Source organism: Taudactylus pleione, unplaced genomic scaffold, assembly GCF_031769625.1.
Source record: "Taudactylus pleione unplaced genomic scaffold, aTauple2 ptg000205l, whole genome shotgun sequence".
In the NCBI taxonomy this organism is placed as follows: domain Eukaryota; kingdom Metazoa; phylum Chordata; class Amphibia; order Anura; family Myobatrachidae; genus Taudactylus; species Taudactylus pleione.
In genome coordinates, this window is record NW_028284607.1 from 7,039,204 (window position 1) to 7,183,382 (window position 144,179).

Genomic DNA, 144,179 nt, shown 5'->3' on the forward strand with positions numbered 1-144,179 from the left:
CACACTCATAGGAGCAACAATGAACGTGTAATGGCAACATGTGTACGCATTAGGCAGCCAGCGCTTTGTTAATATTCCCCTCATACGTGTGGTATTACATGCAATAATAAATAGAATCACAGCAGAAGCCTGTATGCACTACACAGTCTGATGTGTGTTCTAGTTTCCATACATGACGGTGCCCATATACCCACACGTGTTATGAACCTTCCCCCATCCCTAATGCAATAATCCCTGCAGTGCAGAGACGTTTCCGGCTGTCAGGCTCCCTGTGTGATGTCAGCAGCAGGAGGAGGAGCAGCAGCTAAAGTGAAAAACAACCCTGTGTATAGCAGCAGCACTGATATTATAGACACACACAGCAAGCACGATGGTTCTGCAGCTCCTAATCCTGCTCCTGGGGTACCAGCTGGTCTGCGGGACACCAGGTACCTACACATTGGGGGTGTTTGTCTGCATCTTATAGCCATTAGAGATCATGAACTCTGGAATGTAATTTCTTTATGATGTGCATGTTAAATATATATATATATATATATTTATTTCCTCAGTCATATAACCACTATATTGATTGCGGCAGGCTGCAAAACAGTTGTTGGGTGACTGTGTACATGTGATTTGGGTGCATACTCCTGTAGACCAGGCCATAGTGATCCTGTTTTGTTGCATTTTCTTGCACATACAGTAAGACGCAGTTATTTGTGCATAGCAGTTACCTGTGGCAGCCATTCGTTCTCTTCAGCATGGCCATGGTACCTTAGTCACATGACCTTGTTTTTCTCTTAGAGGCAGAGGGTGGAGTGGGTATTTGGCCTCCACCCATATGTAGGCTTCAGTGGTGATTGGAAGCTCCTGTCGCTGAGCTCCCTTTTCACTTTTTATTGGACAGTAAGTTGAACATTCGTCTCTACATCTTTAAACAAAGGGGGCTTAAATGACATATGACACCGCTGACCACATATTTCCTGTACCCATGTAAGCACTTACAAATTCATGTATGTAAAAGCTTTCTTACTGTAAAATTAAGTGTGCACAAAACAGGTTTCTGGTGTAATTAATAAATGGACATATGCATGTTAATAAACTTGTTTCCTATAGTAAAATGTAGAAATTAATATTTTTATTTATATAGCACTTTCCTCCAAATAGGACTCAAAGTGCTTTTCATTTGTTTTTAAAATAATGCATGATAAAAATAGACTCCATTATTAAAAGACTACAGAAAATAAAGTAAGCATTTTGGTTAAATTTAGATTAGGGGCCTGTGGTTCAAGTTGTTTTTTTTTTTTTTTTTTTTTTTTACATAAAATTATGCAGAAACTGCAGTTTCTGCATAATTTTATGTATCATAGTTCTGTACTAAAAGCACAATACAGGAGATTTCACAGAAATCTGTCAGAGTGGTAGCTCTTCAGATCGCAGTGCCCATTATTATCAATGGGGACTACAATCTGACCACTATGTACTAAATTCCAAAAAGCAAAACTTTTCGGAGTTTAGCCTTGGTAGTTTACACCATCATTAGATAGTATAAACTGCTTTTAGCCTATGAAGGCTTAGGTGCAGGAGAGAGATCTTTCGATCTCTCTCCCATAGCCTTCGGAAGCTGAGTGTGCGCATGGGCAGTGACAGCTTCTCCCGGAGAAGTCTTTCACTTCTGCAATTTGTCGGGGATATAACTCATTACTGCAACCGCTGTCCCTGCGAGTTCCCTCTTGTACATAGTGGGGATATTTTCATTAAAAATTAAAATATCCCCAGCTTTATGGATACTTATAATCATGGCAGTTCCGCAATTATTAGTACATAGACTCCTCAGTGTTTTGGTAAAACTCCATACATTAATGGGTTAAAGAAAGTCGACACCCTGGAAATGGCAGCGTAGTTAACAAAACCATAGCAGGAAAACATAACTCCCTATCATGATAAGACCATTTAATGGCAGGAGACTATGAGGGGTATTCAATATGAAAGGTTAACTTCCCTGGCGAAGTTAACGTTTCATATCGGAGTTTTTTAACGTTTCATATCGGAGTTTTTTTCTGCGTAAAGGTATGGTGCGCGCTACCGCTTATCCCCGTATTCAAAATAAAATTAACGAAAACGGGAAACTCCAAAGTTGGATTTGCGTAAAGTTACGAATTTTTCCTTAAAATAATTGTAAGACCCCCCTAAAGTTGTAAAAACATGGGGGAACACTATGGATACCCCCGTTTTAGCCTTTAATTGAAAGTCGGGGATTTAAATAGCCGCAGCAGGTGCTTTTCCCCCGACATTGAAGAAGTGATGCATTAGAGCACTTAGGTTATTTTTTTCATTTTTTTAAGTGGTCCCATCAAATTTGGGGTACATGAAAATGGGTACTAGCATATTTTTAAGTCCCTAAAGTCAGTTTTTAAAAATTCTGCATTTGTGCACCTGCTGCTATAAATCTATTCTAGAAAACACCTGCCGCATACATGCAGAATAGCCCTGAACCTATTTCCCTATTGTTTAACAATTTTTTCCCATTTTTTAAATTAATTTTTTGGGGTGTCCCTATTTTTTTTAAAACTTTTTTTGACACAGTTCTTTTTTAAATGTCAATCTCAGGGGTGCAGGCTATTTTTTTTAAGCCTGCACCCCTAAACCCCAATTCTGCACTTTTTTTCGACACCTATTCAATGGTGAAAAGTTATCACCGTTTTTTATCAAAGACTTTTCAAAACTGCGATAAGTCTTTGAAATTGAATATGGTGTAAAACTAAAACAAGTGATATTAACGCAAAACCGTTAAAAAGTGCGATATTAACGAAAAAAACGATGTTATCGCACCCATATTGAATACCCCTATATGTGGGCAAAAAAAATCTTCACAGGAAAAAAAAAAAGCAGTAATCTCAGTAACAAGACTCAATCATTTTCTGTTATGTACAGATAGACAGCAGCAGCTCTGTACTTGTTCACAGCAGTGGGCTTTCCGGTTTTCTCTCCAATACTGCTTTTATAACCAAATTCCCAGTCTGACCTGGAGGTTGGAACAGGGTTCCAAACCAGATCAGACCCGGAATTTAGCCAGCGCCGTTCACACCGGAGGTGGGTCTGCCGTGACCCTGCTCTTGGAAATCCAAAGGGGTACTAGATAACCCCTCCCTATCTACTACCTGATGTGAACTTATAAATTGATTGGACAATTTACATTTGTGGGTGTGGTTTTTTTTGGGTGCTGCAAGTGGGTCTATGAGTGTGTTTTGTCTTCTTTGCTGATTTCCCTGCAATGATATTGAAGTAAGATTATTCCAGGTTTACTGTTCTAGCTAATATGTACTTGTCACAACACAACAAAGAATATTAGTGCATTAGAAAAGCAGTGACCTTTCAGTGAGCGTTCATCAGTGTCCATCCATGGTATGGTGTAGCAGGCTGCTTTAAAGTTTTGTAATGTCTGATAAAAATGTAGAATAGTCAGCTTCACTCTTATCAGATGGACTGTGAACATCATTCTCCAGGTACCTTTTGAAAGGTCATACAGCATTTAGATAGGTCTTAACATTATCTGTTCTGCTTACAGTTCCTACAAATGGTCATTCTACACCAGAACAAATTACAACTACACAGATTTCTCAGATCCCAGAGGAATCAACAACTCTGAGCAAAGAGCCAGTTCTGCTTCCAGAGAAGGTCAATGTGGCACAGCCTGTGATCAGCATCAGTGAGAGGGTGCAAGTCAATCCTCGTGACAAGAAGGATCTGGGAACATTAGGTAAGATGTTAACACTGTATCCTTAACTCAGTTTATTATAATTACTGTCTTATAGATTTGATGACATCACTACACAATCAAAAGCATAGGGAAGACCGACTAGGAGCAATAGAACAGGATCAGATATGAACGAGGCTGCATTACATTTGGGAAGCCATTTCTCTTACTTACAAAGTGCCAACACTGAGCAATACTTAGACAAAGCAAACCTACAATGAAAGCAATTTAGGAATATAGACCGACTTAGTTCTAGTGATAAGACTCTTACCTGAGTCTAGACAACATGCGGGAATGGACACATGAAGCCCATATAGCAGAGGTTCCCAAACTCCCCCTTGCAGTCCACCTTTTAAGAATATCTATGCTTAAGCAGCAGTAATTTAATTAGTACCTCAGTAAGTTTGATTTACCCATTTGGACTCAAGCATGTGCTGTAGATTGTATAGTGCTCTGGATACGGTTACTGCATAATTGTATGCATCAAACAGCTTGATACATAGGCCCCCAAGTATTATATGGTGCCTAGAGAACATAAGCATCCAAGGGAAAAATTGTTTATGTGGTCTCCAAAAATATCTTTGCAATCTGCACTCCAAAATCAGCAGGATTTATCTGAGGGCAAAAGGTATCAGTGTCAGGTCTATTTCATGTTCTCTAACATCTAATAATGTCACTACACCACTGCCTGTTGTATTCATCTTTTTACCTTTACATAATGCTAGCCTAAGAGGCAGCACTTTACAGAGGATATTTAACATCAATTTAGCCTTAACACTGGGCTAATTCACATCAATTATAAGCAACAATGGCATCAAGCATTATCACCTCCTCAGATGAGAACTAACTTGAGCATGGTACATTTGCAACCACTTACATGTACATTTACTGAATGAAATGAGATCATGGGCATTTCAAAGTTAAAAAAAACAGGGGGAGGGGGTTTGGAGGTGGCGCTCCCTTATGTCTAAGCTCAGTCATCTCCTGACCCCAGGAACCATGTCATGGTTGTCATTACACCCTCAAATCACTACTGTGTGCTGACAGCTGCTAGGACAGAGTTATGGAGGCAGGCCCTGCTCACTGTACCATGGAGGCAGTTGGCAAGGTATAGCATCTCTGTAAGACAGATTAGGTATGCTCTAATAAAGCCATTACATGTACTATAGCTAAAGCTGGTTCTGTGCCTGTGTTGTTGAATTACAATAACTTATCAATTGATGTCACAGGTTATGTCCTGGGAATTTTAATGGTGGTGGTAATCATAGCCATCGGAAGCGGCATAGTGGTTGGATACATATACAAAAGGTCAGTATTTTGTTCTTGTTTTGTCATGGCTATCTGCCCCAATTAATGGCAGTATTTCTGTCATGTATTCAGTTTGTTGGGAACCATGGTGCCAATTATGTTTTTTTTTATCATTTAGGGGCAGAGACATAAAGCAACAGCATGAGCAGGAAATGGAGGACAGGCGGCTTCAGAGGATAAACTTACCATTGTCTGCCTTCTCAAACCCTACATGTGATGTTGTAGATGAGAATACAATTGAAGTGCCATCTAATCACACCCCAAACACTATGCAGGAGGGTGTTGTCCCCCTAATAAGCCGTGCAGGTACTCCAGGAGCATGAAGAGATGTACATTCCCATATGGACATACCTTTTGGAAATTATGGCAACGTCATACATTTCATCATGCTGTGGCAGTGGCCGAGTGAACTGTGGTAGGAGAGTTTACTCCTAAACCAGACGTTTCTCGCCTGGGAGGAAAAGGGACATGGATTTTTACAAATCTTGTAAAGATTCAAATCAGGTGTAAGATTATATGGTCAGTGTTTGTTTCTGAGACCTAGAATTGCTAATGCTGATCCAGCCCTCTTAACATCTTTTTCATGAGTTTGTGGAGGTTGTTCTCAACTGTTACAGCTTGCCTGCCTGTGGCAGCTTCCGTTTTGTTTTATATTTCCATGTCTCACGGACTCTTACGAAACAGGAAAAAACAAATCTGTCCTGCTTATTGACAGCGGATGAGAAATCTGCACGTGGAAAGAACTGTTATTTTCGCTATTAGTAGCCAAGCTCGGGGTGGTAACTCGCAGTACAATTTTCTTCCAATAGAGTTACCAGTTAATGCTTAATATGTTGGCTGAGACAAGTATCCTTTCTACTTAAGTGTGCTGCTGAGATTTTTAAAGGGGCAAAGACTGACGCACAAATTGTAAGAAAATTGTTTATTGACCTTTTTGTTTTGTACATAAAACATTAACAGGCAGTGCCTGCAATCAAACCAGACTTCTGTAATTCCAGTGGTGTGTATCAGATAATAAGCAAGGTAGAGTACAGTGCTGCCACTCTGTAGCTGGCACATAATATAGGTCAGCTCTTGTTGGCTTAATGCTGGATTTATAAAAAAAAAAAAAATTATCTTAAATATCTTCATAATTTTAAAGTAATCCTTCCCAAAACTAGTAGAATGGCAGGGGTCTGATGAGATTCCTTTATCCCAGTCAGTAGCCCAAGAATGAAGTGTTTCAGGACTGAATGTATCCTACAAAATGGAGACTTCCAAAGACTTCAAGTACACCACGCTGCTAGTTGGGGATACAGATGGTTGCTTTAAAAAGTTTAAAGTGAATGGAGCTCTTACCAAAGAAGCTCAGGAACAGACGGTCAGTCTGAGGTTGGCTAATCTTGGCATAAAGTAAACGGTACAGAGATCAAGGAGAAAGTTGCATCTGTTACGTAGTCCCGGCGGCTGATTTCATACCCAACCCAATGGAATATGCTGCCATTTTGATCAAAAAAATGGTGTATTTGTCAGTGAAGGGACTACGTAACAGATGCAACTTTCTCCTTGATCTCTGTAAATTGCCGACGCCCCCTTTCCCCCCCTAACAGCGCCCTTAGGGGTGACTAACCCTAAAACTCCCGGGGTTGTGCCTAACACTAAGCCCCCACCCCCGCAGGGGTGCCTAACCCTGACCATCCCCCAGTGGCGCCTAACTAACCCCCCTTCCCCTAGCCTATTCCTTACTCTCCCCGTGGGGGTGCCTAAACTTAACACACACTCTCCCCCCTGTGGCTAACAACTAAGTGTCCCCACTTACCTTCGTTCGGAAAGCCGTCCTGTCGGGATTCCGTCGTCGGGCTACAAATAGGCGTCTGGATTTAGACGCCTGTTTTTAGTCCCGTGTCGGGATTTAGACGGCGGGATATTGATTGTATCCCATTCCATCCTTTAGTGTTTAAGCCAATATTTTAAATGAATTTGACCCTACTATAGACAAATTGCTCTCCATGCCCAGCTGCCAGCAGAACCTGGTAATAGGCTGCAGTAAAACCAAACAAATATTGGCACAAATCAAGCAAATTCCAATGGCCCTGGAGGAAGCACCATACATAAGTTATCACAATAGTATACACATCTGAAGAAAAGTGCAATCCAAAATACACTAAGGAGATTTTAAATTCCAGTTTTTATGTAAAAGTATAGTAATTATTCCAAATGGGAGACAAGTGTTATATATAAGTGGTCATTAACCTTCCTAGTTCCCAAGAAATGTTTTAAAAGCTTCCGACTAAATAAATATATAACTCACTTCTCCCTTCTGCTACTTTATGGGATGGGAGGAGGAGAGTGGTTCAAGTGTATTGCTCCAGGTAACTGTGTAGTAAGCAACTATGAAAGTTAGCTGGAATGGGCGCTAAGTAACACTAAGGGCTCGAACCAATTAGGTGCGATGTCCCGTGGCAACTGAATTCACCTGAATTTGCTCGCTGCCCTATGGGGAAATGAGCACTTTCAGGCGAATCCGGGTGACTGTCAAGCACAGCCACTGTCGCAATGACTCGTACACGCGAGTACATCGCACTTAATTGCATCGAGCCCTAAATTCCAAGATCTGTAGTGGTTCTAAAAATATAGTTGGTAGTAACTTGGAAAAACACCCTGAGATATCCCTTTATCTTTTCAGAATTCTAGCAATGTGTGCAGCTAATTTCTAACCAGCTTTGGTCCATGTTTCACTTTTGACCTTTTTGAACAAGCTTCTGTCATGAAACATTAACAATCTACCACCACAAGAGCAAAGTTAGAAGCTGTAACACGTTCACATGTGAGCATAACGTGCTCTTTGCAGAGATTAATTTGTTTTCAGTAAGTGGACTTATGGCCACATCTATTTTCCCTACTAAGGGATCAAAGGTTTGTTCCATGTTCTGAATGGTGTTCTCGTGTCAGACCATATTGCAACTTCAGGTTGTGTTCCATGAACTCTAGTTCAGAAGGCAGAGGGATCGCCAGCTCCCCCAGAAACAGAGATAAGGCTGTAAGTGTATCCTGTAAATATAGGAAATCTGGCCTACGGAATCGAGAAGAAACACTGTTATAGGCAAAGTATTACAGTACCCTCAAAATGTCTACAGAACAAGAGGATTACACTGTTATGACTGTAGAGGTTAATACACGAGAGATTACCTTTCGTCAGGCTCCAGTTGACAGCAGGATGTTGCAAGGGGGAAAAATCCTGAAGGACAATCTTTTGGAACAAACTTCTCCCAAAACAGCCGGACATTCAGGCCATAGTCAAAAGTGCGTGGCAGGCAATCTGGGTCAGCGTACACCTGTCCAATAATCTGTAAAGGATACAGACTTATCTTTTGACTTTAGTTGACATGAATTACAAAATGCACTATACAAGCAATGCAAAACACCTTGGTTTTCTTCTACATGCCATAGGGGACAGAGGCATAGTCCATGGGTATAGGCTGGAGTAGGAGTCCAGGCACCAACTAGTTCATTTTTTTTTTCCCCCAGCAGCCCCGGCTCCTCCTCCCCTATACCCCGCCAGGCCAGTTTAGTTTGGTGCCCTGCAAGAGCAGGCACTGTTTTAGAGACTACTGTAAGCAGTTTAAGCTTTTAATTTTTATTTACTTTTATATCTATGAGAGGGCAGGACTAGGCATCCTATAGGATGCCCGCACTGCCGCTCCACCGATCCCCTGCTCCAGTGGCCGCAGCATCTTCAGCCGGTCACCTGGTTTTTACATCCATATAGCACTGTCAGATGCATGCCTATTCTCACCCTCACAGAAGGCACCTAGAGAGGTAGAAAGATCTAAAGAGTTGCATATTGTAAAAGGTAATATAAAAGGTCCAATCATTATTAATAAATGAAACCTTTAACTTTTAATGTCCTCTATGAATGAGGTTAAACCGAGCAGTAGTGTAGGAGGAGAAGTTAAACTGCTTTTAATAAAAGTGCAATTTTATGTTTTTGTATTTACTTTTAACATTGGCTAAAATGCAAGTGAAAAATACAAAACGCGTCCCTTTGAAAACGGAGAATAGAAGGTACCCATGTAAAATGCATCTACTCCTCTCTCTCATTTTAATAATTGCCCTCAACATAAACGTTTTTGTGCACTGTAGGCAAAACTAGGCTTACATGTGCCCCTATTCTACTTAGGAAAGAACACAAAACTCTTCCCAAACTTCTGACCAATTTCCTTCTGCAGTTGAGACAGTTACAACAGGCATTGCAAACCTTGCTGTGTGGTAATTTATTCCTAATTCCATTATAGAAAACCTATGGGAAGTGTGAAATACAGAATTATGGTATAACATACCATCCATGAATAATTATTTTTCTTCGAGGTCCATAGGGTCCACAGGATCTACCTTGGGGTATGTACGGTAGTTGGATCGCATCCAATGCACCAAACAGCAAAGCTTTGGAGCTCCCAGCAAGCACTGGTCATCCTCCCTATATACCCCGCCCCCAGCCACAGGCATTCAGTTTGCAACCAAGAGACGGAGGGTGGAGAAGGAAGAAAAATTGCACAAGAAACACTCAACATACGAAGAGGGAATCTGTGAAAAAAAGGCTGAAGAACAGATCCCTGTGGACTCTATGGACCTCAAAGAAAAAGAATTATGCAAGAAATGTTATACCATAATTCTGTATTTCTTCTTTGGGTTCCATAGGGTCCACAGGATCTACCTTGGGGACGTCCTAAAGCAGTTCCCTTAAGGGTGGGGATGCTCCTGCGTAGAGAGGAGAATCTGCTGCCCAAAGGAAGCATCCTGGGAGACAAACGTATCAAAAGCATAGAATTTGATAAACGTATTAACAGAAGACCAAGTGGCTGCCTTCCAAAGCTGTTCAGCCGAGGCACCATGTCTTACCGCCCACCGAGTAGAATGTGCTGTCACCGTGCTTGGGACAGGAAGATCAGCCTGTGTGTACGCCTGAGAGATAGTCATGCGTAGCCATCTCACCAGAGTCTGCTTATTAGCTGGCCATCCTCATTTGTGAAAACCATATAATACAAAAAGAGCATCTGATTTTCTAACAGAGTTTGTGCGCTCCACATAGTTACCGAAAGCAAACTTCATCCAGGGATGCTTCACCTACAGAAAGATCTGGAGCATGAAAAGCTGGAACTACAATATCTTCATTCACATGAAAATGGGACAATACCTTAGGAATGTAACCCTCCCTTGTACGAAGAACAGCTCTATCCTGGTAATAGAAATCAAAAATTGGGAGCGACAAGAGCACGCTGCAGAATCAGAGACTCTGCGAGCAGAAGAGATAGCGAGGAGAAAAAGTGCCTTCGCTGTCAACCATTTCAAGTCTACAGAGTCCAGAGGTTCCAATGGGGGAAGCCAGCGAGTCGACGTTTGTTGGCCAACCTCATTTGTGAAATCCATATAACAGAAAGAGAGAATCTGATTTCCTGATGGAAGTGGTTCGATCTACGTAAATACGAAGTGCTCAAACCACATCCAAGGAAGCTTCACCTGTAGACAGGCCTGAAGACTTGAAGGCCGGGACTACAATTTCCTCATTTATATGGAAACATGAAACCACCTTTGGGAGGTAGCCCGCCTTGGTACGGAGGACTGCTCTATTTGGAAGAAAGATCAAATATGGAGAATGGCATGACAATGCTGCCAAGTCAGAAACTCTGCGAGCTGAAGAGATGGCGAGTAGCCATCTCAAGTCCACCTTATCCAAGGGTTCAAAGAGATGCAGTTGACTCAAGAGCCATGCTGTCAAAGCCAGCAGAGTTAAATCTTGATAAAGATAGGGACCCTGCATTAGAAAATCCTGTCTTAGAGGCAGTGGACTGTCTACGGATAGACGTGTCAGATCAGAGAACCAATGCCTCCAGCCTAGGCAATGGCTATTAGTATTATCCTGCCTCCCTCCTGCTTGAACTTTCTGACTACTCTTGAGAGGGAGGAGATTGGAGGAAACTGGTATGCCAACCTGAAGTTCCATCTCACCGCCAGAGCGTCCACGAAGGCGGTTCAGGGGTTCCTTGTTCTGGACTCTTACCTGGGGACCTTGTGGTTGTGACGTGATGCCATGAGATCTACTTCCTGTAATCCGCACCTGTCCACCAGGAGTTGAAATACCTCCAGATGAAGAGCCCATTCTCCGGCGTGCATGTCCTCGCGATTTAGGAAGTCCGCCTCCCAGTTGATAACTCCTAGGATGAATATTGCTGGAAGATGGCTGATTATTGTAGAGATTGCTGGAAGATGGCCCTCTGCCCACAGCAGAATCTTTGCTATTTCCCTCATGGCTGCCGGACTTTGTGTGCTTCTTTAATGATTTATGTAGGCCACTGCCGTCGCATTGTTGGACTGAACCTGAACAGGCCTGCCCTGAAGAAGGTCCTGCACCAGAGATTGAGCGCTTTGTGCACTGCTCGAAAGCTCCAATATATTTAATGGTAGGTGACTTTCCTGGTCCATCCACCTTCCCTGAAAGGTGTGTGAGGATGGGGAGCAGTGACGTGTCATCAGTCTTGCGTCCGTGGTGAGGAGTACCCATTCCGGGATCTATAACGGATGACCCTTGTCTAAATGAGTTGTCTTCAGCCACCAAGCAAGAGAGAGCTGAACCTCTGGTGAGATGTGAATCATCTAATGCTTTATCTGATGATACTGACCATCCCGCTGGGCCAGGATCCACAGCTGTAGGGACCTGGAGTGGAACTGGGCATAAGCCACCATGTCGAATGTAGCTATCATGGAGCCCAGTATCTGCATAGCCAAGTGAACTGACACGGTTTGCTTGCAAAGCAGATTGTGCGCACGAGACTGTAGTGCCACAATCTTGTCCTCTGGTAGAAGAATCCTCTGTCCCAGAGAGTCCAGCAGCACCCCAAGTGCACAATCTGCTGAGTTGGAGAAAGAAAATACTTTTTCCAATTAATTACCCAGTCGTGCTCCTGTAGGCAGACAATGGTCACACGTAGAGGACATTGTAACATCTCCTGAGATTGTGCCAATATCAGGAGGCCGTCTAGATATGGCAGTATCCTGACTCCTTGTTTTCTGAGGCAAGCCGTCATGGCTGCCATTGTCTTGGTAAATACCCGAGGGGCTGTGGCCAGACCGAAGGGTAGAGTCTGGAATTGGTAATGTTGCTGATCTTCCGCAAACCTGAGAAAGGCCTGGTGGGATCTTGCAATCGGGACATGCAGATATGCATCCTGTATGTCCAGTGAGACCATGAAGTCTCCAGGCTCCATCGCCAGCATAATTGACAGTAGTTTCTATACGGAATTTAGGCACCTTGATTAATCTGTTGAGAGACTTCAGATCAGGATAGGGTGGTGAGACCCATTGGGTTTTTGAATCAAAAATAAATTTGAACAACCACCCCTTCCCTGTTGCATCACTGGAACAGGGACTATGACTCCTGACCTCAGGAGTTCCCCAATAGACTCCCGGAAGGCCGAAGCTCTGACCGGGTCTGCAGGAAGGTTTGTAGCAACAATCTTCAGAGGGATGCCTTAGGAATGTGATGGCATAACCCTGAGAGACCAGCTCTCGCACCCAGGCATCTGTAGTTGTTTGCTGCCAGACCTGGGAGAACTGTAAAAGTCAGCCTCCAACCCGACATCCTCCAGGGGAAGGCCCGCCCCATCAGACAGTAGGCTTAACGTCTGGCTTGGAAGATGGACGTTTGCATGCTGGGAGCTCCAAAGCTTTGCTGTTTGGTGCATTGGATGTGATCCAACTACATATCCCAAGGTAGATCCTGTGGACCCTATGGAACCCGAAGAATAAATGTATGGTTACTGTGCTTAAAGGCAGTTGTGTTCTTACGGGCCTGAAAGTGTTGCAAGATCCATCAAGTATTCTTACCTCACATAGAACAATCCCAAATGAGAATATATCCACCTTCTCATCGTATTGTTTACCTGTGTAGATTGGAGACCATATTACTATACATTTCCATCACAAACCTTGCTGCCCATTTTGCATGCCACAATACCCTTATAAACGGTTACTTCCTAACCCATTTGAATTTGCCCCATTACCATTTAACATTTCAGGTGCCATCCAGTAAGGATTGCCCACAACTGTGTAACGTTTTCGACGGTCAGACTTGCGTAGTGTTCGCTTCTTTGTGGGTGGACGTTCTGGCGGGGGTCTTGGTTTCTCTTCCACAATGAGTCTGGAAAGCCCAAAGTCTGCAACCACCACTGTACCATCCTGTAAAGGAAAGAACATAGCTGAGAAGAAAACCTACCAATGTGGACAAACGTCAGATAGCTGAGAAGAAAAACATACAAATGAGTACAATCAAAGGGAACATTTCATAAGTCTGCAAAAAGGTCATAGAGAAGAGGAGATGTTGGACAGGTTGATGGAAGAACCACAAAGTGAAATGAGGATATTACCAGCTTGATGAGACAGTTGTGCGAGTTGAGATCTCTATGGATAATGCTCATGGAGTGAAGATATGCCTAAAGAGAAAATCAATACAAATTAAAGACACTAGCTAGAGCTCATTATAGCATTTAGAGTTTTTCTTTTAACTTACCATTCCACATGAAATGTCTTTAGCAAATGAGACCTTCTGTTGCCAAGGACAGTGGTCCTGAGTGTGGGATGGGGAAAAAAAACACAACATTTTAAGTTACTATTAGCCTTTATAATTCTAAGTTAAAGGTTTTATACCTAAAGGCTCGTATCCACTACACGAGAAAAATGAGCGATTGAACAATTATGACATTATCGTTCAGTCGCTCATTAATCGTGCAGTAATTATGCCGGCAACGAGCAGCGATGCGCGCTCCCGCTGGTCGTTGTCGGCATTGGTCATCGCCTGAACACGCAGGCCAACCTGACGAGATCATCAGGTTGTGCATGTTCGGGGATGAGGGAGGGTGCCTGCACTGAACGACATATCGTTCAGTCTGGGCACAATAACCACTGCACAGGATGATGAACGATTACAATGTTGTAATCGTACAGTCGTTCCACTCTCGTGTAGTGGATACGCACCATAACAGTTGCTTGATTCTTACACAATATAGTCTAAACACCAAGTCTCACTATGCCTCACCCCTCTTAGGAAATCCTTTAATGTGCCACATTCTATATACTCGGTCAGCAGATTTAGTCTACGATCCTTATAGAGAACCCCAATAAAACGGAGCACATTGGGATGATCCAGAGAACGCATGACCTTTACCTGCAAGGAGCCAAAATGTAAAATAATAATAATTTATAACAGGTAAAACAGTATCCTCATGTAAAATCATTTTAATTTACAGTTGTGAAAAATAAATTAAATCCTATTGTTTCTGATATATCAGGACATAATTAACAATCAACTACTGCTAGTTATAAAGTTTGATACATTAAATTCTGTGCCAAATATAGATTTCACTTTGACAGAATTTAACAGATAATAAGCCAACATGCAGAAACCATGTGAAACAAAGTAAGCACACCTCATGATTACTAGCTTATAGAGCTACCTTTCGCAGAATTAATATAACAGTTTTCTGGACAAGTCTCTTACATCTTATATAAGAATTATTGGTACATTCCTCCTTAAAATACTGCCTTAGTTTATTGATGTTTGAGGGCATTCATTTATTCACAGCTCTTCTGAAGTCCAGCTACAGCATCTTAAGGGGGTTTACATTCAGTTGCAATTTTGCTGGTGCTCATCATTGTTATGTTGCATGATCCAACCTCAACCAAGCTTCAGTTGTCATCTGACAGAAGGCCTTACTTACCATTTTCCTCTAGAAAAATTTGAGGAGTTCATGGTGGACTCAGTGATTGTGAATGAGTCAGGTCCCAGAATTGCATGAAAAATCCAAATCACCACCCCTCTTCCACCGTGCTTAAAAGTTGGTGGTTTTTGCCAAACTTGTGCATTAATACCAAACTTCTACACTTTGGTCTCTTCTTTTCGGTGGACATTGTTCCGGAGAGAACTTGGATTTTTTTCAAATACACATGAAAACATAAATACAGCATTATACAACATTTTTGGTTTGGTTTTGAGTATAGGGGTTTTCTCCTGGCTATACCTTCTATGAAATTTTAACATTTACCATAGTGACAGAGTCCTGTAGATACCTAGATGTAGTTTTTGGGTTCCTTGCTATTTCTTGGCACATCATACGGTTTTATCTTGGGATGAATTGGCTAGGAAAACTGGAAACGGTCTTCACTGTTCTCCATTTGTAAATAATAATTTCTACTTTAAAATGATGCACTTACCTGCTCCAGCAGCGCTGGTCAGCAGCAGGGCAGTGGGTGGGGAGTCCCCGGCGCCCACTGTCCTGTCATTAGGCTTCCTTACCCAGGCATCAGGGTGCAGGCGGCTGTGGCTCCCCTAGGGGCGCACGCGCGTCGACCTGTGAAAAATTTACTGGGCCAAGCACACCACTAGGTGACGTCACAGGAGGCACCAAAACCAAGCTTCCTCCTATATAAATAAGCTCCCAAGTGCATAACTGTGCCAGGGTATAGGCTCCCACCAAAACTCCAGCATTCCTAGTGATCCTTACTGCTCGTTCCTGACCTTGGCTTTGTACGTGACCTGATTCCACCTCATTCCTGGTACTACGCTTGGTATTCCAGTTTTGACCTTGGCTATTCTCTGTGACCCGTTTAAGTCTGATCCCTGGTACTGTCTTGTCTGGTTGATTCGTACCTGGCTCTCCGACTACATTATACGCCTTGATCGTACATCAGTCCTACTCAGTATACACCAGCACCTGTATTAGGGAACCAAGTCTGAGGGCTGCGACCTGTGTGTCGGAAGCAGCTAAGTCCAAACCTTCTTTAGACTCCACGCCTAAGTACAGGGTCTCGCCAATCCCAAAATATGGGTTAGCATCCATTATCCATCAGTGACCTGTGACAGAATACTCTGGCCATAAAAACATGGATGCCGCTGGTAATCTTTCACAAGGAGATCTACTGGAGAACCTCCTCACCAGAGTCGAGAAACAAGAACAAGACCAGGCCCAGATTATGCAGTGCCTACAAATGCTTATGCAATGGAGTATGTGCCACCCAGCCACTTCCGGTACAACCAGCACCACCCCGTGATGACAATTCAAGCTGCAAGTGCTTCCACACCATTACGGATTCCGAATCCCGCAACATTTGATGGGGTTCCTAAAGGCTGACAGAGCTTCCCAAATCAGTGCTTGATTCAGTTAGAGGTCCAGGCTGCAAGTTTTCCTTCCAAAAGGACGAAGGCGTCTTAAGTCATAACACTGCTGTCCAGACAGGCCATAGCATGGGCTTCCCAGTTGTAGGAAAGAAATAACCCTCTGGTCAATAATAGCGCCAAATTCATAGAAGCTTTCCGTAAAGTCTTTGATGAACCCGGATGAGTGTCCTTTCGCAGATTCGGGTATTCTGCAACTGAAGCAAGGCAGTCTGACTGCTGGTCAGTTCCGAACTTTTGCCTCCAAGTTGAGATGGAACAACGATGCTCTAGTTGCTACATTCATGCAAGGACTTTCAGAGCAAATTAAGGCTGTGCTAGCATCCAACATCTCTGGATGACCTAATATCTTTATGCATCCGGGTAGACCTCAGTCATAGAGAAAGAGCATGAGAGAGTGAACAGTCTCGTTGCGCCAGCTTCAAACTTGCTCTTCGATTCACGGCACAGAGTGATCCTCCTGAAGAGTCTATGCAGATCGGGAAATCATGTCTTCCTGCCGCAGAAAGAGAAAGGAGGTTCAAGAACAAGCTGCGCTTGTACTGTGACAAATCAGGTCACCTCCTTACTAGCTGTCCAAAACGTCCGGGAAATGAGAGGGCCTAACTGATCGAGGGGTGGTCAGTTTAGGTGCATTTCAGCATACCCCAAGAAGAAATGTTTATAACCAGTTCTTGATCGAAGTGACTCTGTTGCTCAAGAAGTCATCAGAAACCCTTAAGGGATTCTTGAATTCTGGTGCCGATGGAATCTTCATTACAGCCGAAAAAGTTACGAATTTCTAGCGTGCCTTTGCAATCTTCACTTTGTATTATTGGAGTGGACTGAAATAAACTACCTTCTGCTACCATCCACTCTCGGACTGAAGATGTCACAATGCAAGTGGGCATTCTTCATAAGAACGTAATTTCCTTCTATATACTCCCAATCATCCTGAGTCTTCTATGGTTATGCAAACATACTTCCACATTGGATTGGAATAAACCCCAAATAAGGTTGAGGTCGCAGTGCCATCAGTGGTGTTTGACCACGAACAGACCTCCGCATGGAGTTATTCAGAGTTTGTCTGTTTCACCAGATGACCTCCTGCCAGCTCCTAATCAATCCTTCAGGGATGTGTTCAGTAAGAAAGTTGCTGAGACACTACCCGGTAGTGGCACTGCTCTACCTGCTACCTAGGAAAATAAAATAGTGGCCTGTGGTATAGTGTTTCCTCTCTCACTTCCTGAGACCAAGGCAGTATCCGAATACATCAGGGAAAACCTTGATCGAAGGTTCATTAAAGAGTTCAAGTCCCCGCAGGAGCTGGTCTCTTCTTCGTTATAAAGAACGATGGTTACCGAAGACCATGTATTGCTTACCGGGGCCTGAATGCCACTATCAAGGACCGGTACCCTCTACCCCTGAGTTTAGAACTCTTTGACCGTATAAAAGGGACAAAGATTTTTTTCCAAACTAGATCTTTGCGTGGCCTACAATCTAATCAGGATCCAGGCAGGGGATGAGTGGAAGACCGCATTCAACACCAGTTATGGTCATGCCTTTTGGATGAAGTAATGCTGCAGCTGTTTTCCAAAAGTACATGAATAACATTTTTCGAGAACTGTCATACAAGTACTGTATGTGGTGGTATATCTAGATTATATTTTCCGAAATATAGTAAGCCATCACTAGCATGTATGTGAGCTGCTGTCTCGACTCCGGGATAACCATCTCTTTTGCAAATTAGAGAAATGCTCCTTCAAGCAAAGGAAGCTGATATTCCTGGGATACATCATTTCGGGTTCTAGCCTCCAGATGGACCCGAAGAAGCTTTCTGCCATTGTCAATTGGCCTTGTCCAGTAAGGTTGAAGGTGATGCAACATTTTCTGGGCTTCTGTAAGTTTTACTGGCAGTTCATCAGCAACTATTTTTCTGTTGCAGCTCCCATCGCCTCTCTCACCCAAAAGAGTCAGGATACTTGGATATGGCCTTCAGGGGTGGAAGAAGCATTCCCTCAATTAAAGCAGTGTTTTATCTCAGCGCCCATTCTTAAGCTGGGTATCGACTATACAATGTTCTGTCAGATATCTGTCCATTCTGGCTGGTTGGAACGAAAACCTCGTAATGTATGGGAGCAAATGACAATCGTCCATTTGCTCACAAAAACTGGAAAATAGCCAAAAATGGTTGTTCAGACAAATTGGTTAAAACACACAAATGTAACCAATTTGAACAATTTTTTTTTGTCCTTTTTTCAGTGTTTAAAACCATATGATCGACGGTCATTTGATCCCATACATTACCAGGTTTTCATTCCAACCAGCCAGATTGGACAGATATATGACAGAAAATTGTATAGTGGATGCCCATCTTAAGACTAACTGTGACCAGACTTTCTTTTTGGAAGTAGATGCCTCTACAGTTGGGGTTGGTGCGGTGCGGTGCTCTCGCAAAAAGACAAAGAAGGAAAGTGGTACTCTTGTGGCTTCTTTTCTCTAAAATTTTCAGCTCCAGAGAGGAATTATACCGTCGGGAATAAGGAACTGTTGTCCATCAAATTGGCTCTGCAAGAATGGCGTTACCGGCTTGAAAGGGCAAAATTCCGTGACTGTTTTTACTGGACCACAAGAATCTAATGTACCTCAAGACAGCTCACTGCTTGAACTAATCAGTTCAGATGGTCACTATTTTTCGAACGCATTAATTTGGTGATCACCTAACGCCCGGATAGCAAAAACACCAGAGCCGACGCCTTGTCCTGGACATTCTGTTCCATCAAGAATAAGGTTCGTGAAGATAAATCTATTCTGGACCCTACCTGTTTTACAGCAGTAACCAACAAAGTCAAAATACCTCTAGTGAAGACATTTGTAGCCCCTAAACTCTGTGAGAAGTTACTTCACAGGTCATGCGGGAGTTAAGAGAACCCTGGAGTTAATCCTCAGGAATGATTGGTGGTCTACTGTCTGTAAAGGACTTTGTGGCAGCCTGTACTACGTTTGCTCAACACAAAGTCCCATCCCACCCGCGGGAAGTCTATATCCACTATCAGTAGCTGATCATCCTTGGTCCCATATCTCCATGGACTTAGTCACAGATTTACCATGCTTCCAAGGCTTCAATACCACCTGGGTTGTGGTGGACAGATTTCCAAAGGGGGTCATTTTGTCCCATTAAAAGGCCTACCCTCAGCTCTGAAGCTGGCTGAAGTATTTATAAACATTTAGGCTGCACGGGGTCCCCAAGGACATACACTTGGATTGTGGTGTACAATTTACATCCTGGTTCTGGAGGTCACGATGTAAATGCTTTGGAGTTAAATTGAGTTTCTCATCAGCCTATCACCCCCAAAGCATTGGAAAGACGGAGCAAGTAAACCAGGATCTGGAGAAGTTTATCCAGTTATATGTTTCAGCTAATCAGGATGATTGGGTATCCTTGTTGGCAGGGGCAGAATTTGCCCACAATAATCTGTTTCTCGAGTCATCGGGTCACTTTCCTTTCTTCATTCAGTACGGCCTGCATCCTGTGTTACTAGCTATTCGGTCGGTTTCACTTCCAGTTGTGCAGGGTACAGTGAATTGTTTCCTCAATATTTGGAGAGACTTAAAGAGGAATTTGTGCAAGGCTTCTTCTAGGTGCAAACTATTTGCGGATAGGAAGACGGGTTCTTTATTAAATTCTGGTGACAGAGTCTGGTTGTCAACCAAACATCTGCGACTGAAGGTGCCCACAAAGTTTGCTCCCAGGTTCAAATAGACCTTTTCAGATTCAACAGCTGGTTGGCCTTTAAACTACTATTACTGAAAACATTGTGGTCCCCACTTTCTAGGGTGTGGGTGGGCAATAAGTGGCCCCCTAGCTGTTGTAGAACTACACATCCCAACATGCCCTGCCACAGTTTTGCCATTTGGCCATGCTAACAATGTTGCAATGCATGCTGGGCTTTATAGTTCAACAACAGCTGGATTGCCACTTATTGCCCACCCCTGCTCTAGGGTCTTGCCTCCCTGGATAGGCCCTGAGTGAAGGTCAACCAACCAATCAGGTGTCGCCACCTTCAGTTATAAACCTCACTCTGACATATTATGAATATATTTTGCTGACTGCAGCCCTCCAAGTTACTGAAGAACTCTATAGCAGCTCTATCAAAACACATTGTTTTTTGCTTGTTTCAAGCAAATCTGCAAAAGAAACTGCAAAAAACCAAATAAAGTCATGTCATTTTCAAGATGCTACTTACCTCTGTCAGAAATGTTTTCTGCGTCTGCTCATCAAACTGAATTAACTCTTTCATGACCATTACTTTCCCCGTGTCTCTGTGTGTGACCTGTAAGCACAAAGGTTTTAGTGTATGGCAAAATTGATAGTAGGCTGCTAAAAGGGAGTAACTTATCTAGAAAAACCACACCTTGATGGCTCTTCCAAAAAAGCCCTTCCCCAGCTCTTCACCGTGAAGTAGTTCACACGGGCGGAAGATCTGCTGGGCACCACCTGCTGCACAGCGGAGAGACTCTGAGCGTGATACTGAGTGAGGGTCTTTGGGAGAACAGGGTCCAGGGGAACGGCTGTTACTGTTACTGCGTCTGAATGAGGAGTTGAACATAACAGAGAATAAGACAAAGTAGGCGAGCTAGAACTATAGCAAGGGCACTGTAAAAGACGGCTGTAATACTGTGAAACAATGCTGGTGTCCAAAAAACACATAGAAGACAAATGATACTCAGTGGTGAGAAGGCTTAATATGGAGTATGATAATCAAACAGGAGTAACACTTAAAGGAAAACTATGAGTGACACGACAGCAGGCAGCAGTACAATATGGGCAGTACTAAAAGGAATGGTATTCTGTACCAAGGAGAAGAGGGAAGGATAAAGGTTTTCAGTAGCACAGACAGCAATTTAGAGAAAAGTTGGTAATATGAGCAGAGCTGAAGTAAGGACATAAAGCAATTAAAAAGTGTAAGTAAAATCTGACCGAATGGAGCTACGCCTGGTATTGCTGTCGGAGATGCCCTTTCCCTGACATGGGTTCAGGGAAGGAGATTTCAGGGGAGCTCTATTCGCAGGGGGGGTCAGAGGGGGGTTGTGCTCTACCAGAAGCTGCAGGGTCCGGTCTGTGCAGCAAAGCAAATTATCAGCCTGAGGGAAGGGAATAATGAGCAAAAGCATATTACCAAAAACAAAAGTACAAATGAGATATTATTGGCCAAGCCATCTAAAAACACATTCATCTGCTCCCCACTCTTAAAAGGACATGGTAACTTCTGACCTCATTAGGAGGCATTGTAATGACAGGAGAGCCATTAATTTCCAAAATACGATCTCCTGGGTACAGCAAGTTCTGAGCCTCAGGTGTCACCCTGTAAAGAAATCAAATAAAAATTTAAGTTATGGTAGATTTACCTTGATAACTTCATTTCTTCGAGGTCCATAGGGTCTACAGGGATACTATGGAGATAATGTGGTTGGAGAGATCCAGGCACCAAACAGTTAAAGCTTCAGCTTCCAGGATGCCTAAGGTCCTCCTCCATATATACCCCGCCCCTAGCCACAGGCTTTTGTTAACAAGCCTCAAGGCAGGAGAAGGAAAGAGGAGAAGGAAAGAGGAGAAGGAAGAACAATCGTACATCAGAAACACTCTCATACAAGAAGAGAGAATCCATGACCGAAAGAAAAGAAAAAAAAAAAATACCCATGCAGCCAGGTGCGTCAGGGTGGGTGTCCTGTGGACCTCCAAGAAAAGGAGTTATCAAGGCAAGTCTACCATAACTTTTCTTCTTCAGGGTCCATAGGGATCCACAGGGATACCATGGGGATGTCCTAAAGCAGCTCCCCTAGGGTGGGGGGATGCTCCTGAGCAAAAAGGAGAACTCGTCAACCAAAAGGAAGCATCCTGAGAGGCAAAAGTAGAAAAGTATGGACAGAAGACCACGTGGCTGCCTTACACAGCTGTTCAGCGGAAGCACCACGACTAAACACTCACGCTGGCCCTACAGACAGAGTAGAATGTGCTGTCACTGTGCTTGGGACAGGGAGATCAGCCTGTGTGTACACCTGAGATAGTCATGCGTAGCCATCTCACCAGAGTCTGCTTATTAGCTGGCCATCCTCGTTTGTGAAAACCATACAATACAAATAGAGCATCTGATTTTCTAACAGAGTTTGTGCGCTCCACATAGATACCGAAAGCACAAACTACATCCAGGGAGGCTCCACCTACAGAAAGATCTGGAGCATGAAAAGCTGGAACTACAGTATCTTCATTCACATGAAAATGGGACACTACCTTAGGAATGTAACCCTCCCTTGTACGAAGAACAGCTCTATCCTGGTAATAAAAATCAAAAATTGGGAGAGACAAGATACCGCTGCCAAATCAGAGACTCTGCGAGCAGAAGAGATAGCGAGGAGAAGAAAGTGCCTTCGCTGTCAACCATTTCAAGTCTACAGAGTCCAGAGGTTCCAATGGGGGAACTTGTAGCCCCTTAAAGAACCAAAGACAAATCCCACGGTGCTACTGGTGGAACAAATGGAGGCTGAACTAGCAGAATTCCTAGAATTATTTTTCAACAATCTGGTAATGAGGCCATCTTCCTCTGGAACCAGACTGCTAGTGCAGAAACCTGCACTCTCAAAGTGGTCAGGCGGAGACCATGGTCTAATCCTGCCTGGAGAAAAGCCAGTACCCTGGAAATCCTAAACACCTTAGGATCATACTTTCTGTGGGAACACCATTGACCAAAAGAATGCCAAACCCTGTAACAGATGCGGGCAGTGGCACGCTTTCATTCCCTAAGCATTGTTTGAATTACAGAACTGGAATAACCTTTTGCTCTAAAGATGGAAGATTCAAGAGCCACGCTGTCAAAGCCAGACGAGGTAAGTCTGGATGCCAGCAGGGACCCTGCGTTAACAGATCCTGCCATAGAGGAAGAGGATACGGACTGTCTATGGATAGATTCTGTATGTTGGTGAATCAATGACGTCTGGACCAAGCCTGAGCCACCAGTATTACTGTTCAGCCTTCCTGCTTAAATTTTCTGAGCACTCTTGGGAGGAGGGAAACTGGAGGAAAGAGATACGCCAGCTTGAAGTCCCATCTTACTGCCAGTGCGTCCGCAAAGGCTGCTGATGGGTCTTTGGACCTGCACCCGTACCTGGGGACCTTGTAGTTGTGACGTGATGCCATGAGATGCATTTCTGGTAGATCCCATTTGTTTACCAGGAGCTGAAACACTTACAAAAGGAGAGACCACTCTCCGGCGTGTATGTCCTGGTGATTTAGGAAGTCTGCTTCCCAATTGAGTACTCCTGGTATGAATATTGCCGAGATGGCCAGAAGATGACGTTCTGCCTAAATCAGAACCTGTGTCACCTCTTTCATGGCTGCATAGCTTCCTGATGGTTGAGCCACTGTAGTCGCGTTGTCGGATTGGATCTGGACCGGCCTGCCCTGGAGCAGATCCTGTGCCATGATAAGTGCTTTGTATACTGCTCACAGTTCCAGAATGTTTATTGGCAGATGACTTTCTTGATTTGTCCATTCCATCTTCCCTGAAAGATGTGATGACCTGTCACTGCCCCCCATCCGCGAAGACTGGTGTCCATAGTGAGAAGCACCCAATTTGGAATCCAGAATGGGCACCCTTTGTTCAGATGGTCCTTTTTCAGCCACCACAAGAGGAGGGAGTGACGATCCTCTGGAGTGAGAAGGATCCTCTGGGACCTTTCCTTTCCACCTGGAGATAATCAATTTTTGCAGAGGCCTGGAATGGAACTGAGCATACCCCACCATGTCGAAGGTGGATGCCATTGATCCCAAGACCTGCATCGCTAATAAAATGGATACCCTTCTCTTGCATATTCACAATGATAGAGGCGCAATCTTGTCCTCTGGCAGAAACACCCTTTGTACCCGAGAATCCAGAAGAGCTCCCAGATGTACCATCTGCTGTGTTGGATTAAGAAATTTTTGTAGACAGGCTATGGTCAGCTGAAAATGTTTTTTTAAAACAACCGCCAATATCAGAAGGTTGTCCATATATGGCAGTATTCTGACTCCCTGATGCCTGAGATAGGCCGTCATGACTGCCATTATTTTGGTAAATACCTGGGGAGCCATAGATAGACCAAAAGGGTAGTGCCTGAAATTAGTAATGTTGTTGAAGGACAGCAAACAGTACAAATTGTTGGTGGGATGGTATAATAGAAACATGCAGATACGCATCCCGATTGTCCAGGGAAACCATATAATCCCCAGGCTCCATTGCCAAAATAATCGAGTGGATAGTTTCCATATGAAACTTGGGTACATGGATAAACCTGTTGAGGGTTTTTAGATTTAGAATAGGGCGATGAGCCTCATTCGGTTTCTGAACCAATAATAGATTGGAACAACCACTCCTTCCTTGTTACGACAGAGGAACCAGGATTATTACCCTGCCTGCAGCAGGGAGTAAATGGCCTCCTGAATGGCCAAGGCCTTGACCGCATCTGATGGAGGATCTGTGCAAAAAAAAAAAAAAAAAAAAAAAACTTCTTTGGAGGATGCCTCCTGAAAGTGAGGGCATACCCCTGAGAGAGACCACTCTCGGACCCTGGCATCTGTTGTTTGATGCCAGTAATCCTCAAACGGAAGAAGTCGGCCTCCCACCCTGGGATCCCCCATTAGGAAACCCGTCCCATCAGGCCAAGGCATTTTGTCATCCGATTTAGAAGCTGGACGCCTTGCCAGCCCAGACGACTTAGGTTTGTCACCTTGTTGTCCTGCAAAAACTAGACGCTTAGAGGAAGACTGATCCCTTGCTCGTCCCTGAGGACGGAAGGACCAAAAAGAAACCTGCCTACATTTTATTGTAGCCGTAGATGGCAGACCTGCTGACTTTGAAGCTGCCATAGTAGCTATTATCTTATCTAACTCTGCTCCAAAAAGTACATTCCATAGAAAGGTCAGCTTTCCAGGATCTTAAACCAAATGGCCCTGCGAGCCACTATTGAAGCTGCTGATGCCTTAAGCTGACCACAGACATAGCGATCTGCACACGATGAGCCGACTGGTATAATTTCCCTTGAAACTCTCCCCAGCAGTTCTGCACACGATCTCCACATGATCTGCACACGATTTGGTGTCCAATCTTCAAACGATCTCTCCTGCATCCAGAGACTTTCACAGTGCATTGTGTCCTAGATTGTCAGATCTGCCCTACTGCATGGCATATCTGACGATGCGATGTGCGACCAGCGGGGACGCGCATCGCATCGTGAGTGGGGACTCACGATTTACTCTCAATTTGGCCATATTTTACATGATCTGTCGTTCCAATGTGTCGGGTAAAATATCGCTGTGTGTGTGTGGCCAGCTTCAGAAACTAAAATTCCAGCATCTACTGCAGCTCCTCCCACATAGGAAGCCACTTCTCGTATGTGAGAGATATACATCATCTGTTTTCTGGTAGCATCTGATAGAGAAACTTCCAATGCCCCATCCAATCTTCAAAAGCCTTGGCTACCCAGGCTCCAGCCATAGCTGGATGAGTAACAGCTCCAGACGAATATTGTTTAAAGACATGCTTCAATTTTTCTATCTGTGGAATCCTTCAGAGAAGATACTGATGGAATAGGCAATGTAGCATTTCTGATTAAGTCCGTCACATGAGCATCCACCGTAGGAGGTACCTCCCGCTTAGTACATACAGAAGCTGGGAAAAGATACAACAAGGTTATTATTTTATTCACATAAAACCATTTGTCCGGGTTACTCAATGCCTCTTCCATCAGCTCAGTGAGCTGCTCAGATATAGGAAACTCCATTTTGGCCACTTTCCGGTGGTGTTTTAACACTGGAGCCTTCTAACTATGAGTTGGTTCATCATCCTGAATATGTAGGACCGATTTAAGCGCCCTCAGCAAAGAAAGAACATCCACTGTGGACAAATGGTCCTCCTCCCCCAAGCTAGACCCTGGAGTAGAACCCTGCGCATCATCTGATTCCTCTGATGATGCGTCTGAAACCATATGCTGAGCAGACCGATAAAAAGTATTAGGCTCCTTAGTAACTACCGGTCTACTTTCAACATTTGATGGTGCCATACTCTCACTAGAATGGCCATAAACATCCTTCCAGGAAGGATGCATAGAATGTGCAAACATGGCATGCTGTGGACACCCGCGTCCAAGGAGGCAGTGTGGGAGAAGCCATACGATCCACAAACTGCTTCATTACCTGGGACAAAGAGAACACCCAAGATGGCTCTTGTACAGGGACAGGTAAACTGGACTGGTGATGGTGAGGTGGCTCTTTATAACAGACACACAAACCATCCTTTACTTCCTAAGGGAACAAACTGGCCATACAGGACTTGCATGAAACAAGCACAAGGGCTTCCTCGTCCTGTTTCACTTTATCATTTGACATGTTCAAGATAAAGGCAATACATGCAATGCTATGTGACCACCTTCACAAATACTTAGTGAATGTGAAGTAGCCAAAAACAATGATAGTTATAATTGACAGACAGAAATTAAAGACAGCAGCTAGCAAACAGTCACATACAATGCATATGTAATATAAGTACAATAAACTATAAATCAACTACACAAACCAAGGAATGGTAGGATATAGAGTACTATATACACACCTTATCCAAGGGTGAGGTATACAGAGAGACTGACCCAAACTTTCCTGAGACCAACAGCTACAGCAGCGCACCAATAGTGGATCGTGAGCATCTCGTATACACGTGGATAGGCGGAACAACTCAGACGCACAAAAACTTTTGATGGTTCTGCGTATGAGTCGGGGGAGCGCAAGAAATCCCCTAAGCTGCATCAACCAGCCGGGTACGCTGGCCTCATGGCAGCTTAAGTGTCTGCTGCTGATCCCCGGCGTCAGACGATAAGGCCCGGTGGTCTAGTGAGGACACGGACACTCCGGTCCCTGACTACTGTAGCTTCCGGTGCATCTCTGGCACAAAGGTCTGCCGCGTGCGATTCCCCATAAGTGAGGAATCGCCCTACCTGACATCTCCGTGCGTCCGGTGCAGTCCGGGTCCCAGCATCGCTGCTAGCAAGCCCAGCCGTGACCCGCCGGAATCACCAGCCATTACTGGTGTTGCGGTCCGGCAGAGGTAGATGGAGTCGCAGCACGTGCGTCTTAATTCAAGTACTGCCAACCCAAAAACATATAAAATAAAACATAAAATAAAAGCTTAGGACTGCCTGAGCAGTCCCCTGTTATAAAGGTGGCTCAGGGTGGGGTATATATTGAGGAGGACCCAAGGCATCCTGCGAGCTGAAAGCTTTAACTGTTTGGTGCCTGGATCATTCCAACCACATTATCCCCATGGTATCCCTGTGGATACCTATGGACCCAGAAGAAGAATGATCAAATTTTTCTCAAATTATTTAGCATTTTTTTTTAAAGACTATATTTTTGTCGTCCAAACAAAAATCATAATTTCTGTGGACTATGCAAAGGTGATAATTATTCTATGTGTGATAGGAAATGAGTACCAGCTGTGAGCTGTGCTATTGATGAATTACATCTCTCGGCACCAATAGTGCAAACATTGCAAATCTTATGGGATAGTAAAAGATATCTTGTTGCACGAAAAAATAAAATAAAATAAAAAATTGCATAGGAGAAATCCAAACTCACTCTATGACTTGCATGTCCTCCACTGATACAGAGAAGCCCCTATTAACTCCTGCTTTAGGAGGCAGGCGTAGAAGAGTGAGCATGTGAGTATGTTGCTCTTGAGCAGACTCGTTGCAAAGATCCTCAAACTGCGGCCGCAGGAGAAGCAGCTTGTAACATGGACCACTATGAGGGAGAGTAATATGAAGAGTGTCAAAATCAAAAACATGTTTTAAAGAGCACATGTAAGTGGTTGTACATGTATAATCGGTCAAAGCATAGTTCTATTCCACTGCGGACGTGATCTGCAATGCTTTGTACAGCAGTTGCTTACAGAACTTAGTTTTTACATAATGACCTATGTAAATAATATATTTAGCATTTTCAGACCTAAAGTGTAAATTACATTCCAAGTTTATGATAGTTTTAGACAGTGCTCATGGAGTAACAAAGAGAGAATACATTACTGGTCCAAAGTTTTAGAACACCCCCATTTTTCCAGTTTTTATTTAAATGTATGCAGTCTTCATGTCTCGATGAATTAATAGTTATTTATTTCGGTTTTTCTTTACAAGTGGGAACAAAAATCTTAATAAATCAAGAGTAATAACAGACAGACTGTTAAAACAGGTATAAAACAAAAACACAAATCAAAAAAAAGAAAAAAATAAGAGTTATGGTATAACATACCTTTGTTAACTCTTTCTTCAAGGTCCATGGGGTCCACAGCCATTACGTTGGGTATGAATCCCGGTCACCAAACAGTTAACACAAACAAGATCTCTGCTCCCAGGATGCACCGGGGTTCCTCCTCATATACCCCACCCCCTGCCTCAGGTAGCCAGTTCGTTACCAAGCTCAAGCAGGCGGAGACAAACAAAGGGTAAGAAAGAAGAAACCCATAACTCATGAGTCCAGACTCTCAAGAGGAGAAACTACGGAAAAACCTCCCCCAGAACTACAGGTGCGTCTGGGTGGGTGTCCTGTGGATCCCATGGACCTCGAAGAAACAGTTAACAAAAGGTATGTTATACCATAACTCTTATTTTCTTCTTCGGGGTCCATGGGGTCCACAGCCATTACATTGGGGATATCCCAAAGTACTAACCCTACGGGCGGGGACGCTCCTGGCTCTCGGAAGAGAGGAGAATCTTACGCCCGAAGGAGGCATCCTGAGAGGCAAAAATGTCAAAGGCATAACAATTGACAAAGGTGTGGACGGAAGACCATGTGGCTGCCCTGCAGAACTATTCAGCAGAGGCACCCCAGCAAGCCGCCCACGAAGGCCCCACTGACCGTGTGGATGTACCTTTACTGAGTCTGGCAACACCAGACTAGTCTGTGTGTATATGAGAAATCGCCATATAAATTCATCTGACCAGCGTCAGCTTATCGGCTGGCCAGCCTTATGACTGTCATACAGTACAAAAGTGAAACCAACTTCCTCATGCTGTTGGCGCGATCCACATAATTATGTAGCGCACGGCCAACATCCAAGGAAGCCTCACCTACCGAGACTTGTAGTCTGAAAGCTGGGACCACAATCTCTACATTCATATAGAACCAGAATACCCCTCTTGGAAGGTATTCCACCCTAGTATGAAGTACCGCTCTCTCCCGATGACTTATAAAACAGGGAAGCGGGAAGAAGTGCTGTTAGATCAGAGACCCTCCAGTCTGACAAAAAGAACATACTTGAGAAAACCTAACCCCCTAGGGCCACATTTTCTCAGTTCATCCCGGAGAACATACAACATTTTTAATAACTGCAGCCAGAAGAAAGTTTCTTGTTCTCTAAACTACAGAACATCCTTTCACAAGGAGGAGGTCTTGAAGAACCATGCCGTCCAAGATGGACGAGTCAGGTCTAGATACAGGAAGGGATCCTGTATTAACAGGTCCGACCTTAGCAGAAGAGGCCACAGAGTCTCTATGGAGTGACTCTGCAGGTTGGCGAACCAGCAGGGCCTGGGTCAAGCAGGGGCCATCAGTATTACTGTTGCATGTTCCCGTTAACCCTTAGAGGGAGAGATAGCGGGTGAAGCAAATACGCTAGTTTGAAGTTCTACTCCACTGCCAGAGCATCCACAAACACTGTGCCCCTACCTGGGGACCCTGTGCTTGTGACTCAAGGCCATGAGGTCTACTCTGGAAGACCCATCCATCCACAAGGCTCTGAAATACCTGTGGATGAAGAGCCCACACTCTCTGGCGCGTATCCTGCTGGCCTAGGAAGTCTACTTCCAAAATAAGGACTCCTCGTATGAGCACAACCAATCTCCCTGGAAAATTACATTCTGCCCCCTGATAGATGAGGCCAGTCTACTGCGGTTGTGTTGATAAATTGCACCTAGACCGGCCTGCCCCTTTGGTATTTCCTGAGCTAGAAAAGCGCTCCTGAATACTGCCCTTAGTTCCAGGACGTTTTACGGAGAGACTGCTTTCCGTTGTCCTCCATTTTCCTTGAAACGTGTGTCGACCTGTCACTGCTCCCCACCCACGGAGGCTGGTATCATCCAGGTCCAGAACAGGCAACCCTTGTTGCGACAAATGTCTTTAATGGATAGTCGCTCTTCTGGCGAGAGACAGATAGTCTGTACCTTTATTTGGAACCCCGGCCGTACCCTGGCCAGGCAAATAACAGCTCCTGACAGAGAAAGACTGCGCAGAAAAACGGCTTCAAATCTCTTATCAGTGGAACATTTACAGGCGAATGCCAATGGTACTGGAAAGGGATATAAGGCTTCAACCTTCTGGTAATATGGATTTCTCTACCCGGAGAAACTCCATACTACGTTCCCTACCACTCCTGGAATCTCCGGTGGTCTCCCATCCCAGTACTAACTGGGCTCAATGCTGCCTAGCTATCAAGATCCAACAATCTTGGGCATGTCCAGTATGGTCTGGCTGTAGTCAGATTTGGAAGGCTTTCCCAACTTTCTGGCATTAGAACACTGGAGCCTCTCCTTATACCGGCTCCACAAGCATAGCTTTGACCCCTCTGATCAGGGAGGAGACGTACTGTTGGAAGACGGTCTTCCTCTCTTGAGAGTGACTCCTGGGAGGAGACCTGTGTCCCCCCCTAAACACCAGATGATGTACCAGAATTTGAGGGCTGGACGGAGCGTGAGACCGACCGCCTTCTGATTCTTTTGGCTGTACTAGCCTAGTTGCTTGCCATAACTGCTGGAAAGCTGCTAAGGACGAAGTCACCTTTGACCCGAGTGAGCACACATGTCCCTCCAGGGCAGAAGCCTAGGAAGCCCAGCTAAGGCTAATGAAGATACCTTAATATCATGGTTGGCGCAGTAGTCGCCAATCTGTCCACAACCTGCGCTATGATCTGGTAGATTTGACTACTGTGGTGACTCTTTAGCACAGTGACCACCACAACCCATTTACATTAAGTACAGTGAGGTCACCCCCATTGCCCCTCTCTGTGGCCTGGCCCGCGTAAGGGGCCGACGCCATCTGGTCTTTGGCTGCAAAGACCTAGCAGCCTGTAGTAATTGTTGAACGGCTACTAAAGATGATGCCTGCCTCAACCACTGCCTACAGCACCTGGTATTCCCAGGTGGTCTCCCATCCAAGTACTAACCAGGACCAACATGGCATAGCTTCCAAAGTCAGATGAGATTGGACGTGTCCAGTGTGGTATGGCTGTAGGTGAAATGTCCATTCATGATGGAAATAGAGGGCATAACCATAGGGGCTGCTGCTCCAGGTCACACATGCCACCAACTCTGGGGCCCCAGCCATCTGTCTTACATTTTCATTGGACATACAAGGTTTATCCAATGTCTAGCATTAATGTGACCATCATTTTACATCCAATGTACCCACGTATCTTTGTAGCGGGTTACATGAGGAGAAACAGCAGTGATAGACTTACGTTGACAAGGCAGCATAATACAGCAGATTCCATAAGTCACATGTAATGCACATGATACATAAATTATATATATATATATCACATACACACACACACACATAGATACACGCATATCCACTGTTCATACACAACAAAAAACATTTTTTGGCCAACTACGAACAGCCGACAAGGCTAAGTAGGAAATCAAGCTTTGTATAACCTAGCCATCCACAGAGAGGCACCCAGTAAGATGAACCAAATCTCCTGAGAACATTTGCAAGTAACCCACAACAAGCGTCGGTTTACAGAAAACCTACATGTGAAGCACTCTCTAACCCCTAACCACAGTTTAGGGGTTTCAGGAAAGTAAAATTTTGAACAGTAGCACATTCATGTCTAACTGAGCAGTTTTGCAAAATCCACCTGTAGATTTGCATCAATCAGTACTGAATCAAAGCAACAAAAGATGGTAGGATTCCAATGTTATGCACTTTCCTGGGAACAAGGCATACTCAGGGATAGCCAACTTCCCCCGCCAACAACCCCCCCCCCCCCCCAATCAGTACTCAACTCAGCTGAGTCTTCCCAATTAGGAGAGAGGGGGGGATGGGCAACCCAGCCCTACCAGTATATATGAATTACAATTTAGCCCATATAGCCTACAGCTGGGGCCAATGTAATGTGCTCATCTTCACACTTAGAGGGGAATTCAATATGAAACGTAAACTTCGCTGTCGAAGTTTACGTTTCATATCGGAGATTTTACCTGCGTTAAAGTATCGGGCGCGCGCCCGCTTATACCCGTATTCAATATGAAATTAACGAAAACGGGAGCCTGCGAAGTTGGATTTGCGTAAAGTTACGAATTTTTCCTTAAAATAATTGTAGGACCCCCCTAAAGTTGTAAAAACATGGGGGATCACTATGGGTACCCCCGTTTTAACCTTTAAATGAAAGTCGGGGATTTAAATCGCCGCAGCAGGTGTTTTTTCCCGACATTGAAGTGATGCAGAAAAGCACTTAGGTTATTTTTTTCTTTTTTTTAAGTGGTCCCATCAAATTTGGGGTACATGAAAATGGGTACTAGCATATTTTTAAGTCCCTAAAGTAAGTTTTTAAAAATTCTGCATTTGTGCACCTGCCGCTATAAATCTATTCTAGAAAACACCTGCCGCATACTTGCAGAATAGCCCTGAACCTATTTCCCTATTGTTAAATTTTTCCCATTTTTTTTTCACCCCATTTTTTTAATCAATTTTTTGGGGTGTCCCTATTTTTTTAAAAAAAACTTTTTTTGACACAGTTCTTTTTTAAATGTAATTCCCAGGGGTGCAGGCTATTTTTTTTTTAAGCCTGCACCCCTAAACCCCAATCCTGCACTTTTTTTCGACACCTATTCAATGGTGAAAAGTTATCCCAGTTTCTTATCAAAGACTTTACGAACCTGCGATAAGTCTTTGAAATTGAATACGGTGTAAAACTAAAACCTGCGATAATGACGTCATAAGTGCGATATTAACGCAAAAACGATGTTTTCGCTCCCATATTGAATACCCCTAATAGTCTTTTCAGAAACAAAGGCAGCATAACTCAGCAAAACTTAAAGCATTTAAGCAGTATATTTGCCATAGGCTCTTAATCAAAAAGCACACCAGCTTAGTAGGATATTTGAGCCTGTTCAACCTGCCACTAAGCAAGGTACTTTGGTCCATAATCTGGGAAAAGGAAACCCAAGGGAGTGCCTATCCAGATGCTGGGAGGTTTGTCTACTTAACACAGTAACCACATAATACAGGTTGTATGAGATCCTGTGGGGAAAACCCCCCAGCACAGGGACCTTAGCCGCCTGTCCTTCAGACATAATAATGACAAGTTCTGAGTACACATGAGATTTTGTTTCACCTTGACTACCCACACACCAGTAGGAAAGGATTAAGGGAAAAGACAGTGATAATTTACAGGAGTCACAGTTCTTTTTACATAAGAAACAGTATCCATAAAACAACAATCATATGTCATGCATAAACACTCTGCGAGTCATATGCATATAAGCTCTCACTACCACCATCAGCTTAGGCTTAGTAGGATAGAGCCCTGTAAACACCTGAACCAGCAGTAGGAAAGTTATACAGGGAGACTGCCCATCGTCCTGCAAGAGCAGCATTCAGAGAGCAACTGACACACTCTGGCTGCCCTATGGAGGCTGGGAGTGGCAACCCACCATCACTGCGCCAGAGGACTGAACTAGCGTGTGGATTGGGGGAGGGGCCACCGGGGAAGCGCACCTCCCCTATGCTGCTTGGACCCCTTATCGCGGCGGTCTAGTGTAGGAAACAAGTTGTATGCGTCCCGACTGCAGCTTAACCTGTAGGAAAAGGTTAAGGGGAAAGACAGTGACAGTATACAGGAATTACAGTTCTTTTACAGAAGAAACAGTATCCACAAAACAACAATCACATGTCATGCATAAATACTCTGCGAGCCATATGCATATAAGCTCTCACTACCACAATTAGCCTAAGCTTAGGTAGGATAGAGCCCTGTAAAAACCTAGACCAGCAGTAGGCAAGGTATACAGGGAGACTGCCCAACGTCCTCTCTTGTAGGAGCAGCGTTCAGAGAGCAACCAACATGCACTCTGGCTGCCCTATTTGGAGGCTGGGAGTAGCAATCCACAATCACTGCGCCAGAGCACTGAACTAGCATGTGGATTGGGGGAGGGGCCGCCGGGGAAGCATACCTCCCCTATGCTGCGTGGACCTGCCCGGTAAACTGACCTGTCCGCCGCCACAAGCCCCGGCTGGTCAGGAACATCAAATCCCGGCGGTCTAGGCTAGGAGAACAAGCCATATGCCTCCTGACTGCAGCACGCCTCCAGCCAGTCTCACCGCCGGAGGCTGGACCGCCACGTGGTTCCGGCGTCAGCGGCCGCCGCGACCACCTGCTTACTTGCCATCCCCTTGATCCGGTTGCGGTCCAGGGCCAGAAAGCCCCTGCCGAATCCCCTGCCAAGGCTAGCGGTGCGGCGCCGGAGGAGGTAGTTGCAGCTCGTGGCCGGTGCGCCTCCAGCTCCAGCAGTCCCACTGTATGTGGTGAACACACCAAACAGGAAGAACTGGCTACCTGAGGCAGGGGGTGGGGTATATGAGGAGGAACCCCGATGCATCCTGGGAGCAGAGAGCTCGTTTGTGTTAACTGTTTGGTGACCGGGATTCATACCCAACGTAATGGCTGTGGACCCCATGGACCCCGAAGAAGAAAGAAATCATAGATTCAATTTTATTAAATAAAATTAACCTAATTCTTGACTCATCAAATCAGCCACCTTTTGCCAATATATAACCGCTGAACAAACTTGCTACAAAAGAAATCAAATTTTGTTCTGAAAGTTCTTCCCAACAGAGGTGAGCACAAATGTGTTGCACTTGTATGTTGATTTACTTTCACCCTTCTGTCCAGTTCATCCCAAAGCAGCTGGATGGTGTGTACTGTAAAGTTGCATACACACAAAGATTTTCTGTCCAACCATCCAACTAGTTGATTGGTTGGAATGAGAATCTGGTAAGGAATGAAAGCAAATGACAATCAGCAATTTGCTCCCAAACGCCGGAAAATGGCCAAAAACTGTTGTTTGAACAAATTGTTTAGATCAAACAGTTAACAAACTTGTCTGACGACCATTTTCATCTGTTTTCTGGCATTTAGGAGCAAATTGTTGATCATCAGTTACTCCCATACATTACCAGATTTTCATTCCATTGGACCCTTGACCAACTAGGTGTAGACCAGAGGGTGTTGCATGTTCTTGCAAAATGCTGTGGTATCCCTTTTGGTTCAGGGTGCCAGTTACTGATTCGGGATCCAGCAAGAGAGCCTCAGGCTATCACACTTCCTCCTCCATGATTGACAGTTGGTGTTAGAAGGGTTAATTTACTGCTGCTTGTAAAACCTGCTGCTTCCTGGGATATTTGAGCCCGAAATTTAAAAGGACAGTGTTTTACTAAGAAAAAGCTTTTCCATTTTAAATTTTGGGCCTTAACACACTATAAGAAGTTATTCACTGGGCTTGAAATGCTTAAAAAAAAAAAAAAAAATATGTAAAAATGGAGGGTATTCTGAAACTTTTGACTAGTTGGTTTCCACTATAGAGTTGGAATGTGAAATTTAAAGACTGTTTGATATATTTTTGTGGCCATCACAAAACTTTACTTTAGCAAAAGGTACATGTTTAGGAAGGTCTATGTACATTTCAGTACACGGTTCTCACCAGAATAGCGTTGTGCTCTTCACTAAACTGAACGACTCTCCCTCCTCGATTAAAGCTCTGCAGCCTGAGCATGAGAAACACTCCGGGTGGAACTTGTACCGGGAGACCACCTGAAAGACAGTACATATTAACAGGAGAGAAGACAATTTACGGCATAAATCAGTGAGCTATAGATTAGCCTGTATCATAGTGCCATATATGAATAGTAATATAACAAAGGCATATGTGCCTATGCACTTATACAGGATTCTGTCACTTATGTACTGTTGTGCCCGGAGAGATATTAAAACACATGGTAACAGACACATGGACACACAGGGGGAGATTCAAATGTTCTGCCAGCGGCTTTTTTTAAGACGCCCGACAGAGCAGTTCAATTGTTGCTGTCAGGGCGCGATAGGAGCCGGCATTTCTGCACGCACTCAGGAGGGTGCGAGCAGAAATGTGTCTGAAACACCCTGGTTAGGGCGCGCTAACCGCAGATAGCACGCCCTAACCAGAAATTAAGATGGGTTTAGCTGTTTTAGTCGGCGAAGAGGGCGATAATTAATGAGCGCCCAGGACAATTGAATATCAAACTGGGTGTTCATTAATTATCACGCCCCAAAAAAACATTTGAATCACCCCCATATACTCCTAAGCAGCAGCATTACAAGTGGGTTGTCAGGGGCAGGTGCGAATACCAAATAATGATGACTGTTACCAGCATTAGCAAATTGCTTGCAAGTTTCTTTCTTAGATGCTAAGGCTTATAATTATAAATGTGTATTTTAGATGTCTTTTTTTTAGAACGAGAGTAGATTCTTATGCAGTAGGCTGTTAAAGATTTATTGCTGCTTAATAGTGAATATGTAATTTTCAAGCAAAACAAATAGTTAAAAATATGGGTGTAGTTATGCGACATATGCCTTGCATAACATGGGCACATATGCAACTAGTGCCGACCTGCATGCATCTTGTGATAAATTCTAATTTTATACGCAGTGTTTATGAGCTTAAGTTGCACCCAATTTGCAAACGGGTTGGGTATGGGATGCTGGCGCTCGGTAACCCAGCGGTCAGAATCCTGATAGGGTTAGGTAGGATACAGACACCAGTAGGTCGAGAATCGGTATGAAATACAGATGGCTGAATAGCCATCTGTTCTTATACCGACGCTGGAAGCCCAAGGGTTCAATGTCCCCCCTAACCCTGCCTTGGTGGTGCCTAACCCTAAACTAAACTCCCAGGGTGGTGCCTAACCCTGAGACCTCCGGGGGTGCCTAACCCCTCCTCCCCGCACCCTGAACCTAACCCTCTGGGGGGGGGTCTAACCCCCAACTCCCCTTGGGGGTGCCTAACCCTAATACTCCTGAGGAGATACCTAACTCCAAGTCCCCCCAGGTGTGGAGAAACCCAAAAAGCCCCGTGGCTTGGTCCCGGGTTGGGATTCTACTGTCGGGATTATGACGTTAATGTCACCATATCCCGTAGGTCGGTATCCTAACCATCCCCATATTCCCTAACCTAACCCTCCCCGGTGCCTAAACCTAATCTCCCCCTCCCCGCATCCTAAGCCTAATCCGCTCCCATTAGTGTCTAAAAATAAAACTCCCCCTAACCCCGCTACTTAATTTTGGGATTCCGGCGGTCTGGATGCCGCCGCTGGGATTCTGACAGGTGTCGGGACTCCGGCACTGGCATTTTGAGCGCTGGGTTCCCCACAGTCTGGATTGTGACTGCATCACTTTGCAAACAACTTTACATTATGTCCTAAAAGTATTTCCCATCGAGCAACAAAATATATTTTATGAATGATGTCAGTAATACCATTTTTACTCCACCTACTGGTTGCTAAGGTTTATAGACCCCCTGAATATGGGTGAAATGAATCAGTAGTAAGTGGCATATTAGCACATACAGACCATGGAGAGACTACTGTTGGAGTTTTTATTATAATAAAACAACTACTAATTCAGGTGCACTTGAAAGGGGGGCAGAGCTGGCTGCAGGATTTACCATAGCTGGTCCCGTCAGACACAATTTGCAGCTCACACATTGTTCCGGTTCCAAAGTCCAGGGCTCCACAGGGGAGAGTACAGCTGAGTCAGACTTTCTATAGCAGAAATGAAGAAAAAAAATTTAAATAATATTGTTACAAAAAAAGCAGATATTAGTACTGCCAATGTTACGCGCATGAATCAATGGCCTAAAGCTGGGTACACACCATATGATGGCGTGATCCAGCGATTCGGCATGTAATGATACATCACGTGTGCCATACACACGACACAATCCGCCGGCAAGATGTATCGCTATATGCTGCATGTAACTACACCGCATCGTTCATTGCATCGTCCCATCTGCTATACAGGACAGCAGATGGGACGACTCAATGAATAACGGCCGGCAACATTGGATCGAGTGTGTACCCAGCTTTACACTCAATAGCACTTCTCTTGAAATTCACTTAGTAACATCATAAAATGTATTTTTAACAACAATATATACTCTATACTAGGGATGTGCAGGCTCGGTTCTACTCGGTTCCGTTCGGTTCTTTTTACCGGATCTTATTGGGTTTCAGCTGTCACGAGTTTTGGATAGCCAATAAGATTCGGTAAAAAGAACCGAACGGAACCGAGTAGAACCGAGCCTGCACATCCCTACAGTCTATACACAGTGCTCACGTTGGGGTCGATTCAATTGTTTCGAACTCCCATAGCTCCCATCTAAAGTGACGGGCGCTTTTCAATTGTTTGCTCGACCAGCCCCATGCTGGTGGCGTCAGACACAATTTTTCACATAAAATGCTGGGGATTAGCTGCGTACAGTGGCTTCTTCTATTCTAAGTGCAAGTTAAGGCACCCAAAAGCACTACCTTGGGCGGATTTCTGCTTGCATCTGAGGAGGGTGGCGAGCAGAAATCCGCGATAAATTCTTTTGGCCAACCATCATTTAACAGCTCTATTTGGGGCAATTCAATTGTTTTGGAAGCCCATAGCTTCAGTCTAAAGTGACCAAGAACTAATCAATTGATTCCGCCCAAAGTACAGCTTTTGTGTGCCAATTGCAGCATGATAGTACATAAAGACAATAGAACATCTAAAAATTCACCATGAATGCTCATTTGTACTGTTGGTATGAAACAGAAATCACTACTTATAATTAATAATAATAATTTTGTTTATATAGCGCTTTTCTCCTAAAGGACTCAAAGTGCTTTACATTTATAGTGCAAAATAATCTTAAACAAGGGACATTAGTGAAATGCTTGGGTGAATAGGTGAGTCTTGAGACTATTTTTGAAGGATTCTAGAGTGGAGGCCTCTCGAACTGTGAGGGAAGTGAGTTCCAAAAGGTTGGAGCCACAAAACTGAAAGCTTGACCCCCAGACGAATTCCGTGAGATTCTAGGTACTCTTAATAGTCCTTAGTCAATGGATCGCAGTAATTGAGAGGGACGGTAAGGATTCAGAAGCTGCTTCAGGTACCCTGGGCCATGGTCATTTAGGGCTTTGTAAATTAGCAAGCCAATCTTGAAAACAATTCGCCATCTGATAGGCTTGTAGCTCTGAATTTACTATTCATGCTCCATAACCATGAGGCCTTTCACTAATTCACTAACTTCTGCAGAGCTAAAATTCAGTTATTAGTTACAGGTCTAGAGGAAAAAGGGGGCTGGGTATCACAGATTTGAGAGCTTTCAATGTACAGAGACTTTGTTGGTTTTATGACTTCAGCAGGTTTCCAATCTGATTATTATATAGTAATGTTTGTTCTGCTCGGGTTGTGTATGCATAGTACTATACAACTGGAGAAGGATTGTAGTATACAGCCATGGCCAAAAGTTTTGAGAATGACAAGTATTGATTTTCACAAAGTTTGCTGCTTCAGTGTTTTTAGACCTTTGTCAGATGTTACCATGGTATACTGAAGTAAAATTACAAGCATTTCATAAGTGTCAAAGGCTTTTATTGACAATTACATTAAGTTTATGCAAAGAGTCAATATTTTGCAGTGTTGACCCTTCTTTTTCCAGACCTCTGCAATTCGCCCTGGCATGCTGTCATTCAAGTTCTGGGCCACATACTGACTGATGGCCGCCCATTCTTGCCTAATCAATGCTTGGAGTTTGTCACCCGCTTCTTGAGGATTGACCACAAGTTTTCAATGGGATTAAGGTCTGGGGAGTTTCCTGGCCATGGACCCTAAATTTCGATGTTTTGTTCCCAGAGCCACTTAGTTATCACTTTTGCCTTATGGCAAGGTGCTCCATCATGCTGTAAAAGGCATTGTATGTCACCAAACTGTTCTTGGATGGTTGGGAGAAGTTGCTCTTGGAGGATGATTTCGTGCCATTCTTTATTCATGGCTGTGTTCTTAGGCAAAATTGTGAGTGAGCCCACTCCCTTGGCTGAGAAGCAACCCCACACATGAATGTCTCAGGATGCTTTACTGTTGGTTACTCTTGCTTGTGGTAAATAGGAGAAAGACATTCAACAGCATTGTAATGATGCAGAAAGACAGTCCTGCATAATGTACCTTAGGAAGAATAATAAATGTTTTACTAAAACTTATTGTACCCATTGCTAAACTTATTGTACCACAGTTGAGACACCCAATTACTGGGTGATCCATTATCCGGCCAAACCATGAAGTGATGGTACTAGGGGCTGTTGAACAGACAGCTGCATGTTCATACATGTTGGTACAGTCTATAAATCAAATGCTTCCACAAGGGTAAATATTTTAAAGACTGAAGTGTAATGTGAGGAGGAAACATTTCTTAGAATACAATAAACTGTTCTAAGAAGCTGTAGACAGGTAAAAACTATTTGTTAAAGTAAAAATCCAGTATTTGACATCAATAAATGTCATAGGCGGAGTATTACGGAGCGGAACTGTATACGGTATACCTATAGATTTCAAACTGAACTAAATATCTCCACCACACTCTTTCACTCCTCTGCAGAAGGCTGCCATATTAGGATGGATGTTCTTCTGTAAATAAACAGGCAAACAGTGACTGATAACCTTGTAGACTTGCTATGTAGAAATGCATAGTGTGGTCCTGTGAATTCATAAACAAAGGCAGGGCTAGTGATGCCCCAGCAGCTCAAATGCTTATAGTTTTTGCTTTTCGCTCTTACCTATATCAGTTCTGACTCTGGTATTAAATATGGAGTCTTCTTATGTCTAATGAATGACTTACAGGGCGAAAATGCACCCTTTGCTGGCTCCACCCCGAGTAGTCCTTTACACATCTCTCTCCGTTATTTAAGGAAATGATTTAATTACATTCTACATGTTGTTTGGCATTACACTACGCATGCACACAGCCTCAACCGAAAATAAGTAATGTACCCTATTTTGTATACACATAGGGGTCTGTTCAGCAATAGTGACGATGTTGCCCAGAATATTATCGGGCAACATCGTCACGATTTTATTTCTATTATTGAAATTTATGTAAGCTATTCAGCATTATTTTGAGCATGGACAGTGGCTGCGGCAACACGCTGTCCCTGCAATGGTACAGAAGGCATTGTTATTGGTTTCTGCAAACAATACCTTCTGTTTCTGCGCATGCTCAGTCATGCGCAGAAGGGAGAGTCCCCGTCCCTGCCTTGAGGTGACCGCAGAGGGGTAAGTGCATCTCCAGCCTGTCTAAAGTGATTGACATGTGTACACAGACTTTATATAAGTCTGTATACATGTATATTTATGTGCTTTTATATTTATCATTTATATATAAATGTTAAAATAAGAGATATGGTAAGAACTTACCTTTGTTATTTCTACGAGGTCCATAGGGTTCCACAGGATACCTTGGGGTATAGGTGATGACGTCAGTCACAGGTACCACAGAGTTAATGTTTTCAAGCCTCCCAGGATGCACTGGGGTCCCCCTCCTATACCCCGCCCCCGAGCCAAGGCAAATCAGTTATGCAACAAGCCCCAGGTCGGAGGAGGAGAGGAAAGAGAGAGAATAAAGATCTGGAACACAAAAGAAAAACATTCTCACCAGAAGGAGACGGAAAAACCGGTGAACAGATAAAAGCCCATCTGCAGTACAGGTGCGACAGGGCGGGAGTCCTGTGGAACCCTATGGACCTCGTAGAAATAGAGATAACAAAGGTAAGTTCTTACCATCTCTCTTATTTTCTACTGCAGGTTCCATAGGGTATCCACAGGATACCTTGGGGAAGTCCCAAAGCAGTATCCTTTAAGAGTGGGGACGCTCCTGTGCTGTAAGGAGAATCCGCCACCCGAAGGAAGTATCCTGAGAGGCGTAGGTATCAAAAGCATAATACCGTATGAACGTATGGACAAATGACCACGTGGCTGCCTTGCAAAGCTGAACCGCTGAGGCGCCACGTCGAGCTGCCCTCGAAGGACCCACAGACCAAGTGGAATGAGCCCTGACCGAAGATGGAACGGGAAGACCTTCCTGAGCATAAGCTTCAGAAATAGCCAGGCGAATCCATCCTGCCAACGTTTGTTTAGTGGCAGGCCAACCCTTCTTCCAGAAGCCATAAAAGGACAAACAGCGAGTCCGACTTCTGAAAAGAAGCGGTGCGGTCAACAGAGATTTTTAAGGCCCGCACCACATCCAAGGTGGCCTCACCAACCAAAAGGTCCAGTAGTAAAGGCTGGTACAATAATTTCCTCGTTGATATGGAAACTAGATACCACCTTTGGGAGGAAACCAGGGCGAGTACGAAGCACCGCCCTTGTCCCTATAAAAAATGAGAAAGGGAGGTCGAGATGAAAGAGCCCCTAATTCTGAGACCCTTCTGGCTGAAGCAATGGCCAGAAGGAATACAGTCTTAGCCGTAAGCCATTTCAAATCCACTGAGCCCAGTGGTTCAAAAGGCGGTCCTTGGAGAGCCCTCAGGACCACAGCCAGATCCCAAGGAGCCACAGGTGGAACAAAGGGAGGCTGTGTACGGAGAACACCCTGCATAAAGGTGCCGACATCAGAAAGTGTAGCAATCCTACGCTGAAACCACACCGACAGAACAGAAACCTGCACTTTCAGAGAAGAAAGGGGAAGACCGTGATCCAAGCCCACCTGTAGGAAAGCAAACACTCGGGATATCCGGAACACCTTAGGATCATAGCCTCTAGGGCGGCACCACTCAAAAAAAATATGCCATACTCAATAGTAATTCTAGCCGATGTAGCCTTCCGAGTTCTTAGCATGGTCTTAACTACAGAGCTGGAAAAACCCCTGGATGATAAGAGGGCTGTCAATAGCCACGCCGTCAAAGACAGCCGACTGAGGTCCGGGTAAAGACAAGGACCCTGTGTCAACAGGTCCGGACGTAGAGGCAACCGCAGAGGAGCGTCCGAGAACCAGTGACGTCTGGGCCACTCTGGATCTTTCAACAAGAGCTTGCCGCTCTCCTGTTTGAATTTTCGGATCACCCGAGGAAGAAGGGAGAACGGAGGGTAGAGATACGCAAACTGGATGGTCCACCAGACTGACAGCGTGTCTACTAGAAATACCTCCGTGTCTCTTGTTCTTGACAAGTACACAGACAGTTTGTTGTTGTGTTGGGAGGCCATGAGGTCTATTTTCCGGAAGGCCCCACTTGTCCACCAGGAGTTGAAATACCTCCTGGTGAAGAGACCATTCTCCCGGATGTACGTCCTGCTGGCTGAGAAAGTCCGCTTCCCAGTTGAGGACTCCCGGGATGAACACAACTGAGATGTCAGGGAGATTGCCCTCTGCCCAAACTAGAATGCGGGACACCTCCGCCAGCGCTGCCCGACTTCTGGTTCCTCCTTGGCAGTTTATGTAAGCCACCGTGGTGGCGTTATCCGATTGGACCTGCACGGGTTTTCCTTGTAGGACCAGTCTTGCGTGATGGGAGAGCATTGAACACCGCGCGAAGCTCCAAGATGTTTATTGGAAGTTCCGCTTCTGCCGGAGTCCACCTGCCCTGGGACAAGTGTGGACCCGTGACCGCTCCCCAGCCTCTGAGGCTGGCGTCCGTTGTCAAAAGGACCCAGTTCTCCACCCAAAAGGGACGTCCTTTGTTCAGGGGAGTTGTTTGCAACCACCAGGCTAGTGACAGACGGACCTCCGGAGAAAGCACCATGGTCTGCGTCTTTATCCAGTGAGGCAACCCGTCCCATTTGGACAGGATCAATTGTTGCAGAGGTCTGGATTGAAACTGGGCATATTCCACCATGTCGAAGAGTGACACCATGGAGCCCAGTAACCTCATCGCCGAGTGAATAGACACTCGGCGGCACTGAAGACAACTCCGTACCTTCGTCTGCAATGCAGAGATCTTTACCTCCATCACAAAGTTCCTCTGCTGTTGCGAGTCCAACAAGGCCCCCAGATGGAGAATCCTCTGTGAGGGAACCAGGGTGGATTTCTTCCAGTTTATTAACCAGCCGTGATTCTGCAATACTGAGATTGTCAGCTGCAGATGAAGCTGGAGGATCTCTGGAGACCTTGCTAACAACAGAAGGTCATCCAGATAAGGTAATAAGCGGACTCTCTGCATCCTCAGGTGAGCCGCCATGACTGCCAGGACCTTGGTGAAAACCCGAGGCGCTGTTGCTAGACCAAAAGGCAGAGCCTGGAACTGATAATGTTTGTCGCGTATTGCAAACCTGAGGAATTGTTGATGCGTTAAGACATGCAGGTAAGCGTCCTGGATGTCCAACGACACCATGAAATCCCCAGGCTCCATCGCCAGTATGATGGAACGCAGGGTCTCCATCCTGAACCGAGGCACCCTCAAAGACTTGTTGAGGGATTTGAGGTTGAGAATAGGACGGTAAGACCCATTGGGTTTCTGCACCAGAAAGAGATTGGAATAGAAACCCATGTCCCTCTGGGATAACGGAACAGGCACTAACTCCAGCCTGGAGCATCGAGTGCAATACTTCCTGCAATTCCAGGGACTTGTTCTGATCTGATGGAAGGCCTGTTGTGAAAAACTTGCTGGGGGGTCTGCACCGGAAGGATAGGGCATAGCCCCAAGAGACCACCTCGTGTACCCAAGTGTCCTTGGTAGTCAGGTACCAACACTGGGCGAACCGAAGCAGACGGCCTCCCACTTTGGGATCCCCCAAAGGGAAGCCCGGGCCGTCAGGGCGACGGCTTGTCGTCCGACTTGGTGGCCGGGCGCCTTGTACTCCAAGCTTGTTTCTTGGGTTTGGTAGACTTTTTGGACCTGGCCTGTCTTGGAAAAGACTGTGCTTTGGCCCTACCCTGGGACCTGTAGGGCCGAAAGAACGAAGTACCCGACCTTGACTGGACTGGAGCCGATGGGAGACACGCAGACTTGGCTGCGGCCAAAGTAGCCACAATCTTGTCCAGATCAGGGCCAAACAGGACCTGTCCATTAAACGGCAAACATTCCAAGCCCTTCTTGGAATCGGAGTCCGCCTTCCAAGAACACAACCATAGGGTGCAACGAGCAGCCACAGCTGCAGATGAGATTCTGGAGGTGAGGAGACCGATATTCAAGGCTGCCTCATTAGTGTAAGTAGCCGAATCTCTGAGATTACCGACTAATTCTGCCTCCTCTGCAGACAAGTCAGAGTCCAGAGACGCCTCCAAACTGTCAGCCCAGCGCTCCATGGCTCTGGCTACCCAACACACAGCCATAGCCGGTCTGGACGCCCCTCCAGCAAGGGAATAAATGGACAAGGCATATTTCGACCTTGCGATCCGTAGCATCCTTTAAGGAGGACATGGAGGGCATGGCTAATGTAGCACTTTGTACTAGGCGTGTCACATGAGAATCCACCTGCGGAGGAGATTCCCACTTAGAGAAATAATTATCCGCAAATGGGTATGCAAAAGCCAAACGTTTTTGAGGCTGGTACCGTTTACCCGGATTTTTCCACGCCTCCTCTAAATGATCCACTAGCTGACCAGAAAGAGAAAAAACTGTGGCATCACCCTTAACATCTTTAAATGAGGCGTATTTAGATTTAGCCACGGGGGGATCGTCATCCTCAATAACCAAAGCCGTACGGACAGCACGTATTAGGCCAGGTATATAGACCTTAGACTTAGAATCCGTTTCTTTAGTACGGATGGGCTCCTGGTCAAATATCTCACAGTCATCAGATGACATCATCCTCATCATATTGTGCAGGCTGAGACGGTAATGGACGCTTATGCGGCCGCAAAGATGACTGCCCCTGTAAAACGTCCGACAGGTGTTGCACCGAAGTGGACAAGGAATTAACCCACGCAGGCTCTTGTGAGACCTGGGGGGTGACAGCGGCAGACTCTGGGGTACCACTAACTGTCTGGGGAACCCCTGCATAGGAGACGACACCATAGACTGCTGTGAAAACCCCATTTGGGGAAACGCAGGGGGCGTCGCTAGCTGACCCACAAGAGTTGTAAGCGCCTTAGCAAAATAAGCCCAGGGCCACTCTTGCAACAGCGCAGTGTCCGAAATCGGGCGTGAAAGTAAATAACACGCCCTACATAACCCATTAGAGTTACCGTCACCCTCCGCTAATGGTACGTTACATGTAGTACACTTAAGCTGGAGAGGGAAGTCACGTTCACTCTCAGACATGATGAGTGTAACGGAGCTGTATGTGACACCTCACAGGTAAATACTTGTACAGTGAGGCAATAAGCACCCTGCAACACCGCACCGCAAGGGTTTAGCAGAGGAAGTCAGGGATAGTAAAATGGCTGACAGAGCAAGTGAAAGTACAGACAGCAGCGCTAGCAAGTAGTCACATACGATGCAGAAGAACAACCCCTGCACTATCAGCACTGACTCAACTACAGAGACACAAGTCTGGTAGGAAAACAGCGCTACATACACTGACCTTTTTTACGGAGGAGAGGTATGCAGGGGGACCCGGACCACACAGTCAGCACTTGCCAGTTCTTTGAAGATGGCCGCCAAGGAGCAGAGAGGAGGCGGGCCTGGGGGAGGAGCGCTGCACACACAGGCACAGACCGCCGCGGGGGAGGCGCCGGCTGTGAACAGGGAAGGCACGCTCCCCTGGCTTGCAATTAACCCCTGGGACGCCGGACGAGTTTGCCGTACAGCACGGCCCCCTGTCCCAGGGGCATAGTGGAAGCGCAGGTTAAAACCTGGCTCCACATTGCAGCCAGTCCCCAGGGAGCCCCCTGCCTGGGAACTGCAGACTGTGTTGCCGGCTTACCTGCCCCTTGGATCCGGCCACAGTCCAGGTATCTGGGGTCACCGCTAGCTGTGACCCCAGATACCTACCAGCATCCCTGGATCGGTACAGGCGTTCTGGTACCGACGGGGTGTAGGAGAGACAGCATGGACGTCAGTACTGACAGTCCATGCTGTACACTCAGATGTGCAGCCACAGCTGCATTTAGAATACTTCAGGGGCCACTTCTGTAGAAGGTGCTCCGACTCAGAGCCAGGCACCAACGAACCTGATTTGCCTTGGCTCGGGGGCGGGGTATAGGAGGGGGACCCCAGTGCATCCTGGGAGGCTGGAAAACGTTAACTCTGTGGTGCTTATGACTGACGTCATCACCGATACCCTATGGAACCTGCAGTCAAAATATAAAAGCACATAAATATACATGTATATAGGTTAATATAAAGCCTGTGTACACATGTCAATCAATTTCGGCAGGTTTGGAGACTGGGCTGTGTTACAAGATGCTGCAGGGACTTATGGGAAAATTTCCGTGTCCCTGCAGGTTTCAGGGAACGTAATGTATTTTCTTCATATAACGTCATTCTGAGATGGCATTATATAAAGTAAAGATTTATCGAGTAATACAACGCTTTTTGCTTTGCTGAATTGCAAAAAGCGTTAAAGCACTGTAGAGATCAATGCCTTACAGTGCGGTACTCTGCGAGATGAGAATTAATGGAAAAAATAATTGCATTATCTTCTCCATTAACCCATTGCTGAATAGTGGATTTAAATAAAAAAATGCGGAAATGATGATTTCCTCATTTTTTATGTAAAAAAATCATTGCTAAACAGACCCCATAGCCACTGCTCTCCTAATGGCGCTGTCTAATGCTGGCCATACACTAGCGCAATTTCGGGCCGACTGCCCGATTTGACATGTCATACAATGAATCATGTCGAAATCGTGTAGCATTTAGGTAGGATACGATCAGATGCGCGCTCCCGCCACTCTTAAAACGTATCGTATGATCAGATGTGCAGCCCATCATATCTATCGTAATCGTATTCAGATTGTGTGTTAAAAAGCACCAAATTGTGCAGTCGTGACTGCCGGGGAGTTTAAGGGAAAACGGAAGATGAATCACATCGTACTAGTGTATGGCCAGCTTTAGTTGCAGTTTTGTTTAGCTGCCTGTGCTTTTTCTGTCCTCCTTCATAATTTAGCACAAATTAATCTGAACCATTCAGAGGCAACATTGCTGAAAACACACACACTTACCGTGAGTCACTCTCCTCCATCTGGGCATTCTGAGGGATTGCGCTGATAAGAGTCTTTTCTGAAACTGGAAGCACAAATATTTGCAATTTATTACATACAAACTGCTAGGAATTAAAGGGACACTAACCCCCCCCACCACCACGTACACCCCTTTGTGTTATGTGTAGGAAAGTACAGTAAATGTCCTCTCTCTAGATAAAGGCATTTTGTCCAAGATGATAGATTTGATTGGTCTCTTCTGATCCCTCCTGCTCTCTTTGCGTTATCATGTTTCTCCCCTCTAAGCAGTGTCTGACAAGAACGTCTACTTAAAGCTAGCAGGGAGAGTGGTAATAATGGGCATTTTTATTACAAATATACTGTCTTTTTTGACCTGCAATATTTATCTTAACACAACATCGCAACCTGAGAGTGGTAGATGCAAAATCATTTCATAGGTCTCAGAATTAAAGTTGAAGGCAGTAGCCACACACTGTATTGTTTGCGTGTGTACTAATACTGGTACACGGCTGCTGCTGTTCTGCAGTATACTTTATAAATTAAAGAGGAATGTGCCTAACATAAAGCATCTTGGTCTAAGGTTCCCGATTACTTAACCTGATTATGTACTGTCCTTCCTGGCCTATACTCGTTATGAGTTGTGTTACACAGGGTGCATGAGAGCTGCCATTTCCCGTGCGACTGGGCCGGGGCTGGGCAAATTTTCACCGCAAACGCGTCTTATTCGCAATACATTTATAACGCACAAGCAGACGTTCCTGATTAAAAATATATGGAGGTAGGCATTCAGCAGCATGGCCCTTGCTGACGTCGCCCGTCGGACCTGCATGCAGGGCCGATGGGCAATGTCGAAGACAATGCGCGGGACATCGAGGGTACACACTAGACGATGTGCCCGATATGTCGTCCTAATCGGACGACATATCATCTAGTGTGTACCAGACATAAGGATGGCCTATTTTACTTGCAAAGAGCTCCTTTGAACGCATGTTGTGGGTTCACAGCAACAGCTTTCAAACGCCACACTTGGAAGCAACTGCAGGGGCCAAATGTAATAGGGTGAGAGAGTTTAGTTTACTGCTAAACTCTCACAACAGGTTGGTACATTCAGAGAAAAAAAAATAATGGCCTGGTGAGCTCGACAACACAAAGAGGCCTAGATGTCCATGGAAGACAACAGTGGTGGATGATCGCAAGATCCTTTCCTTGGTAAAGAAAGACCCCTACACAACATCCAGCCGAAAGAAGAAAACTCTCCAGGAGACAGGCATATCATTATCCAAGTGTACCATAAAGAGGAGACTTCACAACATTAAATACAGAGGGTTCACCACAAGGCAGGGGTGCTGGGAGGAGGGTGGGGAGAGAGTACCAATTGCACGGGCCAGCTAGAGGTGCCCGGGTCAGTAGCACAATGGGCAGGGAGAGAGAGGTGACTGTTGCTGCCAGCCCAACACAGGCTGCTGTGTGCTGGGCTTCGGAGGTTCCAGGGAGGCTGCTGGAGATTACAGCCTTCCCGAACAGTCCGGACCATTAAGGTTTTTAACCCCATCCCTGCTTCATACAGGGAGGCCGAATGACACCCCCCCTGGAATCGACCCCCTCCCCTGGTTGCTGGCGTTCAGGGGAGATCTGGAGTGTCGCAGTGTGAGCGGCGCTGATCCGGGATATTTCCGGGTCAGCGCCGCAGTGGAAATGGAGTAAATCCCGAGTCAGTCCTGGGATTTTGGTGGAAAAGGGGTATAAGTGTCTCTATTTTTACAGATTGCGAGACAGTGTGTGGCCCTGACGAAGTTCAAACCTAGGCAAAAACTTAATCCTGGTCAAATTACACCACTGTGCCAAATTTGGTAGAGCTAGGTCCAAATCACTGGCCATGCATAAAGGACAAACAGACAGACACTCTTTCTTGCTCATTATACAGATATAACTGTAACTTGAATATGTTTTGGTAAACTGCTATAAAAAAATGGTGTTAGTGTCCAACTATATATGGACCTAACCGTATGTGTAGCTTTCTCTACACAGTTTTACATGCCTGCATGAATTGAGTACCCTAGGAAGCTATGAATATTCAGAAATATTAATAAACAGTTTCAACAGGCCATGTACTGGCAGGAGTATGCTCACAGTACCCCTAAAAAGCAGTCTATGATGCCATCAAGCTGCCAGCAATCAGTACATTGGTGCCTTATCACATGAGCTTTTTTGCAGAAACTTTGGCACATGCTAACAGCTAATTTAAATATTGTATAAATGATTTAAATATGCCACAGAGAAGACAAGGCTGACTTTTATCAGCGTTAATACCTTAAAAACATTGCAAGTATTCCCCATGGCTGCAGTAGTAATATTAGGATTTTTTAATACTAAATGACTGGTTTCTATTTACAGACACGAGATGTCACTTTAATCTCGGAGTCACAGACAAACATTTTCAAACACAAATTATGTAGAGGAGCACATTCTTTAGAAAGATATAATACCTGCAGCTACTGCATGGTCACCTGTGAGTTACATTATTAAACGTGGTTGCCCTTTGAAACAGCCGTATTGTTCTACAACAGGCACATCATTGATTTATAATAAAGTGTGTTTTTGGGTGGCTAACTGATGGATAGGAAACCACTCATATCAATATAAAAAAATATTCTTATTTGTATTACATACATGTTACTTAGGTTGTTTTTACAAGAAAAATTCTGTCTTTAAGTTGTTTATTGTAAACTAGCGACCCACCTTCGCATGGGAGCAATTTCATCTCGCCACAGCCCCCTGCATCTCATAACAACCTACGCTATTTCACTACAGTCCCCTGCATCTCACCACAGCCCCCACTGCTGCTGCACTGTAGCTGTCTGGGGCCCGGCCACCGGGATGTGCTGGGAAGGGCAGGAGGATCATGGAGGAGAGATTTGTATTGCAGCTACCATAAGCGCTATCAACAGCATGTCCCCGGGGCTGGGGCACCTGTGCATATTACTACAGCCTCCATGCGTACCACTCCCTAGCTGCCGAACATGGCAATGAGCATGGTCCTCTTTGTACAATGTACCCTATATTTTCTGGGATTCCTGTTGAGCCACCCCGCGGTGATGACCCTGTCCGAGAACAGCGCTGACTTCCATGGGAGGTGCCTCCTGTTCACTGCGTGTGGCTTAATGGGTACATCATGCTGGAGCACGTCACGGTGGAGGAGTGGTGGCCAGAGTCCATCTGTACGTTTATCGTAGGGATGGACATCAGAATATGATGGTTACTAACCATCAATGTTTTTGTTCCAATGGTAGCGTTTCTACCATTTGATGGTCCGATATTTGCCACCTTCAAATGGAAATCATTTCAGATGGTAGGTTTTTTATTTTTAAATTCCTGAGAGCTTGCCTCTCCTGGATCCTTCCTAGCTACTGTGTCTGCATCATGGCAACTTCATGGGTTCGTTAGAGATTGTCTCTTACTCTGTCTGCCTCATACGTGACCCTGCTTAGTCCCTGACTACCTCCCCTCTTCTAGGCTGCTTCTAAGCAACACCTCACCATCTCAGAGAGCCAAATATAGCACAGCCCTCAACCCTGCTGTAGGAGTAGTCAGTCACTCACAAAGCACAGCAGTTTTTTTCTGTGACTTGCTTCATGCCAAGCCTCAGTTTTAGATGCTCTCTTGCAGTTTCAGCACCCTGGCCAGTTCCTATACAGCAGCTTGGTGCAAGATTTTTTTTTATGTCACTTGCATCACTAAAACAGTCACTGCTTGACTGCCTATTGTCACAGATGAATGGTTAATACAGCTAAACCTCCCTCGACCAATGCTGTATAGAACAGTGTAAACCCCATCAAAATCCATCCAGTGATTCAAGAGATTGGCCCTAACGAACAGACCCCTAAACGAGAGCACGAGAGAGGGTACGTGAGAGACAGGGGGCGCGCGAGACTGAGGATGAAAGGTCAGAAACATATGCAAGGACTGACCAAAACCTGTTATAGAGTAATTATTATACCATTGCCAAAAATGTTTATCAAATCTTCCACCTGAATACATTTTTCTTTTTTAATATCAAATTCTTGGCAACCGTAAAGATTACCTGATTGCCTAAATGCTATTTCTTTACATGTCATCTCAGATGTGGAAGATTTTGCAGCTCTTATGTGAATGTATTCACTGTACGAGGTTTTTACAGGAGAGGTGGAATATATATTTTCAAAATACATGTTCACAGGCCTAATTTCATTAGTGTACAGAAACATGACAGTCATTTTCAATTTACTGCAATGTGTAGCTGCGCATATCACGGATAATTACGAATGCAGCATCAGTCATTGTACGGCTATGGGAGTGTGAGGTAATATTAGCGATGTTGCGGTCAGAATGCGTCACATTACAAGCGTTCCCATACCATTTTGACAGCACATTGTACATAATTGATTCAGCCTCTAAAAATAAAAACCTTGTATATCTTTTCTGGTGATGAGGCTGATCACATCAGATGTGCTATGTATAAAGATTACTGCTTTATAAGCCAGGCACGCATTCCTTCAGTCTTCATGGTAAACAGGTCACTAAGTCTATATGTCACGGCCAGACTGGTAAGAAAGTTGTCCTAGCATGTAACACAAAAACTTATATATATGCACGCAAGATCAAAACCAAACAAGTTTTTTAGGTACTTGTGTATTATACATTTAAACAGCAAACTGAAATAACACTGCTATGTAGTAACTAGAGGAAATATTTCAAACATGTCGAGAACTCAACTTACTTCTTATATGGTATTTAATCAGAGACAGGGGTCGGCTTTAAAGGCCACAGAAATTCCCACAATTGTTATGGAATAAATGCCAGAGCAGCTTGTCCAGGCTTGCTAGAGATAATATTTTAACTGTACAGAGTATACAGTGTGCAATATAGACGTACCAACACATTTAAAAAAAGTGCAAATAGGGTTTTCTGTGGCAACTAACATTGGTCCAATTTTACCCCAATAGACAAAAAACTAAGGAGAAAAATGTTATGTAAAATATATTCTAGGATATCTCTTCCCAGACAATACAGCAGAACTAAATATTGCTGCAGCATACATTAATGCTAAAAAAAAAACTGATCCAATTCAAGCTCTATAAGTACCGATCTACTATCCCAAATACATACATAATCAATTATTCATTGCAGGAAAATATTCTTGCTTTCCTAATAGTGATTAGTAATGTATGGGAGCAAATGACAATCGACTATTTGCTCACTAACACTGGAAAACAGACAAAAATGGTCGTTCAGACTAATTGGTTAAAAGACACAAATTTAACCAATTTGAACAATTGTTTTTGGTCCGTTTTCCAGTGTTTAAAACCATATGATCAACTGTCATTTGCTCCCATACATTACCAGGTTTTCATTCCAACCAGCCAGACTGGACAGATATCTGACATATAATTGTATAGTGTATGCCCAGCATAAGCGATAGATTCTTTTCAAAGGAAGTCTGATGTCACCTGATGCTCATCATTAGCCATACAATACCACTCAACCTATAAAGTTAATCAGCGGCTGTTTTCATATTCACTTTAACATATACAACCTACACCAATAACTGGAGTAATAGGATACTTTCATCTCATCTAGGAAGAGAAGCAGTGTGAAATGTGTTCTTTATCTGGTTCATTTCCCCTGGACTAGAAAGGTAAAGCTGTGGAGTAGATTACAGGGAATTACATTTTACCTGATAAACTGGTTATTTCTGAAATGTTGGTTCCAAATAAACAACAGTACTCAAGTCAGTTAACTTTTGTCCCAGGCCCATCTGCTGTTGCTTCCCACCTTTATCTATGATTAGATAGATCCAATACATTGTAGAAAATGGGTGTACATTACGCAACTGAAATGTGCTTGGAAAAATAGCGTATTTTCAGAAGGTGTATGACTACATTGCTACATTTGCCTGCGCTCATTGTCAGAGCATGCACCGTGTAAATTCGCACAAGAAGCCTAATTCGGAGATTGATGGTATTACACAGCCGCAAGGAAGCGATTGTGCAATACTGTCCAACTCAAATGCAGCAGGAGGTGTCTGTAGAATAGATACCTCCTTGCTGCATGTGCAACCCGAATACAGTGTCCGTAGACATTGCCTCGGATTATCAGTTCAACCATTTGTCTAAATGGTTGCTCACTTGGCCAGGCTGCGTAACCCAAAGCTTGCAAGGCCAGGAAATCAGCCTCCACTGACGCAGATCCTGGCCTCATCCCTCTCGTAAAATGGGGGTGACGCCTCTGTTTCCGGGAACACTAGCCAGCCACATCCCCAATCCCCAAATAGCACATCACGATTGCAGAACCCGTTTTGCATATACGCAGAATGAGTCTTGAGCATGCAAAGTTGCCAACATTTCAGATATATATGCATACCATCAGGTTTGCGTACATCTCTGAATCAAGCCCAAGATACACAACACACATGGGAGTCTATGTTTGTCCGTACTAAAGTGAGGTGTAGCACCCTGCTGTCCATAATTAATTATGAACCAGTAATAAGGTATTGTATTTAGTTGTATCTATGTTTTTTGATCTTTACCAGTAATAATACATAGTAGTTTATATACCTTAAGGGGCCTATCCATTACCTAACTGAACAATCCGACCAAAACCAGGAAGGAGGTTTTGGTCGCATTGATCACAAAGTCGGGTAATGGATAGCCAGCAAGGACCAGCGATGCGCGTGCATGCTGGGTCCTTGCCATCCCCGACTGTCTACTGAACATGCCCATCAACCTGACGACGCTCGTCAGGTTCGGCATGTTCAGGGATAGGAGGTCGGGCTCCTTCACTGAAAGACGTTCAGTGAACGCTGTTCAGTGTGGGCACCGCACCTCGGTGACCTGAAGGTCTGAACACTAGACCTCCAGACTTTCAGGTCACCTAACGGATAGGCACCTTTACTGTATGACGAAATCATACAATGGTTATTTGCACCTGCTTTTTACAAACTTCTGAATTTGACCAAACAGATAAGGATGTTACCCATCTCCTGGGCATATTTGAAAGCATTGTGGGTGAGGCCAAGAACATTTATTTTACTTTTCGGAGTGTGCAGAGCTGGGAGAGTAACTGAAACATCACCACCTGAGTTCTTTATAAGTACCGCCAGCAGCCACTGCAGTGATTTCAGGAAGGTGAGAGAGTAAAACGTCTGTCTCTCTTATTGCAGTTAGTGAACAGGTGAAATACAGTAGGGAATGCACATTGTGTGTCGCAGGGGACCAGGAAGAAAAAAAAACAGGGTGAATGTTTGTCAGCACATATGGCTTGCTCTTTGGAAGGGGGGAGGGGAGGAATTCAATTATATTTGGGCGTCCATAAGTAATGGATACCCAGTGACTGGCATTCAATTGTTATGCCGAGGAACATCCCTCCCTGGGGAGCCCATTACTTATTGTGCCCAAATGCACTGGGTTTAGCCACATAAAGCAGCTAAACCCACCTAAAGTACTGGGCGCAACAAAAAAAATGCTGTTTGGGCACCGAAAAGACTGAGTTTTAGACAATTGCTCCGATGGGCGCCTATTAGTTGCAGCAGCACTAAAAAACAATTGAATTTCCCCTTTTGTGCGTTTCTACTGCATATATAAACTGAGACACATTACACAATTCTTTGGCAATGAAAAGTTTTTGGTATTCCAGCGGCAGTCAGGAATTACTAGTTTATCAAACAAGAAGAAATCCCATACCAAGAATATGTTATCAAATATGTGTATCAAGGGAGAATCTACAACATTTAATTACATATGAAGCAAAGTAGTATGCATTCCAGTAGATTGTAGGTGCTACCCACTGATTTAAAACACAAATACATACAATTAAATAGAAAAAGGAATCAGTTTACAGTAGGGTGCACATTCAGTTTACAGTAGGATGCAATTCTTTATTCGATATACTCTAAAAACAGATATCAATAAAAATTATTTACTAATTTCTTAATACTTTTTTTGTTATTTACATCTTTCCTGTACATGCGATTTCATCATGATTTTTATCTTCATATGTTTTAATATGTAATTACGTCTGTATGCCCTGTAATAGGGTCTATTCAAAGCGGAGTATAAAACCGTACAGTATAAGAAAATAAAGTGATTTAAAAAGAAAGGAAATGTGATTGAATGTGAATAAAAAGATTGTTAAAAACAAGACTGTGTGCTGCTTTTATGCTAAATATAAAGTAAGGTTTTCATATGTGAGAACTGCTTGAATGCACCATTAGTTACAAATAAATGTTGCAAATTTGTGATACTTTATTAGGGTACACTGGTATACTATGTATCAGCTTAAGATGACAAACTCTCACTACAGTAGAATCATCCACTGTCAAATAGTACGCAATATCTCATCTATTCCAGTTTGGATTAGGGATAACCTGATATTACAGTATGTAAAGGTGGGTACACACCTGACAGATATATCTGCAGATATATCTGTAGATGGTCGTTCATACACACTGAACATCCATCATCTATCTGGCAGCCTCGGGTCCCGCTGACCAGGGGGCGAGACCCAGTTGCGTAACTAGGGCAGGGCGAGCAGGGTGCGTGCCCTGGGCGCCGTGGGACTTCTCTCCCATTATGCTGAGCGCGCCAGCTCGGGAGGACTGGCGGGCGGCGGGAGAGGTGTCGCGGTCCGGAGCAGCAGCGTGGATTCAGGTAAGTATGTTTTTATATATATATATTTTTTAAAAACTGTCAGCACTACTGGGGGCACAACGGGGGAGGGGGGTGGCTACCACTGGGGGGACCTCTACTGGGGGCACCATTATTGGGAGGACCTCTACTGGGGGGGCTATTACAGGGGGCACTTAATCGGGAGGGGGAGCCTCAACTGGGGACCGCTACTTGGGGGGGGGGGTGGTGAACTACTACTGGGGGCATTATAAAATGGGCCTACTACTAGGGGCACTGCACTGGGGGGACCACAACTGGGGGCAATAACAGGAAGGACCACTACAGGGACCACTGGATAGGGGGGGTCACTACAGGGGGCCTGCAGCAGGGGGACCACTACTGGGGGCACTGCATGGGAGGGGGGGGGGGACTACTGCTGGGGGCACTATATAAGGGGCTTACTGCTAGGGGCACTGCGGGGACCACTACAGGGGGCACTAGATAGGGGGGGGGGAAATCACTACTGGGTGCCTGCATAAGGGGACCACTACTGGGAAAACTTGGGGGGGGGGGAGGACTACTGCTGGGGGCACTATATAAAGGGCACTGCATAGGGGGGGTGGGACTACTACTGGGGGCACTATATAAAGGGCACTGCATAAGGGGATACCACTTACTGGGTGCACTGCATTGTGGGGACTGCTACTGGGGGCACTGCATAAGGGGGAACACTACATAGGGCACTGCATTTGGGGGGACCACTACTGGGGGTACTGAGTAAGGGGAACTAATTGGAGATACTGTATAAGGGGCACTACTATGGGCCTGCATAAGAGGGACCACAACTGCATACTGGGGGTACTGTATAAGGGGTGCTACTGGGGTTAAGGTGCATATGGATAGGAATGTTCAGCGTGAAAATAAAGGGGTGTGTCATGTTGACACGCCCCATTTTTAAGTGACCACATCCTTTTTTTTTTCCACGCGCGCACATATCGGGATGTTGGGGGGGGGCTCCATTTTCAAATTTGCCCTGGGCTCCAAATACCCTAGTTACACCACTGGCGATACCGCCTCCATCGCCGATGCATGTGTACGGGTGGTCTCCAGACCGCCCGTACACACTTGCCGACGGATAGATGTGTCTGCAGATATATCGATGTCATTCACAGACATTGTCTGTACACACTGGCCGACGGGCAGCAGATATATTGGCCGATCAATTGATCGCCAAAATATATCGCCCAGTGTGTACCCAGCATTACCGTATATTGGATAAAGATCACTAAACAGGCTCGCAAATACTCTTCTAAATTTGCTTATATCAGTTGTTCATTACCCTGATCATACAAACTAGGAGCTATTACACGGTTTTAGGGATTACAATATGCTTGTTGTACAAGATATAGCTTAGATGCTTATTATATACACCATGTACCAATGGACTTTAAAGTTATCCTGTGCCCGTAATGCACTCTTATTTATAATCTAATTTTGCATGTTCAGTATATTAACTGCACCTTTCTCTGTCATATAAATTCTATACTTTAAAATGCTTATGATGCATGCTACAATAGATAGTCTTCTGGATTGCACAAATTAAATAGTTACACTGTTGTCTGATATGCTTGTTATACAGCTAGGTAATCTCCTATTTACATAGATTAAGAGGTGTTATCTTGATTGTACAGGTCGGGTGTTTCGCTTAAACTGGGTACACACCTATACAATCATCGGGCAGTTCATCCAATATTGAGAGATCTGCCGTTGGATTGGATAGGCGTGTACGCTGTCCCGATGTAGGAGCATTAGCCCATAAATGGCTTTTAACACTCCTGCAAAGGTCGGAATCGGGAGCTCGCATCTTATGCACTGTTTAATATTTATCGGTTCAACCTCCTGATCCCATAAAAGCCCATACACACTGTCCACTTCCATGCCGGAAGAGGCGGGTCACTGCAGACCCAGCTCCAGTGTGAACGGCGCCGACTCGGGAATATCCTAGGTCGGCGCTGGCTAAATTCCGGGTCTGATCCAGTTTGGAACCCTGTTCCAACCTGCGGTTAAAATCCGGAATTTAGGTATAGAAGCGGTATTAATTAGTACCTTAGTCAATTTGATTTAACCACCTTTGCACAACCATGGATATCTCAAAAACCTGAACTGTTGTGGAGCCTTGAGGATCACGTTTGGGAACCCCTGGTCTACAGCATTATATATACACATTAATTTTAACGATTTAAAGTGAATTCTTAAAGCCTATTAAATATACTTCGGCACCAATAGTCCGAAATTAATGTAAGGAAATGAACCTATACACAATTACGTAACTACTATAGGTACAGCTGCTATGGGGCCCACATCTGAGTGTGAGTGTTTATGCCACTGGAAAGTACTTGGGACCACAATGTTGTTATGGGGCCCACAAATGATTAATTACACCATACTTGCCTACTTTTGAAGAAAAAAAAACAAACATTTCAGACAGATTATGAAAGCAACACCTACTGCCATAAAAGTTGCTTACATCCACATGTGAACAAGCCCCAAAGCAGTTAGTGAGATCTAATTGTTGATGAAACCTTTTTGGGGCTTGCTCATGTATTGTGTTTTACAAGTATTTCCATATAATTAACCACGAAAAACCTTAAAATGAAGGTGCATGTAGCCATAGTGATCATTGTTCCTTATAACTAGTGCAGGGAAATGGCACTGATGCTCTCATTTGAATGTATGTATCTCTGATTTCTTAATGAGGGTTATGTGCAAACAGGGATATTTTTACTATTTCAGGGAGTCACCCCGACAATCAGGGAGTGTTGGCAAGTATGAATTTAGGGCAGCAAAGACGGTGTAATGGTTAGCATTACTGTCTCACAGCACGGAGGTCATGGGTTCCATTTCCACCACAGCCCTAACTGTGGGGAGTTTGTATATTCTCCCTGTGCTTGCATGGGTTTCCTCCGGGTGCTCCGGTTTTCTCCCACACTCCAAACATATACTGGTAGGTTAATTGGCTCCTAACAAACTTAACCATAGTGTGTGAGCATGTGGTAGGGAATATAGATTGTAAGCTCCACTGGGGCAGGGCCTGATGTGAATGGCCAAGTATTCTCTGTAAAGCGCTGCGGAATATGTGTGTGTTGTATAAATAACTGATATTAATAATAGTTACACCCCTGCCTGTACACACCATCTAAAAACCATTCACAAAGAGCCAATTTTGAAACCACATGCAAAGTTCATAGATGTTAATGCTAGGTAAAATAAAAAGGTAAGTTTATGATAGTGGGAGATTTTTTGCAGGGAATCATTCCTGAAAGTATATCTATTGCTATTCATTGTACCTGATTCTAGGCCTCTTCCTCCAACTAGCTGTACTGGGCAGAGGTAACTGTCTGCAGGAGGCTGGATGACTGTCTGCAGGAGGCTGTTCTGTGCAAGTAGCAGCCTGTATCACTATTTAAAATTACATTTTTCATAAGAATTATTTGATGGGATAATTCAATCTGGTATTCTCTATTACAGAGAAACATCATGCTACGCTAGCACGATGACTGCTGCAGGATATTAGCACATAGGTTAGCAGGTCACAGTCTATTAGTACATAGCCTCTTCTCATCTGAGAACAATACAGCAGACTGGATACCTAGCAGAAAGCTTCCTGACAGGAACTGTCCCATTTGCCATCAGCCTGGCTGTGTACATACTAGGTAGGCACAGGGTTGACATTAATTAGACCTATATGTGAATACTACAGAGACGAGAGAGCTGCTGTGCGAGCACCCAGCGCCGTATACAGTCCGCTAACAGGAACCCTCTCCCACCGCCCGCACATCCCTACCAGCCACTCCGGTCTTCTCGGGCCGCTCCCGCCTCGTACACACACACACTCACCGCTATCATCCGGTGACATCAGCCTATGGAGACCGGTAAGGATCAATCCATACCTGCAGCAGACACCTCCCTTCCCCCCAGCTCCGTGTCTACGCCCTTCCCACTTTCCAAACTATTCTGTAGTTTCTGGCTTCCCATGTACATGTACTCTATAACTACTATAGGGCGTCATTAGCAGCACTGACTTGTGTTATTGTGTCACTGTGGTGGTGTCTATACGTGCCAGGGGCAATACACACGCTGTACCTGTCCTAGCACTCAAGCTAAAACTAAGTAACTGCTTTTTGTAGTATAATGTAATAGACATTATTTAGACTTGTGCTGACCAACTGTGCAGATCCTTCCCCGTGTGTGCGGGGCGGGGGTTTCCTCTCCCCCTCTTGTGCTCAGGTTTCCTCCCACAGGCAACAGTCCAAAAAGATTGTGGTTGCTTGTATTTGATAAAAGTGAACCCCAGTGTATGTTTGTGTGACCCAATGTACACAACCTGGGGCAGGTCAGGGAGTGACTGATTTGAATGATTAAAACATTAAAATCTCTATACAAAACTATGTAATATCGGGGCACAATAGAAGTTGAAGTATTGGATCATCTCTGTGCTGTTCCTCAGAGCAAGAACTGATCATGCTGCTGCTGCTGCTGGCAAATGGAAACAGCTGCAATAAGCATTGTTCCTCCAATACATTCATCACAAAACTGTTTTTTTATAGTTACATTCTGTATAGCATTCCCTCACAATATGATGCTGTATTAGTAATCGGTGCTTTACACAATGTATATTAGCACAAATGCAAGTCTTCCTGAGACACTTTTTGGAGGTTGGAACTAACCCCTTCCTCAGCCACTTAAGCTGGGTACACACTGGAGCCACAGTCATTCGTTACGATATTGAGACGAATGCCCTTGGATGGGTATTGCCCATGCACACTTGAACGTGTTAATGGACGACGGAACGATTACTGTTCTGTCCTTCAGTAACATACCATAGGTCACTAGCAATATCGCTAGGTTTGGTGTGCAGCATATCAAAGGTAGCGACCGCGTAAGCATGCAATTGCCCGCAAACACTGAGCAATTTAGGCGATTTGTTGTTACGAATTGACAAATCAGCCTGACATTGCTCCAGTGTGTACCCAATTTAAGAATAATGGATTAGCTTTGATAATCCATATCCCAATTAGTGCATATCATATATAACTGATGTACCAGGTTTTACCCGGGTAGACCTTAGATAGATTAATTTCCTTCATACCATCTTAACTTATACCTGTTTAGTTTATTTTATGCCTTTGGTGTAAAGTAAAGTGCTAGTATCAAAATCAAATGCGATAAACCCCAAAGACGAACTCGAACAGTTGCCCAGCCGCCACCAGTTCGCATAAACCATTATTATTATTATCATCATTTATTTATATGGCGCCACAAATGTTCTGCAGCGCCTTACAAAGCACATAAACAAGTTGTAGACAAGCAACTTACAGAACAATACAATACAGGACCAGGACATGGATAATATATATTGCTACATTAGTGACCATAACACCCAGATAAGCAACAGAGCATAAGCAGCCAAGTGTTAGGTGCCCTAGTGGTGAGTAAGAAGTAGATTAAACTAAAGTAGGGAGAAGTACAAGAGGTTAGAGGGCCCTGCTCATAAGAGCTTACATTCTAAAAGGGGAGGGGAACACAAACAGGGGTGACACAGATGGGGAGGAAGGTGTATGTATCAGGGAGTTAGAATGACAGCTGGAAGGCTTTGATGAAATAATGGGTCTTGAGAGCCTGTTTGAAGGATTGCAAAGAGGTGGAGAGTCTACTGGGGAGTGGGAGAGAGTTCTAGAGGTGGGGAGCAGTGCGGGCAAAATCTTGGAGTCCGGGAGTGGGAGGAAGTAATCAGCTGGCATGAAAGGCGGCGTGCATTAGTTGAACGAAGAGAGCGGAGAGGAGAGTGAAGGGACATGTCCCAACCCTTTATAAGTAAAGGGTTGGGACATGTCAAGGACGTACTCAGCGGAGCTGGTGTAGTTGCCCCCCTTGCTGTTGTGGGGCATGATGGAGAACTTCTCCCAGTTATCCACCACATGCTTCACAATTAGGGCCTGATTCAGACCCGCTCGCGAGCGCTATGCGCTCGCAAGCGGGTCGATGGTGGCCCAGTGCACATGTGCACAATGGAGCCGGCTCCGTCGTGCACATGCACGAGAACCGGATAGCGACGGGCAATCCGTCGCTCCGGGTCTCGTTCCAAATGGGGCGTGCTGTCGATGTTGAGTGACAGCGCGCCCCCTTTGGTGGGCGGGCCGGGGCGTGGCTGCCCACATGGAGGCGTTCCTATGGGAACGCCTACAGTCTGGGGCCGGGCCCACTGACATCACAAATTATGTCAGTGGGAGTGCTTTCGGCTCTGTTAGAGCCGAAAGTACTCTGGGGCTTGAGGAAACGAGACCCTACCACAAGGGTCTCATCGCAAGCCCAATGGTCGCGATGGTCTTGACCATCACGACCATCTTCCTGGCCACTCGCTATAGCTGTGGGTGGTCACCCACAGCTATGCGAGCAGCCAGGAGGCCGTTCTGAAAAACAAGCAGGACGGCTCTGATTCAGACCGAGCGCTCTGTCAAAGCGTCCGGCTCTGAATCAGGCCCTTAGTTCACTCATCTCCCTAACCATTAGCTGAGTATCATACATAAGATAGGGGAGGGACTGGAACAGGCAGGCTCCGTCTCCTGTGATGGGGACAATGGTGTGAGGCACAGTCTCCCTTTTAAATTGAAAAACTCAATTACCATGTTCAAGAAAATGAAAAATACAAATACAAAGCAAATTAAGTATCCAAATGGGAAAAACTAATCAAACTGTTATGTCCATAGCAGTGGTGACTCCAGAGGTAGGGCTGAGGCGTAGTCTAATATTCAAATAGGGGAACCACACCAACTGCAGCCCAATCACCTCGGGTGAAAGAAAGCATTTCACCGCTTTTAACCCCCTTAAGGAGTCGAATTTCAAAAAATCCCTGCTTAGTGGTTGCTTACGTCATGGAAGGAATTACACAGGGGGAGGAAACGGGTTGGGTATGGATTCCTGGCGGTTGGGATGCCGCTGGCCAGAATACCGACAGCTGCATCCCGACACCCATACTTAAGTGTAGTAGCACTAATCTTAACCCCTCCCCTAACCCTCCCTCCCCGGGGCCTAAATCTAACCTCCCCCCTAGTGCCTAAATCTAACCTCCCCTTCTCTGTACCCTAAACCAGGGGCATATCTATAATGGCACGCTCCGAACACCCGGCACCCATATTATCTAAAAGTTACCTCTCAGAGGTCCCACGTCGGGTGTCTCAGCGCTGCTCAAAATGCCAGAAAATGGCTGGCCATTTTTCTGGTGTTTTGCACATACGCAGTGAGGAAATCGCCGGGAAAATGGCGGTCATGCCATTTTCCCAGTGATCTGCGCATGCGCAGTAGACTCTGGGCACACTCTAGTGCCCAGAGTCTACTGATGCTGCGGTGGCTGGCCAGCCGCATCAGTCTGCCGCCGGCCGCTGGGGAGAGAGGAGGGGGCACGTGTGCATTCCCTGATCGGGGCCCCCTACTCTCTCTTAAGATGCCCCTACCCTAAACCAAATGCTCCCTCCTCGGTGCCTAAATCTAAACTCCCCCTAGTGCCTAAACCTAACTTCCTCCTCCCCGCACCCTAAACCTAACCCTCCCCGGCAGGGCATCCATCAGAAATTGTGGGGCCCAGGACTAACAAAATAGGGCCCCCGCCACTTGGAAGCAGCCCTAATGGGGGAGGGTCTGTTGAGGGGGTGGGATACTCCCTCATTGAGCCTGCTTCAGGTCAGGGTGTAATACTCGTCCACCCACCTGGCAACCCAAGGGTGGTTAATCCAGTCAACAGAGCCGTAACAAGACTTTTTTGGTGCCCTGTACCAGAAAGAGCATTGGCACCCCCCCTCCCTATTTTTAAAATAGGGACATAAGACACGCGCCCGAAAAAGGGACATGGCCTCATGAGGAAGTGCCATGACAAATCTGATTGGTCCCATACGATGATGAAGGGGTACCAATCAAATTGATTCACTGTTGTCCAGGTGTCACTGCCAAATACAGTGTGAATCCATTGGCTGCATTGAGGATTCCATTTAGGAGATAGGGGCCAGGAGATGTCGGGGATAAAAGAAGTGGAAGAGTGAAAATGATTGTAAACAGAAAAATTACAGGCCCAAACAGCACCCCCTTCCCTGCGGTGCCCTGTGCAGTGGCACATGTCGCATCACCTTAGTTACGGCCCTGCCTGTCAATATATATAATCCAGGACAGGCGGCACTCTTAGGACTTAAGGTGGATACACACTTAACAATATGCTCCTTGAGCGATATCGTTAAGTGTTTCTCCTGCAGTGCCGGGCTCAGTGTCGTTAACGATATCGTTCAGTGCCGGCACTCTCCCTCAATAAAAAGGAGGAGTGATGCAGTGACTCACCCTGGTCCCTGCAGCAGATCAGGAGAGAGAAGACTTGAGGGCTGCCCGTACCCGCCGAGAGCAGCACGGATCCTCCGCAGCAGAGGTAAGGCAGCCACAGGCAGAGGGGACGGCAATGGGCAGCACCGGGTCTATGGAGACCTGGAGCGCCAACGGCAGGAGGGGAGCAGCAGCCGGTGACCTGGAACCAGGATGAGTGGGCCACGCCCCTGCCGACACCCTCCCTCATCCCCGTACTTGCAGAAGCTGACAATATCGTCAGGTTGCCCTGCAAGTACAGGCGATGAAAGTTATTGACAATGACCTGCGGGAGCGCACATCGCTGGCCGTTGATGGCATACACACTGGCCAATACTATGAACAATTATGTTTTCGTTCAAAATATTGTGTAGTGTGTACACGGCTTTATTCACATCAACAAATAATGCTATAAGTGGCTCCTTTGCTCTGACGATAATGTTATTGATGTTGTGATCCCTTATGACTAATTATTACTGTAATTACAGTCAAGTCTGGCCCTTATTTAACACCATATTGTTAGTGTTATTAAAATGTATGGTTAGATCACATAACAGTTCATTAAGATACTAGGGGGCATATTTACTAAAGTGCGGGCTTTTAGAAGTGGAGAGTATATCAGGGGTACCCAACCACGGTGCTCATGGCACACTAGCAGTCCAGGATTTAAGGATAGCCATACTTGAGCACAGGTGACTTAGGCCCTCATTCAGAGCCACTCGCTAGCGGCAGTACGCTCGTTCCGAGCGATGTTCGCACATCTGCGCATGCGTACGGTTTTTAGTACGCATGCGTGAACCAGACAGTGCGGCCGAAAAACATTTGTACGCAATATAGCGAGTGCCTGCTATTTTGAGTGACAGAATGAGGAGTATGTGGGTGGTAACAGGGGAAGGTGCTTGAAAACGGGGAGTGGCGATCCGTTCGCAGGCGTGCTTAAAGGTCAAAACGGGCGTTTTATGGGTGTGCATAATTAATATAGCAGCGTCAATGACCACGTCACTTGGTTTTTTTTAACTCAGAACTGCTCGCAAAATAGCGGTTGAAAAAACCAACCACAAGAATAGCGAGCAGTTCATATCCTGTTCGATGTACTCGATTAATCTAATAAATAGCGGACATGACGTATGGTGCGAGCGGCCAGGGGGCGTTTTTAAGAAATAAAAGAGCGTATGTTTTGCTCGCTCGTTGAGACTTAGAGGTGTGAACAGACTGCAATGTGCGAACGGATCATTTGCATAGCCACCCCTTGTTTTTGAACGAACGCAAATAGCGAACGGCTCTGAATGAGGGCCTTAATTAGTACTTCATTTATTTTGATTTAACCATCTGTGCTTTAGCATGGATAACATTAAAACCAGAACTGTTCGTGTGCCTTGAGGACCGAGGTTGGGAATCACTGCAGTATATGATCTATCGTACGTTATATCCATTGCCAGATTAAGGTCCACAAGGACCTGGAGCTGAAATTTATGTAGGGCCTATTGTGTGCCGCCGCAAGAGGTGTGTTCAGCACTGCGTGGGGGATGCAGTCAAAATACAGACGGACGAGATGCCGTCTGTTTAAATCCACACGGGACTAAACATAGACGGCTAAATCCCGAATCCAACCTACACACCGACATCGGAATCCCAACAGGCGGAATCCCAATCAAAGGTAAGCGGGGTGCCCTTAGCTGTTAGTCAACGCGGGGGGGCGGGTTCTGACATTTGTTGGGGTTCCAGCGCCTGCACTCTGACCGCCGGATTCCCCGCAGTCGGGATATTGACTGCATCCCCATGCGAGATGGGTACAGGATGCCGTTCTCGGGATCTCACATCCCCATGCTTGTGCTGTGTGTCACACTGTGTATGCCCTGGAATGACATCACAGGATATTATATAATAGATCCTTAATTTAGGGGGAAAAAGGTCTGTATCTTAACCAGTAAATCACACAATATAAACTAATGGTAGTTGAGTGCGCCTCTCAATACTCTACTAGTGTGTGTATGTGTATATATATTTATTGGTCGTTGAAACTGGCATCATACACATATATAATATATATATATATATATATATATATATAATATATGATAGATATGTGTGTGTATAATTATAGATACTGTAGAGATAGGTATTGATATATATACTGTATATATATATATATATATATATATATATATATTGTATCAAAGGCTCGGCACTCGTCCCTCAGAATAGCAACTAAGTGGGTGCCTTCTGCAAAAAATGTAGATAATGGGGTAGACGGGCAGCGGCACTCCTCAATAAAATACGTTACAAGTTGGGTATATGAACCACTGATTTACTTCAACGTTTCAATCTTACACGATTTTCTTCAGGAAGCAAATACAAAACGAAATAACACTTACCTATATAGCACCACGAGTGAGACACACCGCGTCTGTCGGAAGCTGTCAGTGACGTCACCTGCGGCACACAGTCCAGCGGGCGCGACGTATGACGTAACGCTCACTATGACAACGGAGTACACAAAACATAAACATCAGGTCCGTGCCACCATAACCAATACATAAAAGAAGAACAGTTACAGACATCTGAGATAATGGCAATAGAGCAGGAGAATAGTCAATGCGAAACAACAGGTCAATGCAAAAATGTAAATAACATAAAGGGCATAAATGTCAGAGGTGAGGTACCCAATCAGATGAAACAAGCTAACGGTAACATCTCATTCAGACCATGAGGTTGGACTGTATTTAAACGGTGTATCCACCTGGCTTCTGTTTGCAACAGGATCTTAGACCTGTCGCCACCTCTAATATTCACTGGAACGTGGTCTATCATTTTATAACGTATAGTGGACAGACCATGTCTGTGCTCTCTAAAGTGGCGTGCCACCGGTTGTAAGTTTTCACTACCACTTAAAGCTAATCTAATGGCCGATCTATGGAGGGCCATTCTTTCACGAAATTGGCGAGTGGTCTTACCAATATATAGAAGCCCACAAGGGCACCGAATATAGTATATAACGAATTGGCTGGTACAAGTGAGTACATGGTTAATTTTGTATCTAAAGCCTGTATGCGGGTGTACAAAACTGTCACCTGTTTCCATAAAGCTGCACGTCGTGCAGCCGAGACATTTATAATTACCATGTTTTTTAGATAAAAAATTTGTTTTTGTGATCTTACCGAAACCGGTAATGTCATTGTGTACAAGCCAGTCGCGAACGTTTTTACCTCGTTTATAAAAAGGCAGAAGGGCAGTGTTTTTCAAAGATGGTAAGTTGGTATCAGATTTAATGAGAGGCCAAAATTTTTTTGCAGATTTGACAATCATATCACTACCAGCACTAAAATGATTGACCCAAACCAAACTATCTTTCAGTTTCTTCTCTTTGTTTTGTGAAAAATCTGGACATTTAGGGGCAGATAAGGCCTTTAGGCGAGCAGTATTCAAGGATTTCAGAGAATACCCTCTACTCAGGAAATTATCCGTCATGCGGTCCATTTGCTGAAGTTCATCAGAAAGGTTTCTACAGATCCTGTGTATTCTCAAATACTGAGAGTACGGAAGACCTTTAATTAGACTTCTGGGATGGTGACTGGAAGCTAGGAGCAAATTATTGCAGTCGGTGGGCTTTTTGTATTAAATTAAAGGTCTTTAGATACAAAATTAACCATGTACTCACTTGTACCAGCCAGTTCGTTATATACTATATTCGGTGCCCTTGTGGGCTTCTATATATTGGTAAGACCACTCGCCAATTTCGTGAAAGAATGGCGATCCATAGATCGGCCATTAGATTAGCTTTAAGAGGTAGTGAAAACTTACAACCGGTGGCACGCCACTTTAGAGAGCACAGACATGGTCTGTCCACTATACGTTATAAAATGATAGACCACGTTCGAGTGAATATTAGAGGTGGCGACAGGTCTAAGATCCTGTTGCAGACAGAAGCCAGGTGGATACACCGTTTAAATACAGTCCAACCTCATGGTCTGAATGAGATGTTACCGTTAGCTTGTTTCATCTGATTGGGTACCTCACCTCTGACATTTATGCCCTTTATGTTATTTACATTTTTGCATTGACCTGTTGTTTCGCATTGACTATTCTCCTGCTCTATTGCCATTATCTCAGATGTCTGTAACTGTTCTTCTGTTATGTATTGGTTATGGTGGCACGGACCTGATGTTTATGTTTTGTGTACTCCGTTGTCATAGTGAGCGTTACGTCATACGTCGCGCCCGCTGGACTGTGTGCCGCAGGTGACGTCACTGACAGCTTCCGACAGACGCGGTGTGTCTCACTCGTGGTGCTATATAGGTAAGTGTTATTTCGTTCTGTATTTGCTTCCTGAAGAAAATCGTGTAAGATTGAAACGTTGAAGTAAATCAGTGGTTCATATACCCAACTTGTAACGTATTTTATTGAGGAGTGCCGCTGCCCGTCTACCCCATTATATATATATATATATACAAATAATTATAGATAAATAGATACTGTAGATAGATATATAGATAGATAAAAGGTTAGTGTGCTCCATGTTATTTTTTTACTATTCAACTAAACAGTATAATAAAAATCAAAATATTCAATATGTAAAAACAAAACACACATAAAATAGATATCCTAAAATTGCCTTTTTCATTGTATCCTTAGGTGACAGTTTATCTTGATATTAACCAGGCATAGAAGCTCCCTGGATTAATCCCCCTCGTGGTGTGATCCGCTGCCGGGTGGGGGGGGGGGGGGCTGGGCATAGCACAGCCACTCACAGCCTGCTGATGGGGGGTGTGCTCGCGTCCCACGGGGGACTGGGGGGCGGGGCATCCGGCGGCCACTCGAGCCACTCGCAGCCTGCTTGGGGGGCTCAATCAACATCGACAGCGCGCCCCCTTTGGTGCGAGACCCGGAGCGATGGTGAGCCCGTCGCTCGCCAGGTCTCGCGCATGCGCACGACGGAGCTCCCTCCGTCGTGCGCATGCGAAGTGGGGAACATCGACCCGCTTGTGAGCGTCCTGCCGCTCGTGAGCGAGTCTGAATGACCCCCTGTGTTAATAGCAATGACTGCGTACGATTGGTTGCAAATGGTGAAAACACACCTATTTATTGCAAAACCTCTAAAACTAATGCAACAGTTTTACATTGCAATAAACCCTCATTATATACACAGAAAAATTCTTCACACTCAATAGTAGGACGCCTGCACATATCTTCTAAACTGTTGGCGAAAAAAAAAAATATATATTTGCATATGTTACAGTATCCATTGCACTTGGGCATGTAATATTTGCTATATACGGCCATTAATTGTAATGTAATTGCATTGTGTACTTTGGAGATGCACACAGGAACACCACCACCAGTTACACTGCAGTCTCATCTCAGCCAGGTACTAACAAGGGGAGGGAGCCACAAACAAGGGGAAGGAGTTGCAGCTCAATATATATGACTGCCTCTGAATCAGCCACAAAATTGCATATGGATTTGCAATCACATTTTAAGAGTCTGTTTCAGATAGACTGAATAAATCTATATACTATTAACTATTACTAGTTTAATTGAGAGCTAAGGGCCTGATTCAGAGCTGCTCGCTAAATGCGGTCGCTCGCTCCCAGCGTATGTAAATCCAGCGCACTCCCAGCAAGGCAGGCGATCGCTCGGCAAGGCATTAGCACGCCCACTATGTCTTGGCAAGCAATCACTTTGCGTAAGTAGACGCCCACCAGCCATTCATAAGACGCCCACTTGCGCACGTCATCTCCAGGAAGTGCATGAAAACATTGGTACATCGAGCACCCTTCGGATGTGCTTGCAGCGCTTGAGGTTGACTATACCTGCCCGCAAGCACTGCGATCCCTTCAGTGTATAATTCAACCAGGTGACGTGTACTATGACGCTGCCTGTTAAATAAGCACGCCTCTGAAACAGCGTTTACACACTCAGGAACGCCTGCGTCCGCAACTCCACTCTCCCGTTAATACTGCCCTGCCCCTGTTACCACCCACAAACGGCCTCTCCTGTCACTCATTCCACTGGGCTTTCTTTGCAGGGCGAGCGAACTCGTACTTGTTTGCGCACGCGCACTGTGAATTATACGCATGCGCACATTTGCAAACATCGCCAGCAACGAGCGATAACTTGCTAGCGAGCAGGTCTGAATCAGGTCCTAAATATTTTCTTTTTATTTCGCTATGTTAAACAGTGTCTGTGGCTTTGTAATCTGTATTACTTATGCTGGCCATACACGCTACAATTATCGGGGCGATCCGCCTGATATTGGCGGATCGCCCCGATAATTGTAGCGTGTGGGGGGGCGACCGAGGGTTAAATATTGCTCGGTCGGGTATGCCAGATTGTCCAGCATGCCCGTCCGATGCGATATTTCCCGTTAAACTGTCGGCCACATTGGGCAGTGTATGCCCAGCCTCGGCCGGCAGACAGACATTTCCTGTGTTCCTTCCTAAGGAAGGAACAGGGAAATGTCTCCTCCCCCGGGGTTGGAGCGCAGATGTCTGCCGAATACACTGTGAGAGAAATCTCACAGTGTATGCCGGCGACATCTGCGGCTGGCAGCCGGCCAGATAAAATGTCTGTCGGTCTTACAGGCATTTTATCTGGCCGTGTATGCCCAGCATTACCATTCTGTATTGCACTGCTGCTACTTAATAAAAACAAATTATACAAAACAAATCAAGCAGTGTATCTGTGATGTTAATGCAAAGTTAAAAAAAAAAACATTTGAATGTTTAATTTGCACACATAACAATTTCCATATTCGCCATTTACAAAGTGTTATTTCATCACAATAAATGAAAGTCGGATGTGAGATTGCTTTCAGTTCAAAGCTTTATTTTGTCTGTATCTAAGGTTTTACGCCAGAATATTTTGCTATACGATATCTATATTGAGGATTCACCAGTTTTTAATTATCACTCTTTCCAAGGTTTTGTAATCGTTATGGTTGCCTGCCATGAATTAAAAGGAAAATTATGTTTATTGGTAGTTTATTTTCCTTATATTAGTGTCTCATTTCCGCTTATCTATTAAACCTTCTATCGGATGAGGTGTTGTCATGTGTGCAAACCACTTATCATACTAACATAAAATAAAGACACTGAGACGTGGATTTGGCAGATAACTTGATGGCGATTTATTGGAGCAATAATAATTATTATTTATTTAAGGATGTATGGTGGCAAAGAAAGGACGGCCAGAAATCAGCCAGATCTGCTATGCCCACACACAAACAACAAAAGGCATAGCAGGCGTAGATCGCCCAGAGTGCATACACATAACCATGTAACTCATATCATCAACAAAAGGTAACGCTCACCCCCATCTTGACTTCCCACCCGTTTAGGTGGTGATACTGCCCCCCGTTAGGTTGGTACAGCCAACTACCAGTCAACGAAGGGAGCGCCCTTAAATCATAATTGCACCCGGACTGGCGACCTGCCGTTCTTTCCCGCCACCCAAAACCAAACCCACAACATACCAAAATTTATAGGGGAGGGAGGGTGGGGAATCTGGAACAAAGAGGCTTTGGCCCACACTTTTATCCCACTATATAATGTTCCTGTTACAAACCCGCCCCTGCTTGCCATAGGCTAACTCCCACAAGTAATTTGCATACATGCCTGCCCCCATCCTAGAGGTTTAAAACACCTCTTTTCTTATGCAATCTTTCGGTTTCTCTAAACCTTCTATCGGATGAGGTGTTGTCATGTGTGCAAACCACTTATCATACTAACATAAAATAAAGACACTGAGACGTGGATTTGGCAGATAACTTGATGGCGATTTATTGGAGCAATAATAATTATTATTTATTTAAGGATGTATGGTGGCAAAGAAAGGACGGCCAGAAATCAGCCAGATCTGCTATGCCCACACACAAACAACAAAAGGCATAGCAGGCGTAGATCGCCCAGAGTGCATACACATAACCATGTAACTCATATCATCAACAAAAGGTAACGCTCACCCCCATCTTGACTTCCCACCCGTTTAGGTGGTTGGTACAGCCACCTACCAGTCAACGAAGGGAGCGCCCTTAAATCATAATTGCACCCGGACTGGCGACCTGCCGTTCTTTCCCGCCACAGCAAGGTTCTGCTTATAGAACCGCTGCACCGCCACCATACCAAGTACTACCCCAATAACGGCAACTCCTCAAAAAGATCCCCAATAAACAATGACAAACCCTCCTCTGTTAAATGAACTCCATCAGGTCTATACATATAACTAAATCGAAATTGAATGTTCTTATGGTAAATGAAACGGCCATAATTGGCCATCACAAATTTGGCAACTGCGAAATTAAGTTTCTTCCTAGCTTCGTCATTAGCAGGAAAACTCCTAACCCCACGCCAGACCTGTCGAGGTACAATGCAAGACCAAATGAATTTACACAAGGGCCAGGCCGATAGCACCCTCGCCAAATCGTTGACAATATCAACTCGTAATTCTACAGTGGACATCTGCCCTAAGTCGTTGCCTCCTAAATAAGCCACCAAAATACGTGGCCTACCAAAAAGCCTTGCATACTCTAACAGTTTAGGACAAAAAGGAATGCCATCTCATACCTCTGGAACCTATCCAACGGACCCTAGCTGAATATTCAAAAATTGGAGCTTGATCTGAACTCAAACCTAGCAGCCCAGAAAATATATGAGTGGCCTATAACCCAAATGTCCTGCGTGTCAAAGAGCAATCCTAAAGGTGGAGGAAAGCAGTAAATAAAAAATTAGTAATTGTCATAAAACAATAAAATTTTATGGTGTATTAGTGGGATCTGATAGAACATAAGTGAGTATCTGCCAAAAAGAAAAATTTTCTATTGGTCGCCGACTTTACTATTTGAAGTGGCTGAGACAAACAGAAGACACAAAGGGGAAGAATGGGTGGGGGGGAATTGGGAAAAAACAGGTGAACTCGGCAAGAGGTAAAATAAAAACCTGCTGAGGGATGGACTATGGCCTAATTAAATGATTGAGAATAGCCGAATTGAATCCGTCAGTTCAGGTAAAAATTGTAAAATCCCTCAAGACTCCCATTGCCAGCAATGGCGAGTAGCTAATCCCGAGTAGGACGGACAGGGGTAACAGACAAGACAGGACAGTACATGAGACAAGACAAAAACCAGGCAAGCATAAACTATAAACGTAACCGGAACAGACTGTGAAATGACTTTAAAACAAAGGGCCTTCACGCCTAGGTCGAATGTAACCTTTATAACTATCTGATTTCCAACGTCCTAGGGCCTTAATTTCTGATGCCGAGAAACCCGCAGCTGCCGCCGAAGTTGTGGCTCCGATCAGAAACGAGTGTGTACCAAAATCTTGAGGCGGGAGGCCTAAAACTGATACACACCTCTTCAAAAACCAACCAAACTGGTATTTGGTAAGCGGAGTCCTGTCCATATGCATGAGTCATGAACCAGGAACATCCGGCCGCAATAACTCATACCGCATAGCTAGTGCCACGGGGCAGATCTGTTCGTACCTAGATGGACCCAACGAGATCCACCTACCCCTACCAGTCTGGTCGGTCTTTGACCGCCGAATCCTACAGAGAACAGACCTCTCACTGACCAGGATATCCAAGAGGAGCATGGCGGCATCAACCCATTTGGATGACGCCACCAGCTCCGATACCCTCAAGGTGCCGTGAAAAGCCTCTGAAAACACCACTTGAATCAGGACCGCCTCATACGCAGTAAGAGCCACTCCGAGAACCGCCCCTAATACTGCCGGAAGCAGATGAGCATCCACAGGTCTCCTACGGTCAGCTACTGGCCGGGAGACCCGTGCCCAACCCTTTAAAGCCTTCACAATCAGAAAACTTTTAGTAAAGTCAGGTTGGCCCTTCAATTTACAATAAAATGCAATGCCCCCCAAAGAGCGCGCAACAGAAGCCCTGGATCTGCCAGCCAAATGGAGACTCCAAATAAAAGAAAGCATCGAACGATGCTGACTCTTACCTGCCTGTTTGCTGCTACGGGAATAATCTTCCCATTCATTCCATGCCTGCCGATATGCTCGCAACGTGGAGGGGGCTAAAGACTGTTCTGCTAAGCCCTCCATGCCGGCTTGATCACCTGCCAAACATAAGAGGGGCAAAGCACAACGTCAGCACCAGGGGCCACAGATCGGGACCTAGCCCACTGGAAACGTGATAACGCATCGTCTATCTCATTCTCCACCCCAGGAACATGTCTTGCCTTAAACATGATGTTACAGCGCAAACATGTGAGCACAGCTGCGCTAGCAAGCGCAAAACCAGCAGGGAAGCCGCATGTTGCTGATTGTATCGCATGGACCACGCCCAGGTTGTCACACCTGATAATGATGCTGCGATTGCGTAACCATTCCCCCCAGATTTCCAAGGAAACCATTATGGGAAAGAGTTTGAGAAGGAGTAAGTCCTTAGTCAAACCCTTTCCCACCCATTCTTCCAGCCAACGGCCAACGCACCAGGAGCCATCAAGGTAACATCCGAACCCTGTGGTGCCTGCTGCGTCGGTGAACAGCTGCAGCTGCAAATTGTCAGCGGCTGGAGACATCCACAACCGAACGCCATTAAAATCCCGAAGAAACGAGACCCAGACAGAGAGGTCCTGCTTAAACTCTGAGGATAAACGTAGCAAATGTCTCGGTTAGTGACACCAGCCGTGGCCCTTTCCAATTTACGTGAAAAAGCTCTGCCCATTGGAATTACTTTACAGGCCCAGGAGGGATTGCGCCTGCCGCAGGGTAATTCTACTGGAAGCCGTGCATTTCGCTATGGCATTACGCAACTTGACAGGCTTATCGAGAGGAATGCGACAAGAACCCGCCGAGGTACAGATCTCGATACCCAGGAATGACAAGGGGAAGGGCCCTCCGTTTTGTCCGCAGCAACAGGAACTCCAAATGAAAAAACAGCGCTCGTAAAGAAAACAAAAGATAACTGTATCTGCCTGAACCGGAAGGGCCGACACACAGAAAGTCATCGAGATAGTGGGCTATTCCATGACTACCGCAAAAATTAAATAAATAAATTCCGCGCACCAGTGTAGGAAGGTGCTAAAATGCTCGAAAAACGCACAGGACACAGAACACCCCATAGGCAAGCATTTGTCTATGCAATATCCGTTGTCCAAGCTAAAAACCCATAAACTGGAATGACTCTGGGTGCAAAGGAAGTAGACGAAAAGCTGACTCAACATCTATCTTAGCCATCAGTGCGCCCGGACCATAACACCTAATGACGTCCAAAGCATCGTCAAAAGACTGGTACACCACCGAGGAAACCTCAACTGGTATGGCATAATTTACTGACGAGCCTGGCGGATAAGACAGATGTTGCATGAGCCTGTATTTTCCTGGAATTTTCCTGGGAACCACTCCCACCGGGGAATTCACAAGATCCCTAATGGGGGTTCTGCAAAAGGCCCTGCAATGCGCCTGACGCTAACCTCGCCAGCCACTTTTTCCCTAAGAATGTGAGGCAATTCAAAGGCAGACTTCAAATTTCTAGGCGAATATGTGTCGACATCCCTGCAAATAGGTAAACGAAAACCAAAACTGAAGCCTTTTAACGAAAATTCTGCGTCCTGCAGAACCGGGTACCAACTCAACCATTTTGCTATCGCTGTGACACGGACAGGGGATGGAACTTTACTTAGCACTTGTGCCTTTTGCTGGCTGTGCAGGCTGCTGCTGGGCACCCCCCTTGAAACACTTGGCAACTGGGTGATTGCCACCACATCGCAAGCAGAGGTGACGAAAATGACATTTTCGTCCCTGTGTACAGGTGGAATTATTAAAGGCGAAGCATTTTCCCCAGACGCCTGCTGTTAGCCCTGACGAACTGAACTAGCTGCTTTGCTCGCGTTGTACCCCTCATAGGCAGGACGCGAAGGCTGCGTGACCTCCAGCAATGTATATTTGTCAAAGTAGGAGCATAGCTGAGAATGGAGCTTCCCGGTGATAGCTGCTTGGGGCAGTGATTGCAATAATAAGCTGTGCACACTGTAGAAATTCACTGTAGCACATGTATTCTGTCTATTTTGTAAGTTAAATGCTCAGAATACAGTATATAATACAATCTCCTCTATTGACTGATAATATGATTCAAAGGAGATAAAAGCTAGATCTAAGGTGCCATACATAAATAAAGCAGTGTCAAAGCCATTACCCCTTACTGTCATATAACGCATCACTAAAGCATTCTATTCCCCCAATGATACCTCAATGCCCAGCATAATACTGACACTGTTTGCTGCAACTGTTTTCTACCATTAAGAGGGCATAATCAGCACAGACCAGCTATAAAATACATCATACGAATGTACTGAATGATATAATTCTGGCATATACAGGACCAGCAAACACAGTAAGCAATTATATGTAGAAGTAGAGCCATCCTGTCTGAGCTGAATCTTTTTATTTCATGTGCAGGCTCCTTTACAGATCATATGAGCAAGTTGGGGAATCTGGGAGAGGGCAGAAAAAGAAACCATGCACTGTCCTGGACATAGATGCACAGATTGGTCCTGTTATGTACTGGATGGTGTATTATCCAGTATTAATAATTGATCCAATAGGTGATCCATATCAGTGCACCCCGTACAGTGCATGTTTTCCAGATCTAGTTGGTGCACAACAATATTCATTACTGGCTTTTTAACTTTTTCTACTGGCTGACACATTTAAAAGATCAACAGGGACTGTAGTGCTAGTTATTTCATTTGACACTGAGGGGATCCTAAAAAACATGCAACTTTAGTATTATATGCTATTTCTATTGTAGTCATCATGGTGTGGGCTGAGGGGGGGTTCAGGCAAGGCACTCATAAACCCCTCCTGCATTTGCCTATGGTGCTGGCCACTGCAGCCACAAAGATGATATTGACCAGGGGCATTAAAGACTGAAGGGAAGCACCCCTCCCCCGCACTGGCACACCTTCAACAAAGCTGCTGCAGCCTGAGGGGGGATAGAACTATCAATAGGGGAACCACACCTGCAGCTCCTAATAACATGGGGGCACTGTGGAGCCAGGGACCAGGGTCTGGGGAGGCTCATTACTAGGCAGGACATAGCTACACCCACCCCCAGCAGAACAAGAAATCAGAAAAGACACTGATTGAGGACAGAAAGGAAAAGTAAAAGCAATGATATGAAGTAAATGAAAAGAATGACTAAATACAATAAGGAAAAGGAGGAGAGAAGAGGAGAAGAAGGAGAAGCACTAAGAGAGTTTTATTAAGGAAATGACAACTGACAAAATGCACTTCCCTGTCCTGGAGGAATCTGGAACAAAGAGGCTTTGGCCCACACTTTTATCCCACTATATAATGTTCCTGTTACAAACCCGCCCCTGCTTGCCATAGGCTAACTCCCACAAGTAATTTGCATACATGCCTGCCCCCATCCTAGAGGTTTAAAACACCTCTTTTCTTATGCAATCTTTCGGTTTCTCTTAATGTGTAAATGTGATGAACAGGAATAACCTTTCTGCACATTGTTGGAATGCAAAATTATTGTATACATAGATTAGGACTTTTAGAAATACCTTTCAGCCATGATTCTTGGTGAACACTATAAGTATTTAGGTAAGTTTCTTTGAAGTTGCTATCAATTGCTCACTTGCCCAGAATACTTTTTAGTTTTTACACCAGTCATTCCATGTCAAGTGATCTAAATCAAGTGTCCTTACCATTTACTTTAATACTCTATACACATTTCATACTTTAAGGGGTAAATTTACTAAAGTGAGAGTTACCAATCAGATTCTAGCTATTATCATCTAGAAGGTGCTAGTTAAATGTTAAGTAAAATCTGATTGGTTGCTATGGGCAACATCTCTACTTCTAAAAACTGTCACTTTAGTAAATTTACCCCTAAGAGTCTCAGGAATTTGTGAGAACAAGGTATAATTGGCTAGGGTTGACTGAATCTGACACAAAAAGACCTGGAAGGAACTCTCCCTCTATAGACGTGACCCCTTACCACAGAGATACTCTAGTCACGTCTTCCTAGTAGATGGGAAGCAGTCGGGAAGCCGACAGACGTAATCCTGACCGTCGGCTTCCCGACTGTCTAATCCCGGCAAGGGGTTAAATGACAGGCGTCGAAATCCCGACGCCTGTCATTTTACCTACGCCGGGAGCCCGACACTCGGCTTACTGATCGAAGGTAAGCCAGGCACGGACAGCCGTGAGGGTGGGGAGGGTTAGGATTAGGGTTCCTGGGGAGGGGACTTAGGGTTAGGCATCCCCCCCGGGAGTTTAGGGTTAGGCTAGGGGAAGGGAGGGTTAGGGTTGGCACCCCCCTCCGGGGGACTTATGTTTAGGCGGCGGGGAAGGGGGGTAGGTTTAGGCACTTAGAGGGGGGATTAGGGTTAGGCTCTTGGGGAGGAGGTTAGGCACCCCTAAGGGAGGGTTAGTGTTAGGGGGTAGAATAGGGTAGGCAATACTTAACTTGAATTTTCACTGCTGCTGGGATGCCGCTGTCGGGCCGGCGGTCAATCATACTGAATCCCTGTAGATTATGAACAGTCCATATGTTTCATAACCCATTAATTGATGCAGTCAGTCACCAGGTACCCTCCTCCAGCAATGTTTACAGTGCATACCTCCCAACTGTCCCACATACATCTGTTCTCGTGCGAACTGACTGCCTGGGGGCTGCCCAGCACCTCGGACAGTGCTGGACACGCCCCCAAAGTGACGAAAACGGGGGAAGCTGCGAGGCTCCGCCCCATTTTCAATAGACTATTCCCCTTTTTACTTAGTCCACACCTTCGGTGCGCAACCTGTCCCTCCTTCCAACATTGAAATGTTGGGAGGTCTTACAGTGGATCCTTTCTCTCTGCTTTGGATACCTCCTCTCTCTTTCTATTTTTATTTACTTCATATGATACTGATGCAGTTTACACACTGTTTTTACCGTTAATCACTTGCATGATCTGGTCGCATCTGCAGGCTGGACTTTCCCTGTCACGGCCGCATCTGATGCAACCGTATCAGATCCACCTGTCAGCAGCTGCCCCAGCAGCCGGCCTCTCAGTTGCCGCAGCAACCTCTCCTCAGCCCCCATCAGCTGGTCAGGCTTCAGAAGGGAGGCAATCCAAATACTTTACCAAAACTGTTGATTTTTCAAATTATGTTAATCATACCTCCCAACATGACCCTCTCCAGGAGGGACACAATGCTCTGGTCCTGGACTTCCCTGGTAATGTATGATTGGTGGCGGCCCCAGGGGTGGGGCTGCAGTACAGTTCAAAATTCAAATAGGGGAGTCACACGAAGTGCCAGTGAGTCCCAGCCAGTGATGTTGGCAGTGTGTGAAATGACAGTTGGTTTGACTCCCCTATTTGAATTTTGAACTGCGCTGCAGCCCCAGCTCTTACCAGGGAAGTCCAGGACCAGAGCACTGTGTCCCTCCTGGAGAGGGTCATGTTGGGAGGTATGTGTTAATAAAAGCTATTTAACCCTTATTTGATATAATTGTATTAACATTTGTTAATAAAATTATACTGAATTGGGTTTAAATAGCTATTATTCACATAATTTTATTTATTTTTTTACAATATTATGAATTGGGTTTAAATAACTATTTACGTAATTTGATCATTTCTTTTTACAATTTTTGGGGACATGTTTGTAAAAAATACTAGCCAATTAAGGGGCGAATTCAATTATCCTCGATGTTACCGCATGAGAAAAAGGGATGTAGCCTTGAGCTATTCAATTAGAAGTCATGCTCCTCACGCGGTAAGTGTGCCGCTAACACTTGTTAACCCAAATATCCTGGTATAAGTACCCGGAGCTATAGGTTAACATGTTCGCGGCGGCTGTGATAAGGGCAGAAAGCCAGGTTTTTTAGTTCAAATCCGAGGAGGAGGTGAACAGAAATCTGCATTAAGTGCCATCTGTGGGCTGTAATTGAATAGCCCAGAGCATTGCATCGCAGCAAATCCTAACTTAGAAGATAATTGAATTTGGCCCTAAGTGGTTAACTTTCTATTACTGTAGGTGTGGAACTGTTTCTTTATGCTACCTACCTAATATTTGCTCCTTACTTGCCCATTCCATTGTAACTTTATTATCTCAATAAAAACAGACTGCATATAACAAAAAAACACAATTCCCCTTCTCTTGGTCCGGTAATAAATATAAAACTCTGGGTCAGTGGTATTGAGTTCTGAAAAGAGTGCTAGGAACAGCTCAGGAAGATAAACATTGTAGATGGTTACTTCATGTCAGTCGCCTAATGCTGGGTACACACTTAACCATGTGTAGCCGGCCGATGTATCGTGCAGTGGGTCCCGGTGGGGGTGCTAGCATCGGCAAGTGCATACACACTTGCAGATTCCATGAGAGATGGCGCGATAGCGGGGGCCATGCTGACGATATCGCCCGTTGGACCTGTGATGTCGCTGACGAAGTGTGGGTACACACTGCCCAATGTGGCGATATATAATCTGATCTGCCCAATCAGACAACATGTCGTCTAGTGAGTACCCGGCTTTAGAGTGGTGAAAATTGACGTCTTTAACTCCTCATTTAAAGCATAACATCCAATTGCTGCAATATGAAATTGATTTCTATGAATAAAAACCACAGGAGCACTTTAACCACTCAAAACGGTTTTAACTGTTGACAATAGCATTTCAGACAAATGTGAAGGAGTAATAAAAAAACACCTCTCCCATCGCAATTATATTTGTGTTATTGTGTGACAAGGCCAATATAAGCAGTGAGATATAAAAGTGCTCTGTTTTCCAGCTTCTTTTGAAATTGCTACATTACGAATACTGTAGTTCTGAAATAGAGATGGACAGAGAGAGTATGAGCTTCATCTAAATGCTACACTGTGCATGTGCATGCAATAATACCTTTATAGTGGCAAATACTACAGGTATGGTAGCTATGGTATTGATGGTCAGGGCTGTGAAGTATAGACACCTGAGGCTTCAAAGACTATACTTGGATTTGAAAAAAACAAACAAACAAAAAAAAAAAACACTGCCACCTGTAAAAATGGGAGTATAAAAATAAACCCAAATTAGGGAGAGCTGCATAAGACAATTTAGTTATATTACTATGCCATTTACGGAAATTCAATTGGATGCTCCTCATGAGGATTGTATGCCACTCTTGTCCCATGTGCCTTTAAAAACAGGCTTTGCTATACATGCTTGTGTGCCACGTACATAGGTGTGCGCAGAAGCACTTCCCCTCGGCCGGTTCATGGACTACTCCGACCCCCTTCCACCCTCCTTCTGGGACATACACTACTCACCTGGGAGGCCAGGAGAGTAGTGTGTGTCCCGATGGGAGGGGGGGCGGGGTAGTCCATGACCCGGCGGAGGGGGAAGTGCTGAAATAGCTCCCCCTGTGCCGGCTTATGACCATGCAGCAATACTTCACAACACTGTAGGAGGTCAGTTTATAACATAACATAATGCAAAGGTTATTTTGAATTATACAGAATAGAAATAGGAATAATTAAATTCTTAATACAGGCACTACACAGGGCTGCGTTTCTGAAGCAGCTGTTATAAAATGGAGATAATCAGTCCCCAAATACCAATTAGAAAAACATATACACAATGAGAGCACTTTTGAGGAAAGGATGATGCTAATATATAACAATTGGTAAAAATAAATGAAATCTATTTATTACAGAGTATACATAAGTATAGTATAAAATACTAGATGGTTCTAGCAAACTTCATTTAAAATATGTTAAGTTATGAATATCATCACCCCTGATCAGTCCACTGTGTAATGGATAATTGACTGTTGAAGTATGTCCTGTTCCTATAGTAATCTCCAATTGGAAATATAACCTCTAGAAAGGATGTCCAACATGAGATGGTTATAATTACTGTCCGTCCGGCATAGGGTCCTGTATATTAGCGGATAGCATTGCGCATGTAGCTGTGAATAGAGGATCCTTTGAAGTCAGCAAACCTTTGGTTGTGGACACCTTCAATCTTGTGGGCAGAGAGTAAGTGCACTTATAAATCGTGTTGAAAAGCAATCCATAGGTCTGGTTCAGGTATTAAGCGGTTTCTTAAATATCCCAGTCAAATGGTAGGATTCAGGGGTGCAGTCCACTAACGCGTTTCACTGTGCTCCCCACAGCTTTATCAAAGGTGATTTGTGGTGTTCCAAAGCTAGATATTTATACTGTGGCCAATACTGTATGGCTGCTGATTAGCACACATGAGGGAAAGTTGATTCTCACCTTTCTCTAATTCATGATTACACAATTAGAAATTTTGTACAAAGGAGGCAGATCTATTATATGGGTTCTAATTTAACCAAGGCAAAGAACCATATTATCGAATATATAATATAATGTAATATAATATAGAAGTAATTATTATTACCCTCTGGAGTAGTGATTTCCCAATCTCTCCAGTCATGTGATGTAAACAAAAACACCACATGACCGCTGCAATGTCGTGTGCAGCATGAGTGTTAGCATGCTGGGTAAACACACAGAAAGGACAAAGCAGGGATAGTGTGGACAGAGGGCCCGATTCAGACACGGTCACAAGGCTGCATTTGCACCTAGCCAGCCGATGTTTGCAATCTGCGCATGCGTATGCATCGCAGTGCATGTGCGCGAACCGGCCACTGCGATCGAGAAGCAATCACAGTAAGCACGCAGAATCTTCACACAGTGATTGACATGAAGTGACCGTTTGAGGGTGATGACGAGGGGTGGTCAAAGAAACGCAGACGTGCCTGTGCGTTCGAACACCGTTACAGGAGTGTGCATAATTAATCCCCTGCGATAGTATACGCTGGCAGAGGTCTAGCAAGCAACAGGAAGTTTCGCAGCTTGTGCGGCAGGTTTAAGTCAACCACAATCGGTGCGAATGGTTCCGATGTTACTCGATGTTACCGATGTTTTCGCTGACTTGCGGATGCATGTCATGGGAAGTGGGCAGGCTTTATACAGTAATGGGCATCTTGGTATAGTGCTGCGGTTGCCGTGTGATTGCATTAATTGGCATACTTTCGCAGCCTTGCGACCGGGTCTGGAACGGGCCCAGAACTCATAGCCAGCTGGATGTGATGTGCAGTGGAGGCGGACTTCTGCGTCATCCGGGAATGATGTGCGGTCACAGTGCAGACGGACCTCAGCAATGGCTGGAACAAACACCGTAGAGGTAAAACATAGGAAAATATGGGAAAAAATTATCAGGATCAAGAAATGAGAAATTAAAACATGTTCATGGATTCATTTTGTATAGTAACTTTAGCAGATGTAATGTAATGTGTGTTATATAGCTGTTACTTTATAAAGTCTAACACAACTTTTTTTCTTTTTTATAAAGTGTCTTCTATATGTTTTTAAGAAAAATAAAGAATGCTAAATTTGAGTGTACACAGTAATAATTTCTTACAATGGAATGAACAAATATTTATATTTATATCACCAATATTATCCTTTTCGAATGCCCATCCCCATCTCTTGCCGTTCCTCTCCTCTGTCCTCCTTCACCTATCTCCTTCCCAAACCTATCAAAGTGTAACATGCCTGGGAAGCATATGCGTCTGTTTTCATAAAAATCATCATCAGTGTGTACTAGCACCTGCCGTACTAGGTGCAAGATATACACCTCCTAACAGGCGTATGTACATGCTTGCATATTGATCTGGGCAGCTTTTTTCTGAGTACATTCTTGCTGAATTGTACCTACATGAGAGTCAGGGGCGTAACTATAATGGGTCCAGGGGGGCCCCCCACTGCACACCCTGCACCATAGTATTACTTACCTCTCCAGAGACCCACGTTCGCGCAGGGGTTTGGCGCTGTAAAAAATGACTTGAAAATGGTTTGCGCATGTGCCGCGGCCATTTTCCCGGTGACCTGTGGATACTATATAGACTCTGGGCGCACTCTAATGCCCAGAGTCTATAACTCCGGCGCTGGCCACGCACAGCTCAGTTCGCTGCCAGCCGCCGGACAGAGAGGAGGGGGCCCGTGTCGGAGACTGCACATGGGCCCCCTCCTCTCTAGAAATGCCCCTGATGAGAGTACACCTTCCCACCCACGATCTGCCTCCCTGATTGTGAGTATAGATACCATCACAATGTGTATGACTCTACATTCACACATTTGCATGCGCTCATTTTCCCAGCAGGCGCAGTGCAGATTCACGTAAGATAAGGTATGCAGATGGGCTTTATGTTCAACGCTGAATCAGCCCCAGAATGTATATTTTCAATAAGGATCAGTGGTCCCTGTTATGGCTCCAGAGAGCACTGCAGTGGTGCCAGGGCCAGATGGAAAACAATAATGCTGTGTCTCCATGTCCTAAAATATGTTAACACATTTGAATCTGATAATCTTAAAGACTTCTACACTGCTGTATTTATTATAATTTAGGTGTACTGCAGAACATAGCTGACGTGGACAGATTTTATTTGATTCAGGAGAAGACATAGCACAGAAACAGCCCTGATATGTGTGCTTAATGATCTTCTGATGGCAAGAGACAGAGGTGACTGTTCAGTCTTAATCCTTCTGAATCTCTCTGCAGCATTTGGTACTGTGGACCTCATTCAGAGCTGGACGCTATTTGCGCTCACTCGTTCAGAAAAAAGGAGTGGCTATTCAAATGAACCGTTCGCTCTTTGCGGTCTGTTCACGCCTCTAGGTCTGAACGAGCGAACAAAACTTGCGGTCGTTTTTTGGAAAACTACGCCCCCTGGCCGCTCGCATCCTACGTCATGTCCGCTATTTATTAGATTAATCGAGTATATCGACCAGCGTATGAACTGCTCGCTATTCTTGTGGATGGTTTTTCCTACCGCAATCTTGCGAGCAGTTCTGACTATAAAATAACCCAGTGACGTGGTCAATGACGCTGCTGTATTAATTATGCACACCCATAAAACGCCCGTTTTGACCTTTAAGCACACCTGCGTTCGGATCTCCACTCCCCGTTTTCAAGCACCTTCTCCTGTTACCACCCACATACGCCTCCTCCTGTCACTCAAAATAGCAGGCATTCGCTATTTAGCAAACAAATGATTTTCAGCCGCACTGACTGGTTCACGCATGCGTATTATGATCCGTACGCTTGCGCAGTTGTGCAAACATCGCTCGGAACGAACGAGCGGCCGCTTGCGAGCGGCTCTGAATCAGGCCCTATGGACCAAGCAGTGGCGGATTTAGACTTTACTTTTAGGGGGGGCAGATTAAGAATTAATACTGACTCCTCCTCTTTCTAATGATTGTTCCTCCCACTTATAGTCCTGCCCCCAAAGTGAGTTTCTATGGTGCCTGAAATTATAATACACAAAGGGGATAATTCAAATATTTTTTTGCCACCGATATTTGCATATCGTCCGACACTTTAGACAGTGCAATGTGCAAATGTTTGTTCTGGCACCGGACTCTCATTTTTTGTGCTAATCAGTAGGGGGTGAGCAGAAATAATAGGCGTCCATGGCATGCATGGCTGATTGGAGCAACAATTGAATTGCTGCACAGGGCCCCAAAAAAACATTTGAATCGTCCCAAACTCATTTACCGACTTTAGACTGTTATTTCAACAGTTTTGGTCTACCAGTGGGAATTCTGGCAACCCAAATAAGCATTACCCGAGAACATTAATTGATACAGAAGACATTATTGTACACTATTGCTCTGTTTCTGGACATTGCATTCTACTCAGATACCAGTACTGCCAGCCTAACAACATCTCTATAACACATATACTGCATATACAACCTAATATATTTCACAGGAGCCCCATAAACACACAGACCTCTGATCCCCAAAACACAGTGAAACCATAAATGTATCCATGCAGTACATTGTGTCACATAAAGTATAGACATTGCGTTCATTTCTGCAAATGCCACACTAAAGGATCCCCCCCTTTCCCACACACACATATACATAACACACACATACATCACACACATACATAACATATATACATAACACACACATATACATAACACACACACACATACATAACACGCACACATAACATATACATAACACACACATACATAACACATATATACGTAACACACACATATACATAACACACACATACATAACACATATATACATAACACACACACATAACACATATATACATAACACACACACATATACATAACGCACACATACATAACACATATATACGTAACACACACATACATAACACATATATACAGAACACACACATATATCACACACACATACATCACACACATAACACATATACATAACACATATATACATAACACACACATACATAACACACACATAACACATATATACAGAACACACACACATACATAAAACACACACATACATACACACGCATAACACATATATATCAACACACACATACAGTATATACATAACACATATATATATATATAAAATCTAAACCAATCTGTATAAATAACTAAGACAATTCAGTTATTAAACAATAAAGCGCAGTCCGAAGAATAGTTTTCTACTTTTCCCTAGCATGTAAGACTTAACTGCCTACTCTCCCGCAACGTCCGGGAGCCTCTGGAGGATTGGGTGGTGCTCCCGGCCCCCTGGAAGAGAAGGCAAGTTTCTCCCCCCCCCTCCCCCGTGCCCCCCTCATGCACTCACACCTGGTCGCATTCACTTATCAAGCAAAAGTGTGCGGTCCAGGAGGTCCGATGACGCAATTTGCACTACATTGTGTCATTGTAGCCCCGTCCCCTTGTTTACTATGCCGATAATTGTAAAGTGGGGGTCGGGGCAGCGAGGATGTGATCACTCCACCAAGCCCCCAGGCCGCCCACTTATGCTGCCATCACGCGCTCTACTGCACCGAGCTGGCTTCCAAGAAGGAGTGACTACAGCAGATACTTCTGATTTCTGCTGTGGACCCCACAATTTTGGACCGTAAAAGCCATCTCGATACTTGCTAAAATGTCAGATTTACCAGGCTCCAGAATGAGAAGCATTCCGAACCTTGACCCTGGCTGCTGACACCTCTGAAGAATACATTAGCCCATAGTAGACTCCACTGATGCATGTACAGGCTGATTGCCATGCAGTACGGGTGCCGACACCGAACTCGGAAGCAGAGAGATACCGTAAGCACTTCCAATGTGAAGTCACTCCCACCACCCCCTTTTTTTTCACTTTGCTTCTAGGGGCTGCAGCAGATGCAGTCCCGATAATCCATTTTTTTTCCTTTTGTGATTATATGCTAGTCTTGTTTGGCATTTAAACTATAGTGTGTAGGTATGTGATGGGAAAGATAGTTTAAGGGACCTATAAGGGCAACGGCGTCACTGGGGGAAGTGGAGTGGCACCAAAATAGCAAAGCTGCTCTACTATTTTGTGTTTTCCCCTCGGATGGTGTCACCGAACAGAGCTGCAGCACTGTGCTGGGAGAGACACTGGGGGCCTGATTCAGAGCTGGACGCTATTTGCGGACGCTCGTTCAGAAAAAGGGGCTGGCTACTTAAATTGAGCGCTCGCTCTTTGCGGTCTGTTGACGCCTCTATGTCTGAGTAAGCGTCCCAAAGATGCGCTCACTATTTTGTAAAGACGCCCCTTGGCCACTCGCATCATACGTCATCTCCGCTATTTATTAGATTAATCGAGTACATCGAAAGGCGTCTGAACTGCTCGCTATTCTTGTGGTAGCATTTTCCTACCGCAATCATGCGAGCAGTTCAGTCTAAAAGACAACCATGTGACGTGGTCGATGACGCTGCTTTGTTAATTATGCACACCCTTAAAACGCCCGTTTTGACCGTTTGGCACGCCTGCGTTCGGATCTCCACTCCCCGTTTTCAAGCACCTTCCCCTGTTACCACCCACAAACGCCTCTTTCTGTCACTCAAATTAGCAGGCACTCGCTATTTTGCGAGCACACGATTTCCGACCGCACTGACTGGTTGGCGCATGCGCATTACAACCCATAAGCATGCACAGATGTGTGAACATCGCTCGGAGCAAACGAGCGGCCGCTTACGAGCGGCTCTGAATCAGGCCCAGTGCTCTTTCCAGCAGCTCCCATAGTGTCGGGCAAGCCCCCAGCATGTGGTCATGCCCCTAAAAAGGCACAAAGCACAGGAGTCAGTATGTGCCATACCAGGTGTCACCACCTATAGGCAAACGCAGGGTGGGTTCCACTTGCCTGGAAACTCCCCTCCCCAGCCCACACCATACCATGACCACAATATAAATAGTAATAAAGAATTTTACTAGTGCTGTATGTTCTTCTCAGTATCACAAATAAAATAATTAGCACAACCTGTGGATCTTTAACATGTGTCAGCCAGTAATAAATACACATGTGCACCAACTAGAAGATCTGGAAAACATGCACTGTTAGGGGTGCACTGCTATAGACCATCAATAGGGTTAATTATTAATACCATACAGTATAATAATACACTATCCACTGCATAAGTAGACCAGTGTGTACATATATGTCCAGGGCAGTGCTAGGTTCTTCTGCTACGCCTTCAGTATCCCGGACTTGCTCTAATGCTCTGTATTAGAGCCCACATCTGAAATAAAAAACATTAAGCTCAGGCAAGATGGCCCTACTGCCACATCTAATGGCTTACTGTGATCACTGGTCCAGTATATGCTGAAATTATGACACACAATACAGATTGTATGACACTGGAATGGAAGGGGTGGGAGCGGCCAGGGACAGAGCGCAGCTGCTGCTTCTCTACAGTACTTATATCAAATCAGAGAAGCAGCAGCCGCGCTATGTCCCCAGCCACTTCCATCCCGGAGCGGCTGGAGCATTATGTCCCTATCCGCTCCCACCCCTTCCTTCCCGGCATGGCTGCTGCGCTGTGCACGGCTGCTCCCACCCCTTCAATCCCAGAGCGGCTGCAGCGCTATGTCCCCAGCCGCTCCCACCCCTTCCTTCCCGGCACGGCATACAAGTACTATAGAGAAGCAGCAGCCGCTCTCTGTCCGTGGCCGCTCCCTTCCTGGCATGGCTGCTGCTTCTCTACAGTACTTGTATGCCGCGCCGGGAAGGAAGGGGTGGGAGCGGCTGTGGATAGAGGTGATGGTCGGGCCGACTGTCAGGTATGGGAAGCTGCGCCGGGAGGGGGTTCACGCCGGCAGCAGCTGTGGCTGTTGGTAGCTGCAGCTGCTGCTTCCTTCTATTGACAACAGGCTGCCAGGAGGGGGTCCCGCTGGGGGCCCGATCACTGTGGCCAGCAGTGATCGGGGCACACTGGCGAGGAATCCGAGGAAGCAGGGGGACCAGAAGGTCCCTCTGACACAGGCGGCTGTGGGAAGATTAGCTTCCCGCAGCCGCCTAGTGGGCACTTCTGACTGGTCGTATCAGATACGACCATGTCAGGGAAAGCCCAGTCTGGTATGGTCGTATCTGATACGACAGTGCCAGGCAAGTGGTTAAGAGCTAATTAAGCCCTCTTCTTTGACTGGCCACTCACTCTAAAATCAAGCATTTGGAAACCTCACTCAAGAAATCCTGCGTTTGCCACTGTCACCCATTTTGATGCCTCTGTACAAGGGCATTACACATTACCGTAGTGCAGAGGTTACCAAAGTTGCAAGTACAGTCCATGTTTTAAGGATATCCATGCTCAAGAACAGGTGACTTAATTAGTACCTCAGTCAATTTGATTTAACCATCTGGGGACCTCTGTCATAGTGGACACATTTCAGATTACATTATGAGATCAGAACAGCAGCATGTAACAGGGGCGGATTGGGGCGCGGGAAAGTGGGAAAAATCCTGCTGGGCCGACCCTTTGAACCCCTCTGCTGGGCTGGCCGACACTGCCAGCCAGACCAGGTCGGGTCGACACTGCTTGCCAGCTGCCATGCTTCCAGGATTTGCGTTCCACTGTGGAACGCAAACAGGAAGCTCCCGGCTCCACCATCACTGTGCGGTGTCCTCTCCCTCAGGGTTGCGGATAGATCCCCTTCTGCCTCAATCTTAGCCACCCACTGTCAGCCCACCTGTCTCTATGGAATTGTCAAAGTCAAATAATTGGATATGATCGCTGTACAATTATTATCTGACGATATAGTCGTCTATGGTCGGATGACATATTACTAGGACGCTACTTTGTGTCAGTGCAATCCGATGTGCTAAATTGCGTATCCACAACACACATACGCTGATGTACATAACGCACACATATATATACATATGTACACACATACGCTCATATGCGTATTCACATACAATATAAATGGACGCTTGCCTGTATATATTCACATACATACACATAGACGCACATTTGCTATTTTAATACACAGACGCACATATGCGAACACATACATATAAAATGGTTCCCACACATTCTAGTTAATAACCATGGTTATGAAAGGTATTTGTTAGCTAATAATTATGATGTAAGATGTACTTAGAAAAGAGATCTAAGGTTCAGAATACAGTGTACGTCATGTTTGGTGTCATACTAAATCCCTGTTTATTTGCAGACATCTGTTTCTATTGGCAAAGAAGTTGCATTATGCGTCCGCTAGTTATGGATGATAGGGAGTTATTGAATAGAGTGTTATTACTAGTATGCAGTGTTGTAGCCAGTTTTAACCAGTTGTTCGGTGGGAAACTACACAATGCGACCGTTGGAGGATTGAGCCATACCCCTGATGACACTGTATGAACTGACCAATGACCAGAAGCAAGAACCAATAAGAACATGTCAATTTGTCTCTTTGTTAACTATGAAACCTGTAAGGTATATAAGCTGTGTGCTGATCTCAGTGTAGAGACACCTTCTTGCGACCACAGACTTCTAGATTGATGACTGTATACTGAGACCAGTGGGCATGCGTATGTATCAGGATGTACTATTTTCATTGCTTTTTACTCTAATTGTTATATCTTACATCGTGTTACCCCTTATTACATAAATAACTTTTTGTGCTTTGGAACCACACGATTGTACTGGAAAGCAATTCTTTCTTATGTGACTTGCAGGAATCAATAAACTGATCGGGGCCAGGCCATCACATGTGGCTGAGGGAGGCATGTGCAGGCTGCAGCTGTGTAGAGTAGGAGCGGGACATGAGTGGCAGGATCTTTCCACTCACTCTAGCTGTGCAAACTGGCTCCTGTCAGCACGAGAGAGGGATGGCGATCGGGACCCATGCAGGGAGAAGGTGACCCCGGAGTGGAGGTGATTCATGTTCAGCTTTCTTCTTCCCAGCGAGTTCCTTCCACTTCCATCCTGCCGACTTATTCCTTTCCCACCACTACTTTAACCCTGCCACCACTCCACACTATTACTCCCATCCTGCCCTGAACTACTACCATTCCCAGCTTGACCGTGCTCCTACTAGTCCCACCCTGCACCCACTCCACACTATTACTCCCATCCTGCCCCCTGATCAACACTTCTACTCCCACCTTGCCCCTGCTTTCCACTATTATTCCCATCCTGCCTCTAACTACTACTATTCCCATCCTGCCCCCTGCTCCGCACTACTACACCCACCCTTCCCCCTGCTCCACACTACTACACCCACCCTGCCCCCTGCTGTACACTACAACTCCCACCTTGCCCCCTGCTTTACACTAATACCACCATCCTGCTCCTTCTTTCCACTATTACTCCCATCCTGCCCCTAACTACTACTATTCCCATTCTGCCTCCTGCTCCACACTTCTACTCCCATTCTGCCCCTGCTTTCCTCTATTATTCCCATCCTGCTCCTAACTACTACTATTCCCAGCCTGCCTCCTGCTCCACATTACTACTCCCATCCTGCCCCCTAGTCCCCACTACTAATCACATCCTGCCCCTACTTTCTACTATTCCTCCCTTCCTGCCCCTAACTACTACTATTCCCAGCCTGACCCCTGACTCACATTACTACTACACCCATGGTGCTCCCACTTCCCACTACTTTTCCATCCTGCCCCTGACCTGCACTACTACTACTCCCAACCAACCCCCTGCTTCCCACTATTACTTCTCCCATCCTGCTCCTCTGCACTACTACTCTTGTCCTGCTACTCACATCCTACCCCTGCACTACTAGTACTCTCATCCTGGCCCCAGCGGTGGCAGTGTATGGAGCTTGTGCTCCGGGAACTGGCTCTGGTGGTGGCGATTGACTAACCAGACTACCCCATGGCCTCACAATACAGTACCCACCCTAACTACCATCCCTGCCTCTGGAACGTATCCGCTGTAACCCGCCCTATTCTTTGCAATGCTTTCCCTGGGTTTATCTAAGAGATTGTCAGTGGTATGCCTCTTAGTGAGACCAGTGCTACACAGAGTAGTCTGTATTTGAATGAGCTGCTGTTTCTTAGATGCTGCTGCTGCTGCTGCTGCTGCTGCTGCTATTGAAGTCGCTAAAGGCAATACACCCAACCAGTGGGCTGTTACAGTCATGTAATCTTGCATTTGCCCTGTTTCACTTGTCCACATATCTGTGGTTAAGTGGACATTGGGTACAGCAGCATTTTGGAGGACACTAATTACGTTTTTATTAACGTCCCTGTACAGGCTGGGGATTGCTTTTCTAGTGAGGTGGAACCTAGATTGGATTTGGTAGCGGGGACACAGGACCTCAATTAACTGTCTAAAACCCACTGCACTTATGGCAGATATCGGACGCACATTTAATACCAGCATAGATGTTATGGTGTCAGTGATCCGCTGTGCAACAGGGTGACTGCTGTCATACTTGCTCCCCCCTTGCAAAGGATTGTTTAACAGTCAATTTTTTTTTCAACTGCTACTAGTAGTCTTCCTGGTCCCCATCGGGGCTGAAGTCCACTCCCAATAGCAGCAGCTGGCATAGCGCTCAAGGATTCTTCAGTGGAATCCAGAATAGGGGAGGACTAAGTTAGCCTTATCAAATTGGATACAGGACTAGTTCCGATCATGATTGAGGATATTGTTGATGAAGGTGTTGGTGGTGAAGATGCCAGGTGCTTGGATCTAGCAGAGAGAATGGGGTTAGCTGATGCCAGACTGCTTGTTGTCACTTTTTTAGCCAAAGTTTATGAATTTTGAAAACACTTTTGATGGATGCACTGTAGCTGACGTTAACAGGATGGAGGTTCCTAGATGGACTGGTTAAGGTCACTACATCTACTTCTTCTGGCGTGACAAAGTGTATAGATGGCTTGACAATTGTTGTCCGGATTTGGGTAGAAATGATTCCACACATAAGAAGTGAATTTTTTTGTTTTATGCCCAAGCATGACAATGGGCTTTTACTTATCATGGTCTACAACTGTTTCCACTCGGGCCTGATTTAACAAGGCCTTAGTCTTTCCTTGCCACTTCGTGTGGTGAAAGGCATAATGTCAATTTTATGTTCTTCTGCAGATAACTTTCCCTTTGATGTGTTTTTCTTTACCAATGTAAAAGATTGCTTCTTTGATTTTAGATGCCCTGACTTAAGCCCTGTATGCCATTGGGCATCGGCTTTAGTAAATGACATAGACGGACTAGTATCATCATGACTGATGGCACTGGCAGCAGCTCCAGCACTAGTATGTGGTTCCTGCTCTCCTCTCAACTGATTGTTCTCCATATCAACAAACACAAACAAAGTGAGATACAGCACACATGTCAATTTGTACCAATTTTAAATATTACACTGCGGTATTAGTGACCTACAGTGTCACTATATTTTTTATGAATAATACACTGTGTTTCCACTTACAGTGTCACAATATTTTTTATGAATAATACACTGTGTTTCCACCTACAGTGTCACAATATTTTTCATGAATACACTGCACTACGACTTACAGTGTTGCAATATTTTTAATGAATAATACACTGCGCTGCCACTTACAGTGTCACAATTTTTTTTATGAATAATACACTAAATTTCCACTAACAGTGTCAAAATATTTTTTTATGAATACACTGTGCTACCACTTACAGTGTCACAATATTTTTTTTATGAAAATACACTGAGCTACCTCTTCCAGTGTCAGAATATTTTTCATGAATAATACACTGCATTTCCACTAAGTGTCAAAATATTTTTTATGAATACACTGCGCTACCACTTACAATGTCAAAATACGTGTTGAATATTACACTGCGTTTCCACTTACAGTGTCAAAATATTTTTTATGAATACACTGCGCTACCACTCACAGTGTCAAAATACGTGTTGAATATTACAGTGCATTTCCACTTACAGTGTCAAAATAGTTTTTATGAATAAAATATTGCACTACTACTTACAGTGTCACAATATTTATTATGAATACACTGCGCTATCCCTTACAGTGTCAGAACATTTTTTACGAATATATTACACTGCAGTATTACTGACCGACAGCATCACTCACAATACTTTACAACATGGATGGGGAACCTCAGGCCCGGGAGCCATATAAGGCCCTCAGAATCATTTGGTCTGGCCCTCAGAGTTTCTTTCTGCTAGCCTAATCTGGCTAGCAGGGTGCCTACAATGGCACCCTGCAGCCAGAATCTAAGCAGCAGTGCCGCCTGGATGCTTCAGATGGTAACACCGCTGCCCTTACAACTCCCCGGAGCATCCTCAGGGTGCTCTGGGCATTGCTGTAACCACCGGCGATTGTGGCCCTGCCCTGTGTGACATCACACGGAGGGGGCATGGCTGGCACCGTGTCCATGAATAACATTATATATATCAAAATGGCCCTTGGCAGAAAAAAGGTTCCCCAACCCTGCTTTACGATTTATAAACTACAGTATAATGAACCTACATCATCACTCACAATATGGCCAGCAGCGTCACAGTGTTTTGGATACACTTGGGGGGTTACGGCATACAGCATCACAGTGTGGGGTACAGCACAAAAAAAAATATTTTGAATTTATAATTTTTAAAAAACTTGTAGTTACTTTTTTTTTTTTTTAACAGCCCGTGGATGGACAACACACCACTTGATGGACAGCACAGCACACCCCTGGATTAGCAAAGCAGTGATAAATATCACCCTGGACATAGCACAGCACACCCAGCCTGGATTGGACAACACAGCCCAGCACAGCACACCCTTGGATTGGACAACACAGTCCAACACAGCACACCCCTGTATTGGACAACACAGCCCAGCACAGCACAACCCTGTATTGGACAACACACCCTTGTATTGGACAACACAGCTCAGCACAGTACCCCCTGTGTTGGACAACACAGCCCAGCAGCACAACACACCCCTGTATTGGACAACACAGCCAGGCAGCACAGCACACCCCTGTATTGGACAACACAGCACAGCAGCACAGCAGCACAGCACACCTCTGTATTAGACAACACAGCCCAGTACAGCACAACCCAGTATTGGACAACACAGTTCAGCACAGCACACCCTTGCATTGGACAACACAGCCCAGCACAACACACCTGTATTGGACAACACATCCCAGCACATTCCTGTATTGGACAACACAGCCCAGCACAGCACATTCCTGTATTGGACAACACAGCCCAGCACAGCACACTCCTGTATTGGACAGGGAAGCAGTCGGGAAGCCGATGGACGGAATCACGACCGTCGGCTTCCCGACTGTATAATCCCAGCAAGGGTTAATTGACAGGCGTCAAAATCCCGACGCCTGTCATTTTACCTACGCCGGGAGCCCACACCTGGCTTACAGGTAAGTCGGGCGCTGGGCGCGGACAGGGGGAGGGTTAGGTTTAGTGTTGCCGGGAGGGACTTAGGGTTAGGCAGGTTTAGGCTAGGGGAAGGGAGGGTTAGGCACCCCTGGGGGGAGGTTAGGGTTAGGCACCTCCCTGGGGGACTTAGGTTTAGGCGGCGGGGAAGGTGGGTTTAGGTTTAGGCACTTAGAAGGGGGATTAGGGTTAGGCACTTGGGGGGAGGTTAGGGTTAGGCACCCCTAAGGGAGGGTTAGGGTTAGGGGGTAGAATGGGTTAATCAATACTTACCTTTTGACGATTTTCACTGCTGCCGGGATGCCGCTGTCAGGATTTGCCATGCGGCCGGCGGTAAATCATACTGAATCCATTGGACAACAAAGCCCAGCACAGCACGCCCCTGTATTGGACAACACAGCCCCCTTTTTTGATGAAGCATAGCCCTGACAGCCTGGGACTCAGCAAGCAAATAGCACCAACCACCGTGGGGAGGGACTTATATACAATTCAAAACCCGTGAGAATCTGACAGCGAGATGAAGGCGTTTTGCCTTGTTTTGGGATCCGAGTTAGGCTGGAAAAGCCAAGCCAGACTCAGATCCCAGTCCGGATTGTGAAGTTCGGGTGTGTCTGGTTCTCAACAGGGCCAGGTTTCCCACAAGGCAACCTAGGCGCTCGCCTAGGGTGCTGCGGGTCCCAAGGGGCCCCTGGACGGGCTTCTTTGCCCCCAAAAATCCGGCTGGTCAAAACGCTCTCAAAGGAGCACTTCGCGAGTACCACGAGACATCACTATGTCATGAGGACCCGCCCACACTCTCACTGCGGTGCTGCTGTCTGCATTGTCACAGAGTGACTGTGCATAGGAGTGGGGAGGAGGGTCAGCAGGTACGCTGCCCAGCCCCATCCAGCTCCAGACAGCTTTAGCCTTCCCCAGCACAGCTGTCTCTGCCACTGACTGCCAGGCTTGCCGCTTGCCACCAGCAGAAGGTAGCAGCAGCACCCAGAGAGGAGCAGAGGGACAGGTAGAATCAAAGCTGCAGAGGCAGGCTGAGTTTGTCTAAGTGAGACAGTGAGCGGGGATCTGGGTCTCAGGGAAGCACAGCAGCCAAGCAGGTAGGGTACTACTACTGTGTTATTCTGAATTACTCTTATATAGATTGAATTATGTAGGATTTATTTTTTATGGTAGGTGGGGTCTGGAGGGTGGACAGAACTGCCTTATATTATAAGTATATTGTAATATACATAATGATAATTATGATATTATTAGTACATCAATTCAGGATGATGGTATTTTTATGTAAGGTACTTGTACTATAAGGCAGTCCTGTCCACTCCCCATCAACCATGAAAAATAAATCCTATATTGCACTTTAAAAAAAGATTTTAAAAAAGTGGTGGTGGTATTGATGGCGATTACTCATCACCATCATTGCACTAAGCAGAGCACAGTCACCCACATTACTGTGCATGTCGTCCCCACTGCAGATGCCACCTCACAGCGACCTTCTAATCTTTAGCACTCATTCAGATCAGGTTTATGTGTTGTACATAATGACAACACATAAGAGAGAGGGCCCCCCACCTTTATAGTACTAAGAAGGAAAATCTTAGGGTATTAGGGTTAGTTTAGGTGTTTGGGTTGGGTTATTAGGGATAGGGTATTAGGATTGGTGTAGAGTTTAGCGGTTAGAGGTTAGGGTTAGGGGTTATGTGTGGGGGGAGGTTTGGGGTTAGGGTTTAGTTAGGGTCAGGATTAGGATAGGGATGCTTTGCATGAATCAGTAATGCAAATATAGTGCTATGGATTGTTTGAGGGAGGGGGGCCCCAAACTGGTATCTAGCCTAGGGCCCCATGAGGTTCTCAGAAAACCAGACCCGCTCATCTCTTGTTTTATTGCTCTCTGTATGAGTATTTTATTGCTCTCCGTATGGCCAATGAGTGTTTTTTCCTGTGGGGCCAAATGTGTGTTTTTTTCTTGTACATTGCTTTTCATCTGCACATGTGTCTGAGTTACACCGCACATGCCTCCTGATGATGATCATACAGAGTTGCAGTACAGATTCAGATACATGCACTAAGACGTGTATTAGAAATGTTTTGGGTGTTCCTGGGCGTTTACAGGGGGTTGGCTATAGAAATGCTGAATTGCACACATTGGAGGCCATACACAGGAGGATGATCTGCACCTAGCACAGGTCAGGGGAAAATTTAAATGGTGCAACCTATGGTGGCATCTAATGATGCACAAAAAGCATGATTGTAGTATATGTAGACACTGACAGAGGTGTCTCAGTCCTTGCATATTCAGACGCATGGCTGTACAACTCGGAAGGGCATTATAGCCTCATTAGCATAAAGTCACAGACACAAGTGCAGCAAAAGACGAAGGGAAAGGATACAACTGCGTCCAGCTTAGAATCAGGCCCTGTGAGGAGGGAACTCGTCCACCTCAACAGACCCCACCCCCTCAAAGGATTTCACCCCATTAGGGTTGCTTCCACAAGTTTCCCAGGCTGGTTTTCCATCCCAATCTGCCCCTGGCATGAAGTATTCACTTCATCCAAATAGTAGGTAAGCTGGTGTGGCACCCCAGTATTTAAACAGAGAGAAAGAGCCCTTTCTTCCACCTAACTAGTTATTGGTTATATGTAACTTCATATATGGACATATTAAATGGTGAAAAGAAGTACAGTTATGAATATATATAAATATCTGTATTATGGTACAGTGATGGTGCTTTACTGCTGTGTGTTTATGCCAATGAACTACCCCTTAAACAAGGACGTAATGGCACTTTCCATTGAACTTAGTGTAATAAACTTGCAGGAGAGGTCATGTGATCAGGACTCTTCCAACTGAGTTTTAGGGGGAACTCCCTCCTGTTTAATTTAATGAGAGCCCAGAGTGAGAGAGGAGCAGGAAGGCAGCCTGACCTGTGAACTGAGGAGGCGGAGCCTGTTAGGTGGGAAGACAGAGCTGTGAGGAGAGCTGGAGTGTCTAGAAGGAGTCTGAGCCTGCTATCTGGATGGCTGAAGTGTAGAGCAGGTCCTGTCAGAATCTTGAATCACTGCACCCTGCATCACACCTCGCAGGCAATAGAGATTATAATGGTGATATGAAGCCTTGCAGTGAGTAACTCATCCTCCCCATATCAGCACAGAGTCTGTATATATCTTTAGCTGCTGTTCAAGCATTTTAAACCCACAATCCAGTGTAAAGCATCCGTGAGACTTTTGGAGGGAGTCAGGAATAAACAACAGCCATTTATTCAAGTATCTACAATTGAGTTCATTAAGGACAGATAAAAGACAGGAGACATTAACTTTGTCACTTGGTACAGTCCAATTGCAGCACTGCTAGGAGAATTAATACCTGCAACCACAGTAATTATCCTGGGCACCGTTTGCAAACATTGGCCCTCATTCAGAGCCGCTCGCTAGCAGCAGTACGCTCGTTCCGAGCGATGTTTGCACATCTGCGCATGCGTACGGTTTTTAGTACGCATGCGCGAACCAGTCAGTGCGGCCGAAAATCGTTTGTACGCTATATAGCGAGTGCCTGCTATTTTGAGTGACAGAATGAGGCGTATGTGGGTGGTAACAGGGGAAGGTGCTTGAAAACGGGGGTGTGGAATTTGAACGCAGGCATGCTTAAAGGTCAAAACGGGCGTTTTAAGGGAGTGCATAATTAATACAGCAGCGTCATTGACCACGTCACTTGTTTTTTTTTTTTCTCAGAACTGCTTGCAAAATAGCGGTTGAAAAAACCAACCACAAGAATAGCGAGCAGTTCATACGCTGTACGATGTACTCGTTTAATCTAATAAATAGCGGACATGACGTATGGTGCGAGCGGCCAGGGGGCGTCTTTATCAAATAAACGAGCGTATGTTTTGCTCGCTCGTTCAGACTTAGAGGTGTGAACAGACTGCAATGTGCGAACGGATCATTTGAATAGCCACCCCTTGTTTTTGAACGAACGACCGCAAATAGCGAACGGCTCTGAATGAGGGCCATTGACTTCTATTTAGACAATCTCTTGCATGCAACAGAAGGGTAGGCAAAATCATCCTTGTTTGTGCACAAACTAACGGAAGGTTATTCTTGCTTCACACTTGCCAGTATGTGTGAATGTTATGTAATATGTATGCCTGCATTTAACCCCTTGTTTTGCAGTCTGATCTGAAGTTCCAGCATTCCCGTTCAAATAGAACTTTATGGATCCACAGGTCATTTGCTTGTTCAAAGTGTATAGTAAGAATTGTATTTCTAATTGCTGAACCATAATAATTGTCATAAAACTTGATATTTACATTGTTATTTGACAATAAATTCTTGCATTGTCTGTAAATTCCTTTGGTAAAATACTTTTGTTGCCTGTAATAACGCCTGACGACTGACAAGAACCAAGGGATAAACCAGACGGGTAAGGTACCCTTTGTATCACACCACACTCGGGGTCGTTAGTAAAAAGTGGTTACCACACTGGCGCCCACAAGTGCCAATGCACAGTTTGTTTTATGACAACAGAAATAGAGGTTCCCAGCAAAACACATCACATAAATGAAACTCAAGGGATCCCATTTCAGGTGGAGGAACCTCAGGTTACACTTATATAGGGGCCTCCAATAAATCTAATGGGGGCAGGACAACACTGGTCGGCAGATTGTTGTACAATGTCACACTACACAGTTAGGGATATATTTACTAAAATGTGGGTTTTTAGGAGGGGAGTTATTGCCCTTAGCAACCAATCATATTCTACTTATTTATCCAGCACCTTCTATAAGATAATAGCTAGGATCCGATTGGATGCTATGAGCAGCATCCGTACTTTTAAAAACCTGCTCTTTAGTAATTATACCTTCTGGGGACGTTTGTATTATGCCGTTTTTTATATACTGTAGTTCTGTTTGTACAGCCCCGCACTAAGTGTCTGACAAATTTGGAGCAGCCAGCATAACCAATACTCTATCTTCCAATAATCATAATCTACTTATTTATCCACCACCTTCTATAAGATAATAGCTAGGATCCGATTGGATGCTATGGGCAACATCTCTACTTTTAAAAACCTGCTCTTTAGTAATATACCTTCTGGGGTCATTTGTATTTTGACGTTTTTTATATACTGTAGTTCTGTTTGTACTGCCCCGCACTAAGGACCTCATTCAGAGGCGGTCGGAGGATGCAAGCGGTCGCTCAGAAACTGGGCGGCCACTTGCATCCTGACCGCCCGCCTCTGTTGCGGTCGTTGGGCTGTGGGTTTACACCCACAGCTCTAACGACCGCTCGGGTGATGGTGGCGATGGTCAGAGACCATCGCGACCATCGGGGCTTATGACGAGACCCTAGGGTAGGGTCTCACTTGTCGTAAGCCCCGGAGAGCTTCTGGCTCTGTCAGAGCCGGAAGCTCTCCACTGACATCACTAGTGATGTCAGTGGGGCCTCCCCCAAATGGTAGGCGTTCCCATGGGAACGCCTCCATTTGGGCTGCCACCCCCCCGTCCCGCCTTCCAAACGGGGTGAGCTGTCAATCAACATCGACAGCTCGCCCCCTTTGGAAAGAGACCCGCTACGACCAGCGCTGTCGGTCGTATGGGGTCTCACGCATGCGCACGAGGGAGCCGGCTCCCTCGTGCGCATGCGCACTGGCCAAACATCGAGTTGGCCGTGTGGTCGTAGACCGTACGGCCGCCTCTGAATAAGGTCCTAAGTGTCTGACAAATATGGAGCAGCCAGCATAACCAATACTCTATCTTCCAATAATCCAGTCAGATGTGATCTGAAGAACTGAGTTTATTATTCGATAGAGGAACTTGCGTGGAAATGATAAGTAATGTGATGAGTGATGATAAGTGATGACAAGTAAAGTGGTAAAACCGTAAACAAACAATGAAAAGCAGTTGCTATATGTACATGGGAATGCAAGGCAAACATATACATAACATGAGATATGCAAACATGAAACATTCAGTATGCAAATTATAGGCTGTAGTGTCACATAGTACAGCTAACATGCATTACTGAATAAGCAGATCTACAATATGATGGTACAGTTGAAGCTTAGAACTCACCATTGGATGCTGTACCAGGTTGAGCATATGTAATGATGACTGTCTGGGACCATGTGAAAAGGAAAATGGCTGCTTACAGCTCCTTTAGCCCAGAATGCATTGCTAGACTGCTATGGAATGCTAAGAAGGACAAAATAGATCAGATTTAAACTGCTGCTGTCCTGACCACTAGGTGGGGCTGCTAATGTGAATTAGTGCAACATAACAAACCCTATGCTGAAGGCATGACACTCTCCGTCTGGTATCGTTGATACCACAAATTTAAACTCTTAGTAGGTAACAGTAAAAACAGTTCAGACACTGGTCTGAGAAACAACTTAGTCTTTGCTTGCTTACAGATCTTGACCTTGACCTTACAAGCTTTTCCGTCCTTGCTCGGGAATATCTTGGTGACAATACTCAAAGGCCACTCGTTACGTTGTGACTGACAATCTCTGATAAGCACAATGTCACCAGGTTTTAGGTTGGGTTTGGCAACTTGCCACTTGGTCCTTAGCTGCAGGGTAGAGATATATTATCTTTTCAACCTGTCCCAAAAGGTGTTTGCTAGGCTTTGAACTTGCTTCCATTGTCGTTTGAATAAGTATTTGTTGGTGAACTCTCCAGAAGGAGCATAGATAGTCCTGGTCTTCTGAGTAAGAAGAGTAGCAGGAGTAAGTAGAAGCGAATCTTCTGAGTCATTAGAAACTGAAGTCAAAGGTCTAGCATTGACGATAGCTGAGATTTCAGCCATGAAAGTTGTTAAACTCTCGTGAGTAAGTCTTGCAGTACCTACTTGTAGGAATATGGAATCAAGGATTCTGCGTATGATGCCAATCATCCTTTCCCATGTACCTCCCATATGAGAAGAACGAGGCAGGTAGAAAGTCCATGTACAACTTTGCTCACTGAGGTATCTCTCTACACCTTTAGTGTTGATGTTTAAGTGAATTTGTAAGTATTTGGTTGCGTAAATATTTTGACAGTGATGCCAACCTATACATTGTCACTCTTAGAAATTTGGCACGTTTAAATGAACGGGCTATATGAGTTAGGCAGGTAATTGCTCTAAGAAGTGATTTCCAAGTTGAGAATCTTCGGAATTTGTGTGGCTCAAGTTGACAATTTGAGATCATGGTATGGATCGTTGTCACAGCTAGCACTGCAGCACAAAGTTCTAGCCTGGGTATGGTATGCTCTGGAAGTGGTACTAACTTTGCTTTGCCCATGAAAAACCCAATATGACACTGGCCTCTAATATCCACAGTTTTAAGATATGCAACAGCGGCAATTGCTTGGACTGAAGCATCAGAAAATACACATAGTCTCTGGTTTTGTACTTCTGTAGAAGGCAATGGAGCATATGAACGTGTAATATAAAGGTTGGTTAAGGTGGGCAGAGAACTTTTCCACTCCTCCCACAAATCTCTTTTCTGAGGAGACAGTTGCGCGCCCCAGTCGGATGACTCACAGGTTAGGTCTCTGAGCAAGGCTTTACCTTGGATAGTGACAGGAGCAGCAAATCCTAAGGGGTCATATAATCTGCTTATAATAGACAAGACACCTCTGCGGGTGTAGGGTCTTTCCCCACTGTTCACTTGGAAGGTAAAGGAGTCAGATTTTAAGTCCCATAAGAGTCCAAGGCTATGTTGAGCTGGTGTAGAATCAGTTCCTAAATCTAAATCCCTTAAGTCACTGGTATGATCTTGAGAAGGGAAGGCTTCCATCACTCTTTTGCTGTTAGAAGCTATTTTGTGAAGCCTGAGATTAGAGCAGGCAAGCATTTCCTGAGCTCTCTTGAGGAGGCTGATTGCTGTCTCATCCATTGGCATAGATTTTAAACAGTCATCTACATAGAAATCTTGTTCCACAAGTTGTCTAACATCAGAACCATGCTCTAGCTCGCCCTCTTGAGCTGAATGTCTGAGTCCATACATGGCAACTGCTGGGGAAGGGCTGTTACCAAAGATGTGTAACCTCATGCGTTACTTTGCAATATCTTTAGAGGGGTCGTTGTCTCTGAACCAAAGGAATCTTTAGGAAATTCCTGTCACTTTCCGTCACAAGGAAGCAATGAAACATTTGTTGAATGTCAACTGTGACGGCAATAGAGTCCTTGCGGAAACATATGAGTACTCCAAGGAGTTTGTTGTTAAGGTCTGGTCCTGTCAGGAGAACATCATTTAAGGAGATGCCTTCTAACTTGGCACTGGAATCAAACATGACTCTGATCTGACCTGGTTTCTTTGGGTGGTATACTCCAAACATTTGTAAGTACCAGCATTCATCTGTGTCTTTAAGAATGGGAGCTATCTCAGCATGATCATTCTCAAATATTTTGTCCATGAAAGAGAAGAAGTGATCTTTCATTTCTGGTTTCCTGTGAAAGCTGCGTTTTAGTGAATAGAAGCATTTAAGTACTTGTTCTCTGTTGTTAGGTAGGCGCCGTCTGTGTGTTTTATAGGGTAGAGGTGCAACCCAGCTGTTGGCATCATCTTTGACTAGTCCCTTTTTCATTATTTCCAGGAATAGATTGTCCTCTATGGACATTGCGACTTGGTCATCCCTTTTTGTTCTTTGAAAGACTGTGCACCCCAAATGTTCTTGGTAGCTGTCACAGATGTGGTTGTCACTAGGAGAGTCTATGACAGTGCAGTGTGGTAGTTCCTTTATGAGGAAGTGATTGTGACATGGTTGAAATAGAGAAGGGAGTCCATTTTCTAAAGTACAGGTAAGCATGCCGTTGACAGTAACTGGTTTATGCACTTTTCCAAAACATACTTCTCCTATTATGACCCATCCTAGGTCTAATCTTTGAGCATAAGGAGCATTGTGTGGACCATTAATCTGACTTCTGACTTTGTGGACTCGTAAGATATCTCTCCCAATGAGTAGAATTATCTGGGCTAGTGGGGCCAGTTCTGGTATCAGATGTGCTATACGTTTCAAATGTGCATGATGGATAGCTCCGTCTAGTGTAGGGATTTCAGACCTATTATCAGGGATCTCATTGCATTCAGTGATAGTGTGTAAGGGAAGGCATGTCTTTCCGTCTGAGGACTCGACTTGATAGCCGATTGCTCTTCTCCCCATTGTCTCAAAACTCCCTGCACAAGTCCTTAAGGAGTATGGAATGCTGGGTCCTTTGATATTAAAGGTCTCAAAGAAGGTTGATCTGGCTAGAGACTTGTTACTTTGATCATCTAGGATTGCATAAAGTTTGACAGCTTTCTCTGGTTGGCCGTTAGGGTAGACTCTGACTAAACAGATTTTGGAGCAAGATTTGCCACTAATAGTGTCTTTGCAGACTTCAGTTATCTCTGGTATGACTGCAGTAGTGTCTGTTTGCTCCACACTGAGCTCCCCGCCATGCTCTGTGTCACCATAACTGTGTTGTAAAGTCAATGGGGAAGGTCCAGGTGTAGAGCTGTGTTGTGTTCTGTGCTGTGACATTCTATGCAGTTAACACTAACCTTACAATCCTTGGCAAGGTGGGTTGTAGAAGAGCAGCACTTGTAGCAGATGCTGTTTTCTCTTAGGAATGCTTTGCGGTTCTCCAGGGACTTTTCTCTGAAGGCTCTGCATTTCAGGAGAGGATGCAGTTTGTTATGCAGGGGACATTGCTTGGCAGGATCTTTATCTTTATTCTCTTGACGAGTAGAATAGGTAGACCTGTGGGAAGAATCTGTATAATGCACATTAGTCTTGTGAACTGCATCCAGACGTGACCTCTCCATATCTCTTTCTGCATCCAGACGTGTTCTTTCTGCATCCAAACGTGACCTCTCTATTCCTTTCTCTGCTTCTAAACATGATTTTTCTATTTTCAATTGCATCTCTTGTTCAGAAAGGGTGGCCCGCACTTTTGCAGCTTCCACTTTTGCATGTGCCATTATGGCTGCATTGCTGACAGATAAAGATTTGGAGGAGCTAGAGACTAGGGACCTTGTTTTGTATGAAGATGTCATTTTCTGTGACATGATGATGGAATGGAAATGCTTGACCGTGTAGAGGCTGCTGTATTGTAATGTGCAGATAACTGAGCTGACACTGTAGCAGGTCTCTGAGTAGTCAGGGTCTTGGGACTGTTGTTAGGCTGTTTGACTGTGCAGGGACTGTTGTCTTGCCATATGCAGGTGGCTGTACTGATAGTGTGAAATTCCTGTGTAGTCAATGGCGGTACTCCCATAGCTGAGCTGCCACGGTTAGACTGTATAGAAACTCTTGTGCTGTCATATGCAGATAGCTCTGGCTGGCAGTGTAACAGATCTTTGAGTCGGTATGTGTCCCACTTGCTGACAGACAAAGTTGCTGACGAAGTCAGATATATGCATCACACGCTGGGAGCCCGATGTTTTACTGTACTGCTCCGCACTAAGTGACAAATTTGGAGCAGCAAGCATAACCAATACTCTATCTTCCAATAATCCAGTCAGATGTGATCTGAAGAACTGAGTTTATTATTCGATAGAGGAACTTGCGTGGAAATGATAAGTAATGTGATGAGTGATGATAAGTGATGACAAGTAATGTGGTAAAACTGTAAACAAACAATGAAAAGCAGTTACTATATGTATATGGGAATACAAGGCAAACATATACATAACATGAGATATGCAAACAACATGAAACATACAGTATGCAAATTATAGGCTGTAGTGTCACATAGTACAGCTAACATGCATTACTGAATAAGCAGATCTACAATATGATGGCACAGTTGAAGCTTAGAACTCACCATCGGATGCTGTACCAGATTGAGCATATGTAATGATGACTATCTGGGACCATGTGAAAAGGAAAATGGCTGCTTACAGCTCCTTTAGCCCAAAATGCATTGCTAGACTGCTATGGAATGCTAAGAAGGACAAAATAGATCAGATTTAAACTGCTGCTGTCCTGACCACTAGGTGGGGCTGCTAATGTGAATTAGTGCAACATAACAAACCCTATGCTGAAGGCATGACACTGTTGTTTGTACCGTTTGGTGCACTTTAACCTAGTGCGCTTTCTTCTCATGCCACTATAAGTCCTGTAATCCACGCAGTTTGACCTGAGCTACAAATTGAAAACAATAAAAATAAAATATACTGTAGTTCTGTTGTTTGTACTGTTTGTTGCACTTTATCCTAGTCTGCTTTCTTCACGTGCAGCTATGAGCCCTGTGATCCATGCAGTTTGAGGTTAATAATACTCTAGGAACAAAAAAAGGCCCAAATTATGTGATCTTAGCTTTTTTTTGTCAATTTAAAAAAAAAAATGCAAACCCAAAACCAGCCACGGCGGTTTGGAAAATCCAAATCCAAAATCTGACGATGAATCAGAGCCAAATCTAGCAAAAATGGTCCGGCGCACATCTATAATCTATAGTATGAAGAAAAAGATCCTCTAAGTAAGGGAGACTGTGATAATAGAGTGTCCAGTAAGCTATCACTCTGCTTCCAGCTCTGTGCCGGGCTCATATCCGAGCCATGTCCTGGCAAGAGAAATATGGTAAATTTGAGTAAAAATATAAATTTTTGCTTTACAAATGAAACAAAAATTAAACAATAAAATAAATTGCGGATTGTGATAAATAGGCCAATAAGAGAGGTTTATGTAGCCATATGGTTTCCATTTCCCAAAGCTCTTCCGTGGCTTCTTCTGGATTTATGGGGAGATATATCAAGCAGTGTAAAGAGTAGAGCAGTGGACCAGTGTAGAAGTTGGGCTTGTAGACTTTTGCCTCCCAAGAGGCAATATTGCTTCTGGAGTTGGGGAGCAACTCAGGGTTTCAATTTTTTTAAAAATTAATTCACTTACAGGGCCACCATAAGGTCTGGCGCAAGGTGTCCCTGCAGCCAGAGCCAATCTCGTGCTTCCCCTCCGCCCGCTCCTTCCCTGCGCCCTCCCCCTGACCACAAATTTATACCTGCAGCAGGTGGGTGGAGGGCAGGATTTTCTACAGCCGGACCCGGCGCCCCTGTGCGGCCGTACTGACAGAACGTGTCAGGAGCCGAGCATGGCCGCCATATGAATGGCATTTTACAGATGTTTGTTATGTTTTGGAGAAGTTTATTTCAATATTTTTACAATTGGGCTATTGTAAAGATAAAGGCTAGGCGATGCGACTGATGATTATTATACAATACTTTAGTTGCTGAACTTGGTTGAATGTCAGTGTTCCCATGAGTTCTGAGGTGACTTCATTATATGCTTACAGGAAACATCCGTCATGTGATTAGGCCTTGCTTGATCATGTTTCCAGTTGACCAGGAAACCTTCTGTGAATAGCCACACAAGTGCAGTGCATACATACAATATTATGTTCTTCTTCTTTAATTTCACTTGATACGCTGTGTTGTACAACCTCAAGAGGAAAATAAAACAATTTTTTTATTGATAAAAGAGTCACAAGTTATATATACATTCCATATATTATATATACAAAAATATTTTCATTTTACCTGAGGGAGATTTAGTTAACATAAGTAGACTATGGGCCTAATTCATGGCCAATAAATCTTTTTGTGAGGCATCATTCCCCCTAACCCTCCCCTCCAATGCCAAAAGATCACCCTGACCATAACTCCTCCCATGGCATTGCAATTCCCCCTGCTGCACCAGATCCCTGCAATCCCAGCTATGCAGTGTTGGGGGAAGGAGGGGGGGCGGGCTTAAGTTCCCCCTCCTCCCTCTTTGTTACAGGCACATGCGTGTTTTTACACTAGAGATGAGCGGTTCAGTTTTGGCTCGGCTCTTTCGGTCAACTTCGGTTCTCAGATCGAGGCAAAAGGTCACGTTATCTGTATCTGTGAAAGGTGACAATTTGCCTCATTCTGAGATCTGAACCAAACAGCTCATCCCCAGTTTACATGGCATTATGCGGAGCGGTTTGGTCAGTGATGTTGACAGTCACAGACAATACCAGAGCAGCAGGAGGACATACTGTATGCTTTACACATGTGGAGAATGGATTTCCTCAGTTACAGCGGGGGTGGAGGCAGATGACATGGTCGCATGGGATGTGGCTGAGTCAGGTAAAAAACCCAACTGGCTGATCTGCAGAATTCAATAAGCTTTTCCAATGCAACTATTATATTATATTATAATTTTCAAGTACATTTACTCTTGCTATAATATTTACTAACAGTTATTTAAATAACTACAACATATTATGCAGAGCTTTACGTAGAATATTTCAGTCATTCAACATGTGCCCTTGGCAGGACTGTTCCGGGGCCCTGAGAGCTGAGGAGGCACCACCACGCTCTCTAGATGTGAAACCATACCTCCTTCTACATGTTGTGCGGCATGTAAAGAGGACCCCGGTTTTCACAATGGAATGTGGCCACAATCTTGTCACACCCCATATTAGTAACGATGCTTGTAAGATCTAAAAGTGGCACTGTTTATAGCCCTGCAAATGAAATATTATGTAGAGAAAACAAAAGGAGAATGGGTACAGCATACTTTGCAGAGAGGATATGAGAGGACATAATGCTGCTATGCCGCAATACTTCCCTGCTGGGACAGCTCTTTCGAGATAGAGCTGTCCTGATGAAGAGTTTACTTCCGGGTTTACGACCTTTGGGTCCTAATGTGCATGCGAGGCCTTCAGCTAGTGCATGCTGAAGCCACAGGGAATAGAAAGGGATCCTTCGATGGTGCGACCAATGCAGTGTTTATGTATGTAAGTGCAGGGGCGTTTTTATAGAGGAGAGGGCCTGTGTGCAGTTTCCGACATGGGTCCCCTCCTCTCCGCCAGGCAGCCGGCAGCGCACTGAGCTGTGCGCGGCCAGCGCCGGAGTTATAGACTCTGGGCACTAGAGTGTGCCCAGAGTCTATAATGAATGCACAGGTCACCGGGAAAATTGCCGCAGCGGCCATTTTCCTCCGGAGAGGTAAGTAATATTATGGTTGCAGGGTGTGCGGTGCGGTGCCCCCCTGGACCGTGTTCCCCGCACACCCTGCACCCATTATAGATACTCCCCTGCATAAGTGGCAGATATGAAATGTCGGTGGTGGGTGTCTCTGTACAAAAGACAGCCGATGCAGCATTAGTATTAGTATTTTCAATTCCAATGCATACAAAGATGCAGCTGCGATGAGATTTGCATCCACTTTTGAATCAGACCCATTGTGTTATATATAATTACCCCTGAGGTAGTCTTGAGGAGAGGACAGAGTTCCACCTGGACAAAACGCGTTGGGTGCTTTACTGTATGGCGATTCTCAGATAAGCTGTTTTTTACTATCTCTAATGTACGAGCATTTATTTTGGTATATTGAAGCTTTGAAATTTTAAACTGAATTACATTATGTATGTCTATTTTTAGATTTTTGGGTTGCCATAAAAACTGTGAAAAACACTGTCAGTGACCTTATGAGGATCTTCACAAAGGACATGAGATAAGCTGTATTAATCTTAAGCATATAGTATGGGTTCACTCTTAGCCCTCTTCACACAATTTTGGTATTGTCTCACTAGGAGGCGCCCTTGTTTTTTGTTCTTTTTTTGTTATTATTTTTCATATATATATATATGTGTGTAACCCTGGTTAAGGGTTAAAAAAATACATATTGATAAACATATTCTGAGTTAATATGTGTGCATGGGTTGACAAATATTATATATGACATATGTATAGTTGTATATTGAGGTAAAACATGTATATTATATTTATTGGCAAATGGCCTTTGGAAAAGGATATATGTGTACAACTTGCAGAAACAACAACAAAAAAAAGGTATAGATGTTTCATGTATTTATATGGCCGTTTGTGTGGCACCTCTTTCTCTGATGGGGATGTACCTCAGTGTATGGGATGCACATGCACTGTAGAAGAAGGGGCAGAGTAATATACTGTAGGTGGGAGTGATTTGGTTTCTGTCAGGGAAAAAGGGTCCGGTTTTGAGAAAGGGATACAAGAGCTGTCAGCAGTGCAATTAGCAGTAAATTGCAGCATATTGAATTCACTAAAGCAATTATAAAAAACAATACTTGAATATTAAAAGTATGTGAAGTTATAGGGAAAACTAAACAGCGCTACTTACTGTTAGATAATTTATCTATAATTTTTCAATTCAGATGGATTTTATACATCTAACAGTAATTAGTACTGTTTAGTTTTCACTATAACTTCACATACTTTCATCCAAAATAAAGAAGCCCCAAAGCAGTTAGTGAGATCTACTTGTTGATGAAAACACACTGATACTTTTCAGGGTGTGGAAAGCCGTGCTGGGATCAAGTGGCTGATCCCGGCATCAGCACAAGAAGAGGAGATGTGTCCCCTGTGGGACACATCAGTGTCCGGTGCTGGGATACTATTTCTGCTCCCAGCGCCGTGTAAGCAGAAGCGGCGGGTAGCCGGCGCTGGGACAGAGTATCTGTTCCCAGCGCCAGTCAAGCGTCGAGCGTGGCGGAGCGTACTTGGCTTCGGATGCAGGCTTGTTGCAGCATGCCGCCTGGCAGCCTGGTTACAGCGGCGGGTGTTTGGCCAGCAGCCAATAGGAGGCTGACGTGATGAGCCAATCACAGCTCGCCACATCATAGCTCCTCCCACTCACGGCATCTGAGCAGGAAAGCTCAGTTCGGTGCCGGAGTGGGAGGAGTGAAGACCTCCTGAAGAAAAGCAGAAAGAAGCAGCGGCACGAGTTCCGGCGGCCATGGAAGAGGCCAGAAGACGCCGCTGTCAAGAAAGAAGACAGGTGGCGCCGGCTGAAAGAAGGAAAGAGGCGGCGCTACTGGCCAGGACGGGCCAGCGGCAGAAGAATGCAGCTGAGGACCGGAAAGGACTGCGGGGGTGGAAAGAAAAAGAGCTAACGATGCTGACCCCCGCAACCTCTTCCAACGGAGCAGGTAGACCCTCCGTGAGGCCTACAATATACCCCCTCCCTAGACCACCAGGGTTGTCGGGCACTAGGCCCGTGGGGCACATTCAGGCATTAGGCCCTGGCACTATAGGGGGCAATAGGCCCTATAGAATTATTGTCGCAACTCGGACGGATTGTGGATGCGGCCCATATTTAGGGAATTGGCTAGACCTATGCCTGAGGTGCGGAGTCTAATGTGCCGGCGGTATTCACCAGGGACCCTCGCAAGAAGGTATTGACTTGGCTGCGTCCGACACACAGGTCGCGGCCCTCAGGTTAGGTTCCCCTATACAGGTACTGATGAACACTGGATGAGGTGCAGAAGAATAAACGTAGTCGACAGGCCGGGTCAAAACCAACAGATGAGACGGTACCAGGGAGCAGACGTAAATGGGTCACAGGGAGTAGCCGGGGTCAGAACCAGATATCAGGAACAGTACAAGGGGTCAGACGAATTCAGAGTCACAAACATGCTAAGGTCAAGATCAGGATAACGGGTAAGTACTTGGAACGCTGGAGTATGGTATGGAGCCTATACTCTGGCACTTGTCTGGTGCCAGAGACTTCCTTAAATAGAGTAAGTTCAAATTCTCACGCCAAACGTGACTTCACGTTTGGCTGGCCTGTCACTTTAAATCCTCCTGCAGGAAGGCACGTAGGCTCCTAGGAGAGCCACGGCTGCCAGCACTTCCAGCCAGCGTGAGGGGGACCCGGAGCAGACATCACAGCAGCAGGCCCCCGGGAACTCCCCACCCGCTGCCTGCCGCCGACGGAGATTCCAGTGCTGCTGGACCCGGTAAGTGGTAGCCAGGGTCCGGTGCACTGTGACAAGTACATTGGCCCTGATAGGAGTGAGTGATCTTGGTATTAGGCCCAGATCACTGATTGTGCAAGTAGGCGGGCACTAGGCCTGTGGCCATCAGCCAGGCTTTAGGCCTGTGCGCTGACAGAAGGGCAAAAGACCCAATTAATTAAGCCCTTTTAGGCAGGCCCATAGGCCTGAGCCCTGCATAAAGTGGTCTAGGTATTAGGCCCAGGCCACTCCGTGAGCCCCACAGTTAGGCAGGCCCATAGGCCTGAGACTACAATAAAGTGGATCTGGGCTCTAGGCCCAGATCAATGAAAGTATGCCCCGCAGTCAGGCAGGCCCATAGACCTGAGGCCTCAAAAATAATAAAGGGGATTCTGGGCAGTAGGCCCAAGTCCGTCCTGTGCCTGCAGTAGGCAGGCATAAGGCTTGTGTCGCTAGTAAGACCCTGGGCGTTAGGCCCAGGGCCCTGAGCCCATTAAGAGTGTACCACTGGTACAGAAAGGTAGCCCCTGTGTAATTGATTAGAGGTGTGAGCAGTTGTGCGACTCTCACCCTCACTGGAACCCCCATGGAGAGCTGTCAGGCTACCACCAATAAGGTAGTGTTTCCCTCGTCACTAAGAAGAGGAGCTGGCCAGCTATGGATAGGTAGTAAGCAAACATTTAAAGGACAGCACCGTGTTTTACTCTTGTGTACTTATAGTCTGTGATTGATGTTCCATGCAGGGCAAAAGTTTAGTTATTGTTATACGTGTTGCACTACACACACTGTAGGTTGAGGGTGATGTTGTCTTAGTTTGTGTAGTTGCGTGACACAGGTTTAGGCCCTGCATGGCTGTGGTGTGTATCTCCTTACAGGGACCTGTAGGCGAGTGACCGGACGAAGAGCAAGAGTGGATAAGGTGAGAAATATCTGTGTGTACTGTCTCTCGCTGTTTGTTTGTCTCTACCTATCCTCCTTCCTTCTGGGCGGACAGTGAACCTTGCATCCCGGTGCAAGGGCGAGTACCTATAGGTGAAAACTCAGGATCTGAGGCCAAAAGTGCCAGTGATGACCTTCACTTAAAACCTGATTCTAATCCTTGGTTCGGTAGGGCGCGTCGGTCGACGTGATGGACGGTACTCACATCATCTCCTTACTCCTAGGTCAGAATCCTTACATGAAAATGCATGTAGCCATAGGGATCATCACGCCTTATAAAACAATGCAGGGAAATGGCACTGATTATACCATTTGAAGAAAAAAAAAATATACAGTATATATAATGATCTTTGTTTTTTATGTATATAACAGCTTCATAATGGGGGTGCGGTGCTATTCATGGAGATTGCTACTAGTTCTCCCTGGCAAGATACGATGTGCAAACTGATGTATAACTCACTCTGCATCGGCCTTTATAAATCCACAGACCCTTATTCAGGGCTGCTCGCACGCCTCCGAGGATAACATTTGCAGATTTGTAGAGCCATTCAGAGTCACACGAAAGTCAGCAAGCTCTCCATTTGCAGCTAAGTTGGTCTAACTGGGCAGCAAATGGGCTTTCCCAATGTGGTATAAGTTTGCCATGAGCATGTCGTGGGCATGTAGACAGAACTGCAGCTTGTTCAGAGGTTACAGTACACAAAGATGCAGCAATTTCAGATCTTTGGCACCAGAGATAGGGCTGGTTCAAATACGCGCCAATAGTGATGACGGCTGCTCTCACAAGCGCATGTATAGGGGCAGTGCAGCCACATAGCTGCAGCTGACTGTAAATATAGGGGGAAGTCCGCAACTATTATCAACCACCAATGCATCCAGTGGCAAACGCAGGATTTTTAAGGGGGGGTTTCCACATATATATATAACACACATACAGCATACATACAAACATACACATACGGCATACATACAAACATACACATACAGCATACATACATACTGTACATACACACATACAGCATATATACAGCATACATACATACACACACAAGCATGCATACACGCACATAGCAAACATACACGCACATAGCAAGCATACATTCACACATACTGTAGCATACCTACACACACATAACAAACATACACACAGCATATAGTACTTACATAAACCAGGGCTGAGGAGGAGCAGGCTCACCGCCACGGCTACCCTAGCAGATGGTATGTCCCCACAGGTGATGATTAAAATCAGCTCCCTTAACTTCATCAAACCTAGTCACAGGGTCATTTGCCATTCTGCACTCCCTTAATTATTGGAGTTTAGTGAGCTGATTATTGCTTCTACGCAGTGTGGCCAGGGCCAGTTCTAGACCAAGTAAGCTAAACTTCCCTTTGGTGTCCCCCTCATCATAGAACAGTTCGGCAACCAGATTTGTGTCCCCTCCAGCCTCCTGGGTCCCCTCCAGCCCCCGGGTCCCTCCAGCCTCCTGAGTACCCTCCAGCCTCCTAGGTCCCTACAGTCTCCTGGATCCCCTGCAGCTGCCAAGGGTCCCTTCCAGCCCCCTTTGTCCCTTCCAGCCGCCTGTGTCACTTGAAGACCGCCTACCTGCTCCTCTTCCTCCTCGGGTGATTCAGTGTCCAGTCCTCCTGTTCCTGGCCACATGATTTCTGGTGTGCCTGTCTGCTCCTCTAGGCTTGGTTCTTCTCATACATGGCCACACAGAGTGCGCGCAGCGTGACGTCGTCACGTCGTGCATGTAAACAACAGGAGGCACAGCCCGGGACTAGACCAGTCTGGAAGCTGCTGCTGCTAGCAGCTACTAACCTTCTTCCTCCCGGTCCTGGCCGGGCAGGCGGCAGCTACAGTCACAGCCGCGGGTCACGGCCCGCTGACTCTGCAGAGACAATGTTGTCTCTGTCACTAAAAAAAAACAACTGGTACGTCTGGGGGGGTTTCTGTGTGCTCGGAAACCCCCCCTGCGTGCGCTACAGGCATCCGCAGATGCACCTGCTTTATATGCAGCTTTGAATCAAACCGTAGAACTTCTCTCTATCTGAGGGACTGACAGTCAATGTGTGTTTATGGGAGCCAGGTAAGGATGGACACTCTGAACAGCCATGGTGCTCCTTTTGCACGGAAGCAGCGGATTAAAGACGGAGCCTTTGGGGTTTCTGTAAGAATGACAGTGGCTGCGGCGTTAGTATAAATTCTCAGTATTGCTGCATACAAGTTGCAGCCATGGTGGAATTAGAGTATGCCTCTGAATCAGGCCCTATGGGCACTAATGCAGCCCCGACTGCGTCTTTTTCCTAATATCACAGCCAATGGGATTTATACAGAGATGACCACCAGATGCATCGCTAATCCGCCTCTTTGCATAAAAAGTCGCAACATCAGAACACATCGGTTACACCATCGGACATTAGAGCAGCCCTATGGTTGCCAAGAAAGTCTGTTGGAACAGTGCAACTCCGATAAAAGAAACAGTCGCTGGCTGTGACACGCCCGCAACACCCCTGCGTCTAACTAGCCACCCCCCTGTTACCCCCCAGGAACGCCCACTAAAATTGTCTCTCTCTGCGTCCAAATTCGTTCTGCGTCCCCCGACGTTAACCATCAGAACGCATGCGCAGTGCGACTCGGACGCATGTGCAGTACAAAAAACATCAGATAACTTTGCAAACATCAGCGCTGCATCCACCTCTGAATCAGACCCTATGTTACCCCCCAGGCTAGGGATGGTTGCCAATATTGATGTTCCCCATCTGGTGGGAATGCTTTTTCCATTCAGTAAGACCATCTCAATCTCTGCATTAAATTGGGACAGTATTTCCATATGATTGGGAACATCGATAGTTGACAATCATCAGTTTCCGATAAAAGGGCCTGATTCAGAGTTGTACGCTACTCCAATGTTCACACAGTTGAGCGATTTTTTTGCTATTGTGCATGCATGAAACTTAGATTAAAGTCTGCGCAGGTGCGAGCTGTCATTCTACTTACAGAGGCTGGTCAGAGTTGCTGGCAGTGTGCTTGGGCATACCTGTATTCAGAGCTTACATCTCTGCAGTCCCTCCACCCCTATACATCTGCTTGTAGCAGTAGTCGTCACCTATATCAGGGGGTGATTCAGAGATGGACACAGTTGTAGTAATGCTACTGCATCTATATACCAAAGTACTATTGAGACACCCATCGGTTGCAGTGCAAATATGTGTACCATCGGACATTGCACCTGCCTAAGACAGACGCAGAATGTCCGAGTGACCATGGCCGCCAGAGTCAGTGCAACTGCATCTCCCTATCGGGGCGCATGTGCTGTGTGTCTCGATAACGGATGTGCATTGGTAATACAGCAGGCACTTTAAGTTTAAACCCAACACTTTACCTGCATCCACTTCTGAATCACCCCTTAGGGCTCTATTTATTAACTTTATTTTTACTAAAATAAAGTGAAAAAGGGTGATTTCACACCCCTTTCACATTATTTTAGTATCACCTACAGTTACTATAGACAATTGGAGTAGAATTCGTAAAATTCGACTCCAACCCTTAAGTATCACTTACTTTTAGTAAACAGATCGCATTTCCCATAATTGTAATGGGAAATGTAATCTGACCAAAGTTACTAAAAATAAATTGTGAATAAATACCGGGGAAAGCTCTGTGATAATAACGCGTTATCCAGGGTCTTCCCCAGTTACCGGACTCCTGCTCCACTCTGACGGGGATAGCAGAGCCCGGAGCCGGCCCCAGTGATCAACTATGTGGTCTAAACAGACTACACGCTGATTCAAAGTAAAAAAAAAATCAAACTTACCTGACTCCAGGGACCAGTGATCGGGGCTCCGGTGATGTCCTCCCTCCGGTCAGCTGGTCTCCCATGCTGCACTGTGGCCCAGTCATCACCTGACAGGGTCCCAGTGCAGTATGGGATGTCTGCTGACCGGAGGACATGGAGGACATCACCAGAGCCCGGATCATGCAGGAAAGTGTAATTAAGGGAGAGGGGTGTTGCGGGGGTCCGTGATTGCGGGGGTGGGACTTAGCGACGGTGGCGGGGCTTAGCACCGGGAGGGGTAGCAGCGGCGGCCGGTCGGCGCATGCGCGGGGTACTTGTCACAGAATTTATTTTGTGAAAATACCGTGACTAGTGTGCGGAGGGGATTCGCAGGGACAGAGCTTTCTCGCTAGCTCTGTCCCTGCAAGGGATTTGTAGCAAATCCCTGTGATATTTCCTGAATTCGCAATGCAAATTCACACAGTAATATCACACTACAATCTGCATTACAAATGCGGATTGTAGTAAATAGAACCCTTAGTGTGAATTTGCCCCAGCTGAATCCTTGGGGATATCAGACAGATATCTGCATATGATAAACTTCAATTCCACATAAACACCCATGACACCCCCTCAGAACATTAGGCCTACATGTGTCCGCTGCCCATTCTGCCACATTTGAGCTGCGTATTCCCCTGAGATGTGCGCGTTCGGCTCTGACACATGCGCAGTTGCTAAAAAGACCTGTCCACATACCGGACCTGCATGCAGCTCTGCTTAGGACCTGATTATGAGACAGACGCAAGCTAAAATGCGATCTGGTCTTATGGATATCTGTATATGGTGCATGTGGCGTAGAAAGAGATCGCTAAATGCACATGTACCAGACATGGCATACGCACACAGAGATCGCAAGTGCGTACGGATTTATACATCCATTGATGCTTGTGTTTCTGGGAAGCGACCATGTGGATGCACAGAGCTGATCCATTTCATGGGAGTGACATGGGAGTATTGTGAGCACGCAGGCAGACTGCCATGCTGCATCATAGTGTGCGGACGGAGATAAGGGGCCAAATGTAATAGGGTGAGAGTTTAGAAAATGTCAGAGTTTAGCAGTAACCGCTCACATTGGTCGAGTTTTATCTTCAAAATGGGAAAACATCTGGTTGAGAGTTTAAATCATGAGTTTCTCGAGTCTAAAAACATGCGCGTTTGTTCTTGGACTCTATTACATTGGGCGAGTTTACTGCTAAACTTCACATTTTTTTAAACTCTCACCCTATTACATTTGGCCCATTGTGTCTGTTTTAGACTGATTTTTATGCACCCAGCATGGTGCATGGCAGCTACGGATATAGAAACACTGGGCGACAAGGGCGCATTTATAATGGGGCAGAGTGTGCGGTCCACACAGGCCCTTGGGTGCATGGCAGCTACTTATATAGAAACAGTGGGCGGCAGGGGCGTATTTATAATGGGGGCAGAGTGTGCGGTCCACACGGGCCCTTGGGTGCATGGCAGCTACGGATATAGAAACAGTGAGCGACAGGGGCGTATTTATAATGGGGGCAGAGTGTGCAGTTCACACAGGCCCTTGGGTGCATGGCAGCTACGGATATAGAAACAGTGGGCGGCAGGGGCGTATTTATAATGGGGGCAGAGTGTGCGGTCCACACGGGCCCTTGGGTGCATGGCAGCTACTAATATAGAAACAGTGAGCGACAGGGGCGTATTTGTAGTGGGTGCAAGGTGTGCGGTCTACATGGGGGGACCCACACCGCACGCCCTGCACCCATATTTAGTTATACTTACTTTTCCACAAACTCTGGTGTGCTGCTCTGCAGAGCACATGTCCCTGGGGAAAAGGCATGGGCACAATTTTCCTGGAGACCTGCACTAGCGCAGTAGATTCTGTCAGTAAGCCAGAATCTACTGCGCTGACAAAGAGGAGGAGGCCCAAATGGAGGCTGCACATGGGCTCCCTCCTCTCTTAAAAGGCTCCTGGTGAGCGGGGCTGGAGGATTCTAACATTAGCATAAGTGTGACACTCCCAAAGAGGGGCATCACTTGACCCAAGGAGGCTTAGAAGGAGCATATGTCACTATATAACAGTCATGGGAATATATATTGTGAAACTATATTGGATGACTCCTGTGATTTTTAATGTGGAGGCGGAGTGATACAGATCTGGGTGATTTGCCCAGTCAGAGAAAATGGAGCAGGGTGAGACACAGGAAGAAGGGGGTGCTGTGACCCTGTCCATGCTGTGTGAAGGAGAGCAGTGTCTGAGTGGGAGAGCCATGCCTGTGAGGAGAGTGCAGTGCAGCAGCCAGAGGTAGCAGGCTGTGCAGGGAAACCAGTGCTGAGAGACTGGGATGTGACAGCACAGAGATAAGGGTGGAGAGGCCGACTTACCGGCGACCCGCCGTCTTGGGCGAAGCAATAACTGAGACGAGACCAGCAACTTTTTGGGAAATAAATCGGTCACCGCTTTATTTCAACATAACAATTTTACCACCAGTTGCGGGGCAAGGAAAAAGAACGCGGTGCACAAGGCTCTTATGGTGTTCTCCTGCCTGGGGCATGCTGGGCCCAATCACGTGGGCACGCAACCACGCCCCCTACCAATCTCAACCTGGGGCGTGCCCAGCCCAACCTTGTAGGCAAGCGACCATGCCCCCTACCTTTTGGGACCAGCTACCATGCGCATACCACCCTCGCTTGGCACGCAGCCCGTATGGCCCACGCCGCATTTTGCTGGAACCAGGCGTGCGGCCTACTAATTGGTGACTATGCGAGGCATTCTGACAATCCCCTACTTACCATGCCTTGTGTACCGTTCTTTCCCCGCCCCCCGTGTACCATACTGTGACAATAAAATGCAAAAAGACAATAACTGTACGCCCTCACAAGAGCTTCCTGTACAGCGAAACAAACCCTTCAATGCTTCATTTACTTAAATTTTCCTCCTTTATTCATCTATATATTTTTTTTTTTTGTAATTTTTTTTTTTTTCTATTATTATTATTATTTTTTTTTTCATTCTTTCTCCTCTTCCGAGGTCTCGAAACCAGAATGTATTCACAGATATACAGCAAACCAAACCCACAAAGACAGCCCTATTACCCCCCCCCTATCACCATCACCTATTGGGAGTTCTCCCGCTCTCTTGCGCGCCCCTTAACCGGTACTCACCTAAGCCCTGTTTTTCCTACTGGGATGGGTGGGTGTCCCTGGCTGCAGGAGAGAGGTAACAATCCTCCCTCGGTTATGGCTGCCTCTTTTAACCCCTTCCCCGCCCCCCTCCCCTGCCGCCAGCCCCGTTGCCTGCCACTGGGCAGCGGGGCTAGCGAGGTGATAAAAACGGGACGGGCCTTTTTGGGCAAATAAATCGGTCACAGCATTATTTCAACATAACAATTTTACCACCAGTAGCGGGGCAAGGAAAAAGAACGCGGTGCACAAGGCTCTTATGGTGTTCTCCTGCCTGGGGCATGCTGGGCCCAATCACGTGGGCACGCAACCATGCCCCCTACCAATCTCAACCTGGGGCGTGCCCAGCCCAACCTTGTAGGCAAGCGACCACGCCCCCTACCTTTTGGGACCAGCTACCATGCGCATAGCACCCTCGCCTGGCACGCAGCCCGTATGGCTCATGCCGCATTTTGCTGGAACCAGGCGTACGGCCTACTAATTGGTGACTATGCGAGGCACTCTGACAATCCCCTACTTACCATGCCTTGTGTACCGTTCTTTCCCCGCCACACGAGGTCCCGTAAAACGGAGGACCGAAGCCCCCCGCCCTGCGACCCCTACCACCTCAAGCGCATCCTGCAAGGCGTTGTTGAATATGTCCAGGCCTATGTCGGACAGGTGTACTCTGTCTTTTCTGTACAGACCTCCACATTTCACTGCTAAATCCCTGTGCTGGATGGTGCCACCACCGCTAGCACCCACTGCCTTACTGATGGCTGCATTCACTTTTTTCCCGGCCCTGTCTAAACCATACCCCACCCTGGCTCCTCTCCAAGCTAGCCTTGGGATGATTCTTGACCATATAATGTGCACCTTGCTCCACCGCCCTTTAATCCATGTAATGTCCTCCCGGGCCATCCTTATCAGGTCCAGAGACTTCGTCTTCCCCAGGTCGTTGCCCCCAAGGTGCAACACAATCACATCGGGCCGCCCTGTTGCGCGCTCTGCTGCGAGCAGAGCCTCCTTAACCTGCTCCCATTACATACCCCTGTGTCCAAACCAGAACACTGTTCCTGACTCCTGCAGCGGCCCGTTCGGCTGCCCAGTAAATGTACGAATGCCCAGTGGTCCACACCCTCTTCTTCCTACTGTGAAACATGCGGTGAAAAAGAAAAAGGGGGGGGAGGGGTTGAGGGTGAGATAGATTAGCATATTTCGCTACTGCGCTGCCGTCCCTGCCACCGCCCTGACGTATGATTTGTAACTATCTGACCTCCATCCCCCCAGCCCTTTTATCTCTTCCGCTGTGCACCCCTGACTGGCCGCAGATGTTGCTGCTCCAATTCTAAAGGCGTGTGTCCCAAACCTTTTGTGTCCCAACCAACAGCCACAATGCATCTTTTGAATATGGCCGTAAACTGATACCTGGTCAGAGCTGACTTGTCTGCATGAATGAGGAAATTGTCCTCTCCCCTTGGCCTCCCTGCCATAAAAGCGTTCACCGCCACTAGCGGGCAGACCGCTGGGTCCAGCTGCCTCACCAGCTGGATCCATCTATATTTTCCTAGCTGGTCTGTCTTAGACTTATGGACCTTACACAACACCATGTCCTCGTACACCCTCACATTTCCAAACAGCAAGCCGGATCCCACAGCTCTACTTGACTCGGCTACTAACTCCCCCACCCTAAATGCTCCGCCAAATGCCATGATAAACGCTGTCCTAAATAACTGTGCCTCCAGCTCGTTACTACACACTGCTGACACTATTTGTGTAATTTTCTTAAGCCTCTCTATGGTTACTGGCTCACGAGTGTCTAGCCTACTTGGCTCAGTTCTCGCCCACCCGCGCATCACTGTGCGCACTATGAATGCCTTGGTATCGTCTCGCTTACCATTTAACTTGGAAAAAATTATATACCTGCTAAAGTGGTGCAGACTGTGGCTTTAGATGCCCGATCCTGTCTCAATTTTTCCAAGAATGCCAGCAGCTGCTGCGGGGGCTCCTTACCCTGTGGGATTCCCCTACTCTGAAACAGGCGCCATTTTTTCCAGGCTGCTACGTAGGCACTCCACGTCTTTGGGGCTAGGGACCTTCCCACCAAATCGCTTAGCCCTGCTCGGCTATCTGCCAAAGATGAGAGGGGCATGTTAAGCCTTTGACCTGCGCAAGCGGTGCTGCTGCTCTAAACGCCTCCCAGTTATGGCGCGACAGCACATCTGCGATCACATTCTGCTCCCCTGGCACATGCTTGGCCCTGAATGTGATGTTGTGGCATAGGCAGGCCGCCACTAACCACCTCAGCAACTTGATTACTGGTACTGATGATGCGCATTGATTATTTATAGCCTGCACCACCCCCATGTTGTCGCACCAAAACTGTATGGACTTGTTTGCCAGCTTGTGACCCCAGATGTCCACCGCTACCGCTATGGGAAATAACTCCAAAGCTGCCAGGTTCTTTGTCAGGCCCATGTCCCTCCAACTATCCGGCCATGTCGCCGCGCACCACTCTCCTTGCAAATATGCCCCAAAGCCTGTGGCCCCTGCAGCGTCTGTGAACAGCTGCCACTCGTGGTTTGGCCGCACTGCGCTAGGCCAGATGCGCACTCCGTTGAACTGCCGCAGAAAACCTTCCCACACCAGCAGATCTTCTCTCAACTCCCTAACATTGTTCCTCATCTAGTGCATCGTTAACGGACGCCCCTTCTGGGAAGGATAGGTGCTGGATGAGTCTGAACTTCCCAGGCGCTTTTTTGGGAACTAAACCCAGGGGAGACACTACTAGATTGGGTAGAGGCAGGCCCGGAAATGGGCCCATCATTCTGTCCAGCTCTAATTCTTTCACGATTTTTTTTGCGCGCTGCCTCTGGTTGTGCGTTGATGGAACGCAGGTTCCTGCAGCCGGCGCCTGGGGGGACGGCCCTCTTTACTGGAATCCTGAACCCCCCCGTGAATCCTTCCTTTAACAACTGGGCTTCCTGACGCCTGGGGTACCTGGCTAGCCACTCCAGGATCCCACCTAGCCTCACCGGGCTAGTTGCCTTTGACAGGCACAAGCGCTCTGGATACTTTCTCCCCTTGTCCTCCCTTTTTTTTAAAACAGTCTTTTGCTGGGTGACTGCCACTGCAGAAAGTGCATGCGTGCCTAAATTTGCAATAGGCCCTGGTGCAACGTGCATCGTTGAAGGCGTAGCACTTAAGCCTATCTTGCGGGTGTGCGTGCCATACCTCCCTGAACCTGTACCCTCTTTTGACCTTGCGCTCCTCTTATCTGCCATACCCCTGGCCTGAGCTTTCAACCAAAGATCAACATCTCTTGTGCCGAACTTGATGGGCTTTTGCCCTTGTGACTTTAACCTAAACGCCTCATCATACTTCCACCAAGCAGTTCCGCCGAACTCCTTATATACGGAGTAGATGAAATTTATATATTTCATCATATTCATGGCCATGTTGGGGTATGCCTCTACATAGCAACCTGCGTATGCAAACATCCCACTTACCCAATGCTCGATCGTCTTATAGGACTCGCCCTGCCCTACGCCTTTTTCGCTGCAACCTTCCTTGTCTTTCAGACCTTCTTCAGTGAGCGAGCATATGTCAATGAAATCTCCTCTCTCAATTTCCTTCCTAAGCTTCTTAGGCAAGTGCGCTTCCAAAGCGCCAAGCTCGTAATCCACTGAACCTCCTTGCTGCAAGAAAACTGATTTTGATTTTTCCGCATGCCCCAGCCTGCCCGCGGCTGCGTCCGCACCCGGGGCAGCTAACCTTTTCCTTTTACAGTTAACCCTAGCCAACCTCAGCTTTTCCTTTAAGACTTTACACGATGTATCCTCTTCTGAATCTGAAGCGCTGTTGTTATCCCTACTGTGCGCGCCGTCAACACTCTCCCCTAATTGAAACTCTGCGGTCTGCACGCTGCTATTGTTAACTACTGGGACATCTTGACCCTGAACCACACTAGGCTTCCCACTATACATGCTGTTAACATCCCTCAAAATAGCATCCCCGCTCTTAGCATTGCTACCATGAAATAACATAACACTAGCATTCTGAACATTATTAACGTGATTCGTCTCACCGTTCCCGTGTGCTGGTGTGGTGATGTGCTCTTGCACCGCGCTTGCCATGGCGTCGGCTTCCCTCGCCAATGTTGCTGTTGCGCTTGCCTTGGCACCAGGCTGCGCCAAAATCCCGCTGGGCGCGGCGTGGACTGCGCTGGCTTGACCCTGTGCTGTCCAACCCTGTGATGTGGCTCGCTGGGCCGGTGGTTCCTGGTCCTCTGCTTGCCGCAATCTGTCGCCCTTATTACCGAGTCCGTGCTTGCTTGCTGAAATGGCTGGTAAGTCCTGTTGCAGTTCTGTCCTTGTGGATGACTGCAGCCTGTAGATGCTGGTGGGGGTTGATAGTATCCTTCTGGGAGGGGAGTTATACTGCGGGGGTTGGTCAAGCAAATTTTGGGGACCCCCCATAATGTTTATGTCTGGTGTACCCCCCGTCTGCTGGTCTCTATGGGGCGGGCGATTCGGGGTAAAGTTGGGCCGATGAACTGGGCTATTATACTGCTGAGTCTCTGCGATAAATACCCATTTGCCCCAAGGCTCGTGTTCTTGGGACCCCGCCTGGCCTTGTAGGTTGATTACCTTACTCTTTCTTGCCACCTGTCTTTTATGTGATGCCCTGGGTCTGTTACTTAACGGACCTGGAGATAACTGCTGCTGCTGGCCGGCTCCTGAAGGAGGAGGTGCGATGGTCTGCTGTGGCTTGTGTAAACTTTGCCCCTCTCCCCCCGAATCTGGACAGTCTGACTCGGTGCCCTCTGGAGCCGGGTCTTCAATCACGGGGTCATACTCGACCATATTCTGCCATTGTCTGCCGCTGCCCCCCTGCTACGCACGGTGACTTGCCTTGGTTGGCCTGTTTCCTTCTGTATGCTCTCCGGCCACAAGGTGGCGCTCTCGCTACTTTCTTCCTGTAGCTCGTATTCTGGCCGGAAGGACTGACTGCCTAGTGGAGCTGCTTCAGGGAAATACCATCCTCTCCTTCCCTGTACCGGAACGGAAGAGCCCTTCTCCTCTCCGGGCGCTCTGCTGTGGGATGCTGCTCGGCCTGCATTATGTCCCTTCTCAGCATAGACTTTTATGCCGTGCGTTTGCTGCCTGCTGCAGTGGAGGACACCCGCAGCACGGTGCCTGCTGTGTGCTGGCTGTTTGCTGAAGCGGCGGAAGCCGGCAGCGTGGTGTCCCTGGCTTGGGAGAAAGGCCGGCAGCGTGGTGTCTCTGACTGTGGGAGAGAGGCCGGCAGCGTGGTGTCCCTGGCTGCAGGAGAGAGGTAACAATCCTCCCTCTGTTATGGCTGCCTCTTTTAACCCCTTCACCGCCCCCCTCCCCTGCTGCCAGCCCCGTTGCCTGCCACTGGCCAGCGGGGCTAGCGAGGTGATAAAAATGGGAAGGCCTGGCCCCCCCCCCAGGGATTCGCGCCGTTGGCCCGCGGGCCGCCTAGAGTCCCTCCCCCTTATCCTGCTGCGGGGGCCATTTTCGGCACCTTCGCCCCTGAAAGAGACAGAGAAGAGCAGCTGAGACTCTCCACTTTGATCTGATGCTGACATGAAGCCATCTAGAGAGGTCTGTACGTGTAACAGTGAATAGTCAGACATAAATCAGACAGGAAAAATAGAATGTCACCACTGCTACAGCCAATACTGACTACCAACTAATAATCCCCCTCAGTATCCTTGGGAGTATGGTAACTATGCCTAAAGCTGGCCACACACTAGACCAACTTTCATCCAACCATCCAACTAGTTGTCTGGTTGGAATGAAAATCTGGTAACGTATGGGAGTAACTGATGATCAGTTTTTGTTCCTAAATGCCAGAAAACAGATGAAAATGGTCGTCAGACAAGTTTGTTAAATGTTTGATTTAAACAATTTGTTCTAACAACAGTTTTTGTCCATTTTCCGGCGTTTGGAAGCAAATTGCTGATTGTCATTTGCTTTCATACTTTACCAGATTTTCATTCCAACCAATCAACTAGTTGGCTGGTTGGATGTAAGTTGGTCTAGTGTGTGGCCAGCTTTAGTAATTTACCTCAGGAGAGGTGATTGAGTTCTGCTCCACTGACTGTAAATGGCACCTGCATCCTAAACTTAGCTGAGAACTCTACCTACATAAACTACAGTGCCAGCTTTGCCAGCAGCTTAGTATTCTGTGGGGATGATACCAAATACAGTATTACAGCTGCAAACCTAATTAGCAGCTATAGCTGAGGATTACATCTAGCCCAGAAAGTTATTATCTGCATGGAAATGTCTATATATACTGTATATATATATATATATATTTGTAAATTTGCAATGCACCAAGGTTTGCCTTTTAAGGGGCCTATTCATCAACACTAAAATAACGTTTTTAAGGACATTTTCCTTAAATAACGTTATTTTGGTATTCATGAACAGACTTAACACAGGAGATATCACAGATATCTCCTTGCTAAGTCCCCTGCGTTCATTTCCACACTCCCCATACATTAGTATGGGGATGTGGAAATTATGGTATTCATCAAATTCCGAAAATTATCAATTTTCGGAATTTGATGCAGTTACTATTCGCCACTGTGAGGTGGCGAATAGCAGAATCCACTAACCTGTATCAGCGTGTGCAGGTCCCCCGACGAGTCCCTCTGGCGCTCTGCTCCGTCCTCAGGCTCCGGAGGCTGGTCTGTCATGTGTGCTCCCCAGCAGAGCACAAGAAAGTTTAGAAAAAGAAAAAAAATTATTTTTTTTTTTTCTAATCTGTCATGTGGTCTGCTGGGAAACCACATGACAGACCAGCAGGACGGAGCCGGAGGCTGCTGCGCGGACAGGTAAGTCGGGGGGGGGTACGAAACTTAACGCATCTGTAGGCAGTGCTGCGCATGCGCTGGTTTTACAGATTTAACAGCGCATGCGCAGCACTGTTTCCAGACGCGATAAGTTAGTGTAGGCAGGGAAAAGTATCTATTTCCCGAAAAGCTGTCATCGCAAAATGACAGCTTTTCGGAATAGATACTTATGGAGAGGTGGAATGATGAATTCCACCTATAATTAGCTAGAACTCCATGAGAGTTCTAAAGCTAATTATCTCCATTGAATTTTTACGTTTAATGAATAGGCCCCTGAGACTGTTATTTACAAGTGAACTCAAAACAGGATTATCATCTGTTATGGATCCGGGGGCAGATTCACAGGAACAATTTATGAGCGCCACCAATATTTAAACAACTCGGTTTAAGTCAGGACATGAGTCCTACAGTATCTAAGGCAGAGTGATATTAATATATATTAATTTGCTTAAGTGTTATTAGTATAAAAGGAATGCTTATTTAAGGATTCGCAATTACATGGTTATGTGTTATATGTAACTTATCTTAACTACCTATGGAAATGCTATAGTACCATGGATGTTACTCATTTTACTGTTTAAAATGGACTCACTTTCCATCATCTAAAGTCAGAACCGCGGCCTGTTAAATAAACTGAGATTTTCTAACCCTGTGTGATTCTTGGGTCTGGGGTTGGTTTGTCTTCACCTCTCTGCCAAGGAAGAAAGAGAAAACATCCCCGTTGCAGTGTACCTGATTCTCAGAACCTCCCCAATCCACTGAACATCGTTGGTGAGTGTCACCCTATAACGGGGAAGGGTTTCACATAAGGAAGTGAGGAGGCCGCTTCTAATTCAGAATCCGCCCCATAGTGTGTAATTACATGTCTGTGCATCTCTCTCCTCACCCCTGCAGAGATGGAACGGGGTGTAAAGGTAAATGAAGGCAGGGGACAGAGAGGCCCAGATCACTTGCAAAAAAATTGGATGTAGATGCTGGAGGACTGGTGCTACAATACGCAATGATGAAGATGACTATCAGCAGCTGCTTCTGATTGACTGATTGTGTGTTCTTAACCCTTCCAGCGCGTACAACATAAATCACTAGTGTAGCATATACTGTATAGTATATGAGCATCTCTAGCTTAATTGACAGGTGTCATAAGCATGTTTTCCTCCCTCTGAGTCTTCCAAATGAGTATGTGTATATAGCATTGTCTGTGTATTTGAAATGGAAGACAAAGGATTGGAGAGTGGCTAAAAATCATGGCACACCCATGTCATGGGTATCAATCAAAAAGAGAAGAGAACTGATGTAGACATAAATTAAGGGTTAATAATTAGTTAGGTAAACCAGGGCCAAAACTAGAAGCTTTGTCACCCGGTACAAGGCAGTAATTTAGCGCCCCTCCCCCCTGTCTCTGATGCGCAGTCCCGCCCCCTCGTGAGCACATTTTGGGGGTGGGGCTGCACATCATGGACCTGATTCATCAGTATCCGGGAATCTGTGCAGGCGCATTTGCAGAACAGGTCCGCGAGCCCCCTCGTAAACTGTCAGCATGCTATCAGAGATTGACGGTCTGCTGCTGTTTGGAGGCAGGGAGGGGGTGGCGACAGCCTCCATTACCTGAAACGAAGGCGTGTCGCCATCGTTGGGGGGTAGGGAAGAGGTCAGGATCTCCATTGGCAGATGAAGATTTCATGGCCTCTTCCTCTAAACTGCGGCGGCCGGCTGTGTGACCCCATGGGTCACATTAGCCTGCTGATGTTACGCAGTTTATCCGATGCTGCGTTGGACAACGCAGCTTGGATAAGAAATGCACAGGAGTCGTGATGCCTCCTACTGCATTTCCATATCTAGAAGGATCACAATTGCAAAGCTGCCTGCGTGCATACAGTACATCATACATCTATAGTCTGCGTGCAGCTTTGCAATTGCGATCCTTGCTGAATAAGGCCCCATATGTCTGTTCTCGTCATGCTGGGGGCTTGGCCAGAGCTCCGGGAGCTGTGGGGCAGCCCTAGTCACAATGCGGATGACTGGCACATGCGTGACTGTGGCCTGCAAGTGGTACAGTGGTTTAATGTCCAAAAAGTCGGACTGTCCCGCTGAAATGGGGCAGGCAGGTATAGCAGGTATGTAAAATATATATATATATATACACACACGTACTCACATAAATAAAAATATTTAATTTACTATTCGCATTAGCAGGCAGAGCTGGGCTGTGATGTGATCTACAGGACTGGAATGGTCTGGCAGGCAGGGGCCAGGGAGGCTCTTCACTGGCTACACCTCCTAAAGAAACCGGGACCCCTATACCCGGAGAAGCGCTTCAAGGATGGAGAGGATATTTTTGCTAAGCTCTTTTTATTCATTTCTATCCATGTTGATTGTCGGAGCAGATGAGCAAACACTAAAGCCAACAGACGTGCTAGTGAGTCTCTGGGATTGACTTGCCTACCCCACAGCCCAGCCGTCTCAGTCCATCGAGCGGCGGGTCTGCAACAAGTTTGTGCTCCCGTTGACAAATGGTTGAGAGCTACCAAGTGTGGATCATATATCAGTGAGTACTTTGTGCAGCCTGCACATCCCAGCAACTATTTGTGCACATATACACACGGCACATAGCTGGTGGATACAGATCAGTTCAAGGGCAACAATATACACCGGTGATATAGAACATCTACACGGGGACTTCTCCTTTTTATGTGTACCACTATATGCGGCAATTGAAAGAATGTCATTACAATATGCCCATATAGGAACTGTCATAAAAAAGTGGGAGATTACTAGAAACTGACATTTATTTCATTTGTGTTTTGCATGGCAGATTATACAGTCAATATCACCTTGATTGAATATATTTCCTTGAGTCAAGATTGGGCATATTTTTATTGAATCTAAGAGCTATTGGGGGAGATGTATTAACGTCAAAATGCGGTAAAACCCCCGAAAATGCAGTTTTCGGGGGTTTTACCGCATTCCCCGTATGTATTAAGCAGCAGAATGTGCTGCATTCTGCAGCTTCGCGCCGCTAGGTAACGCCACCTTCAGGTGGCGTTACCCAATAAAAGCCTATGGGCTTATTAGAGCGACGCTCGGGGCTGGGAGGGATCCGATCGGATCCATGAGCCCCCACGTCCCGCATCCTTCTGCGCATACATCTCCCCCATAGCAATACTTTTGCACTGTATTTTTATTCTCATTTTTATTGTCATTTATGTTCTACTAAGTTATGCATTAGTATTATTAAATCAATTTTGATATAAATGTTTGTCTGGTAATTCAAACAAGCACTCCTTCCATACCATTTCTATATAATACATATATATACACACACACACACATACATAGGAGCTCATTCAGAGCTGCTCGCAAGCGTTGTGCACTTGCAAGCGGCCTGATGTTGCACTGTGCATGCGCCGCATCCGGCGTGCCTGAGCCCTGCTGAGTGACTGAAGTTCAGTCGCTACGGGGCTCGTAACAAGATGGGGCGGCTGTCGATGGTGAGTGACAGCTCACCCCATTTTGTGGGCGGGTAGGGGGAGTGGCTGGACAAATGCAGGCGTTCCCTTAGGAACTCCTGGTGTTTGTTGGGAGGCCTTAATGCCATCACTACTGAAGTCAGTAGTGGACTTCCTGCTCTATTAGAGCAGGAAGTCCACTCGGCCTTGCGGCAGCTAGACCCTACCCCAGGGTCTCGTCGCAAGGCCGATGGTCACAGTTATCGCGATGGTCTCCTGGCCGCTCGCTCAAGCTGTGGGTCACCCACAGCTTTGCTAGCGGCCGGAGAAAAAAAAATTGAAAAAACGCCCACAGACCCAGCGAGCGGGTCTGAATCAGGGCCATAATACACATATAAATAAAAAGATTTAATTTACTATTTGTATTAGCAGGCAGAGCTGGGCCTGGTTGTGATGTGATCTGCAGGGCTGGGATGGTCTGGCAGGCAGGGGCCAGGGAGACTCTTCACTGGCTAACATGGTGGTCTTCGTGCCGGGGACTTCAAAGTCCCAAGCGCATCTTGGTAAAACAGGAACTCCTGAAAGGGGTTGTGGCTTTGCTGAAGGGACGTGGCCTCGACTCGCGAAGCCACGCCCCCCTTACGTGTGTCAGTCTTGTGACGCCAGTGCTGTTATGAGTCAGTCTGACTCATTATAGTACCTGGTTAGCCACTGATTGGGGACCCCTTCACCCCCTCAAATCTGTCACCCAGTGCACATGAACCCCTAGCCCCCCTAGTTGCGGCCCTGGGAAAACCTTGCACTAACAGAACATTGATGTTATAATATTATTTACATTTCTGTCAGTTACTTGTAAATAACACCAGATAAATTATATTTTCCCTGTACAATTGTCTCTAATTATCCCTTTGCTAGCTTTCATTGTTACATCACCTCACACATCATAATAGAGCTTTGGCTCAGGGTGATGTCACAGATGTTAACAGTTTGAGTCTTTTGATAGGAAGTTTTCAAGGAGAAAGACTGAAAATGAGAAGCTTGTGTATTCAAACACTAATTCTACTGATAATATTGCTCGGGTCGTGCACAGGAATCCCGATTCTGAGAGCAAAAGGTAAGCAGACACCTCAGGTATTTTAACTAGACATGTGTACATCAGCAGATATAAGCACACAGAGTATATAATACACAGCTTATCATACAATACAACAAACCTTACACAGCACTACAGTAATACACTAAGGGCCATATTCAATTAGGCTGCAAAAATGGGTTACCACGCGATAATTTATCGCTAATGATGTCATATTTGCCATTTTCACTTTTCCCCATATTCAACATTAAAGACTTCTCAGGTGCGAAAAGTCTTTGGCAAAAATCGGGGATAAGTTTTCACCACTGAATAGGTGGCGAAAAAAAGTGCAGAATTGGGGTTTTCGAATGCAGACTTAAAAAAGAGTACCCTGCACCCCTTGGAATGTCCCCTAAAAGTAATCTTAGTCAAAAATTTTAAAAAAAGTTCGTCAGGAAACCCCCAAAAATGTACTTTCATTTTGGGGGTGAATAAAAATATTGGGGGGCAAACTTCTAAACTAGCGAAATCGACTCTGGGGGGTTTCCAAGTATGCGGCAGGTGTTTTCTAGAATGTGGGTGGTTGCAGAAGGTGGATTTTGAAGAATTTTTAAAGTTCACTTTAGGGACTTAAAAATATGCTTGCACCTATTTTCATGTACCCCAAATTTGACTTGTTATTTTTTTAAAAAAAATTTAAGCTTAATGCTATTCTTCATCACTTCTTTAAAAACGCATAAAAGCACCTGCCACGGCCGTTTAAATACACCAAATATATTTTGCAGGCCACTTCGGGGGTGCCCATAGTGATCCCCCATGTCAGACCATCTTTTGAGGGGTGACAGGCTGATTTCCCCAAAAGTGACAGGACTTCGCTACTTACCTTTCCGCCGGATCCCGTTTTCGCCAAATCCTAATACACGGGCACGCGTCCGATACTTTATCCCGTGGAAAAACGGCGATGATGGTGAAAAGTCCGACCTCTGACTTTTCGCCTCTAATTGTATATGGCCCTAAGTGGGTGTTATCATATAAAATATGTTATGCGAGGATGGAATTGGGGTGAAGTGTTTGGTTTTCGGATGCAGACTCACCTTCTATTTATATACAGGTGTGGTTAAAATTATATATGACATGTATATAAGAAAAAAAAACAATTACACAAGAGATTGATATATTTATTAAATTTTTAAATAGGCACTACTGACAAGAGCCATTGCAGGCACATCCACACATAAAAATGCCACCTTATCGTGTGGTGTCATAATATGATGCTGCCATCCCCAGCCTTATGCCCACCTACAGACCTGCCATTGACACCAGGATGGAAGGTGGACCCATTGTGGTCTTTAGCACTTACATAGGTGCCAGCAATTTAAAATAATTTCCCAGAGTACTTTGCTGCATTTAAGTACATCATGTCTCTGCTGCCCTTGGAGTACTACAAATATCATTATGTCATGTTTACTAAACATAATGGCGTTTTTGTTTTGCTTTTAAATGCTATTCTTTGATAAATATTGAATTACTCGCTGAAGTACCCAGAGTTGCACAGGTTTAAATTTTCAAGTTTATTAAGTTAGGCATCCCAGACCAATTGCCACCCCTCTGTGAAGTTTTCATCCAAAGCCATTCAGTGGAAGGCTTAGAACAGGCTCCCTGGGTCAAAGTTCTGCCCAGCGTATACTAACCTGGGGAGTCCGACCATTACCTAGGGGTAAATTTACTAAGAGTCGATTTGAAGTGCGATTTAGTTCACCTCAAACCAACTCAAATTGAATTTTGAAAACCCAGTGTTTTTGCCAGATGTACTTTTGTTCGATTTGGAGTTCGATTTGTAAATCGAATTCGATTTGATTTGGTTTTGAACAGTGATTTGCTGTTCGATTTGACATGTTCATGTACAAATCGAACGGCAAATCCCACTTCAAAATGAACTGCAAATCCTCGACAGCATAGAACTGCTTCATGCTTTCACTTTCAGCATGAGCAGTTCGTTCTCGCACAGATACATGCAGACATCAGTGAGATGCCTTCATGTATCTGACTGTAAATAAAGAGTTAAAGCTAAAAAAAATGATGTGAGGTATCCCCCCAAAACACAACCAGCCCCGGACTTTGCAAAGCCAGTCCTGGTTGTTTAAGTACAGGGAAAAAAATACGTAGGGTTCCACTGTACTTAATACAACCAGCACTGGGCTCTGAGAACCAGTCCTGGTTCTGGGATTTCAGCGAAAAATTTGCGTAGGGTCTCCCTGTAATTCCCAGAACCAGCACTGGACCCTTTCTAGCGGGGGACTGATGCCACAGCCAGGGTAGCCCTATCACGGGCCCCCCAGCTGCAGCATCAGCTCTGACTGCTAGTCAGCCCTGGCCAGGGATCCATGGGGAGTTGGGAACCCCCCCAATAAAGGGGTCCCCCTCTCCAGGGCACCCCTAGCCTAGGCTGATAGCCCAGGGCTATCCCTGCCACCCCTGGGTGGCGGGTTGATTGTGTAAATGTTGTGTAAATATAGAAGAAACAAAACATTGTCTTTACAGTAGAACTGCAGGTCCCAGCAAGCCTCCCCCACATGCTGGCACTTGGAGAACCACAAGAACCAGCATGCGGGGAATTAAGGGCCCACTGGGACCTGTAGTTCACCTGTAAAGAACTGTTGAAATAAACACACACACCCTGACAGTAAAGTTTTAATACATACATACACACATACATACTCACCTACATTACCTGGAGTGGTCCTCTTGTCCAGTAGGCATCCAAGGTCTTCTTAAAATAAAAAAACGAAATACGCGACCCTCACACTAAGTAATAACCATCCTAACCAGGATAGTTATTACTTCCCGACTGAAGCACTCAGACTCGGCTTCTTCCTTTGAAGGTCGGTGTCTGAGCGTTCATTGGCTGAGAGAGGTCAGCCCTCGCCTCTCAGCCAATGAACGCCTCCCTCCAAAAATATGTACAGTGGAACCCTACATATTTTTTTCCCTGTACTTAAACAACCAGGACTGGCTTTGCAAAGTCTGGGGCTGGTTGTGTTTTGGGGGAATACCTCACGTAATTTTTCTTTTAACATTTAAGACTTTATTTGCTTTTTATAGTCAGATACATGCAGGCATCTCACTGATGTCTGCATGTATCTGTGTCAATTAGACCTGCTCATGCTCAAATCGAACGCATGAAGCAGGACTATTCATTTGGGATTTGAAATTCGATTTGAATGTCGATTTTGTGTTCGATTTCAAATCGAATGATAGTAAATAAGGTTTTTGTGTGTTGGTCTATGTAAAAGTACCAATGTTTTCCAGATGTTCGATTTGAGGTCGATATGCCATGTCCCCAGTAATTTAGCCCATATGCCATGCCCCCTGTAATTGAGCCCATATGCCATGTCCCCAGTAATTGAACTCATATGCCATGCCCCCTGTATTTGAGCCCATATACCATGTCCCCGGTAATTGAGCCCATATGCCATGCCCCGTATAATTGAGCCCATATGCCGTGTCCCCTGTAGTTGAGCCCATATGCCATGCCCCCTGTAGTTGAGCCCCCACCCCTCGAATACTTACCAGACTCGCCGCTGTCCGGGTTGTCTCTCCCGCTGCTGCGCTGACTGGATCTAACACGATCCAGCAGGAGCGGCCACGCAGGCTCCTCAGCGTGTGGATAACGCGCATTGTACGACTGGTAACGCTGGCCTCTGAAGCAATTGGAGGCTTCCTTAGCCTCCGATCACATCAGAGGCCAGTGTGCTCAGTGATGCAGCGGTAAGGCAACGGCCTCCGGTGCCCCCAAGCCACTGCCGGGGCTGCAGGGGCCGTAGTTACGCCACTGATCCCAGACCAATGGCCACCCCTCTGTGAAGTTTTGACATTTCTGAGGACATAGGTTCCAAGGGATAACTCACTAAAACCTGGGACTGTCCCTGGAAATTAGAGAAAGCTGATAATGGCGCACTTGGGCTGGTTGTGTTTAGTAGAGATGTGGCTGGGGGAGGATCCCACAAAATGTTGTGCACTACGTTTCCTGCTCCTTCTGTCATGGTTTAATAAACCAGCCCTTGTGATCATATAAGATACTTAATTCCAGCCTCTGGTGTGTAGCATCAATCACATAAACGTGCCCAGATCTGGTTACCATCATTAGCTAGCAGGCCCCGGCATTTAGTCCAGAGACTGTAAAGAAATTAGGAAGGTGTGCCATGCTGTCTTATTTTACTTATAACATATATACTCATGTTACACAGGTCTGCTGTTTTTATAATTGTTTTAAATAAAGAATTGATATGTATAATATTGCTGCAAATTAAATAAGTTTATTCTCCTCACTTGTTTCTTTCTGCATAGATATAAATAAGATCCACACTCTGGAGCTCATGGTTCTGGTTGGGAGTTTAATACTCCTCGCAATTGTTGCTGCTGTTATGGTCTTCGCCATTTGCTACTGGTAAGTTACTAATGTACATAGTGTAATGGTGCATACACAAGGTCAAATTTCTTATCAGATATGAACGATAACGATTGCAAAAATTGTTCATATCTTTGACATGTAGGGCATGCACCGATGAACGATGCGCGTTCCCGCATGTCAGATAACGATCTCTGACATCGACTGTGTTTGCTGTCAGATTTTCATGATTTCATTCATTTTAATAGTCAGAAATCGTTAAACCGTTCATCATTGATGAAATCGTTCAAATTGTAAAAATCGTTCAATCCTTCATCAAATCTGACCGTGTGTTAGATTTACCTAGCTATTAGGTGCATTATTAGTATATTATCATTCAGGGGAGTAGTGAGGGTGGTTCCAGTGGAGCATGAGCTCCGGGCTCCAAAATGGACAGAGGGCGCCATTCAGGGTTCCGGAATTCATGAGGCACTGCACAGTATGACAGCCTCCTGTTTTATCCTGTTTGTTTTCTCTATATCCTAAATAAGTTATGGATCTGAGATCCGTGTCTATATTTCATGCTCCCTCAAACTGCCCAGATTGCATCCCCTCTGATCCTCCCTCCTCTGTGATCATCTTCTGTCACCTCCTCTTTCCTGTCAGATTGATTCCATTCACTTCTCACCTCTTAAATTCCCTCCTCTCTCTACCCTGGGATGGGGTCTTTGCCCCTGTCCACTCCTTTCTTATTGACTTCTGTCACCACCCCTCTTGGATCAACCCTTTGCCCCTTCCCTCTCCTTTTCTTATTTGCTGCTGTCACTGCCCCTCTCCGATTGGATTTGCCCCTTACCTCTCCTTATTGGCTTCTGTCATCATCCCTCTCTGATTGTCACTTTCCTCTCCCCTTCCCCTGTTTGATCCTTCTCTTCTCATTTATTCATTGTGCTTCATTGGACTTAAAAGTGACACATCTGAGGTAAAGTCCTAAACTTAAATGATAAGGTGTGAGATTAAAAAGATCTTTTAAAGACTATTAGGAGACCTGAAATAATAATAATGGTGGTAGACAGAACATGGTTAGTAGTACTCACATTAATATAGGTGCAATGTATATTTGCTAAGTAGGAGCATAGCTGAGAAGGGAGCTTCCCATAGGTGTTCCCACTCCAGTGAAAGCTGTTTGAGGCAGTATTTGCAGTAATAAGGTGTGCACCCTGTGGAATCTCACTCTGGCACATGTATTTTGTCAATTTAAGTTAAATGATCAGAATATATATTACAATCTCCTCTATTGACTAATAACAATGATTCAAAGGAGCAAAAGTCAGATCCTAGGTGCTATACTTAAATAAAGCAGTGACAAAGCATCTACCCCTTAATGTCAGATTCTATTCCCCCAATGGGACCTCCATGCTCCAGCATGATACTGCTACTGCTGTTTTTCTCTTCACTTCAATATTCCCATGCAGGCCGGCCATACCCCACTGGCACAGTTCAGTACAGGAGAGGAGGGGGGGGCGCTATGACATGCACTTTCTCCGGGTGCTATGGTTCCATGCTACTCCTCTGTTATCATTACACAATACAACAGTGTGATCTAGTTGGTGTATATGTCTCCAGGATTTTCCAGGGGCAGATTTAATATTAGGTGCAGTAGACTGGTGCTGACAGGTTCATTCCTAGGGCCTGATTCAGAGCCGGACGCTCTTGAAGAACGCTCACTCTGAATCAGGGCGTTTTTTTTTTTTTGCTGTTGCGGCCTCCTGGTGATGTCAGTGGTGCCTCCTTCTTTGTTATTATTTCTTTCTGATTTAGTCTGTTGTATTTTTATGAAGCCTTGACATAGGTTCCGGAGTGGAACCGAAACGTTGACAACAATGGATTATGTGCATGCTAATAAAGCTTAAAGTATGTTTTTGACTTCAAAAGTCTGGCGAGTGCCTTTATCTCTACGTATAGTAGATGTGATATCCTTTATCGTTGGGCTACCCACAGTTCAGTGGAAACTCTAAAGAAGCACCCCAGCAAATTACAAGACATAAGGTGTGAGTGCTGGACCACAGATATATATATATATATATAAATATATAAATATATATATATATATATATATATATATAAATATATATGTGGGATCAGTATGATATGCCGGCGGCTGAATAGACGGACGCTCGATCACTGAAGATCCCGACAGGGGAGATAAGTACCACATGGCACGCCTCCAAACGTGAGGCGGAGGGGGAAGCCTCACTAGCTGGGCTTCCCCCAGCCACTGAATGGATGCTGCTCACATGCACACAGCATCCATTTGGACTCCGGGGTCCGGCACCGCCTCACAGCTGCAGCGGTGGGGGTCCCCAACCTCCAGGTTTGACCACCCACAAGCCACTTCATCCCACAGGTGGAACAGCACTGTCCCGCTGAAATCGGGATGTTGGGGAGGGGTGCGCCCTCTATGGGTGGCGCCCCTGTGCGACCGCACTAGTCGAACACCCCTAGAACCGGCCCTGCCCTGCCCTAAACTCTCCCCAGTGGTGACTAACCCTAACCCTCCCTCCCTGTAGCCTAACCCTAATCCTCTTCAGGGGGTGCCTATCTCTAATCTCCCTCTGGAAGTGCCTAACTCTAACCCCACCATTCCGGGAAAACTAACATACTTACCCAGGTCTGGACTTTCGGGATTCCGGCATCCGTATTTGGACAGCTGGCATCCCATCTGCTGGCAATATAACTACATCCACATATAAACACTTAGATTGCTGGTGGGATTATCTGCTAGGGGGCACCAGTCAAAATTTTGCCAAGGGCACCAAATTGCCCAGCTCTGACTAACCATTGCTACTATTCAACCATAATATGGGCAGGATGTACTAAGCATCACATCAACAATGCGGTACATCCTGTCTCTTATCAGGGTACATATCGCAGTTGATTACTGCGGTATGTACTTAGAAATGCAAATAAAATCACAAAGGACAGCTCTCTCTATAAGAGCTGTCCTTTGCAATGTCCTTGGATAAAGGAACTTCTGGGTTTAACACCCAGTTCCTCTCGTGTACTTCTGTGCATCCTCAGAAGGACACGTGCTGCAAGGGGAAATGGGAGGGATCAGATCAGATTCCTCTCAGGGGAGTATCTCGATAAAAAAGCCCTTTGGGTGACACCACCTGAAGATGGAGTTACCCACCGTGACGTAGCGTTGCTTAGTACATATGGGAAATGCGGTAAAACCCCAGAAAACTGCATTTTCAGAAGGTTTTAATGCATTTTTCTGTTTAGTACATCCCACCCTATAAATTATGTTTCCACTTTTAACTAGGAACATACCTCCCAACATTGAGCAGGGCTGTAGAAAGCTGGCCCAGGCCTCGATACATTAGGAGGTTGTGGCCCCTCAACCAGGGTCTAATCCAGAGGGGGCACGATCAGTGTGATTGCTTCCCCCCATCCCCGCACAGGCAGAGGAGAGGAGAAAGCTGCTGCTGCTTGAGATCGAGAATGAAATGCAGCAACTATTGGACCAGCCTGTACTAAGAGACCCAGACAATGTGCTGCCTGTGTTATAATCATGTCTTTGTTACTGTGATGTACTGTAATACAATATGCTGCTCTATGATATAATGTGCCTCTATACATTTGATGATATTAAAATTAACCTCTCTATACCCCTGCCTGTACCTTCTAAAACCCTTCCTATAAACCTCTAAGGATGACGCTAATTTGCGTACGCAGTCATACCGTAAATAAAGACTTAGACATGGAATCTGTGGTTCCAAAGCACAAGTATTATTCAAGTAAAAGTACAGTCAGTTACACGCTATGATCTGTGTACAATAAGTGCAAATAAATCATAAAGTCACAAGGTACAGTTGATAATACAATGAGAGACACAGAGAGAGAGAGAGAGAGAGAGACACACAATTTAGGCGCAAAAGGAAATTATACAGACCCCAAGTACAGTATACATACGCGTGCGCTCTGGGACCAGATACCGGCATCAAGATTGAGACCTCCGCCGACAGCATAAACAGGAACACTGCAGACTGGCATCTTGTTTCAGAGCACTCACATATATACCCGTACTGGGATAAGCAATACAATAGAATACGTTGGCAGGTTCTCATTGGTTCCTCTTCTTGCTTCTTCCGTTACGGTACAATTCATAGGTCAGTGCAAAGACACAACCCAGCCTCAAACAACCTGATTGTGTCCACTTTCCTGCTGCATAATAAATCTAATCTAACTATGGCATACAACATTTCAAGAAGTTATTCTCTCTAACATTCATATTTCATAGCCGCATGTTCTGATCTTCTCACCGATGCCACTGGAACGCTGTTGAAACAGAGTAGATCAGTACGGCACCAAACACGGTCCAATTGTCATTTACTAAGCCATAGTTACAGAAAATATTCATTTCTTTATATGCTAGCATTGCGACTAAACCAAGTAATAATTATCCTTTTTGCGTTACGGGACCATTGCTTTTAAATGTATGTATGCGGGGAGAAACAGCACTGAATTGCGTTGTGCGTCTGAGGGTCGGTGGGGCACTCAGCGAGCAGCACTAAGCTGGAAGGGCATCTATGTGTGTGTGTGGCCATGCCAGTATGATTTTGGGAAGGATCACTAAAAAGCTGACTGTGTTCTGTTTAACATTGTGTGTACGAGTTGCAGGGAATTTTTGCTACTTTTCAAATATAAGTCTGTGTGTGATATTATACACGTAAGTCCATGCATGATGGGCCACATGCACACATACATACATACTATATATCTATATATATATATATATATATATATATATATATACATACATGTATTTTTCTGATGTTTTTAAACTGCAATTGCAAAATGTGTTTATACAGTGAATTTAGTTCTCATACAGGGTGGAGGCTCCCAGCAGTGCAGTCGGAGCCCCACTCTTCTAAGATGGAGTCTTGTCGCCCTTTACAAGATAGCATTGCGCAGATTCCAATTGCAAACAGATTCTGTCTTCGCCAATTATCCGTTTTCGACACATTGCACTTTATTACCCTTACTTTCTTTCTATGTGATGTAACTGAGAAGTCTTTTTTTATTTTTTTACTTTTAGCATGAAGCATACTGCAAAAAAAAAAGCAGATAACGACATGATATAGTTGAGTCCTTAGTTATCTTTGCTGTTAGTACAATATACATTCCCTGCAGTGGCGTGGGACGTGTGCTCCATTAAGGAAACCATCCTGCTCCACGGTTGCAAACCAGTAGAGTAATTTTTGCAAAAGCAATACAGGAGCTCACGGCAGATGGCACTGCTGCTGGACTGGGTTGCCCATGTGTATGTTTTGCAAAAGTAATAGAGCCTTTCAGTTGGCAGAAGATTTTTTACAAGTATTTTACAGAAATTAAGAGCTATGAAATTTAGCCAATGAAAAATGTGGTGTGATCAACCAATCAGAAAAGGTAATCTACAACTGAGAAGTGCTGCCCACACAAAGTTATTCTCCCCATACATCAGAAAATAATTGGCTCCTAGCAATATGTAAATAAAGAGCTGGACAACAGGAACTTAATAGCCAAACTCCATCGCCTTGATGTAATATTCATAGTACCATATATTCGCAGGCAGCGGCGGCTCCTACCCTCTTGGATGAAGTGGGCTGCCACCGCTGGGAGGGAGGGTGCAATTACCAATCCCGGTCAGCTGCGCAATCGATCTGTCAGGCGCTGGGACCGGCACATGCGCACTAGCGGCGAGGAGCCGCGCATGCCACTGGCATTCAAAGGGCTGCATGGTCTGCAGCCCCTAGGAGCCGGTTAGGGCTGACGGAAAGACAGAGTAGCAGCTTCCTCCTGGAAACCGCTCTCTGCTAATAGCAGCCTGGAATGGCAGTCCCAGGGGGGGAGACACCTCCCCCTGGGGCTGCTTGTTGTGTATGTGACTGGCAGGTAGGCTTCCAGTCACGGACTGCACTGACTACTCTGAGATGGTGGATTTTACTGGGGGGTGGGGAGGCTGCAGCCTCGCAGCACCTAGGCAAAATCCACCACTGTACGCAGGGCATATATTCACTTCTCTCTATCATTTGAATGTCAATCGTTTTCGACCTTTGGATGTGCTGTATTGCAAGACACCTTTTGGAATTATGCGGTTAGGAGAGACGTGTTTGTGCGTCTTTTACTAATTATTTTTTATTATTGTTCCTGTTGGTGCACTACAAAGATGCTAAAACAAAGGGCCAAGAATACCTCAATTTTGGTCACTCGTGGTTACTGCAAAAGGAATGAATCGCAGCTCTCTGATTGGTCAGAGCATAGGATCTGCTGCGCTTTGAGAAATCAGAGCAGTCCTATTCATTCCTATAAGAGTCATTGGAAGTTATTTTACACTACCATTATGCTCCAATAGGGAGTAGTGCATAGTTTTATATGTTGACATTGATTATAGGCCATAAAAGCCCTATTGTATATGAATGTTGTTATGACATACTACTATACAATAAACATAATATCACATAAATGGTCTAGTGGGTACAGTAAATGTGTCATATTGTGTCAACAATTTATATTCATGTTATCAATCTTCTAATTTGGCAACAATGGTGCAAAAGAGAGAGTGAAACAGTATACTGTAGTTACTGTAATATGAATATACTAAACTGTAGTTCAACAGACTTATGAAGATGTCATATGATAAATAATAATAATCTAAAAATATTTTCCATTTCTT

General features: G+C 45.5%; 2 protein-coding genes, 1 long non-coding RNA gene and 1 pseudogene across 4 annotated transcripts in view; 2 read left to right on the forward strand and 2 right to left on the reverse strand.

The window, feature by feature from the left end:
• The first annotated feature begins 292 nt into the window (after positions 1–292).
• On the forward strand, positions 293–6,025 carry PIK3IP1 (phosphoinositide-3-kinase interacting protein 1). The gene is made up of 4 exons (XM_088477918.1): positions 293–428; positions 3,551–3,742; positions 4,969–5,047; positions 5,166–6,025. The coding sequence occupies exons 1-4, from the start codon at positions 371–373 to the stop codon at positions 5,368–5,370; spliced, it is 534 nt and encodes a 177-aa protein (XP_088334044.1). The 5' UTR covers positions 293–370; the 3' UTR covers positions 5,371–6,025.
• Positions 5,953–61,038, reverse strand: LIMK2 (LIM domain kinase 2). 2 transcript variants are annotated; one of them, XM_088477915.1, is made up of 16 exons: positions 60,941–61,038; positions 48,402–48,465; positions 38,007–38,103; positions 36,009–36,118; positions 27,892–28,056; positions 21,505–21,595; positions 21,211–21,374; positions 20,645–20,819; positions 20,477–20,563; positions 14,115–14,243; positions 13,590–13,646; positions 13,447–13,512; positions 13,084–13,258; positions 12,908–12,963; positions 8,216–8,373; positions 5,953–8,099 (listed from the first exon to the last, which is right to left on the reverse strand). In XM_088477915.1, the coding sequence occupies exons 1-16, from the start codon at positions 60,957–60,959 to the stop codon at positions 7,937–7,939; spliced, it is 1,776 nt and encodes a 591-aa protein (XP_088334041.1). In that variant the 5' UTR covers positions 60,960–61,038; the 3' UTR covers positions 5,953–7,936. The 2 variants fall into 2 exon arrangements, with proteins under 2 accessions (XP_088334041.1, XP_088334042.1); XM_088477916.1 differs by having other exon boundaries at positions 60,888–60,953.
• LOC148518018 (5S ribosomal RNA) lies at positions 31,420–31,538 on the reverse strand (annotated as a pseudogene).
• Positions 61,039–130,938: 69,900 nt separating the features above from the next.
• The window catches only part of LOC148518019 (uncharacterized), a 14,096-nt gene continuing 855 nt past the window's right edge, over positions 130,939–144,179 (forward strand). The window contains exons 1-3 of the long non-coding RNA XR_015879238.1: positions 130,939–131,101; positions 133,006–133,116; positions 137,422–137,521. This is a non-coding gene — a long non-coding RNA (uncharacterized LOC148518019). The remainder of the gene's footprint in view (positions 131,102–133,005; positions 133,117–137,421; positions 137,522–144,179) is intronic.

Excerpts from the sequence above, each read along its gene's own strand:
- PIK3IP1 (XM_088477918.1), top strand. The coding sequence starts at position 371 with ATGGTTCTGCAGCTCCTAATCCTGCTCCTGGGGTACCAGCTGGTCTGC. Across the intron at positions 429-3,550 it reads GCTGGTCTGCGGGACACCAG|TTCCTACAAATGGTCATTCT; the intron begins GTACCTACACAT and ends TTCTGCTTACAG. Across the intron at positions 3,743-4,968 it reads GAAGGATCTGGGAACATTAG|GTTATGTCCTGGGAATTTTA; the intron begins GTAAGATGTTAA and ends TTGATGTCACAG.
- LIMK2 (XM_088477915.1), bottom strand. Across the intron at positions 28,057-36,008 it reads AAGAGCACAACGCTATTCTG|TGGTCCATGTTACAAGCTGC; the intron begins GTGAGAACCGTG and ends TCTCCCTCATAG. Across the intron at positions 20,820-21,210 it reads ACCAGGCGTAGCTCCATTCG|ACGCAGTAACAGTAACAGCC; the intron begins GTCAGATTTTAC and ends CTCCTCATTCAG.